This window comes from Lactuca saligna, chromosome 3 (assembly GCF_052625555.1).
Source record: "Lactuca saligna cultivar CGN05327 chromosome 3, ASM5262555v1, whole genome shotgun sequence".
NCBI classification, from domain to species: Eukaryota; Viridiplantae; Streptophyta; class Magnoliopsida; order Asterales; family Asteraceae; genus Lactuca; species Lactuca saligna.
Genome location: NC_136419.1, coordinates 72,174,109 through 72,318,287, shown reverse-complemented (window position 1 = coordinate 72,318,287; position 144,179 = coordinate 72,174,109). Strand labels below are relative to the sequence as shown.

Sequence of the window (144,179 nt, the reverse complement as noted above, 5' to 3'; positions counted from 1 at the left end):
CGACCATTATGATTGGTTTGGGGATTGCACATGGAATTAGAATGGTTGATTGATGGTTTGGTATGTCTCTATCAATAGCAACAATTTTTCCATTTCAGACTTTCGGGTTTGAAGGAGGAGCGATCAGGCTTGTGAATTTCAGCATTGGGATGTAAACCCAACATGGGGACTGTTGTTCGCAGTGTTTGGAGACAAATTGATTGTGCGGTAATGTGCATGTGGGTTTATTTGGTATGGATGTTGGGGATGCCACCAAGGGCCCATGTTATCTGGTGATAGGTGTTGGATTGGGTGTGTAAGCCCATAACTATTTTTGGTATGTACTTGATTTGATTATGAGCATGGTCCTTTTGGGTTGCCTTCACTTATGCAACTTGATAGGATGATAAGAGGAGAAAGAGTAGAATTTATCATAAGAATAATAAATTGGAAATCAAAATGGTTTTATTGATATATTAATAAATTAATATATAATTTGGAAATCATATTATTAATTAGTAATTGATTAAAAATTAATTTGATATTAATTATGGGATTAAAGGAACTAATTAATAATGGAGGGACTGATTATGTAAATTATTAATAGTTGTAGTTTGGGCTAAAGGACCTTATTCATAAGAGGTGGACAAAAATCTATGGAAGGCCCATAGAATTTTCGTCTAAGGGATTTTCATATGGGGTCCATGGATTGCTGAAGGCTTAAGCAAGGAAATTAGGGTTTCCACATTAAAACCCTAATAAGCCTCAACTATAAATATACCCTCTAAATAGGATTTTCGGCCCCATGAGTTTTTTTTTTGAGAAATCCTAACCGAAATCATTCCGTCTCCAAGTCTTCCTTTGCATTGAGTGTTTGTGATTCCATTAGAGGTGCAACACTTTGGGCATTAGGCTTTCAGAAGTCAAGATCAAGAAGGATTAAACTTGTTATTGCTCCATAACAAAAGAGGTAAAGTTTCTAACCCTAATCATATGTCAATTTTTTAATATATATGCGAGTCATAGGGTTATTGCTTTGGTACTCATATTGTATGTTCAAATTAGAAAAACCTAGATCCAAAGTAATTAGGGTGCATGCCATCATAGGAATGATGTTACGCTAAAATGTTAGAATCTAACACGTTTCAATAGTGGCAAGAATTTAGTATTCTTACACTTGTGATAAGGATTGGGAATTATGAAATGAGTATCATTGGAAATATGTACAATTCATCTATTTCACAATGTAAGGACCATAGGTAAATGTAGTGTGCATGCTTGAAGCATGGGTTAACTATTGTTTCGATTCAAGTATTAAGTTGATTATCCTAAACATTATACAATGAATAATCTGTGGTCGATATGGTGATTAAATAGAAGGTGTTTTGTTTATACTCAAACTGTTGAGCCCATATTTGATTCGATTATTCTTGAGTTTCACTTCACATGTTTTGACTTCCTGAATAACTATGTTATTTAAACATCCATAGTCAATCATACTATGGAAGTAGGTAATGAGGTAATACTATTATGAATCTGACTATAGATTGTCTAAAGTGTTTAGACATAGCAAAAGTCTGTTGAAGTGTTCATGAGTGCTCCTGAACTAAGATTTGAGAATTGGATTAAACCCACGCTCACATGAATCACTTCATGGATTTTATTACAGGTGATTGTGAGACGATAATATTTTATATTCTTAAAACGGAGAGATATGAGTTGTTGTTTACAAGCCAGTTGCACATTGATAATATGTAAATGCATCAGTAACTTGATGTTATAAAACATATTGTTGTGTGTGATTTGATGAGTAAATAGTGCAATCATATGAGTCGATGTTTATCCATTCCTTTTACCCAAAGTGGCATAAAAGCGATATCTGCGGGCCCCTTGATGATTTATGGATGACATCCTTAAGCGCTTGGCCAAGCTTAGATTAAGTTGATGTGTTCAATTGAAGTCTGTTGTCAGTCGTCATAAATCACAAATTGGGAAACAACACATAGATAGAGAGAATGCTTATAATCCATGTCTCATGTCTATACGATATCTTGAGAATGGAAAAGTATATGATCCCATATCTAAAGGACGTGTTGCTAATAAGATCTGAGTTTGATAGCGACTTTTGAAGGCCACAATTACTAATCAAATTCTGAATTCGTACGCAATAATAGTTATTAGACTTATCCAAGTGGAAGACTGTTGGATTAGGTGTCTAAGCCCATAACTATTTTTATTATATACCTGATTTGAATATGAGAATGGTCCTTTTGGGTTGCATTCACTCATGCAAGTTGATAGGATGACAAGAGGAGAGAGAGTAGAATTTATTATATGAATAACAAATTGGTACTCAAAATGGTTTTATTAATATATTAATAGATTACTATATTATCTGGAAATCATATTACTTATTATTAAGTGATCAAAAATTAATTTGATATTAATTTTAGCATTAAAGGAACTGATTAATAATGGAGCGACTGATTATGCAAGTCAATAATAGTTGTAGTTTAGGATAATGGACCTTATTCATAAGAGGTGGACGAAAATCTAAGGAAAGCCCATAGAATTTTCGTCCAAGGGATTTTCATATTGGGGTCCATTGATTGCTTAAGGCTTAAGCAAGGAAATTAGGGTTTCCACCTTAAAACCCTAATAAGCCCCAATTATAAATATACACTCTACATAGGATTTTTGGCATCATGATTTTTTGTGAGAAACCCTAGCTGAAATCCTTCCGTCTCCAAGTCTTCCTTTGCATTGAGTGTTTGTGACTCCATCAGAGGTGCAACACTTGAGGCAATAGGCTTCAAGAAGTCAATATCAAGAAGGATTAAACTTTTTATTGCTACATAACAAGAGAGGTAAAGTTTCTAACCCTAATCATATGTCAATTTTAAAATATGTCTGCTAGTCATAGGGTTATTGCTTTGGTATTCATACTTGTATGTTCAAATTAGAAAAACATAGAACCAAAACAATTAGGGTGCATGTACACCATAGGAATGATGTTATGTTGAAAACCCAACAATAGGTAGGTTAGGTACCGGATTGGCGGTTGGAATTATAGGCAAGGAGTGTATGTTTTGGATCATAAGTACGTATTGGTTTATGCTCCTGTACGGTATCCTTAATGTTAAGTGGTCATGATTGGGAATTTTAGAGATCTTCAGCTGAAATTATGGATTCTATTTGGATCTGTTTAATCCTTCTCTGGAAGATAATCATGTGTGTATTATTCATTTCCGGGGTTAGGGATGGTTGTACTTGGCTATGCCGATTTGAGTTATTGTTGGTTTTAACACCAATAGGTGGTAATTTGAACCCTATGTTGACGATAAATCAGTATTCTTCTTGTAGGATCATCGATCTATCTTGGTTCATGGTACTAAGGGATTGTTTTTAGGGATCTGCGATACGAGTATGTGGGATCTCGGTTTAGGGTTTGGTCAAGGAAGGGGTATATAGTAGGTGGTGATCGTATGCATGTGTGTAGGAGACACTTGGGTTGTAGCTCATCAGGAAGAGGGTGATCAAGGAGCTTGTTGCATATGTTAATTCCTTTTGGGGATGCCAATGAATAGATAAGGAACCGTTAGGATTACTCAGCTCGAGTATCGGTGGCGGATGGAAATATCAAATGAGTGTAATAATCTCTAGTTATAGTCTAGCTTAGGCAGAGATCGATCAAGAACTTAGTTTAAAAATTTTCGTTAGTTCATTCCCGCAAGGATTTTAGTTTATTCAATTAAGTTTCATGTGTTCACAATTATTGGTCGCATAGTTTGTCATTCAGCGAAGGTCCTCTGAAGGTTTTTGAGTGTGGCAATTAAAGTTCTATGGATGTGTAAACTTATCATCAATTTAGGATGTTTTATGTTCCTTTGGTCTCTGGATATGCTTACCCTCAATGGTAGTGTGGAATTTTGGTTCATAGCAGGCTTGGGTTGGGTGGCATTTCGGATCACTTCAGAAGTCTTCTCGAGTTTTTTGCGTATTTGACCCTATAAGCGGGACCACCACCCAATAGCATGTTGCCACCTAGAGAATCTCCTAATTGTTTCAGAGCAACTAGAAAGAGATTCTTTAACCAGAAAGAATTCGGTTCAGATGTAGGATACCTATCCAGAAGTTTTCGCAACTCTTATTGGTGGAACCTGTTCAGTCTCAATCAAGTATGGAATCTTGTTTTGATTGATCATAAGGATGTCTTTTTTTAATGATTTAGGTTCGTTGTTTGATAGAACGTTGGTATTTCTAACCTTTTGGATGTAGGTTCCCTAAGGATGTGCATTATGGTAATTCATTGTGGGTGTGTAGGTTGGACAAGATAGTATTGGGGATTAGATCAAATTATTCGCATGGTTCTTTTAGGTGATAGTCATCGAATTGGATAAGGGTACAACCGTTTATCCTATTCTCGGGTTGTGTGTCACCATGATTTCGTATGGTTTTGCATTGGTAGTAGGTTGCTCCGTGAATGGAATTGTGTATGGTAAGATTTCAGCATTGCTGTGCTAAGTTGGAATTGAGAGAGACATTGTTTAGGTCCCTACAAGGCGATGGAATGAAGTGTGTATCTTTAGGCCCGGGGCGCTGAGTGAATAATTTCATGTCGATTGGATCAGTGTAATATGGGGAGCATTCCAGACACAGGCTGAGGTTCGGCTAGGGCATTCCAAACTCATGTTGTGGGCTCGGAGGCAATCTATACATATGCTAAGGACCTTGTAGGAGTATTCCAGACATAGGATGTGGGCCCAGTGATCATGATTGTTGATTTCATCTAAGTAGGGTAGTTTCGGTATTTGTGCATTAATGGAAGTCAGGAGACACAATCAGCTAGTTTGGATAAACAAAATAATTAAAGGTTGTTGGGAGTATCGGTCGTATATCAGAAAATCTCTCAGAATGTTTGCATTATAACCCCGTTTGCTCACAATCTGTATGAGGGGTTGATTATCAAGGTTGGGAATTGGTCATGAAGTCTGAAATTAAAAGTTCTCCATTAATGTATCGGTTGTTTTTCTTGATGGGGGTACACCTGAATTTTTAAGGACTTGACGTAAATGTGGAATTCTGGGAATTCTCATATTCTCACATAGGTGCAGTGGTTGGAATGGCGTGTCAGGGAGTCACGGGTTAATTAAAGGCTTTTGGTGCATCTTATGGAATTGGAATTAAAGAGAAATTTGTAATTGATGTATTTGTGTTCTTTTCAGATAAGGTATTGGATTCATCATTTTGGAGTTGAGTAGCGATGGTTGTCCTTCATCAGTTAATGTCAGCAAGAGCACGGATTCGTATGGCGTCAATATGAGAAGTCTACTTAGAATGGATTTGATTAATAGAATTCCATTGTATGTTAGGGTCAACTTTTAGAAATAATATGGTAGGTGGTTGGGGGTATATGTTTTCGAGTATCTGTAAATTCGTTTAGTCCGGATAGGTTGTTGACTTCGGTTTGTTTATTTGAGTCGTTGCGGGGGGGGGGGGGGGGGGGAGGGAGTTTTGATTGGTTCTGTCTGTCTTGGAGTCCGACATTGTTTAGGGTTTTCAATTTCAAGTATAGCAGTTGGATACTCATTGGCTTAGGGAAAATTTGAGATTCATTATTCGTTAGGGCTCGTGATATCTTCTATTTTGTATTCGACATCAATAAGTGTAGGAGGTCATTAGAGCAGGGTGACTTCCCCGGTTATTTTTGGATTCAGGGAGTCCATTCATGATCATTTAGTTTGGTAAAGGAGATCACAAGTAATGATTTCAAGGACAAAATCTAATTTAAGTGGGAGAGTGTTATAACACCTGGAAATATGAGGAGCAACATTGGGTATAAATCACCATTTGAGGATTGAACACGAGTGTTGGAGGTACCAACATTCCATTTCTTGATAAGAACAATCGTGGGTTTCATTTTGGGCAATATGGCATGTTACCTCTTGGAACACGGCGTGTTGATGGTTAGAATGAAACACTAATCCTCCGGGTTTTGCTGCATACTTAAAGGAATGTGGAGGCTAGGGTTTGTTCACCATCAGCCCCTCAAGCCCTGAAAGAAACCCTAATCATCTTTCCTTACCATTTTTTAAGATATTTTCGTGTTTTTGAAGCTAAAGAAGGTAGAAGGTGGAAGAAGGAAGCAAAGAACCAACACCCATTCTTTAATTTAACACTCTTTTAGACCTTTGTAAGTGTCCAAGACCTTATTTTTTATCATCCAAAGTTGTTAGATCTTGAGTTTTGTCCCTTTTTCATTCTTGTTCTTGAATGTTGAAATGGTTAGATCACATAAAGTTTGCAACTTTATGAATCTCCAGGTCAAGGTGACCTAGTAGTGTCTTGGATCTGGTCTATAATCAAGTTGTGATGCCATGCATAGAAATTAGTTCATAAATCCTTATTTTTAACCTAATATAGGTTCAATACATGCATTGGACATGTATGTGTAAAAAGCACCAACCTTTAGGATGGTTTAGGTGTTAGAATCACTTGTGGAAAGGATAGACTTTAGGCCTTACGAATTATGTGTGTATGGGTTAGGCAAATGCATTATCAGGCTTCATAATTTGGGTTTTGGACCTTTTTGGTAGTCCCAATGGATAAAGTTGAAAACTTTATCCTTCTTAATCACCTTTTGGTCTAGATCTAAGCTTTGAAGCTCTTGGAGTCAAAGAGGCTGTTGAATGTATTAATTTGGTTGAACTCAGGTCAATACGGCATGTTTTCAAGTCAACATAGCATGTTGGTCAAGGATTTCTGGCTGTTTGGATGTTGGTGGATCACTAAGTGGCCAAGGGGAACAGGTCATGTTGGGTCAACATGGACTGTTGACCTTGATGATGACTTTGACCAAGTTGGACCTTGAAGGTATTTTGGGTATTTTTGGATTTTGATGGAATTGGTCACTTGGTGGAAACAGGTATTAATTAGAGAGCTGAGATTTGGAGTCAGACCTTATTAGTTCTGTTCATTCTGCGAGGTGAGTTCTCCTCACTACAGTTGTGGGTCGAAGTCACCAAGGTCGTCCCATTGGTTTCATAACCTGATATTTGTTGATATGATGAGTATGGAATAGATATGCATGCTAGTTTTGATATGTTAGTTGAGTAGATCAGTAGGACTACATGTGATACTATATGTATGATTATTTGTATATGTTAGTATTTGCTATATATCGACATATTGTGTTGGGTTGAGGTTGTACTACTTCGTGTTGTAGCCAACAAACCCTGGAGCCTTCCACTTAATAGCTAAGGGCAGGGTGGGGTAAGCTATAATAATACTGAGGGCTCAAACGCATTGTAGATACGAGGTGAGAATCGGGTAGTATGCCAGATTCATATTGAGGGCTTGAGGGTATTTCAGTCTGATGACTGATTGGGACAGAGAGCAAGTTAGACATAAGTTGTAGGCCCTAAGGGCAAGCCAAACTTATGATGTGGGCTTAGGGGGCAAGCCAAACATAAGTTGTGGGTCCTAGGGGCAAACCATACTTATGATTTGGGCTCAGGAACAAGCCGGATATGAGTTGTGGGCCCGATAGGCAAGCTGGAATCATACACTAGGCTCCAGGGTAATCCAGTCTTTTAGTTATGGACTCACTAAGCTCTGTGGTTACCGTTTCAGTTTATTGTTTCAGGTGCTTCAGATGATCGTGACGAGGTGAAGGCGTGACGGTACATATTCTTAGTTTTACAACTTATTGGATCTTGGAAGACTCATTTTCAATCATGTTTTGGAAATGATGGTTTTGTAAAGACTTTTATTAGTAAATGATTGTTTTGAAAAGTTTTAAATTTTTTTAAATTTTGGGATGTTACATGGATGATGTGTGTGAACCCTATCTATAAAATCATACCATTGTTCATCATAAGTACATGGTCGTCCTTTACATGAACCATGTATTAGACCAGTTGTGGCTTTGGAAGTAGGAGTTACAATTCCAGCTTCCGATAGCTTAGAATTCAAGGCAGGGCCCCAAGATTGTGCATGTGTACAAGAAAGTGGAATACTTAAAGATACTTGTGTTTGTGTTCTAGGGGCCTTCAAGGAACTATGCTCAACACCTGCCCCATATTTTTGGGACGATAGGGGTGGATTATATGCAAAATCCCCATCAGAAGAATGGATAGGTGGGGTTAATTGTGGTCCAGATTCAGACTGAATGTCAACATGTGATTCCTTTTTAGAGGAACCATTCACTTTGGTTCTCTTTTTGGAATAGCTTTTGAGGGTGATCCTTTTCATTAGGCTATTTTATTTATTCGACCAACAGTAGACACTGGTTTGTTTGTATATGAGGGTTGCTCATTCGAAACTTGGGCAGATTGTGTGGGGTCATACACAATTGAAGTCTCTAGATGGTTTTTGAGAAAAATGGAGTCGGATGGAAGGGTTGCCAGCATGTGTTGTGGCAGGTGACGTATAGATCCGAAAGCAGATTGAGTCAGAAGCACATAAGTTCTAATGGCCTTAAATGAAAGATATACCTCACTGAGATCTAAATTGAGAGGAATCGCTTCTCATCTTTCTCCATACAGTTTTTGAAGTGTCAGAGCCTCGAATCTTTGTCTCGATATCTATTTTGGCTTTCTTTTGATGGAAAACTTCCAAAAGTATTGCCATAACACTTTAGTCAAATCAACAACATGGCTTCATTCGGAGTAGATGTTGTACACCACTTACAACCACTCCTTGCTCTTGGTGTTAGTACCACCATGTTTCCCTAATAGTCATCGAATGATTATATGCATCAACACAGTCCATAGACTAGGAACCACTGATTTCATGAACTTATTAGCTTTAAATTCACTGATATACCCAATTTCATTCACAAAGTACTGAAACTCTACAGATGTAGGTTCTTTAACTTGAAAACCCTTGTGATTTTCTAGGATACCAATGGCCTTGAGAAAAGTTTTCTTGTGCACATGGACGATCCTGTCATTGGTGGTTTTGGTTTAAAGAGCGCAACCCTCGATCTTGATTCTCTCACATGTTGTGTGAAGAATATGTAATGGAAGTTTGGGGTTTGGTATTTTTGTGAGTGGAACCGAAATGGGGTGATGGGAGATGAAATTGATCATCACTCGAATGAATTCATCGTAATCCATAGGGTCGAGTGAGAAACGTTGGGTTGTGTCTCTGATAATCGTTTTAGTTGATGATGAAGAAGCGGAACCCTTGGATGATTTCTTCTTAGTTGCATGTTTGGGGATTTCAGGAATATATTGTGAGGATGCCATTTTTGATTGCTTCAAAGTTTCGATGAATATTGTTAAATGTGACTCGAGCATTTGGATCATGTTTATGAGATATTTGGAGCACCTGGACCTTAATGGAGCACTTGGGGTTCATGGATCATGTGAAAAAGGACCGAATCTTCTGAGAGAGGAATGGATCATCAGACAAAGGAATTGCTCAAGTGAAAAAGGAACAAACTATATACAAGGGGATTTGGAGCACCTAAAAGGAGGTTTGAGCACTTGGAAGATCTTTGGAGTAGATGGAAGGGATATGGATCAACAAGGGGTGCTCTTGAGCTATCTTGTTTTCTTGTTGGGCTATGCATGGCCTTCTTGATCCATGCATGTGCCTATTGCTCATGGTGATGTTGTTGCTCCTAGATTGATGTTGTGCACCATACTTGACGTTGTTGTACTATTTAGATCCCTGTTGTACCAACTAGGGTTGTTGTTGAGCCATGAAGAAGCTATTGTGCCATCATGGACCATTTTGGTACATGATGCGCCATATTGATTCCTTTGTTGTGCCATGTTGATCTAAGTATGCCTAGAAGATGATAATGGTCAAGAATGTTCAAGAAGACGATGCATGGCGGATTGTGATTGGTTGACACCCTTCATGGGCCTATGGACCAATGGACTTGGCCTATAAGGGTTTTAGGTCTGATCCCTCAAGTATAAATATAGATGCATGCTAGGTTATTTTGTATCTTGAATTATAGAGTTATAGGTGAATCTATGTGTAATTGTACATGTAACCTATGTGTTTAGAGCTGTGAAATAAATAATACTCCCCTCTTTCCCATGGACATAGGTCACCTTGACTGAACCACGTAACTATTGTGTCTTGTGTACTTTTGGTTTTTCTAGTTATCCACTTTACTTCCTAACAAATATAATACAGAGAAAGCTCTAAAGAGGAAGATAGATAAACTGAAAGGTAGGAACAATTCGGATTCAAAATCCTTTTATAGGTTAGATATTCTGGGTCGGGTCGAATGGAAAGCAATGATAACACCCGAATGCGGAATGGGTCTCATTTAATGCGTTTCTGAAAATGGCATCTTTAAAAACTGTAAATACGAAAAATGGGATGTCGATTCGTGCCAAAGAAGAATAACGGCGTTTTAGTTTTAAGTTGACGTGCACTTTATAGGAACGTGTGCCAAAGTACGTTTATTGATAATTAAAGGACAATCATCATGCAATATGACCATTAATTTAAACGAGAAAAAAAATCGGATTAAAAACATTAATCAATACCATTGAAATTTTTTTCACAGCTAAGGATCTCGAAACAATTAGATTTCGAGATGAGACGTTATAAGATACTTCGCGAAGAATGTGAACAACTCATTAGTACATGGTATAGAGTTTAAGAAGGCAAAATCTTAGACTGAATATTAGAGGTAAAAATGCATGAAGATCTTAGAGGACCATTTTCAAAAGAAATAGATTCGGAGACATGAAGGATCAGAGATCGGACAAGTATAAGAGATGAATGTAAATTACCAACTCGGATTTGAGTTCTAAGGTGAACTTGATAACACTTGATTTGAAATAAATTTTGAGATGAGATTATTTATTGAAAAAATGCAGATCTAACTATATTGGTCAGGAGCTTCAAAAGATGATCAAAGTTGTACAACTTAAAAACTAGAAGAAGTTAGACAAAAAGACACGTAAATTGATCCTATATTTATTGAGAGGAAACAAATCCGTGATGAAATGATTTTTACTTTGGAATTATTTTACTTTCTGATGTTTGCATCAATGAGTACAAGTCTCTTGGAAAAATTGTGGATCAGGCATCATCATACCAATTTTGTTCAGAAACCCATTAAATTTGGTTTCGTCTAATACCTTAGTAAAGACATCAGCAATTTCATCGTCAGATGGAAAGAATATAAGTCTGATATCCCCTTTTAAAACATGATCTTTAATTAAATGGTATCGAATATTGATGTGGTTCATCATGGAGTGCTGAATTGGATTGTGAGAAATGATCATTTAACTTTGAGAGTCACAATACATTGGAATTTTTTGAAATCGATAACCATAGTCCAAAAGTTGAGATTTCATCCAAAGAACCTGTGAAGTGTAGCATGCAGCAACGTTATATTTTGCTTCGGCTGTTGAGAGAGAAATATAGTTATGTTTCTTAGATGACTAGCTAACCAATATTCCACCCAAAAATTGACAACCTTCTTAGGCGCTTTTTCTATCCAGTTGAAGACCTCCATAGTTTGAATCGGAGTATGCCTGAGGAAGGAAACATTCATTTGGTGGATAGAAAATTCCAAGGCTCTTTGCTCCTTAGAGATATCGGAATATTTCATTGACCGCCAGAAGATCGAACATCTTCGGATTAAGATGAAATCTAGCACATAGGCTTGTTGAGAACATGAAGTTTGGACGACATGCAGTAAGGTAGAGTAGCGATCTAATCATTCCACTGTATGTCTTTTAATTAACAGCAACACCTGATGGGTCCAAGAAGATCTTGTATCCGAAACCCATAGCAACCTTTGAAGAGACACAGGTTTCTATTGAATACTTTTTCAGAAGTTTGGAAATATATTTATCCTGGTGAATAAAGATTCCTCCGTTGGTTTGATTGACTTGGAGTCGGAGGAAGAAACTAAATTCACGCTTCAAGCTCATTTGGAATTGACTAACCATTAACTTGGCAAAATCAGCATCATCGTTGAATCTGTGGATCCAAAAATGATGCCGTCAACAAAAATTTGGACTAACATGAATCGGAAAAGGGAAGGATAAAAAATTCCTATTTGAAAATTGGAATGCTAGAGAGAATTAGTGAGATTCTTGTACCAGACGCGTGGAGCATTCTTGAGGCCATAAACAGCTTTTTGAAGTTTGTAACAATAGTTCAGATAAGAAGGATTAACATAACCATGGAGCTATTTGAGATACACTTTGGTATCTAGTTCACCATTAAGAAAGGCGCTTTTAACATCCACTTCAAGACGAGCAACAGTAGAAATAGAGAGAGAGAGAGAGAGTTTCGTTGTAATCAAGCCCTTCGATCTGAGTGAAACCTTTGGCCACCAATCTTTCTTTGTTTCTGATAATAATTTTGGTGTCATCTAGCCTGTTTCGGAAGACCCATCTTGTGCCAACAATAGGGTGTTCGTGAGGAGGAGGAACGACAGTCTACACTTCATTTATATCAAATTCAGTTAATTCTTCTTGAATGGTTGTAATCTAGTCAGCATGTAATAAAGCTTCCTTGATGGATTTTGGTTCAACCATTGTGATGAATGTCGGGAAGTGGCACACTTTTTGGTTGTTTATAGTAGAACAAGTTTGAATACCATCGTTGAAATTTTTGAGGACTTGATTTTGAGGATGATCCTTTGTCCATATATGTAATCTCAGAAGTTCTTGAGTAACGGAGGATCCGATATCAACAATGGGGTTGTGTTGCTACCCTTGAACAATTTGAATTTGAGGATGATGCTCCCCCTGAACTTCTTAACTGGATATGTCGATGCCGTCTTCATTCGGAAAGTCAAAGAAGTTAGCATCTTCTTTGTTGTTGTTCGGAATAGGATCAAATTTAGTGAATTGATCTCCTGCATCTTGAAATCCATCCACATATTATTCGAGGGAAAGATGACCATTCTCCACCTCAACCTAAGAAGGTTGAAACGGTTCAAAATCAAATGGAGGAAAGGTTGGCGTCGGTCAAGAAACGTTTTGAGAAATTGGAGCTGCAGTTGATGAGGACGGTCTTGATTGATATTTCGAGTCAAGACCAGTTTCGAAAGGTCTGAACATGCTTTCAAAGTCGACCTCATAGATGATTTGGGAGTTCGGAGAACCTGGTGATGGATCAATAAACTCCATCGTGTGAGCTGTAACATGATTTGGGCCTGAATTCTGAACAAAGTTGTCGTCAAAAGTGACATCAAAGCGCTCTTCAAGTTCATGAGTCTGACAATTCAGAACTCTATAGGTTTTGGATTTGGCTGAGTATCCTCAAAGGATTTCTTCATTGGCTTTTCGTTGAAACTTGGTGAGTTGATCATGGTTGTTTTTAATAAAGCATATGCAGCCAAAAACATGTAATAACAAGATACTCGGCTTACGACCATCCATGGCTTCATACAGTGTCATATTGAGACAACGATTAATGATGCCTTGGTTTTGAGTGAAGCAGGCAATGGACATAGCTTCAACATAGAGATAAAGACGTATTTTATCAAAGTTCATCATTAATCGAGAGGCTTCAACAACAATTCGGTTTCTTCTTTCAACCACACTGTTTTGTTGAGGAGTGTAGGGGGTAGAGAAATTGTGGTCGATGCCTTTGTTAAAAATTAAGGAAATTTTCAACGGTGACATTAGTGAATTCCGAGCCATTGTCACTTTTGATTCTTCTAACGGGAATTTTGAAAAGAACTTCAATTCCTTTGATGAAATTAATAAGGAAGAAAACCCAGGTGAGCCTTGTGTAGTCATCAACAATCACAAAAATGTACTTTTTATGATGCAGAATTTCTACAGAGGAGGGCCCACAAAGATCAAATGAAGAAGTTCTAATGGTTCTGAAATTGAAATTTCAATGTTTATAGGATGACCTTTCTTGGATTGCTTTCCACATTTACATGCACCACAGAGATGATTGTTTTTGAATTTGAGATATGGAAGACCTCAGACCATTTCACCGAAAACAAGATCATTCATATATCTAAAGTTTACATGAGCGAGTCTCTGATCCCACAACCAACTAACGTTAGGAATGACCTTTAAGAAAAGATAGAGTTGAGGCTTTTCGATGATTATATCGATGTCTAGTGAATACATTTTGTGTTTCAATTGTATTTGATTATACAATCTTTCTAGTGTTCTGTCATGACATAGCTATGCTATTTGCATAATTCACTTCTCCGGTTTGTATTAGTGAGTTGAACCACACTGATCAGATTATGTTTAAAGTCAGCTACATATGCCAAATTAGAGATAAAGAAATTGCCATTGGTGAGGATGCCATAACCCTGGATTTGTGAATTTGAGTTGTTGCCATACATCATGTAACCAATCAGGAGAGAGTTTGAGATCACACATAATTTATTTATGCCCCATCATGTGCATGGAATAAGCACTATCAATATACCATATTGTATCTTGTTTCGAAGCACAAAGTGCCTGCAAAATCAGTGAGTTTTGTAGTTTTTAGGCTCCGATTTATGTCTAGGGACTTTGGCATGGGCTTTGGATTTGGATTATGACTTTTGAGCAACTGCTATTTCGGAGGGTTTGTTCCGAGAAACTTTGGGAAAGGAGAAGAATGCCATGGTCTTTTCATTAATCTAGAAATCGTATTCAACCAAAGGTTTTTTGGACACTACTTTTCTCAGACCAATAATTTTATAAGATGTAGGAATCACTGTGTTGACAGAAGTTATAGATGCGTTTTCAACCTTTTTTACTTTCCACTCAAATTTTTATTTTGAATCTTTTGACTGTGTTCTTTCCAACCCATTCTTTGCTTGTTACTTTTGATGGCACATTTGGTTTTGGAAATTGTTGTGGTTTGAAAATCGTACCATCAAATTTAGCAATAAATATAGAAGAGACTATCTGAGTAGACTCATTTTTCATAGAATGAGTCTCAACAGTAACCTTTATCGGATTAGAACTGAAAAACTTGTTTTAAACAACCGGACTACATAGATTGGATGACCTTTTAAGAATCTTAACAGGCACAAAAGTATTATGCTTCCTAGTGATTGGATTAATCTCATACTGAATATGGAATTTTTCCTTAACCAAATTTCTTTCTTAAGGGCATTTTTTCCTTATATCTTCGGGTTGAAATCATCTTTATTATTTAACCAAGGTTTCTTCCAATAGTCAGTTGATGACTTTGAAGTTTTTCTAGATGATGGATTTTGAAACTTAGGCTTAATTGACACTAGAGTTGTTTTTTCAAATTACTTTAGAATTAGAGATACATGTTCAGTTAAATCATTAGATACAATTTATTTATCAATGTCGCTATCTAATGATGCCCAAACGAAGTCTAATTTGTCAGAGTCATGCCTAGTTGTCTCAGGAATTATTTCCTCAACAATACAATTGTTCGGAGGATCGAAGTTTGAAATTTTAGCTACAATGCAGATGATGTCAGGGAATGAATCCGAAGACTGATTCAGGTTAAGGACCATAGGTCGCATAAGTATTGCCAACTCAACTTGGAAGGTACATACAAACAAGATACATCAATTTAACATAACAGGTTATCAACCTCAGTTCGTGTGCTAGTGATAACTAAAAGGTTTATTCTCTATTGACTCATGAAACTCTCAAAATCAATAAGACTCCCACTGACTTCTTGACATATAAGTTTTTCTCTCAAGGAACATTTCTCGATAAGCTAAAACAAATATTCAAATGTTTGTGTGGATTCTCGACAAGAAACACTTCATAGAATTCGTCTTAGTTGATCATTTGTTTTAACCAAAACATCACAACTTCTAATTCCAAATGTTCTAGAGTAAGAAAAAAATTATTACTCCACATTTCATGATGTGTTATAAACCTACTTAGTATAAAATATGTTTCAAGATACGATGTGTAGTAACTAGAGTATGTCTCTAAAACTTGATTGGAAACGAAGTATAACTCGTCTCTTGATTGAAGCATTTCAAAAATATTCGATTCCTCTTCTTAATCAAACAATTGCACTAAGATGTTCTTCAAGGATCAATTGTGATATAGTTCCAGAAATACTAAGAGGATCATAAAACATGATACTAAAGTACTCTCCTTTCCTTTTTAGATTGGAGAAACTTTTATCTTTCTGCCTAATAGATTCTTCTTATTCGTTCTACAACTCTTCAAAGCTTTTAAAAGCATCAGAATTATGCTTAATCTAATAAACACAACGACACTTACAAAACATCAATAAATTATGATGAATAGACTTATTATCCTTTGTGGTGGATCTAAGTAGTCCATATCAACATGAACTAGATGCATTTGTCCTTCACTTTGACTCACATAAACATGTGATCAATGAATTAGTCATAATCTTCCAACAAACAAGATTCTCGTACATCATGCAATTCAAATTGTGTGACTCTAAGTTTCTATTCAATTGAAACTTCGGTGATGAGATTTATTTATCATTTAGTAAATTATGACATTTCCACAAGCAATATAACAAGAATCAAATCCACAATTAATATTGCTAATAATATAAATGTGACCAACATTTTCATAAGTGTCACTATAAGGAAATATAAAGTGAACCAACTAGATAAACCGAAATTTCACTTTTATTGATAATAAACGAAAATTTTGGAACTAGTCCTTATAATGCATAAAATGAAAACTATGTTTCTAAACATTTCATAAGGAATCTGCTAAATTAGCATAACTCATAAGTAATAGCTCCGATTTTGATCATCAGACCATGTGAGTGAAATTCTTCTCTCACAATAAGAATTAGCTCACTCTTCCTAAGCTTCCTTCTTTCTCTTAGATCATGCAATACCATCAAAATGTGATCATCACATCATGTATTAAGAGTCTATTAATAGGAACTAGTTAAGATAATGGAGTTAGATAACGGATGTGCCTAAAGTAGAGTCACACAACTTGACTTTACCATCTCTCAGATCTTTCAGGTATCTGGGCAGCTTCGTAACCAATGTCTCTTCAATTAGCAATAGAAACATATGGACTCCTTAGGGTTAGCACATGGAACTATTTAAAAGCTAGCCTTTCTCTTTACCACATGATCAAACAGTTTGATCTTGGATAACCCCTTTCCTTTTGGAAGAGAAAATTGTTTTGGACCACCATTATTAAGGTCCATGGAAACTTTGTAATTATACCATTTAATCACTTCCACTTCAGATGTGCTCTTAAGCATTTATGCTTTAGCAACAATCAACATTTGGGTCAGATCAATAAGGGTCAAATCGATGTTCCTCATATGAATTTTCTCAATGAACATACCATATGACTTAAGAAGTCACAATAGAACCAAATCAAAGGCTTTCTCCATTAGAAAAACGAAACCCATTCTTTCCAATTTGTGAATGTACGATTCCATTTTTAGAACATCCGTACACACAAAATTTTCATCTCGATGCTTACATGCCAATAGAGCTTGAGTAGTCTTGTATCTTTCAATTCAAGGAAAACATGATGTGGGAAGAGTCACGGGAGGGGAAGGAAGAAGAGTTGGAGAAGTATGATGTCTAATTCCACCATTTCCCGAAGAAGAGAAAACATTTCACCTTGATCTGAACGTAGAAGATCATCTCTAGAAGGAAGAGGAAAACCATTTCCAAAAGAATCAAGAAGACCATTGTTGTCTTGACTCGACATATATAAATGAAGAAAAGAGAATTCAAGTTAGTAGATTTTAATCTTTAATTATTAACCCATAAATTTAAATTTAGGCTAGGATCCATATTTTTTATTCGAACTTTGAAGAGGGATGTTGTAATAAAATTCAAATCTATTTTAGGTATGTAAGGCTTTTACCAATTTCAATCTTATTAAATTCTTAGATCTTTTCAGATTAATTGAATCTTATCAATGGCATGTTTAATTTCGGATTATGCTTACACTTTTGTTACTAGAATGTTGAGGATCATAAACGAGATGTGAATAATCATGCAAATTAGCTTAGCACACTCGATGTTGTTTATCATCTCGTTTTAAAATGTTGGTTAGCCACACGCGCACCATTAATCAATGATAATTTTTAAGACACCTATTACTACTCTTTATTAGTCCCCCATTAGGTTATCGATTAACCATACACGCTCCACAAACAACGTATAAAGTGAGATGTGTGCAGAAGTGATTTAATCGGGTATAAATGAAATAAGAGTAATCAAAGTGTATGAACACTATGAGTAAATACGATATCCTTTATATCTCAACTATACTTTTGAATACACAGAGAATGTCTTAGATAGAAAGCCTTGAAAAGTTCTATCTATCCCTGAGTACAACTCCTATTTATAGGAGAATCTGAAAGTATACAAAAAATACTAAAGACTAAACATCAAACTTCGAAACACAAAATGCCTTAGAAAATAGATAAAAGACTTTCAAAACTGATAATAAAAACTTTGACAGATTACAACATATTCGACACTAACATTCTCCCCCTTTGTAATAATTTTCAAAGTCAATTGAGCACCTGTATGTAACGTTTTTCGAACCTCAGCATACCAATTCATAATCTTTCTCATCTCAACTTTATCTCCTTTTGAATTCTACTTACAGTTATTCATACGCACAATTAAGTTTTTATATTGGGTCATTGTGTATCTTTCTACATCATTACCTTGGGAAAAAAAAATTATTTTTTCCCTTCTTATTCTTCCCAACAAAAACTATTCCATAAGGTTTCAAGCAGATCTCACTATCATCATATACTATCAGATCAGCTTTGTTTTCATCATTGACTGAAGAACATAAATTTCTTTACCTAATGACATTGCTAATTCAATATCAGTCAATGCTAGACAATCATAGTAATTGTCTATGAAAAGCTTGAGATGTCCTAACCCCAACCGCAACACGTCTTTGCTGGTTTCCTGAAGTTTCAATGCATCTAAGTCCTAGATAATATATGCAACTTGAATAAGATCATTCAAGTTCATTAATGGAAAATCAGCAATGGAGAAATTACATGCACCCTTGTTAGCCCTCACGACATGATATCTGAAATTTTGTAGCATATTTTAAAAAAGTTCATCCTTCATCACACTTATCACTTAGACGATCTTCACAAGCGACCAAACTTCCTCCTGATCTTTCCCCAAAAATGCATGAAATCTCAGCTTCATATGTATAAAATCATCTGGATTCTTGAATTTATCAACAATTTTGTACTGAGCAGTAATGAACATCATCTCTTTCATTGGGAAATCCAGTTGATTCATTTCAGAATTTTCAATAAAATAACTCTTTCGGGACTTCTTCTCCAAATCATGCATTTCATTATATGCCACCCTTGCTACGATGTTTTCATAACTATGCAGCTTCCTTGGATCTCCTTTGTTGAGATTTGGAGGATCATTCTGAAGAAGTCTCAAAATACTTTGAATTTGTCATCGCTTCTCCATCTCAGCCTCAACCTTTGCCTTCTTTTTTTCCTTCGATTTTTCAGTTAAAAATTTTTTCCCCATGTCTTGATTTGTTTGTATTTCTTTTGGTTTCGATGCACTCCCTTCACCACTTGTTCCAATCAAAATGCCTTTGGAATATTGGCCTTGTAGTAGTAACTGTTGAAACCATAGGGTCATCCTACAACAGTATTGGCTTTGTTGAAGGAATTTTTGTTGCAAACACTTTACCCACAATCTTAGCTTCGTCTTCAGTTTTCCCAGAAGCTCCTTCCCCAACATACTTTTTCTCTCCCCCTTGCACCCCTATGATAACAGGCACGACATTTGTTGGTATAAAACTAATAAACTTAGACAACGAGGCCAATTGTTTTTGAAGAACATTTTGAAACTTTTGAGATAAAAACTTAGGAGTTATCAATGCATAAGATCCTGACTTCGCAACTAGTTCTTTTAACTCAGTCAACAACTTGTTAATTTCCTAAAAGCTCTGAACTTCATCCTCAGACCTTTGCTCCACCCTTGGACCAAGAACTGATGGGTTTTAGCAATATGAACAATCCTATGTGCACATACAAACCCTAATGGTTGGATCTAGGTTTCTCTAATTGAACACGCATGAATCCAAGACTTATAATGGTTATTCTAGCATAATAACAAGGATAAATCAGAGTTATAAGTTTACCTTGAATCACTTGTTTGATCTTCTTGTTCTTGGAGCTTTAGAGTCACAATTGTCACTCCTCTAATGGCTTACAAACACCAACTAGCAAGAGGATGATTTGAGAGAGTGGGGAGGAACATAGAAATCGGCCAGGGTTTCCTTACAGACAAGGGTGCCGATTTCCATGACCCCAAGGGTCTATTTATACTTGTAAGGCTCCTAGTGTTTTACCTTTAAACCCTAATTGGATAACTTAAGCCCTAAGCAATCCTAATCCTTTCATGATAACCCTTTGGACAGATTTTAGGTCTATCCTAAGCCATAAAATCATCCACCATATTATCCATAAGGAATTGTAGCCTAAAGTATAACTATCACACATTTGATAGTTTAGGCCCTTCTATTTGATTAATCTCTTTAAGTCACCAAATTAGTTCATAATTAATTTATGACTTATACTAATCAAATAATATTATTATACCATATAATATTTCAACTCTCATTGTAAATCATCCTATCAAGTTGCTATGGTGAAGGCCACCCAAAAGGACCATGCTCAATCGGGTCAAGTACTTACTTAATATAGTTGCAGCCTTAGACACTATTCCAACAGTCTCCCACTTGGATAAGTCTAGTAACTATATACAACGATTTGCAATCGTAGCTCTCAAAGACGCTTTCAAACTCTGATCTAATCAATCTTGTCCTTTAGATAACGGATCGTACAGTCCTCTGTATAGATATCTTGCAGACATTCAAATGGAACCAATTGTCTAGCATTTGGTTTCTTGAGTTCAGATTTATTTGACATAGAACTTAATCGAACACATCAATTCAGTTTTTACTAGGCCCGGCACATAAGTCAAATCAAATCATCGAGCAGCCAAGATATCGCTTTTACCTTTTTAGGATAAAAGTAACAGATAAACTTCGACTTATATGCCTTTACTTATTCATTAATCAACTATACACAACAATGTGTTTTATAACATCAAGTTACTGATGCGGTTTCACACCATCAATGTACATCCAATTAACAAATAACAAACCATATATCTAGGTTTTAAGACCATATGATATTATCGTCTTGCGATCACCCTTTTATCATATTCCATAAGGTGATTCCAGCAAGCGTGGGTTTTTTCCAATGCTCAAAACCAGTTCATAAGCTCTCATGAACATTGTAGCAACCTTTTACTATGTTTAATACCATTTAGACAATCTACACACCAATTCATGACAATCTTCATTCATACCTACTTCCAACATATGAACGATCGTGGACAATTCGAATAATTTGATTATTCTTAATAAACTCAATTATTCTGGAAGTCAAAACATGCAAAGTGAAGCAATAGTTAAACAATTAACATAAGACAGTACCATTACTCATAAATAATACTCCTTTATTTAATCATCAAATGTTAATTACATTTATCTATTATACGTTTCTAATACTATCTAATCTATACTAATATCATCCTTCAGCCCAATGCTCCTAGCATTCTGCAAGTTCTTAACCCTGCTCAGTCCCTTCGTAACTGGATCTGCTGGGTTATCTTCTAATGATATCCTCTTCACCATGAGTTGTCCTTCTTCTACACGATGTCTTATAAAATGATATTTTCTGTCGATATGTCGAGATCTACCATGATCCCTTGGTTCCTTGGTCAAGGCAACGCTCCTTCATTATCATAGAAAATCTCCATGGGCTCCTTTATGGTAGGTACAACTCCAAGATCACCAATGAAGTTCTTTAACCATATTGCCTCTTTCAACGCTTCGCTCGCTGCGATGTACTCTGATTCGCATGTTGAATCAGCTACAATCTCTTGTTTGGAACTTTTACAAGTTACTGCTCCTCCATTCAAGGTAAAGACCCAGCCCGACTGCGAACGGTAGTTGTCCCTGTTGGTCTGAAAGCTGGCGTCACTATACCCTCTCACCTTCAAGTCATCACTCCCTCCGAGGACTAATAACAATTCCTTGGTCCTTCGAAGGTACTTAAGGATATTCTTCACGGCAATCCAATGGACTCTGCCAGGGTTCCCTTGATATCTACTAACCATGCTCAAAGCAAAGGCTACATCAGGGCGAGTACAAGTCATAGCATACATGATTGAGCCAACTGCGGAAGCGTATGGTACTCGGCTCATTTCTGCTATTTCGGCTTCGGTACTCGAACTTTGAGTCTTACTCAACTTGGCATTATATTGTATCGGTAATTCTCCCTTCTTCGAGTTTTCCATACTAAAACGTTTTAGTACCTTATCTAAGTAAGTGTTCTAACTAAGTCATATTAGTCTCTTACTTCGTTCTCTCACTATCCTTATTCCCAGAATATAGGAAGCCTCTCCGAGGTCCTTCATAGCGAAGCACTTCCCGAGCCACGACTTAATCTCCTGCAGCGTCGGGATGTCGTTTCCTATGAGCAGTATGTCATCCACATACAAAACGAGAAATCTAACTATACTCCCACTGGCTTTGACATATACACATGATTCATCTTCACTTTGTACAAATCCAAACTCTTTGACTTTCTCATCGAAGCAAAGATTCCATCTGCGAGATGCTTGCTTGAGTCCATAAATGGACTTCTCAAGCTTACACACTCTATTTGGATGCTTCAGATCAACAAAAACCTCTGACTGAGCCATGTAAACATCCTCAGCCAACTTCCCATTAAGGAAAGCGGTTTTGACATCCATTTGCAAAATCTCATAATCATGAAATGCAGCAATCGCTAGCATCACTCTAATAGATTTTATCTTTGCAACTGGTGAGAAGGTCTCATTATAGTTAACTCGAGGAGTTTTAGTAAAACCCTTCGCAACCAATCGCGCCTTATATGTGTGTACATTTCCATCCATGTAGGTCTTCTTCTTGAAGATCCATTTGCACCCAACGGTCTTACGTCCGGGCACATAATCAACCAAATTCCAAACTTGGTTGTCATACATGGATTGGATCTCGCTGTCCATTGCCTCTTTCCATTTTGCAGAATCTGGGCCTGCCATGGCTTCCTTATAGCTATTAGGTTCATCTAGATTTATTAGTGTACTATCACTAATATACGTGTCCCCTTTGATAGTAATATGAAAACCATATAACTGTTGGAATAGTGTCTAAGGCTATAACTATATCCGGTTGTGCATGGTCCTTTTGGGTTGCCTTCACCATAGCAACTTGAAGGATGATTTGTTAAGAGAGAGTAAATATTATAAGGAATAATATATGGCTATTTGATTAATATAAGTCATAAATTAATTGGTATTAATTTGGTGACTTAAAGAGATTAATTAAATAAGAGGGTATAAACTGTCAATTGTTTGATAGTTACACTTTAGACTATAAATCCTTATCCTAGATAGGATGGACGATTTCTAGGGCTTGGATAAGCCAAAATCGTCCATAGGGTTATCTATGGAATGGATTTGGATAGCCTTAAGAGAAGATTATCCAATTAGGGTTTAGGTTGTAACCCTTAAGGAGTCTACAAGTATAAATAGACCCTAGGGGTGAGGAAATTCGACACACAACCTAAAGCAAGGAACCTCTGGCCGAATTCCTCCCCTCTACTCTCTCCTAAATCATCTTGCTTGCTATTGGTGTTTGTAAGCCATTAGAGGAGTGACATTTGTGACTCTAGAAGCTCCAAGACAACAAGATCAACAAGGAACTCAAAGGTATGATTCTAGATCTGTTTCAATGTTGTTATTTATCCTAATTAGCTATTAGAAGTCTTGGATTCAAAGCATGTTTAATTAGAAAGCCTAGATCCGAGCAATAGGGTTTTGCATGCGCACATAGGAAAGTTCTTATGGCTAAAACCCATCAGTGGTATCAGAGCCTAGCTTGGTTTTCTTTAAATTGTTGCTTGATTAACTGAAACAAACCTGCAAAATTCGATTTTTGGGTTTTTGAGTCACTGACTCGGCGAGTTCCAAGGTGGACTCGGCGAGTAGGCCTGACTCGGCGAGTCCCCTTGTGACTCGGCGAGTCCAAGCGTCAGGAATGGCCAGATTCGGGATTTTTTCAAAATTATCTTATGGAAACTTACCTTAATCATATTAGATCAATCTAAATCCGATTTTTTGATAAATATGACTATTATCTTGATCTAATTAAAGATATTTATCATCTAATAAAATATTTAATTTCCTTATATGATAATTGATGAGATTAAACAAACCTTTAATCTATAAAGATCGATTAGATCTTGAACAAGTAGGTAAACAATGACGATATGAACACAATAAAAGAACAAGACAAGATTGAATCAAACGTGTCGAATGATTAAACAAAATCCTCAGAAGAGCTCGATTAAGAACATCAACTGTAGAGGATTGGAAGGTTACAAGAACGATCAAAGAAACCTTTTGTCGTCTAGATGAATTGTTATTTTTAGATCTCTAAAAACCTTAACCTAATATGCATGCAAGTATAAACTTATATACAAAACATAAAAGGCTCACGGTTGGACAGGCCCAAACCGGAATACAAAATAGCATAATCAGTTGAGCCCAAAAGACGCAATCTTCAAAGCCCAACAATCTCCCCCTTTGCGTCAATTTGGGGCGAGACCTTCACTCTCTTTTTAAAGCAGATGGCTTCTTTACCGTTTCAAAAAATTTCGGTATCAAAGCCAGAATATGATGCCTGAAGGTAATATACCAACGAAGCATATCTGTAAAGTTCTTCTTATCTGCTGTTGAGTTCTGTTTGCATCGGTGAATGATATTGATGATGTGCTCCAGACACTCTGTAGAGAACAGATGTTTGTCTACCAAAGCAAACAGAAACTTATTCTTGTCGCCCCTGGTGAACATAATCGTCAGATTGGAAGAATCAATTTGCCCCAGCTTCATTTTATGAACATCTCCGGTCTTGGAAGTGGGCTTGACAGTTGGTTTCTTGTTCATCACTTTTGCTATTTCCTGATCCATAGTGGCGAGCTCATGGACATAGGAAGCCAACATTCTTTTAAGATGAGAAAGAATTGGTTCATATTCTCTCTGGTTGGAGAGAAGAATGTTGTATAGCAAGATCCAATCGTGCGGGTTCAGACTGGGAAGATCTGCCAGAGAAATAAGATGTTGGTCGTTCCTCTGTTGATTTTGAAATTGACGTTCACAAATTTCCCAGCCTGGGTTGGTTTCAGTACCTTGACTTTAACAATTTTCTGGGCACTCCATGTCAAGTACTGTGGTTGACCGGATTTCAGATAGAAATCGATGAGCTCCCTGTCAACCTTCGGGTTCGGATGAGGGACATTGGCAGTGACATCAAAGCAGTGAAATGTGAAGGCTTTGCGCGTAATGGGCATGTCGAACTGCGAGTCCCTTGAATTTTCACACTCAAAAGATGCAATCGGTTCCAACCAATAAATAGAAGGAATCTCAATCGCTTGAGTGATGAGTGTGTCTCTGTCCCAATCTGGGAACAGAGTCTTTTTAGCTTGAATAGCCTCCTCATCCTCCCTGATTTTCCTTTCTCTGGCCTCAGCCTCACGAGCTATCTTCAAAGTTTCATCAAGCTCTTTGTCCCTTTTCTTGCGTTGAAGAGCTTCAGTAATGGTTTCGTCTGATTCTGATTCGCTCTCAACTAGGACTTGTTTACCAGAACCCGAAGCTACATTACCCTTTGGTTCTGTTTTGGACACACCTTCCTCTCCCCCTTTTCTCGGAAGAACAAGCTTCTCCGAGACACCCTTCATTTCACTTAAGATTGTAATTGTAGGAAGGAGTTTTGCCTGGAGATGCTGACGAATAGTGAGGGTAAGGAAGGGATCATGGGAGTCAAGAACGCCTGTTAACATGTTTTTAACGTCACCAGCGCAACTTTGAAGTACTGCCCGCTGAGTTTGAAGCAAAGTTATTTCTTGTTGTGCCTGGGCCAGTTGGATCTTTTGTAAATCAATTGTCGCCTGGTGTTTTATAAGTTCTTCCTTCAGGGTGCTCTCGGCTGCCAGAGAGGCAAAACGTGAATCCAAAGATTTGAGGAATGAAGTGGATTCAGTTTTGAGGTCAGCATGCAGAGCCTCAAATTTGCTGGTTTCTCCCTGAAGGGTAGCTGAAAAAGAGTCTACTGACGCTTGAAATTTGGAAGTATTAGAGTCAGCATGAGCCTTGAGAGAATCAAGAAAGATCTGAGTTGTATGAACAACCTCAGAAACTTCCTTAGTGGCTTTGGAGCATGAGGCCGCTGAATTATCTACGGCGTCAGTAGAACGATCCAAGGCTTCGGTGTAAGTCTGGATCGCAGACTCTATAAAGGCTTTCAGCACAGCACCCCCATAGGCTTTACTGTCAGCCAGAAGACTGTCAAGTTTGGCGTGAATTTCTTGAAGCTGCTGACTTGACGCAGGGGTATTTGCATCGGTGTCGGTAGGTATCTGGTAGGGGCTATAATAGATGGAATCGAAGTCTTCATCATCACCCCCTAAGGTAGCACCGGAGTTGGAAGATGGAGAAGGGGAGGAGGGAAGGTTGATGACCGGGGTTTCAACCACAGAAGCAGCCCCCGTATCAAATACGTTGACCATTATTGGTGGTTGGGTAGTGGTGATGGTGACAGATTCAGTGATAATGGGCTTGGAGATAGAGGATGAAGGTTGAGAAACAGAGAAGGTAATATTAGGTTCTGTTGTGGTTTGGGGGATTGAAGTTGGAACAGAACTTGTGACGTTCTGTTTGGGTGATTGGGTTGGGGTTGGAAATTTTGGGGAAGTAGGAGGAGAAGGTAATTTGGTTATTTGGGGAGATTTAGGTGGGGAGGGTGAGTTGGGAATACGAGGAGAGACTGGTGGGGATGGTAGTTGTGGAGACGAAACGGGTGTAGTTTCGGGTTGAGGATCAGCAGCTTCAGTTTCGGATGGTGCATTCGGTTCTGATTCAAAAGAAGGAGATCCTTTGGCTCTTTTAGCCATCTTCTTGACCTTTTTCGATCTGGACTGAGAAGGTGCCTCTGCCTCGGATTTGCGTTTGGAGGACCTTCTCTTTTTCTCCTTTTGGGGTGCGGTTTCTTTCTTCTCCGCCTTCTCCTTTTTGCTCACTCTCTTGCCCCGGTTAGCAGGCTGATCCAGAGCCTCAAGAGCAGCACGTTGTTCATCAGAAAGAACCCTAGGAGGCAGGGGGTCCTTGAGCTGTAGTCCGCCATGATCTTGCTGTGGGGCGTGACGCATCTGTACATGGACTCAGGGATTAGTCCATAGTGAAGGAACTTACTTGGATCTGAGACTATGATTTTCTTGGTGTGGTAAGTGGCAATTGAAGCCGTAAGAACATCCTTCATTACTGGGATGTCAAGAGAATCAATAGCCCTTCCGGTGATAAGGGTCCAAAACCTGGCGCAAGAAATCTCGGAGTGCCTGGCTGTAGTGTTGAGACTCTGAACCACTTGAGCCAGATGATAGACCCATAGTCAAGATTAATGCCATTGTAAAGACCATACAGGATTGTTAGAAACCCTTTGCTTGTGGTGTCGGAACCACCACATCTCTCCGCTAAACCCTTAATCAAAAGGGTCAGCAATCCGTTCCACTGAGATGGAAGACAGGATTTCTTGACTTTGGCAATAGATGTTAGAACATCTGTATACCCCATCTCATACATCATCGTAAATATCTGGGCGGTGGTGATGAAGTCCGGTGAGATGACAGAGGAGTCGACGGCAAGCCCTAGAAGAGAGCAAAACCGTGTTTTGGATACTGAAGTCTTCTTGTCGTGAATAGAAAAGAAGATGCGGTCTTTGTGCCTGTCGTAGCTGGCCGTGGTGTAGACTTGGGAGAGCAGGGACATAGGAACGGCCTCCACTTGCGTAAGTGCTAACACCAGTGGGGAATATTTGAGGCATTCCACCACGTATAGCATATATGAGTCATAGAGGAATGGAGACATCTCTATGATCACGTTCTGATTTGGTTTGATTGTGAGTAAAGAAGAAGATGCAGATTGATCGTGAGCGGAAGAAGAAGTCGCCATTGTTGAGTTTTGGAAGAAGATGAACAGTGGTAACTTTTTCAGAGAGATAATGCTTGAGAGGTAACTGCCAAAGAACACGATCACGTCTTATTTATACCGTTCTCAGGAGAGAGAAAATTGTGATGATGAAGAAACCAAAACGTCGCCTGAAAAAGCACGATTAGAAGTTATGGTGTATCCCAGGAATACGTCAGCACACGTGGGTGTGAAATGAATCCTTTGCACGCGCCCAAATCTTTTTCGTACCGTTTGAAATTCCTTGTGCCCTTGTTTGGTTACAACTTAAACTTAGAACCATGTGCCAAACAGCAATTAGAATGTTGGAAAAAAATTCCGTGCATAAGAGTGTGAAAGACAAAGAAATAAATCAAATGTGTTTGGAAGTGGGTGTTGTCTAGAGAGAAGACAGAAAGCAGAAGATTCCGGGAAAGAATCGCTTCCTTCAAAGCCAAGAGAGACCTGAAGTGTTTGTGTGGTTTCCCGAGAAATACGATCAGTTGTCTTTAGAGAAACAATGAAAGGCATCATTTGTTGATGGCTAAAGGGTGGCTGAACTCAAACCAAACATTAAGTCTTGACATAAAACTGAGTGTTGGTAGAGTTACCTGTGAGACCGATGTGATCTGTTGAACAGGTAGGTGGGAAGTTTTTCGTGATAAGAATGATATAGACAGAAATCTCAAAAAAAATTAAACTGGACTTCTTTGGGAAGAAATGTCTGAGGACGAGACAATTTCATAAAAGATCATGCATAAAAAAATTTCCAAGTAAAAGCTTGAGTTAATTACTCACCGTCAATTCATTTTAGGTGTTGGATTTTGGGTTTCACTTAGAACGTGGTAAACGAATCTAAGATCATAAACAATGATGTTATGCAACCATAAGCCTCAGTGGTAAAGACCGAGAGCATCAAGGGTTACTTTGGGGAGCGAATGCAAATGAAGAAGTTGAAGAGATGGTTAAGAGACCGAACGTACCTTCTGCTACAGAAATGGGACAAAGCAGAGCAACTCATGTTTCAGATGAGTAAAAGAAGGTAGCTCTAGACCGAGTATGAGAGAATAGCCTGATTGGGAAGAAACGATAGGTGTTGATCGAATCATTAAGGCATGCTCGAGGTCATAGAGGCTTGAGACAACATACAGCAGCATGCTTCTAGGGACGTCTAACTAGTCTGATAAAAATAAAACATACCTGGATGAACATTACATAAGGAGATGCTTGTATTCACTCGTGCAAAAAGTACATATACTAGAAATATAAAATGTTTTTGTAATTTTGAAATGTACTAAGAGATAAATAAATACTGAAAGACAAAATATTTTTGTAATTTTGGAATTTTCTGAAAAAGAAATAAAAACAGAAAGATAAAATATTTTTGTTAATTTGGAATTTTCTGAAAAAGAAATAAAAACAAAAAGATAAAATTTGTACAAAAGAAAGAAGCAGAGATAGACCGAACGATCTGAGTATTTCGGTGAGGGTTTTAGAATCAGGAAGAACCGAGCGGTTTGTTTGAATGAGCGCCTTTATATTGCAGAGACAGAGAGGGACCGAGCAGTCTAGTTGTTTCGGTTCTGTTATTTTACCAGAGCAGAGAGTGACCGAGCGGTCTGGTTGGTTCGGTTTCTTTATTTTACCAGAGCAGAGAGTGACCGAGCGGTCTGGTTGGTTCGGTTCCTTTATTTTACCAGAGCAGAGAGTGACCGAGCGGTCTGGTTGGTTCGGTTCCTTTATTTTACCAGAGCAGAGAGTGACCGAGCGGTCTGGTTGCTTCGGTTCCTGATTCTTAAATAGAGACTTGAGGATTTGGGACCGATTCTGCAACCATCATACCTAAGCCTTGCAATATTTGATTGAATGATGCTTCAGGAAGAGCTTTTGTAAAGACGTCAGCCAGTTGATCAGTGGTTCTTACGAAGTGAATTTCGATGTTTCCATCTTCCACGTGATCTTTGATGAAGTGATACCTCAGTGCTATGTGTTTGGTTTTGGAGTGTTGCACTGGGTTATGACAGATCCTAATTGCACTTTCAGAGTCACAATATAGTGGGATCTTCTTCATATTGAGTCCGTAGTCTCGAAGTTGATTTTGGATCCAAATCACTTGTGACGTACATGATGCAGCTGCAATGTATTCCGCTTCGGCAGTAGATAGCGACACGCACGTTTGTTTCTTGGATTGCCAGCTGACTAACTTCCCGTCAAGAAATTGACAGCCACCAGTTGTGCTTTTACGGTCGAGTCCACATCCTCCAAGGTCAGCATCAGAATAGGCTTGAACAAAGAAGCCTGAGTTGGATGGATACCATAGACCTAAGGAGGTGGTTCGCTTGAGGTAGCGTAGGATGTTCTTCACTGCAAGCATGTGAGGTTCGCGTGGGTTTGCCTGAAATCGAGCACAGTAACAAACAGAAAACATGATATCAGGTCTGCTAGCGGTTAGATACATTAATGAGCCAATCATTTGACGATAGAGCGTGATATCAACAGCCGGTTTGTCTAGGGATGGGGTAAGCTTGGTGCCGAATGCCATTGGGACTTTGACTTTTGAGTCTCCTATCATACCAAACTTTGCTAGGAGAGTCTTCGTGTAAGCTTCCTGATTAATAAAGATACCTTCAGGTCCCTGTCTTATGTTTAAACCAAGGAAAAAGTTAATTGGACCCATTGAGCTCATTTCAAACTTAGTCTCCATCATCTTTCTGAATTCAGCCGTTAAGCTGGGATTCGTGGAGCCAAAGATGATGTCATCGACATAAATTTGAACTATCATAAGGTGGTTACCTTCCTTTTTGCGAAAGAAGGTTGGGTCAACCGAACCTTGTTTGAATTTAGACATCTTTAAAAATTTTGTAAGCGTTTCATACCAGGCTCTCGGAGCTTGTTTAAGGCCGTACACAGCTTTATCCAGAATATAGCAATGATTTGGATGCTTTTCGTTCACGAACCCAGGAGGTTGCTCCACGTACACCGTTTCTTCGAGTTCTCCATTGAGAAATGCACACTTGACGTCCATTTGGAAAACCTCAAAGTTCTTGTGAGCAGCATAAGCCAGAAATATTCTAACAGATTCTAGCCGAGCTACTGGAGCGAAAGTCTCTTCATAGTCTATCCCTTCCTCCTGACAATATCCCATTACCACCAGACGAGCCTTGTTCCGTATACCATTACCTTCCTTGTCCATTTTGTTCCTAAATACCCATTTGAGACCAACGACTGAAGCATCTGGAGGAGTTGGAATGAGGCGCCAGACTTTGTTCCTTTCAAATTCGTTCAGCTCGTCTTGCATTGCTTGAACCCAATCAGAGTGATCGAGGGCAGTATTAACTGTCTTTGGTTCAACTTTTGATACGAATGAGTTGAACATGCACAACTCAACCTTTGAAAATAAGGAAGTCTGTTTTGCTTTCAGTTGTGATCGGGTCAAGACCTTTTCAGAGACATCTCCAACTACTTGAGAGACAGGGTGATCTCTGGTCCATTTGATAAGAGGAGGGTAATTTGGATCAATGGCTGGGTCTAGTTCAGCATTAATTATTTCGTCTGGCTCAGATTGGCTATCGTAACCGAGCGTCATATCATTATGTTCCTTCTCAATTAATGAGCTTTGAAAAACATGAGGTTCAGGTGTTTCTTGTGGTACTGAGCTTCCTGGTGTTGAGGCCTCTTCGGTTGATGAAGGACCTTCGGTTGAAGATGTAGAATTTGGCTCCCCCTGGACTTGTGAGCTTGTCTCCCCCTCGACTTGTGAGCTTGGCTCCCCCTCGACTTGAGCGTTGTTGGATGGAGAGTCGTCAGAGGTTGATTCTCCTTCATGCATTCTTCTTGCAGCATTTATTGCTGCACATGCTTCAGAGAGTGAAGCTTTCTCTGGTTCGTCAAAGAGCTCCAGAAATTTCTCGTATATATTGGCTACCGAGACTGTGACTTGGCCAGTTAGAGGAAAGATTTCCCCTGCGGTGTCTTCTTTGGCCTGCAGCTTCTTGACATAGGTGTCGTCAAAGGTCACATAGTACGTTTCTTCAATTCTTCTCGATCGCTTGTTTAGGACCCTGTACGCCTTGGATGTGAGAGAATTACCTAGAAAAATTCCCTCATCGGCTTTGACGTCAAACTTGTTGCGTTGTTCTTTAGAATTAAAGATGAAACACCTTGAGCCGAACACATGGAAAAATTTCACATTTGGCTTTCTGTTGTTCAGTATCTCATATGGAGTGAGTGTGAACCTCTTGTTGAGATATGACCTGTTCTGTGTAAAACAAGCAGCTGAAATAGCGTCAGCCCAAAAATAAAGAGGTAAGGAAGCGAAACTTAGCATGGTTCGGGCAGCTTCACACAAAGATCGGTTTCGTCTTTCGACTATTCCGTTCTGTTGCGGTGTGTAGGGAGCTGAGAAATTGTGACTTATTCCCTTTTCTGCAAGAAACTCTTCAAACTCCGTATTCTTGAATTCGAGACCATTGTCGCTTCTGATGTTGCGAACAACCTTCTTAAGCTGTACTTCAATTTCCTTGATAAACACTTTCAGCTTTTGAGTCGCTTCAGATTTGAGCTTTAGAAAGAACACCCATGTAAATCGTGAAAAGTCATCAACAATAACAAGAATATACTTGCTACCACCGATGCTTTCGATAGATGAAGGACCACACAAATCGATATGAAGTAATTCGAGTGTGTTGATTATAGATGAATGTCTTTGACGACTCTGCTTCCCCATTTCGCATGCAGCGCACAGATGATCCCTGTCGAACTTGAGCAATGGAAGGCCCCTAACATGACCTCCAGTAACAAGACGGTTGATATCTTTACAATTAAGATGAGATAACCTTCGGTGCCACAACCAACTTTCGTCGGATTGAGCTTTTGACAACAAGCATATAGCTGGGTTTCCTTTGATGGGTTTAAGGTTTAAGGGAAACATTTCACCCTTTCGCTCTGACTTGAGAATCACTTTCTTTGACTTTTTCTCTATGATTTCAGAACCTTCATCATCGAATGAGACTTTGAGACCTATACCTCCAACAAGCTGAGATACACTAATGAGGTTGTGTTGGAGTCCTTCTACATAAGCCACCTTCCTTATAGTGAAGTCCCCATTGGTTATCATCCCGTATCCCTTTATGGTGCCGAATGAATTGTTTCCAAACTTGTCGTTGCCACCATTTGCAAGAGATCTGTATTCCCTAAGCTCCTCTTTCCTCCCTGTCATGTGACGTGAGCAGCCACTATCGATGTACCATTCTTCGTCGAACTGCTCGTCACTTATAACCTGCAAAAATTAGACAGATTTAGGAACCCAAAATTTCTTGGGTCCACGTGAGCTTTGCATGGGAACGGGAACAATAAGAGAGACATCAACAAGATAAGTTCGTTTTACAAGAGTTGTTTTATCTTTCCTTTTAATGGTGTAAACCTTTATTTTGTTAGGATTGGGTGAATTAGGTTTGGATTCTGGTTGGGATTCATTGACCTTCTGCTTCCACTTTTGCTCAGCTGATGAATGAGATTTTCGAGAACAAGAAGAATCAGATTTAGAACGAGATCGAGATAAAACAGTGGATGAGGAAGAATTAGAAGAATGAGAAGAGTTAGAGGGAGTGAAAGTCTTGGAAGGAGACTCTAGGTGACCCTTTTGTTTTTGATCATTGGAGGGAACGACCTTAGAGTATTGTTTTCTTTTGTCTTCAGAACCGAACCTTTGCATTCGGTTGGAGCTGCCTTTGGAACCGAACCTTTGGTTCTGGTTGAAATCCTTTTCAGAACCGAGCCTTTGGTTTCGGTTGATTTCTTCTTGTGAACCGAACCTTGGCTTTCGGTTTTTGTGACTTTCACTCTTTCCTCCTGGATTGTTTTCACACTTCAGATTCTTGTTTTGATGAGTGAAATATGCATTCTGAGAATGCCAGAATTGTTTCCGTTCCGAAAGGTTCTTCCGGTATCTGTTGTTTCTTTCTCTCTTCATGTTTCTCATCTGAGAAGGTTGATGATGAACATTTGCTTTCGTATTCGTTGTCTCCCTGGCTAGTTCCTTTTGAACTGTAGGAGTTTTACTTTGAGTTGAGGAAGCAGAGAGAACTTTTTCTTTTGCCGAGTGATCCTTCTTCTGAGGAATATCTTTTGTACCACTGGTGCTCGGCTCATCGAAGTTGTTCGGTTTATTCAAGGGCTCAGGTATGTATCTTCCTTTGCTCTTCCAGGAAGTTCTTTCAGATAAACCAATGGTTTCGTCTGCATTATCAATTGGAGCTTCCCAGAAGTACTCATCACAGCCATCAGCATTGTCTTCGTTTACAATGGCTACAAGTTCAGCTGTTTGATGTTCAGTTACTCCTGTCACCTTGTAAACTTGATTTGGAGTGGTCCTGACCTTTTGATACACAACAGCTTTCTCAACTAATTTTGGGGACTTTTGATGGGACAACCGATCGAAATCCACTGAGTTTTCAGAAATTAGATTCTTGTGATTTTCAGGTTCGGTTTTAACAAATTCTGAGCAGTCAACCGTGTCCTCTACAGAAATTTCGCTCATGTTATCGTCCTCGTTAAGCTCAGATGCATTTTCAACATCAATTTTGTTTTCTGAGCTTACGTTGGCGTTTAAAGAGTCAAATTTTTGCATGGTTTCGGTTCTCAGTTTAAGTTTGTCATTTTCATCCAAAAGATTTTTAAGCATGTCTTTGTGGTCTTTGGATTTAATGAAGGATTCAATTTTGTCCAGTCCATACATGTAGGTCGGATTGACATCATCAGACGATATCACACTCTCACAATTATAGGCTTCGGCATCGATTTCATCTTCCTTAAACTCTAGGAAGGGAAAAATCATGCGATGAATCCTTTGGCCTATTTCAAAATCCAAGTGAAGCTGAGTAATATTAGAATACAGACGTTTAGCAATTAAACAAAAAACATTTCGTTGTTTCAACAATTTCAAATTGTCTCTTTGCAAATAAATGTTTTCATCTTTAACTTTGACTAATTCCGACTCCTTTAACTCTATCCACATTCTCCGATCCTCACTCTTCTACGCCGCCCTGCTCAATTGATCAGTTAGGTTAGAATTTGTGACCCGAGTTTGAGTTAAGCTACTATCTAGATCAGATATTCTTGTATTGACGGTTTTTAGTTCTTTCTCATAAGAGGATGATGGTACTTTGCATGAAATAAAAACAGATTGTACCTTCTTTATCAGTTCATCGAGCTCATTGAACTGCTGGCTGAGCGGTTTGGCTGTAAAGCACATGTCCTCCTTTGCTTTCTGTCCATCACTGCCTCCATCGGTGTTGTATCCCCTCATTTGAGGTACGTCAGAAACCATGAGGCATTTTCCACCACTGCTTTCTTCCTTAGACAAGTATGCCTTTCCATGAGTAGGCTGCCTCACTTCCTCGTCTTCTGAGTCGGCAGACCAAACTTCCGTGCTACCGAACTCATCACCTTGAACAGAACCCTGCACAATAAGAGCATTAATAGGCGGGTTAGCAGCAAACTTCTTCTTTCTCAACTCGTCCAATCTTTTCTGTAACACGGCTTCCTCGTCGTTCCCATCATCTTTTTCAGCCAATTTCTTAAGGACACAGTCCTTAGCATAATGATTTTTCCCACCACAATAGAAACAGCTCACTCCAGAGTCGCCATCCACTTTCGGTTCCTTCTTGTGCTCCTCAGCTTTCGGTTCATTAATCACCTTTTCAGAGCTGTAACTCCCCTGCCAGTTTCGGTTTTTGTTGCTGGGGAATCTCTTCTTTATGAACCTTTTGGGATTAGACACCATCAAGGCATAATCCTCTGATGTGAGATCATATTCTTCCAGGTTGAGGTCTTCATCCTCCATAACAGCTTTACTTTTTGACAGGAGGGCCAACGAACCAAGACTGGAAACGACGTTCTTTTCTTGCACCACGATCTTCTCTTGAGACTTGAGAATTCCCACCAGTTTCGCCAAAGAGTATGATTTAAACTGCTCATGGGCTTTAACTGTGGAAACTACTGCTCTCCATTCAGACCTCAGACCATTCAGGAATGTAACCTTCTGTTCGATGAGCTTCCTTTCAATATCGTGTTTGATCATCTTGCTGAGAAGATGATTGAAGCGATCGAACGTCTGGGTCACAGATTCTTCAACCCCTTGCCTGAATTCTCCAAACTCAGATAGAAGCAAAGTTTGAATCGAATGTTCAAGATCTTCGTCTGTAGAATACAATTCGCGAAGTCTATCCCAAACATCCTTTGCCGTCGTGCATGAGCTAACCAATCTGAATGTATCAGACTGAAGGGCGAACCGGATCAATCTTAATGCCTTGATATTACATTGGAACTTATCCTTTTCATCTTGTGCAATATCTTTCACGTCCTTCAGCAGATCATTGTATTCTTTTTGAGTCTTGATGACTCTGGACGTTGTAGAATGAGAAAACGGTCCATTGGTAATGGCTTCCCAAATCAGATACCCATTCTCCTCCGATCCAATAACATAATCTTCGAAGTGATGTGCCCATACTTCATAGTCATGGGTGTATAAGATCGGAATCTTTGTCGTCGAACCAATGCTGTTGGAAATATTAATAAGGTTTGATTGTGTCGCGTCCATTATGATCGAAAAAACCTGTTCAAAGATCAGACTTGTAATAAAGCAGATTAGGGCAAAGTAATAAATATCAAGATACGTCAATAAAGAGATGACGGCTAAATAAATATTGATGATTGAGGAAAAACCCTAATGGAAATCTTTTTCACAGAAAAGATGTGTATCAATTACACAGCCTCCTGCTCTGATACTAATTGATGAGATTAAACAAACCTTTAATCTATAAAGATCGATTAGATCTTGAATAAGTAGGTAAACAATGACGATATGAACACAATAAAAGAACAAGACAAGATTGAATCAAACGTGTCGAATGATTAAACAAAATCCTCAGAAGAGCTCGATTAAGAACATCAACTGTAGAGGATTGGAAGGTTACAAGAACGATCAAAGAAACCTTTTGTCGTCTAGATGAATTGTTATTTTTAGATCTCTAAAAACCTTAACCTAATATGCATGCAAGTATAAACTTATATACAAAACATAAAAGGCTCACGGTTGGACAGGCCCAAACCAGAATACAAAATAGCATAATCAGGTGAGCCCAAAAGACGCAATCTTCAAAGCCCAACAATAATGATTAATTATTTTGATAATTATCTTGAAAGAAATCTTAGATAAATCAAATAAAGATAATTAGGATATTAATTGTTAATTGGAATTATTTGTTATTTGATCCTCCATGTTTTAAATGTTTAAAACCTACCCTAAAGTTTTGAAATTTATATTTGTGATTAAAAGTTTTAATTTAGACAACTTAAATTTCAAACCCTAGATTTTAAAAGGTTTTAAAATACAACCCTATACTTATATGATATTACTAGGATAATATATATATATATATATATATATATATATATATATATATATATATATATGTATAACTAAATGTTAGTCTTACCGCTAGTAGGCCTCATTCACGAAGCCGATCTATAAGGTGGGTATAAGGTTGCGGCCTATAAAATGGCGCTTAATGGGTGTACACTCACACCCACCGCTTGCTTGATTGGTGGAGGGTCGTTATCCGAACGGGTAGGATAGGGAAACCTCATCCTCTCATTAAAAGTATAATAAGAAACACAAAGTAACTACACGTTTTAAAATTTTCCCAATCTTAGTTACTTTAGGAAAAGTGAATTGATGCAATCCCATGAAATTACACTTTGCACCTTGCTAAGAAGTTAGTGGAGCGTGTGTGGTTTACCGGCACACTAATTGGTTCTAAGCAAAGGTGGCAAAGGGTGATTCATTGTTTATCATAGTTCGATGGAGCGTGTGTGGTTTACCGGCACATCGAATAGGTGATCGTTACAATGAAGGCACCATGTGAATTTGCATGGTAATTCACACCCGCTTTGTGATCCTCGGCATCCCAGTCACAAACAAGAGGGGCATATCGAGATTTAAACATGCCATTGAATAGTTCAATGAATCTCATCCGAACCTAGGAATTCTCAAAAACACTTAGGACTAATAGTTTAAGTTTTGTAATGGAGAATTAGTGAATCGTCATTCACTTACCTTCAATTTATTTGCATATTAGATTACGGCATCCCTTTTCTAGTATGTAAATGTTATTTTTGGATCCTAGCCCTAATTTTTCTTATTGGGTGATAATTAGGGATTCTTGTTCTAATCTATCTTTGTCCTTTCTATAGATGTCAAACGCAAACAACGCTGCTGCTAGTTCTTTCACGTTGATGAGCCTTTGCCAAAAGGTCACCTTCGATGGAACGAACTTTAGCGAATGGATAAGATACATTTGCACCATTGCTCGCTATGAGGATAAAGAGTATGTCCTCGATGAGAAACTCGAGAAAATCAACCCCGAAGTTGCTACTCCCGCCGAAATCACCGCCTTTGAAACTCATGAGCGAGATGCAACGAAAGTACATTGCATCATGATCGCCACCATGAACTCCGAATTCCAAAAGTCCTACGAGGACATGTATCCATACGAGATGCATCAAGACTTGTTGGAGAGGTATCACCAAAACGCGAGACAAGAGCGTTACGAGATTTTCACTAACATGATCTCCGCTAAGATGGGTCATGGAGAATTTCTTACCGTGCACCTGCAAAAAGATGCAAAGGTATGTCGACCGCCTTCGCAAGTTAAATGTTGACTTCGGCGAAGACTTGGCAATCGACATGGTGCTTCACACTTTGCCTCCGATGTACAACCAATTTAGGATGACCTACCACATGAACAAAGAGGAGGTCACCCTAAGAAAACTCCAAGGTCTCTTGAGGGTTGCTGAGAGAAATTTCAAGGACAAGTCTGTTGCACCAACTCCCAATCCATCCGCTGCTCCTGTCTTGGCTATTGGTCAAGGGAAGGGAAAAAAGAGGAAAGCTTCTTCTAGTGGGACCAAAGTTGATCCATCTAAGCCCTATTCCAACCCAAGGGAGGCAGAGTGCCACCACTGCCACAAGATAGGACATTGGAAGAGAAGCTGCCCAGATTACCTGCAAGCCATCAAGGAAGGAAAGATCAAGCCATCTTTCGCAGGTATATACACAATCAAATCTAACGATTCTAATCATGCTATTTCTTGGGTTCTTGATACCGGTTGCGGTTATCACATTTGTTCTAATGTGCAGGGACTAAAAAGAAGTAGGGATGTGGAGCAAGGAAGGATCAATCTAATCATGGGGAACAGACGATCGTCGCCTGTGACCAAGATTGGAGTGTATTCTTTAGTGCTTAGGAATAGTTTAGTTTTAGATTTGAACAATTGTTGCTATTCGCCAGAAATGGATAGAAACATCATTTCATTTCATGGTTAATATAGACAAGGATTTAGATTTTCTTTTAATAATGAGAATGGTTCTATTTTGGCTTATCTAAATGGTGTCTTTTACTTTGAAGCTATACCATGTAATGGAATATATGAAACTGTTATGATTGTTGATAAATTAGGAAATGATGTTTTGAATATTGATTCTTCCACTAGTATGGATAAAGCATCCTTGTGGCATTGTCGTCTTGGACATGTCAACAAGAAACGCATAGCCCAACTCCAAAAGGATGGAGTGTTGGAGTCATTCGACCTTAGGGAAGATTACACATGCGAGTCTTGTTTACTTGGAAAGATGACTAAGTCACCCTTCACGAGTACTTGTGAAAGGGGTGAGGGGCTATTGGACCTAATACATACCGATGTATGTGGACCCTTTAGATTAACCACGAAGGATGGGAACCGCTTCTATGTGACTTTTACCGATGACTATAGTAGATATGGGTATATCTACTTAATCAAGCAAAAGTCAGAAACGTTTGAAAAGTTCAAAGAGTTCAAAAATGAAGTGGAGAATCAATTGGGCAGGAAAATCAAGATGCTTCGATCCGATCGAGGAGGAGAGTACCTAAGTCTTGAATTCCACGATTATCTCAAGGAGTGTGGAATAGTTTCGCAATTGACGCCTCCTAGGACACCGCAGTTGAATGGTGTGGCAGAAAGGTGTAATCGAACCTTATTGGATATGGTTCGCTCTATGATGAGTCGTGCTTCACTACCTATCTTCTTTTGGGGGTATGCCTTAGAGACTGCCGCCCATATCCTTAACCGAGTCCCAACTAAGAAGGTTGCCAAAACACCTCATGAGATGTGGACAGGGAAAGCTCCCTCGTTGGCACATATCAAGGTTTGGGGTTGCGAGGCTTTCGTAAGACGAGATACTCACAACAAGCTTGAACCTCGAAGTGAGCGATGTATTTTCATCGGCTACCCGCAAACTTCCTTTGGATATCTCTTCTATAGACCGAAAGACAATGTTGTTTTTGTTGCGAGGAGAGGAGTTTTCCGAGAGCGAGAACTCATAAGCCAAGGAGACAGTGGGAGGCAAATCGAACTTGAAGAGATTCAAGAGTCGATAGATGAAGGAACCTCTACCGCTGGCATTCAACCCGAGGAGGAAACTCCGGTTGAACCGATTGACGAATCCTTACCTCTTAGACGTTCCGATAGAGTTAGAGTTCATCCCCAGTTTTATAATTTTCATATTACTACCGAAGGGGACACGTATATTAGTGATGGTACACTAGTAAATCTTGATGAACCTAATAGCTATAAGGAAGCCATGGCAGGCCCGGAGTCTGCGAAATGGAAAGAGGCGATGGATAGCGAGATCCAATCCATGTACGATAACCAAGTTTGGAATTTGGTTGATTATGTGCCCGAACGTAAGACCGTAGGGTGCAAGTGGATCTTCAAAAAGAAGACCGACATGGATGGGAACGTACACACATATAAAGCGCGATTGGTCGCGAAGGGCTTTACTCAAACTCCCGGAGTTGACTATGATGAGACCTTCTCACCAGTTGCGAAGATTAAATCTATTAGAGTGATGCTAGCAATTGCCGCATTTCATGATTATGAGATTTGGCAAATGGATGTCAAGACCGCTTTCCTTAACGGAAAGTTGGCTAAGGATGTTTACATGGCTCAGCCAGAGGGGTTTGTGGATCCGAAGCATCCGAATAGAGTGTGTAAGCTTGAGAAGTCCATTTATGGACTTAAGCAAGCATCTCGCAGATGGAATCTTTGCTTCGATGAGAAAGTCAAAGAGTTTGGATTTGTACGAAGCGAAGACGAATCTTGTGTATATGACAAAGCCAGTGGGAGTATAGTAAGCTTCCTCGTTCTATATGTCGATGACATATTACTCATAGGAAACGACATCTCGACTCTGTAGGAGGTTAAGTCCTGGCTCGGGAAGTGCTTCGCTATGAAGGACCTCGGAGAGGCTTCTTACATTTTGGGAATAAGGATAGTAAGAGAAAGAAGTAAGAGACTAATTGGACTTAGTAAGAATACTTACTTAGAGAAGGTACTAAAACGTTTTAGTATGGAAAACTCAAAGAAGGGAGAACTACCGATACAAGGAAATGCCAAGTTGAGTAAGACTCAAAGTCCGAGTACCGAAGCTGAGATAGCAGAAATGAGCCGAGTACCAAACGCTTCCGCAGTTGGCTCAATCATGTACACTATGACTTGTACTCGCCCTGATGTAGCCTACGCTTTGAGCATGGTTAGCAGATATCAAGGGAACCCTGGCAAAGCACATTGGATTGCGGTGAAGAACATCCTTAAGTACCTTCGGAGGACGAAAGAATGGTTCTTAGTCCTTGGAGGGAGTGATGACTTGAAGGTGCGAGGGTATAGTGACGCCAGCTTTCAGACCGACAGGGACAACTACCGTTCACAGTCGGGCTGGGTCTTTACCCTAAATGGAGGAGCAGTGACTTGGAAAAGTTCCAAGCAAGAAACCGTAGCTGATTCAACGTGCGAATCAGAGTACATCGCAGCGAGCGAAGCGTCGAAGGAGGCAATATGGCTAAAGAACTTCATTGGTGATCTTGGAGTTGTACCGGCCATAAAGGAGCCCATGGAGATTTTCTGTGATAACGAAGGTGCGGTTGCCTTGACCAAGGAACTGAGGGATCATGGTAGATCTCGACATATCGACAGAAAATATCACTTCATTAGACATCGTGTAAAAGAAGGACAACTCGTAGTGAAGAGGATATCATCAGAAGATAACCCAGCAGATCCGCTTACGAAGGGACTGAGTAGGGTTAAGCACTTGAAGCATGCTAGGAGTATTGGGCTGAATGATGATATTAGTATAGATTAGATAGTATTAGAAACGTATAATAGATAAATGTAATTAACATTTGATGATTAAATAAAGGAGTTTTATTTATGAGTAAAGTTACTGTCACATGTTAGTTGTTTAACTATTGTTTCACTTTGCATGTTTTGACTTCCAGAATAATTGAGTTTATTAGGAATAATTGAATTATTCAAATGATCCACAATCGTTCATATGTTGGGAGTAGATATGAATGAAGATTGTCATGAATTGGTGTGTAGAATTTCTAAATGATGTTAGACATAGCAAGGGTTGCTGCAACGTTCATGAGTGCTTATGAACTGGTTTTGAGCATTGGAATAAACCCGCGCTTGCTGGAATCACCTTATGGAATACGATATAAAAGGTGATCGCAAGACGATAATATCATATAGTCTTAAAACCTAGATATATGGTTTATTATTTGTTAATTGATTGTGCATTGATAATGCGAAAACGCATCAGTAACTTGATGTTATAAAACGCATTGTTGTGTATTGTTGGTTAATGAATAAGTAAATGCATATAAGTCGAAGTTTATCTGTAAATTTTATCCTAAGAGGGTAGAAGAGATATCTTGGCCACTCGATGATTTGATTTGACTTATGTGCCGGGCCCGGTCAGAACTGAATTGATGTGTTTGATTAAGTTCTATGTCGAATAAATCGGATATCGAGAAATTTAAATGCTTGACTAACCATTCCATAGGATTATCAGCATGATATCTAACAGAGGACTGTACGATCCCTTATCTAAAGGACAAGATTGATTAGATCAGAGTTGACAGCGTCTTTGAGAGATACGATTGCAAACCGAATTGTACTTGTATAGTTACTAGACTTATCCAAGTGGGAGACTGTTGGAATAGTGTCTAAGGCTATAACTATATCCGGTTGTGCATGGTCCTTTTGGGTTGCCTTCACCATAGCAACTTGAAGGATGATTTGTTAAGAGAGAGTAAATATTATAAGGAATAATATATGGCTATTTGATTAATATAAGTCATAAATTAATTGGTATTAATTTGGTGACTTAAAGAGATTAATTAAATAAGAGGGTATAAACTGTCAATTGTTTGATAGTTACACTTTAGACTATAAATCCTTATCCTAGATAGGATGGATGATTTCTAGGGCTTGGATAAGCCAAAATCGTCCATAGGGTTATCTATGGAATGGATTTGGATAGCCTAAAGAGAAGATTATCCAATTAGGGTTTAGGTTGTAACCCTTAAGGAGTCTACAAGTATAAATAGACCCTAGGGGTGAGGGAATTCGACACTCAACCTAAAGCAAGGAACCTCTGGACGAATTCCTCCCCTCTCCTCTCTCCTAAATCATCTTGCTTGTTATTGGTGTTTGTAAGCCATTAGAGGAGTGACATTTGTGACTCTAGAAGCTCCAAGACAACAAGATCAACAAGGAACTCAAAGGTATGATTCTAGATCTGTTTCAATGTTGTTATTTATCCTAATTAGCTATTAGAAGTCTTGGATTCAAAGCATGTTTAATTAGAAAGCCTAGATCCGAGCAATAGGGTTTTGCATGCGCACATAGGAAAGTTCTTATGGCTAAAACCCATCAATAACTGGGGTTGAACTCTAACTCTTTTGGAACGTCTAAGAGGTAAGGACTCATCAATCGGTTCAACCGGAGTTTCCTCCTCGGGTTGAGGGCCAGTGGTAGAGGTTCCTTCATCTATCGACTCTTGAATCTCTTCAAGCTCGATTTTCCTCACACTGTCTCCTTGGCATATGAGTTCTCGCTCTCGGAAAACTCCTCTCCTCTCAACAAAGACAACATTGTCCTTTGGTCTATAGAAGAGATATCCAAAGGATTTCTGCGAGTAACCGATGAAAATACATCGCTCACTACGGGGTTCGAGTTTGTCGTGAGTATCTCGTCTTACGAAAGCCTCGCAACCCTAAACCTTGATATGTGCTAACGAGGGAGCTTTCCCTGTCCACATCTCGTGAGGTGTTTTGGTAACCTTCTTAGTAGGGACTTGGTTAAGGATATGGGCGGTAGTCTCTAAGGCATACCCCCAGAATGAGATAGATAGCGAAGCACGACTCATCATAGAGCGAACCATGTCTAATAAGGTTCGATTACGCCTTTCTGCCACACCATTCAATTGCGGTGTCCTAGGTGGCGTCAATTGTGAAACTATTCCACACTCCTTGAGATAATCGTGGAATTCAAGACTTAGGTACTCTCCTCCTCGATCGGATCGAAGCATCTTGATTTTCCTGCCCAATTGATTCTCCACTTCATTCTTGAACTCTTTGAACTTTTCAAAGGTTTCTTACTTTTGCTTCATTAAATAGAAATACCCATATCTACTATAATCATCGATAAAAGTCACATAGAAGCGGTTCCCATCCTTTGTGGTTGATCTAAATGGTCCACATACATCGGTATGTATTAGGTCCAATAAACCCTTACCCCTTCCACATGTACTAGTGAAGGGTGACTTAGTTATCTTTCCAAGTAAACAAGATTCGCACGTGTCATGTTCCCTAAGGTCGAATGACTCCAACACACCATCCTTTTGGAGTAGGGCTATGCGCTTCTTGCTGACATGTCCTAGACGACAATGCCACAAGGATGCTCTATCCATACAATTGGAAGAATCCATGCGTAAAACATCATTTCCTAGGTTATCTACAATCATAACAGTTTCATAAATTCCATTACATGGTATTGCTTCAAAATATAAGACACCATTTAGATAAGCACAAATAGAACCATTATCATTATTAAAAGAAAATCTAAATCCTTGTCTAAACAAACCATGAAATGAAATGATGTTTCTTGCCGTTTCTGGCGAATAGCAACAATTGTTCAAATCTAAAGATAAACCATTCCTAAGCACTAGAGAATACACTCCAATCTTGGTCACAGGTGACGATTTTCTGTTCCCCATGATTAGATTTATTCTTCCATGCTCCACATCCCTATTTCTTCTTAGTCCCTGCAATTCAGAACAAATGTGGTAACCACACCCGGTATCGAGGACCGAAGAAATAGCATGATATGAATCATTAGATTTAATTGTGTATATACCTACGAAAGATGGCTTGATCTTTCCTTCCTTGATAGCTTGCAGGTACTCTGGGTAGCTTCTCTTCCAATGCCCTATTTTGTGGCAATGGTGGCACTTTGCCTCCTTTGGGTTAGAAGTAGGCTTAGCGGGATCAACTTTTGTCCCACTAGAGGAGGAACCATCTCGGGACTTTCCCTTACGGTCGCTCTTAGACGGAGCCTTCCTCTTCTTGCCTCTTCCTTGCCCAATGACCAAAACAGGAGCAGCGGGTGGATTGGGAGTAGGTGCAATGGACTTGTCCTTGAGATTGCTCTCAGCAACCCTAAGGAGACCTTGGAGCTTACTTAGGGTGACCTCTTCTTTGTTCATGTGGTAGGTCATCCTAAATTGGTTGTAACACGGAGGAAATGAGTGAAGCACCATGTTGATTGCCAAGTCTTCCCTAAAGTCAACATTTAACTTGCGAAGACGATCGACATACCTTTGCATCTTTTGCAGGTGCACGGTTAGAGATTCACCATGACCCATCTTAGCGGAGATCATGTTAGTGAAGATCCCGTAACGTTCTTGCCTAGTGTTTTGGTGGTATCTCTCCAACAAGTCTTGGTGCATTTCATAATGGCTATCATGATGCAATGAACCTTCGTTGCATCACGCTCATCAGTTTCAAAAGCGGTGATTTCAGCCGGAGTAGCGATTTCAGGATTGATTTTCTCGAGCTTTTCATCGAGGACATACTCCTTGTCCTTGTAGCGAGCAATGGTGCGAATGTATTTTATCCATTCGCTAAAGTTCGTTCCATCGAAAGTCACCTTTTGGCAAAGGCTCATCAATGTGAACGAGCTTGCAGCAGCGTTGTTCGCGTTCGACATCTACAAATAGAAAGGACAAAGATAGATTAGAATTCGGATCTCTAATTATCACCCAATAAGAAAATTAGGGCTAGGATCCAACAACAATATTTACATATTAGAAAAGGGATGCTGTAATCTAACATGCAAACAATTTGAAGGTAAGTGAATGACGATTCACTAATTCTCCACCATGAAAACATAACTTTAAGTTCTAAATGTATTGAGAATTCCTAGGTTTGGATGAGATTCATTGAAACTTTTCAATGGCATGTTTAAATCTCGATATGCCCCTCTCGTTTATGACTGGGATACCGAGGATCACAAAGTGGGTGTGAATTACCATGCAAATTCACATGGTGCCTTCATTGTAACAATCACCTATTCGACGTGCCGGTAAACCACACACGCTCCATCGAATTATGATAAACAATGAATCACCCTTTGCCACCTTTGCTTAGAACCAATTAGTATGTCGGTAAACCACACACGCTCCACTAATTTCATGGGATTGCATTAATTCACTTTTCCTAAAGTAACTAGGATTGGGAATTTTGAAAAACATGTAGTTACTTTGTATTTCATATTATACTTTTAATGAGGAGATGAGGTTGCCCTATCCTACCTGTTCGGCTAACGACCCTTCACCGATCAAGCAAGCAGTGGGTGTGAGTGTACACCCATTGAGCGTCATTTTATAGGCAGCAACCTTATACCCACCTTATAGACCGGCTTCGTGAATGAGGCCTACTAACGGTAAGACTAGCATTTTAGTTATATATATATATATATATATATATATATATATATATATATATATATATATATTAATTTTGTAATATTATATTAGTATAGGGTTGAATTTTAAACTTGTAAAATTCTAGGGTTTGAAATTTAAATTGTCCAAATTAAACTTTTAATCACAAAATATAAATTTCAAAACTTGAGGGTAGGTTTTAAACTTTTCATAAGGAATCCTAATCCCTTCATGATAACCCTTTGGACTTGTAAGCCTCCTAGGGTTTTACCTTTAAACCCTAATTGGATAACTTAAGCCCTAAGGAATCCTAATCCCTTCATGATAACCCTTTGGACGGATTTTAGGTCTATCCTAAGCCATAAAATCGTCCACCATATTATCCATAAGGAATTATAGCCTAAAGTATAACTATCACACATTTGACAGTTTAAGCCCTTCTATTTAATTAATCTCTTTAAGTCACCAAATTAATTCCTAATTAATTTATGACTTATATTAATCAAATAATATTATTGTACCATATAATATTTCAACTCTCATTGTAAATTATCCTATCATGTTGCTATGGTGAAGGCAACCCAAAAGGACCATGCTCAATCGGGTCAAGTACTTACTTAATATAGTTGCAACCTTAGACACTATTCCAACAAGAACTTCATATAGCTTTACAAATTTCGTAACAACATTGGCTATTATGTCAATTTTCTGATTAAGGGAAGAAAAGTCTTGTTGAACAACATCTATCTCCTTGCTCATATCATCTCGAAGTTCTTGAAGTTTGAAGTTCACATCCTCCCTAACCTTCTTGACATCTTGAATGAACAAGATGTGACGTTCGTTTGCAACATCCTTCAAATCCCTGAGATCTAAAGAGAACGTAGATAATTGATTCTTGACACGTTTTTCATTATTTCAATCCACATCATAAATGGCATCATGAAGACAGCCTTCTTGTCATTTGAGCATCATATCAACTTCCAGGCATGATACCAAATGTTTCAGTCCTCCATTGGCTTGAATTTGTAATAAAGAATTAAGCTTCCAATTCAAGATTTTGACTTGTTTTCCTATAAGAATCATAGTGTCTGGAATTTACTCTTCTTCTGTATCAAACTGAATGTCTCCAAAAGTAACAAAAAAAACATTCTCATCATCATCCGATGAAGTATGAGCTTCTTCAAGAGTAACCGGGGTTCAGTAGATTGTGAAGAAAATAAGGAAGTAATTGGTTGATCAAGAATGTTATCAAAAGTGGGTGAATGGGTATCAAGTTAAATGGTAACAAATGGAGGTAAAGTGGTTGAAGTGTCAATGGTTGAAGTTTCGAAGAGAGAAGAAACAATAATAGGTGTACCTGAGGCTGGGAAGTTTTGACATTGGACACCATAGGAAGAGAAACAATGATTGGTTCAGTCTGTGACAATTTCAAAGAGATAACTGTCATTTCGACATTTGAAGTATCTTGACATGTTGTCACCAGAGGATCCTGAATGAAGTCTTCTTTTGAAGATTCGTCAGTATTCACCAACTTTCAAAGACTCTATTTTTGGTTGTTGGAAATGTGTTTGGCCATGTCTTCAGCATTTCGTTTCTTTGATGATGGGGAAACAGGAAGTGGAACTTTGCAAAGAACAACACATTTTATTGTATTGCGAATCATGGATGGAGAAAAGGTAGGAGACCTGTCAGAAGAACTTTGTGACATATGTGCCATCTTCTTAATTTTCTTGAACTCACCAGTCTTCAAAGGAACCACTTCTTTTAAAGGTTTTACAATCTCTGGTTCAATATGTTTTTCCTCAACCTTTGAAACAGCAACTTCGTCATTTTTATTCTTCTATGGAGACTTAGAACTTTTCTTCTCCGGAATTGGTTTTGACGAACTGCCCTCTACCTTCTTTGATCGTTTAGACTTTTTAGAGGAACCCTCATCAGATCGAGGTAATAGAACACCAATCTCGATTTATGTTTTAATTGTCTTCAAGTAAGATTTTAAAACCAAATTCAAAGACCTTTTTTAGCATACCATCTGGAATTCTAGCAACATTTGGAAATACAGTAGCATTATCTTCAACTGTCTTTAGAAAATTATACTTCATAAACTCAGTTGTTTCCTCATCATTGGGTACCAAAATCCCTTTCTTCTCATACGCAAAACTTAAGATGAACTTCAGTATCTCGTATAGGAAATCCTATCAACCATATTTGTATTTTCCACACTTTTCAGAAACTCCTTCCACATCTATTTAGCATAATCCACAACAACATCATAATAAATCCCAACAACCATGGCATAAACGTCCAATCCCCCTTTATCTAAACCTACACTTCGCCCTATGAGACATCGAAGGTATATTCCAAAAAGAAAATTGCATATACAAGGGAGACATGACTTCTTGAAGCCACTGATCTTGGTGAGAGTAGGTTGATAACCCATCTCGTTGAACACTTGCAGAACTTGATTAGTTATAACTTTGTAGAAGGGAGGTGAAATGGGATTTTCCAGGATTTGACAAAAAAAGTTTCTTAGACAATCGAAACTTCTTCTCGGTGATTAGATTGAGGGTGATTACATCCAAAGTTATGTTGTATGTAGCCGTTGAACCTGCAAGTGATAGCCAAGACACTGGAACAGCAAAGAAACTTAACATAGTTGTCTTCAGAACAGAGTGTTGTAAAGCGACTATCAATATCTTTAACTCTTCCGGATAGACTGAGACATCACTGTCGACTTGATAATTTGTGTTTTGGATCTTCATGATGGTTTGTGAAGAAACATCTTCTATGGTTTGAGATGGAGCATCAATAGTAGCAGGATTAGCCATGATTAGGGTTTGAAGATGAATGATGAAGATAAAGAATTCTTTTTGCGATTTGGGAATTTTCAGAAAACATAAACGTATAATGAACCCGTAAAACCCTTTTTATAGGTGACCCTTGGATTTGAATTTCAAGCGGGATCACCATTAAATGAGATCTGATGTGGCACCTTGAAAATCGTGCCCACACGCTGATAAAATTGCCTGGAAACTTTCCCCAATGAAATGTTAACCGTCAAAAACCTTCTGGATGGAGGTTACGCTCTTTTACTTTTGGGTTGTATAGTGAAGTCATATGCCAGACTTGCGAAATCATCATCCTGAGTTGGTAATACTCAGAACTTCAAGGATTCGTGAGTACAGTGTGTCAAGAAAAAATATAAGAAGAAAATAAAGAAAATTTCAGATCTGTGATGTCCAACAATTAAGCTTTCGACATAAAAGCAAATAAATCCCGGGCAAAGATTGTTTCGTTATTCATCAAGAGAGATTACTAACAGTTGGTGTGGTTTCCTATGAATTACAATCAAATACTTGTAAAGAAGTATTGAAGGGCCTCTTTTTAAAATGGCTTTAAAGGTAGCTCAACAATTTGTTACAACGCACTACAAAACATAAGAGTGTCATTTTGTAAACAAAATTACCTGTTTGACTAGTGTAGTCAGTGACAAGTAGGCTTTGGAAAAAAATTAACTGACTCAAAGAAAAAATAATACTCATATGGAAATCATATTCAACAAAACAAAATATCATTTGGATCTTGTTGGGAAGCAAATGTCGTGGGTTTTGAACATTTGATCAAGACTACTTAAAACAATTGAATATGAATTGGAGTATCGAAGGTTGGTACAGAAACAAATGTTTTGTCAAATATGGAACAATGCTCCTCGTCAATTCCTTAAATGGTTCGATATTTAGGGTTTCTATTTCATCACATTCTGATGATGTTAGATCATTAACACAGAATGTTGATATATCTAAATCCTAATTGGTTTGACTAGAGATCTCTTGGACATATGTCATTGTGTGTGGAAATGTAAGAACTTTAGGATGAAAAAGATTGGTTAAAGAATTTTGAATGTACTACTGCTATTTGTTGGACCAAGCAGATTACTCTAAACTCATTTGAGTAGAGTATGATAGCTCATGGACTAATGTGAATATAGCATGGTTGGGTAGAAATTTCAATGATGAAAACTTCATTAAGGGTTCGAAATCACACATTGAGTCAAAGGAGGCTTGGGTTGACATGTTGCAGCATGCTTCTAGGGACACCCTAACTAGCACAAGGTTTTTCAAAAATGTACCTGACCCTAGAACTGCAAGCATAAATCTACAATGATCTTCACTTTAAGCTGTAAGAACAACTAGAAAAACAACCAACAAATAGACAAGAAAATCTTTTTGGAGTTAAAAATTTTTCTTTCCCAAAAATTAAAGACAAAACAAAAATAAAATCTTTTTGATATTTTTGATTTTTCGAAAATGAAAGATAAAACAAAAGTAAAATCTTTTTTGTATTTTTGATTTTTCGAAAACAAAAAAAGTTCGACAATAAGAAAAGTAAATATACCAAACTTGCGAAGATTTTTCATTTTGTCCATTTACCAAAATGTCAAAAGTGAAGCATATCGAAGCGTTCACTATGAACAGTAATCATTGACTATGACATTTGTCCTCCTTTTTCACCTTATCATTCTTTCGAATCATATCTTGGAACTGAACCTCCTTCAATCATTCCCAATCCTGCTAAAATTCAAACAAACGTTTTTCACTAAGTGGTTTTGTGAAAATATCAGCAAGTTGATCACTTGTTTTCACAAAATGAACTTTGATTTTGCCATCCTCAACATGATCTTTTATAAAATGATATCGAAGAGCAAAATGCTTAGTTTTAAAATGTTGCACAGGATCGTGACAAATGCGTATAGCACTTTGAAAATCACAATATAAAGGAATTTCCTTCATATTGATTGCATAATCTCGCAATTGGCTTTGAATCCAAATAATTTGAGAAAAACAAGCTGTAGCAGCTACATATTCTGCTTCTGTCGTTGAAATCGAAACGCATGTTTGCTTCTTTGATTGCCGGCGCACAAGTTTCCCATCAAGTAATTGACATCCACCACTTGTGCTTTTTCTATCAAGATTGCAACCCCCTAAATCCGCATCTGAAAATGTTTGAATAAAGAATTGTGATTTCGAAGAATACCACAATCCTAACGAAATAGAGCCTTTAAGATATCTAAAAATATTCTTCACAGTTGTTAAATAAGATTCTCTTGGATTTTATTGATATCTAGTACAATTACAAACAAAAGACATAATATCAGGTCGACTTGATGTAAGATAAAGTAATGAATCTATCATGCTTTTGTATAAAGTAAGATCAACAGCAGGTTTATCTAACGAAGGTGTGAGCCTTATTTCAAGCAGATTTTTTGTGTATTTTTCTTGATTTATAAAAATTCCTTCTCTGCTTTGACAAATATTTAATCCAAGAAAGTTGTTAATTTTTCCGTCAAGCTCATTTCGAATTTGCTCTTCATTAATTCTTCGAATTTACTAGACAAACCAGGGTCAGTAGAGCCAAAAATAATATCATCAACATAAATATGAACAAGCATTATATTATTTCCAACCTTCTTTCTAAAAAGAGTAGATCAACAAATCCTTGCTTAAATTTTGAAAGTTTCAAAAAGTTGGCTAAGGTTGCATACCATGCTCTTGGTTCATTTTTTAATACATAAATAGCTTTATCTATTATATAACAATGATCAGGAAATTCATCATTTATAAAACCTGGAGGTTGTTCCACATATATACAGTTTCTTAAAGTTCTCCGTTCAGAAATTCACATTGGACATCCATTTGATATACGTCCAAGTCTTTATGAGATGCATAGTCTAAAAATATTCGAACAGCTTCGAGTCTTGCGACATGGCATAGGTTTTTTCATAATTGATACCTTCTTATTGTGAATAGCCTTTTACAACAAGCCTAGCTTTATTTCAAACAATATTACCATCTTTGTTGGTTTTATTTTTGAAAATCCATTTTAACCCGATAATAGAAACATCTTTTGGTTTAGGAATTAATCTCCAAACCTTGTTTCTTTCAAATTCAGCCAATTCAGATTGAATTGCAACATCCCAATCTGAGTGTTTCATTGCAGCCTTAACTGACTTTGGTTCAATTTTAGAAATAAAAACATTAAACATGCAAAACTCTTTATGAGTATTGGGTACCTTATTCTTCGCACGTATTAGAGTTCTTGTCAACACTCCTTCATGTGGATTTCCTATCACTTGTTCTTTAGGATTATTTTTAACCGATTTATCCATTGGAGGATATGTTGGATCAAAATCTAATGGTCCATCCTCGAACATTTCTTCAGTTTTAGAACCTGCAACAAAAACATTATTATTTAGATCATGAAAAGTCTCATTTTGATTATTATTATTTAACATATGTTGCCCCCATCAACAAATTCAGTTGCAGTTTGCTCTCTCTCAACAAATTCATTTGCAGTTTGCTCCCCCTTAACACCATCATTCACTCTTCTATTCTCCCCCTCGAAAGAATGCTACCTTTCAACATGAAAATTCAAATGTAAGTGTTGCCCCTCCACTTCATCATTTAGCATGATTTTGCTATTTCGAGAAGAAGGTGATGTCAAGATATCAGCAACGGTATCTGAAGTAAATGTCGGACACTCAGAATGCTTTGATGATTCTGGAAGTTGATTATCTTGAGCATTGATTTCAGCATCCACAGCCCTATCTGGTTCACCAAAACTCAAATCATAATCAAAATCAGACGAACTAAGACTTTCAGATTCATCATTTGATTCAATAATGATTGATTGTTGTTCGAATCTCTTTTCAACTTGTTTGATATAATAATCATCAAATGTAATATTGAATGTTTCTTCAATTTTCCGTGTCCGCCTATTCAACACTCGATATGCAACCGAATTAAGGGAATTACCCAAGAAAATTCACTCGTCATCTTTGGGCTGAAATTTTGAAAGATTATCCTTGAGATTCATGATAAAACACCTGCAGCCAAAAACATGAAAGAATTTGACATTAGGTTTTCGATTATTGATAATTTCATAAGGAGTTATGTTGAAACATCTATGAGTAAAAGATTTGTACTGAGTAAAACATGTTGTAGAGACTGCTTCAGCTATAGATATTAAGGAAGGTTCGCATAAATGAGCATTGTTCGAGCGGCTTCGAAAAGTGAACGATTTTGCCTTTCAACAACACCATTTTGTTATGGTGTGTATGGTGAAGAAAATTTATGTGAAATCCCCTTGTCAACTAAAAACGAATCAAGAACCTTGTTCTTAAATTCTAAACCATTATCACTATTGAATTTTCGAACTTTCTTCTTCAAGCTTGTTTCCATCTTTTTGATAAAATCAATCATTATTTGAGCTACTTCTAATTTTATCCAGAGAAAATAAACTCATGTAAATCGAGAAAAATTATCAACAATGACTAAAATGTACCTCTTCTTGCTGACAGTTTCAACTATCGATGGTCCACATAAGTCAACATGTAGTAATTCCAATGGTTCAACAATCTTCGAATCCATGATACTTGAATGACCTTGCTTATGTCATATCCCTTGTTCACAAGCTACATACAAGGTATCATTATCAAACTTTAACACATGTAAAACTCTTACCAGATCTTGAACCACCAATTTGTTCAAATTTCGAAAGTCCAAATGTGAAAGCATTTGATGCCAAAGCCAGTTGATATCTGATGAAGCTTTCGAGAGTAAGCATACTAAGAGTTTCCAAACAATAGGATTGATGTCATAGTAAACATGTCGCCTTTTCTTTTGGATTTGAGCAAAACTTCTTTTGTATGGACATTTGAAATTTGTTTCCTTCTTCATTGAACACAACTTGATTACCCGTGCCCAAAACAAGTTGCGAAACACTAATCAAATTATGTTAAAGACCTTCGACACAAGCAACTCGATTCACAGTAAACTAACCTTTCATGACTTTACCATAACCCTTTACTTGACACAATTGATTGTTACCAAATTTCACAACACCAACATTTTTGCAAACTTCGATAATCACATAAGTTCTCTTTCCTTCCATTCATGTGACAAGAGCAACCACTATCGATATACCATTTTTCATCATATTGTTCATCACATAAAACCTGCAATCAGTGAAAAAGTTTAGGTACCCAATGTTGTTTGGGTCCTTTATGATTAGTTTGAAACACATTGTGAAATGAAGATCCTAAAATCCAATTACGAACTTTTGATTTAACACTTTCAATTAAGTCCACTTCATTTGGTAAAGGCTCGGAAATATAATTTTTTGAATGTTTAGGACTTTCACTAACTTTCTCCTTTGGCTTCTCAGATTGTAACTTTGTTTCTTTTTCTTTCGAAATAGGACACCATGCATTAACTAATGATATCAAATCTTTTGAAGATGAACTAACATTTGACATTTTGTTTAAATATTATTCATAAGCATTTTTCATTTGTTGTTGAGAGTAATGTCCTGTTTGATAGCACTTTCCTTTGGCTTCAAGCCACTGATCAATATTTTGTATACTTGACCTTCCCTTGGTATAAGAAAATTTAAAATCATGTTTTGCCGGGGATTGGAAAATTTTGGTTGTCATGTTGTAAACATGACATTTTGTTTTAATTGAACAATATCAACCTTTTGTGATTCAACTTTTGACTCAAAACTCTGTTGTAACTTTTTCAATGAAAATGAATTAGGTCTAGATGAAAATGATTCTGAAAAACTATTGTTGAAAGATGATGTTCGATTCTTAAACTGAGGTTTCCTCAAAAATGATGAATTTTTTGAGTGTGAAACTTTATTGTCATAAGATATGTGATTTCGACTTCATGACAAAAGCTTACTTTCTTGATTTTGTAATTTCAAAACATCAGGTGATGAAGTGGATTGAGACAAATTATTTTTAGAAAAAGTTGAATTTTTCATTATGACTGAACTTGATGAAGACTTCGTCTTAACAGGTTCATACATATTCTTTGCAGTGTTTTTCATTTGCAAATCATTTTGTTTCTTTCGACTCTCAATAACTTGCCAAAAAAATATCTTCCTTACCTGTCTCTTTAAAATTCCATTTTCCTTCGAAAATTGATCAATCTTTTGCTTAAATTCTTTTGAATTTAATTTCACATTTTGTGACTTAACTTCTAATGGATTTTCAACAGCTTTTGAAATTGTTGATTTTTCAACCCATTTTCTTTGAGGTTTTTGTCTTTGAAAAACATAGGAATTATGTGTTAGATTATTTTCAACAACACTTTGATTAGAGAAAAAAATCATCTTTTGAAGTTTGCTTATTATCTTCATATATTAATTTGTTAAATTCGGGTTTGATATTTTCAACATTTCTAGAAGTGGAAAATACTTGATTTGGAAATATTACATCATCTGTGCACTTGAAATTTGGATACACAACCGTATTCATTTCCAAATAATGTGCAACTTTTTCTTTCAAGACTTTGTCGAAATGTTCCATTTCAGCATACACATCATCAACAATAATTCTTGGCTAACGAATCATTACAGTTTTCTTTCCCTTTACTCAAACATGTGACATTAATGACATATATCTGAGAACAATCGGCATCTTAATTTCACTGATTTCGCTAAAATTGTCAGTATTATCTTCAATATCAGCAAAATTAGATTGATTGCCGGATTTTGAATTCTCAGTCCTTTTTAAAATTTGAATTTGTTCGTTTTTGGTTAAGGTATCATTCACATTGTTAACTATCCAGACATTGATCAATTTTGACAATTCCAAATGCATATCGATTATCAGGAACTTTATCAAAATCTGATATATTCTTTTCGCAGTCATAAGAAGTTTCGTCAACTTTTTCTCTTTCGAAAACTAAGAATGGTAGCAACTTCCTATGTTGTTCTTACAAATTTCACACGAATGATGTAATTCAGTTAATTTTCCATAAACTCTCTTAGTGGTATTACAATAGATGTTCCTCTGTTTCAAAAGAATCTCATTATCAGAGCTAATATTATCCCTATCTACCATAATATTAATTATCTGTAGCTCTAAACAATCTATCTTAGACTTCTTTGTTTCCAAGATTCTTTGAGTTTCTAGTAACTGAATACTTGCTTTTTTAGCTTCTTTGCTAGCAGAAATAACAAGATTATTCACATATGTAACAGAAGCATCAAACTCAGTTAATAAGAATCATATGCAGATGAAGGAATATTAAACAATTGAAGTAAAGAATGTACCTTGGCAATCATTGGTGCAGTATCTCCTAACTTCGAAATGAAACACCTGCCTTTCACATTCTCTTCTTCGACTTCTTCATACCTAGCATACATGGCCTCATGGGTTGGATTCCTCATCTCTTCATCATCAAACCCTAATGACCATATTTGATATGCCCCCTCATCTTCTTCTTCTCCTCTAGCTACAAGTGAAAGATTTTTTTGACTTTTTCCTAACTTCTTCCAGCTTCTCAGAGTAATAAGCCTCATCCTTCACTTTGTTCTTCTTTCTTTCTCAGCATACAGTCATGTGCCATGTGGTTTTCTCCATGACAATAATGACAATATATACCTGAGTCACCCTTCAACTTCTTCTCTTGTTTTGAATCCTCAACTTTTACCTCTTTCTTCTCAAACCTCTCATCCCCATTTCCTTTCCCATAATAGCTTTCTTTCATTTCTCCATACTTCGTCTTCGCATTAAAGGGCTTCTTGTAAAACTTCTTTACTTTGTTGTTGGAGTAGAATGCAACAACTTCATCGTCTAAATTGACAATAAGACCTTCATCTTCAAAACATTCATTCTCAACAACTTCCTTATTTTCTCTACCACTAACCTTCAAAACTAGAGCCAATGGACCACCCAAACTGATTTTTGACTCTTCTTCCATCTCGTTCACTTCAGTTTCATGAGTTTTTAGCTGATTTTAAACATCATTCAGAATAGGAAAATCGAAACCATGTTGTGTCTTAATCATCAAGCTTACATTCCTCCATTCTTTTCTAACCCCCATTACAAACATAATGTTGTATTCCATGTTGGTCATTTTGATTCCAGACCTTGTGTGCTGGTAGATCAACTCGTTCAGACGATCATAATACATTTCAATTGTTTCTCCATCTTTCTGCTTGAATTCTCCTAATTGAATTAGACATTGTTTTACAGAACTGATTTTGGTTTTCTCACTCCCCTGGTATTTCTCCTTCAAAGTATTCCAAATCTCTTTTGAAGTTGTGCAAGAACAAACATGATTGTACACTATTGGAGGAAGAGCACCACGAAGCTCTTTCATGCGTTTCTTCTCGTTTTTCTTTAACCTTTCACTTTGTTCAGTTACGCTTGGAGTTAATGATGATGTACCAATTCTTTCAACATATGACGGTTGAATTACATCATCAGTAATGCATTTACATAGTTCCTCATCTATGTCATTAAAGTAATCTTGCATCTATCAGCCCACTGATCGTAATATTCTGGAATTTGCATTGGAATCTTCATAGATGATCCAAGGATATGCGAATACAAATTTCATTGTGTTTATGTTAAAATTCGACATGGACATGCAGATGAATTCTTAGAAAAACTTTAGGAATTTCAGAATTAGCGGATGAATTGAACAAAAATAAAAAGAAGAACACTCGATTAAAAACTTAGTTGAAGAATCGAACAGTGATTGAAAATCCTGTTTTACACAAAATGAAAAGCAGATCGCACAAAGATGATTTCTACTCTGATACCAATTGTAGAAACGATTTAATCAAGTATAAAAGAAATCAGAGTAATCAAATTATATAAACATAAGGAGTAAATAAGATATGTTTTATAGCTCAACTATACTTTCGCATACACAGAGAATGTCATAGACAAAAAGCCTTGAAAAGTTCTATCTATCCTTGAGTACAACTCCTATCTATATAAGAATCTGAAAGTATACAAAAAGTACTGAGGACTAAACATCAAACTTCAAAACACAAACTGCCTTAGTAAATAGATAAAAGACTTTCGAAACTGCTAATATAAACTTCGACACATTACAACATATTCGACACTAACAATGTGTAATTTCATGGGTTAGCATAGAAATTCACATTTTTCCTAAGGTAACTAAGAATGGATTTTAGAAAAATTTTAATTACTTTATGTCATTATATTTATTAATGATATTATGTTCTATCAAATACGTACGACTAACAACCCTCCACCACACAGGAGAGCGGTGGGTAAGAGCGGATACTCATTCATGATTCAAGCGTACTAGTGATTTGACTGACTATTCTTATACGTAATATATATATATATATATATATATATATATATATATATATATATATATATATAACTTTTAATTATAAATACATAGTATAAGGTGTATTACAAAGCATTTTAAAATACTAGGTTTAAATCTCTATATATATATATATATATATATATATATATATATATATATATATATATATATATATATATATATATATATATAACTTTTTTTATATATATATACATGGTATTAGGTGTAATACAAAGCTTTTTAAAATAATAGGTTTAAATCTTAAATTTCAAAAAGTAAACTACTTTTAAAATTAAAATTAAACAAATTGATTTAATAATTATCTATTAATTAAACATATAATTAATTATATTAAACCATATAAGGATTATCTAATTAAATAAATCAAATAAATTAATCCTAATCCATACCCCAAATTTTTGAAAATATGGGTAGTGATTTATCCAATTTTATAATTATCCTATGTAAACAGATAAACTGATAATTACCAAAAATAAGAAAACCCTAGCAACACATACTAATTTTCGAAAATTGCATGCTTGGGAAGGAAGGTAATAATTTCAATTCTTACCTTAAATTTCAAAATATTGACGGGCAAGAAATCCTAGCTAAAATCGAAAATTTGAGAGGCAAGGTAAGGGTTTCATCCCTTACCAAATTTTCGAAACTTAGGGTCCAAGAAACCCTAATTTCGAAATCCTTAGCTTAAAGTGTTTAATTGCCATAAGCCTTAATTTGATCAATTCAAGAATTATAACCATTCAATAGAAAACAATCCTAATGCTCTGAAACCACTAATGGGTTTTATGCAAAACAAACAAAACTTAAACTCTTAAGTCTGCATGCAACCTTAATAAGGATCTCTGTTATCTCTATTGAACCTATAACTGTGAGCATCAAAATAAGAACCCTAGGAACCCTAGTGTATATTAAAAAAATCAAATATAAGTTAGTTTTTACATATTTTTTAGTTATTGTAGTAAATAACTAATCAAAAACCTTCTTGAAAAACTCATGGAAGCAAGCACCACAAATGTCGTGCCTCTAATGGTTCACATCCCAACTAGCAAGAGGAAAACTATAGAGAGATGAGAAGAGGGAGAAGATTTTGTCCAAGACTATTATAGGGAAGATATCGAGAAAATATGGGGCTAGGGAGACCTGTATATAGTTGAGTTAGCTTGGTGCCAAAGCAAGGGTTTAAGGAGGAAACCCTAATCCATTTGCTTAGTGACCAATCAGCCCATTCCCTTCTTTATGAAAGGGCTTGGACGAAATTCCTTGGGCTTTCCCAAATGATTTTCATCCATCTCATCAAATGAGGTCCATGGGCTCATTCCTTAACTTTTAACAAATAACCAAAGAAACCTTGCACCTTTAATTAATCTAATTAACCCCAAAATTAATTCCATCTGATTTCTGATTAATTATTAATTAAATAATATTATTTCCAATTAATATATTATTCTCATAATATATCAACAATCTATTTATTTTGATTTCAAACTAATTTATTAACCATATATTAAGTTAATAAATCATTCTCTCTTTCTATGAGTTATCCTATTCAATTGTCAGGTTTGATGACAACCCAAAAGGATTGTGCTACTCTCAATTCAAGTTTATACCAATTATAGTTATGAGCTGCTACACCCAATCCAACTTGTGGAATCAGTACATTTGACAACTATAGGTAGGAACTCAGGAATCATGGATTGGAACTAGTACGAAGTCTCAGGAAGGAGCGACAGTGGTGAGAAAGGGGTATCTGAATATTTGCGGTTCAGAATGTCTCCCATAAAAGTTAGATTTTGCAACTCCTTCAAGCGACGAACAACAGGTTTCGGAAACATGCTTCTGAGGCCTGGTGCTTTGGACCATGATGACAAAAATTATGAGCCATCCGTTCATTTCCTTCAAGAATATCAATTAAATGATGTAAAGCATCAATTTTTTCATTAAGACGTTTGTTATCAGAAACTAATACATTGCTTTAACAAAAATTGATTTCACATTTGTCTTTTAAAATGATACATTCATCTTAAGACATTACAAGCTCTCTTTCTAGTGATTATATCTTAAGCTTTTGATCTTCAAATCATAATCTAAGGCAAGTAAGTTCACTCACCATCTTCCTACTTACTTCTATGGCTGACTCATAGGCTTTATCGATGTTGGTCATATCCGATCACATATGGGTTAGATATGGTTAACAAAGAGATAAATCAAAATTGTTTTTAGTGATTATATATTTTACCTATTGAACGGTGCTCCTACCTAGTGGATCATTGGTTACCATGTAGCAAAACTTTGGCTCAGCATCTTCATCGTCTCCTTCTGAACCTAATGACTAGTAGCCTTCATCACATTCGATCGACTATCTTGCCATAAGACATATATTCCTTCCAGTTCTCACTTCATCCTCATCTTAAGAAGACTAGTAGCCTTCAATATCTTTTAACACAGTAGTAACAAAATCTTTCTCGCTTGTTGCCAGCTCTTGAGCTCTATGAGCATAGTATGCATAATCTTTAAGCTTCGGTTTCTGAGAAGTTTCAGCCAAACAGTCTTTAGAAAAATGCTTAGCATGTCCACACTTATGACAAACTATTTTGGGTTTGTCTAACTTTGGAATTTCATGGGATTCTAAGGGGTGACTTGATGAGGAGATGTTGGGTTTGTAAGCAGGTGGGCTCTTTGAAGGTTTAGGGAATGGTTGATGATTATTTTATTGAGGGGCTTAGAATATGTTTTCATAAGGTTTATGATTGGGATTCCATGGACGCTTGTATTTCATAAACAATAGTGAAAACTCATATTGGAAGAAAATTTCAAACTCGACTAGATCGAGATCAAGATTTTTTGAATGGTTCGGAACAAGTGGAGTAGATGGAGTAGGAAATGTTGGTTGAACAGACGAAACGTGTGGGATAGTTCTAAAGGGATCTGACATGGATAGGTTTGGAATGAATGTATTAACACAACTAACCAAAGAAATAGGACCTCCTGACTTTTCTCTTAACGTTTGTGAAACATTAGATTTATGGCCTTGTAGTTCTTCAAATAGTTGATAAACTTTCAGCTTCTTCAGAGATCCATTATGCTGAAGACACGACTTGAAATTTCCCCAACCTTTTCCGAGGCTACTAATAAACATCAGATTGTACTCAAGAGGAGTTCTGTTTATTCCATGTGCTTTCATGTTGTTCACAACAATTTGGTATCTATTTGAAGCCGAGACTACGATTTTACCTAGAGTAATGGTGAAGGTATCAAAATCATTTACCATAGAAGATAGGCGTTTATCTTTCATATTCTCGAAACCTTCGAACAGGTTTGAAGAGTGTCTCAAATATTTTTTCTATATTTTCACAACTTAATGTGCTCAAAGAGAGACAGAGGAACACCAAACACCATTTTGTAAAATGCAATTTGGTCAGCATGCAACTTTTCGATGTCTGCAACAGTAAGAGGTGTCGGATGTTGTTCTTTTTAGCCCATTAGAGATACAGGAGCATCTCTCACCATTTGTCTAACCGAAACATGAGGACCTTCTTTCAAAGACCTCCATATTTCTTGACCTTTCTCCTTTCCAAGTAAAAAAATTTCCATCCTAACTTTCCAGTGATCATACTCTTCAACAACTAACAATGGGGCACAAGAAGGGCAACCCACGCTATTTGCTATTTGCATAGAATAAATTTTTGAGTTCGATTAGGAGCAGTCATTGAAGTTAAAGTATTAGAGCAAAAGTGGTATGTATAAGAACGTTTAACCTTAACATAGAAACGATTGGGATACCAAGGTAATCTCAGCTCAACTATAATATGTTCTATCAAGTTCCAATGGGCCAACTTCTTTGACCTCAGAGAGAGATTTAATAATGAATTCAAGTTTGGAGTCAAGGCTGGTGACCTTCTGATCGATCTTGGAGTCAATATGATCTACAGTCTTCTCAAGAGACTCGACTTTCGAGAGAGAACTAGCCACATTGTCTCCGAATTCTAACAGGGAAAACGGATATGTGATGTTTTCGTCCAAAGAGCCGGTGTCCTAGGTAGAGCTCTCAGACTTGTTATCATTATCATTCTCATCATTGTCTCGGAGTTGTAACTGGGAAAATGGATATGTGATGTTTTTGTCCAAAGATCAGGTGTCCGAGGTAGAACTCTCAGAATTGTTATCATTATAATCACAATCATTGACATCAAGTGATTTAGAAGGAGAGGTATTTGTCTTGGTTTTGCTGCCTTGATTTCTTGGATTGGTTTCAGCTTCATTCCCTTGAATGCCTTGATCATTAGCATCAACTTGTGTTACTTCTTCTTGTTTAGAGGAGGATGAGAAAATAGCGAAATCATATACCGGTTTGGAAGAGGAGGGTTTTTGTACTGACTTGAATGATGTCAGAATTGGAAGAGCACCAACAGATGTGTTATCTTCATCGAACATTACATTAGTAGAATGTTCTTCATTTCAGAGAGGCTGTGAAGTTTTTTCACTTGTAAACTTTAGAGGAGGATCATCTGAAACAATTTGTAGATCGGGAAATCTCTTGTAGCTGCAGTCTAGGCTGGTTCAGAAGAGATAAACTCTTTAACTATTTATTCATCAGTAGGAGTGGAGAATGGCAGATTGCTTTGAATGGTCCTTTGACACATGGAGATAAGTGTGTACTCCAGTTGAGCTCTTGTTAGTTGCAGGTTGTAACACCCAAAAACTTGAGGAACAACTTTGGGTATAAATCACCTTTTGAGGATTGAACACAGCGTGTTGGAGGCACCAACATGGCGTGTCTAGATAAGAAGAGGTGCGGGTTTCATTTTCAGCAACACAGCGTGTTAGCTCTTAGAACACGGCGTGTTGATGGCTGGAATGAAACCCTAATATTTTGGCTTTTGCTCCCTATTTAAAGGAATGTGGAGGCTAAGGTTTGTTCACCCTCAAACCCCATCATCCCCTCAAGCCCTAAAAGAAACCATAATTATCTTTCCCTCCCATTTTAGAAGCTAGTTTGGTGTTTTTGAACTTAAAGAAGGAAAAAGGTGTAAGAAGGAAGCAAATATCCAGCAACCAAGCAACATTCCTCAGTTTGGCACTCTTCTGCACCCTTGTAAGTGTCCACGACCCGAATTTTTATCATTCAAAGTTGTTAGATCTTGAGTTTTATCCATTTAGCTTCTTATTCTTGAATGTTAAAATGGTTATATATCATAAAGTTTGCAACTTTATGAATCTCCAGGTCAAGGTGACCTAGTAGTGTCTTGGATCTGCTCTATAATCAAGTTTTGATGCAATGCATAGAGATTAGGTAATAGATCCTCATTTTAACCTAATATGGATTCAAGACATGCATTGGATATGAATGTCTAAAAGTCATCAGACATGTATCGGGTAAGATCAAAGTAAATATGGTTTTTGAACAAGTAGAATGTAAGTGAAAGAAATTTGACTTTCAAGAGACTTTAAATTGAGTTGAAAATAATATATTGATTACTTGCTTTTCTTGGTACATAAGACATGAAACATCGACTCCTTATTTAGTTAAGGATATACATAGTACAAACTGAGAGAACATTTTAAGGACTAGTTAATACTAAGTGTTTGACAATTATGACACTTAAAATTTATACTGGATTTGGTCGTAAGATGTTCCATCAACATAATACAAAAAGCATTAAATGCTTGCACAGACTCAAACTTCGAAAACACCTTCATCTCGAATTTAGAAAGACTTTATAACTCTTCACATCTCGGACTAGGGAATTGACTTCGAATCTACTTTACTTCGGATTGCTATAGGTTCACTTCTTATGCATTAACAATAATACACTTCTTGCACCAAAATTCATGCAAGACTAGACATACCAAACTCTAAAGATGATTTACAGATCAACACTGCCCACTCTAGAACAGGGATAAAAATCTATACAACAAGTTGAGGAATACCCTTAGCACTCGATGCTCAACCTGAGCGTACCAACTCCTCTTTATCTATTCAACGACATTCTAAAGGAAACACTGGCAACAAAAAGCTTCATCCAACATCTTCTTGCGAGAAGATGAATCTTGCATTCCTGAACACATACATCTGATGATAATGTTCTCTGCACCTCCATCCTGACCAAATCCTAAAACAAAGTTCTGCTTACCTGAACCACAAATCCCTAAAACCTATTCTTCCAATGTCATAAAATCAGACAAAGCAATGATCCTTCAACCATAATAGCCAGTTGTCCCCTACCTAGGGTTCGAACTACCATTAAATGACATTGTGAACTTACTACATCTCAGATGGAAACCTAATTAACTTCCCAATCACAATGTAACGACTCAAACATCACAAAAATTGTAAACTTTTCAAAACTGCCCAAAATTCATAAAACGTTTATAAATCATTGTTCCCAAAGTGTTTATCAATATTAGAATATCCCAAAATTATAAAGCCATGAAATTGGAGGATGTGTACGGACATGCATTTGCCTTTTCGCGGTCACCATAAATACCTGAAACAATAAACTAAAACCATAAGCAAAAGTTTAGTGAGTTCCCCCAAAGTAACACCACATAAACATAACAAAAAAAAACAACATGCATAAATGAGCCTTTGGCCAGACTGGACTACCTCTTACGGACATACAGGTAGTGACGCCAGATCTTGAGAGCGAACACCACTGCCCCCAGTACCAAAACATAAGTGTGATACCTTGCCTCATGAGGCTTCAACTGCCTCGATGCATATGCTATCACATGCCCCATCTGCATAACCATCATGTCCAACCCTGATATCGATGCATCACAGTATACCACAAAATCCTCCACTCCCTCTGGAAGAGATAATACCGGGACTTCGCACAATCTCTAGAGAAGAATCTCAAATGAGGTCTACTGCTCGGGACCCCATGAGAAAAAAACTCCCTTCTAGGTCAACCGTGTAAGTGGCACTGCAATCTTGGAGAAATCCTTGATGAATCTCGAATAATAACCAGCCATTCCCAGAAAACTTTTGATCTCGGTAGCAGATTTTGGCACCTTCCAACTCATTACCGCCTCAATCTTGGTAGGGTCGACCAGTATAGCATTCTGATTAACAAGAAGCCCCAAGAACTAGACCTCTAGTAACCAGAAATCGCACTTGGAGAATTTGGCATAAAGCCTCTCCGATCTCAAAACCCCGGGGACCTCCCTCAAATGCTCCTCATGCTGCTCTCGGGATCTAGAATACACTAGAATATCATCAATAAACACAATCACCGACCGATCCAGCATCAACCTGCATACCCTGTTCATGAGATCCATGAACGTTGTTGGTGCATTGGTGAGCCCGAAGGGCATCACCTCGAACTCATAATGCCCATAACGCGTCCTGAATGCCATCTTCTAGATATCATCATCACGTACTCTCATCTAGTGATATCCAGACCTCTAGTCTATCTTGAAAAACCAAGACGCCCCCTACAACTGATCAAACAGATCATCGATCCTCAGCAACGAATAACGGTTATTAACCGTCAGTTTGTTCAGCTCCTGGTAATCAATGCACATTCAGTGCGAACCATCCTTTTTCCTGATAAAAAGGATCGGAGCTCCCCAAGGCGAGCTAATCAGCCGAATAAACCCTTTTCCCAACAGCTCATGAAGCTGCGAGGATAGCTCCTACATCTCTGGAGGCACAAGACGATAAGGCTCCTTGGTGATAAGCGCTGCTCCCGGAACCAAATCAATGCGAAACTCCACCTACCTTTCGGGAGGCACACCCGACAATTCCTATGGAAAAACATCCGGAAACTCGCGCACTACTGGAACATCATTAACCGAACTCGGCCTACTCGCAGCTGCCCGGGTATCCAACACATAGGATACAAACCCCTTGCAACCCTGCAGGAGACTCTGCCTGGCTCTGGCGGCCGAACAAAACGTTGACTCACTTCGGGTACCCTTGCCATATACCATCAACTCTCCCCCACTAGGGTCTCGTAGCGTCACCAACTATCGCTCGCAGTCAACAACAGCCCCGAAGCGGCTCAACTAATCCATGCCCACTATAACGCACACGTCCCCCATCGCTATCAGAATTAGATCTATCGGAAACTCAACACCAAAGATTTTAGGCACACATCCCTGAATTACATCTCTGGTATACACCGCTCTCTCGTAGGCTATAGAAACCCGCAAAGGTCGACTCATCACCTCCTGTTGAATACTGATGTGCTGATTGAACGCTAAAGACACAAATGACCGACTCGCACCCAAGTCGAACAACACGAAAGAAGGTACAGAATTCACAATAAAAGTACCTACACATGTCATAATATAAAAATAATATCTCAATATAGCATCAATAAATTGAAGGATACATACCAGCCACAACATCAGGCGCTACGCAGACCTCCTCCGCTGTCAACTGAAAGGCTCTCCCGCGAGCCTTGGGCGCCTCAGCCTTCACTGGCCATCTCTCTGTAGCTCACACGGTAGAAGGGGCAAATCCCTGTGTCGAACCCCGCAATTGTGGGCACTTTTCCTTCCGATGGCCAGTCTGGTTGCAGTGGAAACACACTACAAATTCCTCAAGGCAGTCCTTCGCCATATGCCCTTACTTGCCACACTTATAGCCAGATCCAGATCTACATACCCCCTCATGACCCTTTTCGCACGTACCACAAGTGCGACCCTTCTAGTTCCCTGACCTCGTATCGGCGGGCTTTGCCTGCTTGACTGTCGGCTAAGACTGAGTCGGTCACATCTCCATCCTCTGAGAGTCGGCCTCCTCTCTGGCCTATGTCTTGAGCTCGATCTCCCTCTTCTAAGCAATTGCTTGAAGATAGACAAATGTCCGGTAAGTTGAGATTTCCATGAACTCGCGAATGTCCCTCCTCAGAATACTCAGATATCGACTCATGCGTGCCTGCTCTGTCGACACCTGCTCAGGGCAAAACATTGCTCTCTCGTGAAAGATCCTAGTAATCATGGTAACATACTCAGTACTCTGCTTCAGGGTTAAGAACTCCTGGGCCAGCCGTTCCCTTTCCACCGGGGGAACATACTCATCTCGAAACATAGAGGTAAACCTCTCCCAGGTCACCGCAACAAGCTCTGCAGAAATGAAGTGTGTTGTCGTGAACTTCCACCAATCCTTCGCTCCCAAGCAAAGTTGGTTCAAAGCGAACCGTACCCTCAGATGCTCCGGACATGAACATGTGTAAAAGAACCCCTCAATGTCAGATATCCACCTCATCGCGGCTATAGGATCCTGAGTCCCATCGAACTCTGGTGGCTTCGTGTTGCTGAACTCCCGGTACAGCAACTCGTCACCTCCTTAAGGCCTGGCAGCAGCAACGGTTGTAGTGGCTGCAGCAACAGCAGCATCAGTAAGAGCAGCGTACCGTTCATCAAAAGTGTCAATCAGAGTCGTCTTGATAGACCTGAACGTCTTTGGAATCTCAGCTCGGATGGCAGCAGCCACCTCATCATGAATCATCTGGCGGAGCTCCTCATCGCTCGCAACCCCCTCGCTAGTCCCTGGCCTGTGGCGTGTCCCAACCATGACATCTCTGAAATACAACATAAAAATTATCAGAGACTCGCTCGAGCATACTTGCACTCGATAACTCAGCCCTACTTGCTCCCTAGTATCCTAAGGATTCCTACTTGGACTGTTCATTGATCCGGTTTTTCCAGTAGTACGGTCCCTAAACTACCTTCCACACTACATCAATATTCATTCCAAGTCCACCTCCACGGATCCCATATCACAAGTACTCTATCTCTTACTGTACACACAAGCTACCCTTCGGTAGGCACTCATAAGCTCCTCACTGCTAACTACTTGCTCTCAAGCATCTCATAGCAGTACTCTCCCTAGGCTAAGGCATCACAAATCAGGCAACTCTAGTCCTAATAAGAATACTTAGCCTACCCTAGCATGCATATCATATCATAACATATCTCATAACTCATAATGTAAGGGTATTTTCGGGAAATCACCGTTCGGGCGCTGGCTGATCGTACACACTACTTTCCTCTCTTTCGTTCGCAATCCTTTTACTCTTGGGAAAATCATTCATTTTATGAAAACTTCCTCAATTCCTCAGTTTGAGTTCAAATACTCCCGAAGGTGAATCTGAATCCATCAAACCAAGGCTCTGATACCGATTTGTAACACCGAATTTTTTTCAAAACAAAGTTTTCATTTCGAAAACATACTTTCATTCATAAAATAATATTAAACATAATGTATCCACTGTCATCATAGTAAAAACATATCCCAAAATCACATAAACAAAAACTCCACGAGTGTGTACAGGTCATGCAGGCGCCTTCCCACGATCATCACTAGTACTTGAAACACATACACAAAACACCGTAACCATAAATGCTTACTGATTTTCCCAAAATACCACATAGACACATATCAGCCACTCAAGGATGTAACTCTGATGACCCGTTAGTCGAATATCTCTGTAGGACCCTTTTGGTCCTATAACTTTATGGACCCACTAGTCCTAACTTAGTAAACTCTGAATCATGCATATCACATATCACATAGAAATCACAACACATAAATAGCATACAAGATACACTGTCACATAACTCTGATTAACACTCTAGGTAACGTATAGTGAGAAGACTTACCTCGGGAATCTCGGTAAAATCTCGAACATAGAAATACTATCCTAGCCTCCGCCTAGTGAAAATAATAAATTACACTAAATAAATGTCTCTCCACCAACTTGGATATTCTCTCATAAAAATCCCTAGAAGGGTAAAAGACCATTCTACCCCTCTACAGGCCAAAAGGCCCACTTGTTGACAAACCCTAAAAGTCAACTATTTATTTTGACTTAACTCGCCGAGTGCTTACGATGACTTGGTGAGTACCATCATCCCCGTATACTCTTCCCTTTCTAAGCCTCACTCGACTCACTGAGTCACCCCTCAACTCACCAGGTCACCACTGGAGTCAGAACCCGGGGCAAGCCGGTCCGACTCGTCGAGTCTACATCTGGACTAGGCGAGTTTCCTCCATTGACTCGCTCAAACAACCTCCTGAGATCAGATCTGCTTAACCAAATCATAGATCCAACTCGTAAACACTCGAAAGTCACGTATAGGTGCAACCTTTATGTGCATGCAATCCATATCAAGCCTCAAATGGATAAATAACACTAGAAATGGCAACCTAGTCTCCAATTGCTTATTTGCTTGCAAAAAAGCTGTGAAATAATGACTCTAGGGACCTCTCATGGTCCAGATCTGATGTCATAATTCTAAAGAGGACCTCATACTTACTAGACTCATAAAATTGTGAAGGAAAAACCCTAAAACTATGAAATCCACCATATGAATGTGAAATGGAAATAATTTTACCTCTAAAGACAATATCTCAAGATGATTAGCTCCAATCAAAGCTCCCTTCACGTTCTAGATGGATCTTCTCTTCTTCCTCTAGCAAAATCACACAAAAGATGAAGAAATAGCCTCCTCTTGCCCTCAAACTCACTATCTCTACTCTCTAGGGTTTCTCTAGAACAAGGTGGCTGCAAATGAAGGCTACTAAGGTCTTTAAATAGGCTCCAAAACCTGGGGATTAGGGTTTTCCAAATCAGCACCGACTCGGCGAGTCAGATACCTGATTCGTCGAGTCCGATCGAAAAACCACATCCACAGTTAAGACTCTACTCGACGATTTGAGGCACAAACTCGTCGAGTTCCCTCAGCAAAATTATAATTCAAGGTAGTAAAATTACATTCCCAAACTCCGGCTATTACAATTCTCCCCCACTAGAATAAGACTTCGCCCTCGAAGCCTCGCTATGCAAATAACTCTAGGTATTGCTCACGCATCTCGATCTCCAGTTCCCATGTCAGCTCGGATCCTTTTCGATGTTGCCACTGAACCTGCACCAATGACACCTCCTTCTTTCTCAAAACCGTGATCCAACGAACCGGTATCGCAATTGGCCTTTCAACATAATTTAGGCTCGCATCCACCTGAATATCCTCCAATGGTACTACTACTGATTCGTCGGCAATACACTTCCTCAACTGAGACACGTGGAAGGTATCATGAATCTGACCCAACTCAGCAGGTAACTCGAAACAACACGCTACCCTACCTACCCTTGAGATCACTCTGAATGGACCAATATACCAAGGCCCCAACTTGCTTCTCTTCTTGAACTGAATCACACCTTTCCAAGGTGATCCCTTCAGAAGAACGAAATCACCAACTTGGAACTCAAGCACTGAGCAACGCTTATCTGCGTAGCTCTTCTGACGACTCTGAGCCGTCAGCAACCTTTATCTGACCTATTGAATCTGCTCAGTAGTCTGGAGCACTATCTCCGTACTACCCATCACCCGCTCCCCTACCTCTCCCCAACAAATGGGAGTCCGACACCTTTTTCCATACAACAGCTCGAAGGGAGGCATACCAATACTCGAATGATGGCTGTTGTTATAGGAAAATTCTGCCAAAGGCAGATACGCGTCCCAACTCCCTCCAAAGTCCAGTACATATGCACGAAGCATGTCCTTGAGCGTCTGAATAGTCCGCTCACTCTGACCGTCGGTCTGAGGGTGGTAAGTTCTGCTGAAATGCAATCTTGTACCTAGCTCCACGTGAAACTTCTTCCAAAACCTAGAAGTGAAACTCACATCTCTATTGGACACAATCGAGATCGGCATTCCATGCCGTAACACCACCTCTCTCACGTATACCTCTGCCAACTTCTCTGCAGAAGAAGTCTCACTGATAGCAAGGAAATGGGTGGTCTTCGTCAACCGATCTATAATCACCCAGATTGCGTCGACACCTCTTGAGGTTCTTGGCAATTTGGTGATGAAATCCATATTAATTTGCTCCCAATTCCACTAGGGAACCTCATGTGGCTGCAACTTGCCATGCGGCCGCTGGTGCTCGGCCTTCACCCAGCGACAGATCAAGCACCTCTCTACAACCCACGCAACATCCTTCTTCATGCAAGGCCACCAATAATCTCTCTTTAGATCCAAATACATCTTAGTGGCCCCAGGATGGATCGAAAATCTCAATATATGCGCCTCCTCCATCAAAACGCCACGTGCTCCGCCCATAAAAGGCACCCATATTCGACCATGAGAAGTCACAAGCCCACGGTTATCAGTCACAAACTCTGATATCTACCCAATCACATGCTCCTTCTTGCGGTTCTCTGGCGTCACGGCCTCTTCCTGGGCCTCTCGGATGGTATCTAACACTGGGGTGATCACTGTCATCCTCATACACATATATCACATCGAGGAACTTTCTGCCCTACGACTCAAAGCATCGGCTACCACATTTTCCATGCCTGGGTGGTACAGGATCTCACAATCATAATCCTTCACCTCATCTAACCATCCCTTCTAGCGCATATTTAAGTTCGGCTGATCCATTATCGATGCATCACAGTATACCACAAAATCCTCCACTCCCTCTGGAAGAGATAACACCGGGGCTTCGCATAATCTCTGGTGAAGAATCTCAAACGAGGTCTGCTACTCGGGACCCCATGAGAAACAACTCCCTTCTGGGTCAACCGCGTAAGTGGCACTGCAATCTAGGAGAAATCTTTGATGAATCTCCGATAATAACCAGCCAATCCCAAAAAACTTCTAATCTCGACAGTAGATTTTGGCACCTTCCAACTCATCACCACCTCAATCTTGGCCAGGTCGACCAATACACCATTCTGATTAACAAGATGCCCTAAGAACTGGACCTCTCGTAACTAGAAATCACACTTGGAGAATTTGGCATAAAGTCTCTTCGATCTCAACACCCCGAGGACCTCCCTCAAATGCTCCTCATTCTGCTCTCGAGATCTAGAATACACTAGAATACAATCAATAAACACAATCACCAACCAATCCAGCATCAGAGTGCATACCCTAATTATGAGATCCATGAACGCTGCTGGTGCATTGGTGAGCCCGAAGGGCATCAACACGAACTCATATTGCCCATAACGCATCCTGAACGTCGTCTTCTGGATATCCTCATCACGTACTCTCATCTGGTGATATCCAGACCTCAAGTCTATCTTGGAAAACCAAGATGCCCCCTGCAACTGATCAAACAGATCAATGATCCTCAGCAACGGATAACGGTTCTTGACCATCAGTTTGTTCAGCTCCCGGTAATCAATGTACATCCGGTGCGCACCATCCTTTTTCATGACAAAAAGGATCAGAGCTTCCCAAGGCGATAGTCGGCCGAATAAACCCATTTCCAAACAACTACTGAAGCTATGAGGATAGCTCTTGCATCTCTAGCGGTGCAAGACGATAAGGCGCCTTGGCGATAGGCGTTGCTCCCAGATGCAAATCAATGCGAAACTCTGCTTGCCTTTCGGGAGGCATACCCAGCAATTCCTCAGGAAAAACATACGGAAACTCGCGCACTACTGGAACATCATTAACCGAACTCGGCCTACTCGCGGCTGCCCGGGTATACAACACATAGGCTACAAACCCCTTGCAACCATGCTCAAGACTCTGCCTGGCTCTGGCGGCTGAACAAAACGCTGACTCACTTCGGGTACCCTCGCCTTATACTGTCAACTCTCCCCCACAAGAGTCTCGTATCATCACCAACTGTCGCTCGCAGTCAATAACATCCCCAAAGCGGCTCAACCAACCCATACCCAATATAACGCACACATCCCCCATCGTTATCGGAACTAGATCTATCGGACACTCAACACCGAAGATTTCAAGGACACATCCCCGTATTACATCCCAGGCATACACCGCTCACTCGTCGGCTATAGAAACCCACAGAGGTTGACTCATCGGCTCCCCCTAAATACTGATGTGCTGAGTGAACGCTAAAGACACAAATGACCGACTCGCACCCGAGTCGAACAACACTAAAGTAGGTACAGAATTCACAAGAAAAGTACTTACACATATCATAATATAAATACAGTATCTCAACATAGCATAAATAAATGGAAGGATACATACCATCCACAATATCAGGCGCTGCGCGGACCTCCACTGCTGTCAACTGAAAGGCTCTCCCGCGACCCTTGGGTTCCTCAGCCTTCACTAGCTGACTCTCTGTAGCTCGGACCACAGCAGGGGCAGATCCTTATGGTGCTTCCTCCACCGACCCCCACAGCTATGGGTACTCGGCCATCCAATGGCTAGTCTGGTTGCAGTGGAAACACACTGCAAATCCCTTGGGGCAGTCCTTCTCCATATACCCCTCCTTGCCACACTTGCAGCAAGATCTAGATCTACATACCCCCCTCATGACCCTTTCCGCACTTACCACAAGAGCAACCCTTCTGGTTTCCTGGCCTTGCATCGGCGGGCTTTGCCCGCTTGGCTGTCGGTTGGGACTGAGCCGATCGCCTCTCCATCCTTTGAGACTCAGCCTCCTCTCTGGCATGTGTCTCGAGCTTGATCTCCATCTTCCGATCATTTTCCTGAAGCTCAGCAAATGTCCGGTATGTCGAGTTTTACACGAACGCGCGAATTTCCCTCCTCAGAAAACTCATATATCGACTCATGCGTGCCTGCTCTGTGGACACTTGCTCAGGGCAAAACATCACCCTCTCGTGAAACATCCTGGTAATCGTGGTAACAGACTCAGTACCCTGCTGGAGTGTCAAAATCTCCTGGGCTAGCGATTCCCTTTCCACTGGGGGAACATACTCATCTCGAAACATAGCGGTAAACCTCTCCCAGGTCATCACAACAAGATCTATAGAAGTGAAGTGTGTTGTCGCGAATTTCCACCAATCCTTCGCTCCCAAGCAAAGTTGGTTCAAAGCAAACAATACCCTCAGATGCTCCAGACATGAACATGTGTAAAAGCACCCCTCAATGTCAGATATCCACCTCATCGCAGCTATCGGATCCTGAGTCCCATCGAACTCTGGTGGCTTCGTGTTGCTGAACTCTCGGTACAGCAATGCATCACCTCCCTGAGGCCTACCAGCAGCAACACATGCAGTGGCTGCAGCAACAACAGCATCAGTAAGAGCAGCATACCGGTCATCAAAAGTCTCAATCAGAGTGGTCTAGATATACCTGAACATCTCTGGAATCTCAGCTTGGATGGCAGCAACCACCTCATCATGAATCATCTGGCGGAGCTCCTCATCGCTCGCATCCCCCTCGCTAGTCCCTGGCCTATGGCATGTCCCAACCATGATATCTCTGAAATAGAGCATAAAATTTATCAGAGACTCGCTCAGGAATACTTGCACTCGATAACTCAACCCAACTTGCTCCCTAGTATCCTAAGGATTCCTACTTGGACTGTTCACTGATCCGGTTAATTTAGTAGTACGGGCCCTATACTACCTTCCACAATGCATCAGTATTCATTCCAGGTCACTCTCCACGGATCACATATCACAAGTACTCTATCTCTTGCTGCACACACAAGCTACCCTTCGGTAGGCTATCATAAGCTCCTCACTGTAAACTACTCACTCTCAAGCATCTCATAGCAGTACTCTCCCTAGGCTAAGGCGTCACAAATCAGGTAACTCTAGTCCTAATAAGAATACTTTGCCTACTCTAGCATTCATATCATATTATAACATATCTCATAACACAAAATGTAAGGGTATTTTCGGGAAATCATCGTTCGAGCGTTGGCTGATCATACACACTGCTTTCCTCTTTTTCATTCTCAATCCTTTTACTCTTGGGAAAATCATTTATTTTATGAAAACTTTCTCAAATCCTTAGTTTGAGTTCAAATACACCCGAAGGCGAATCTGAGTCCCTCAAACCAAGGCTCTGATACCAATTTGTAACATCGAATTTTTTTCAAAACAAATTTTTCATTTCGAAAACATACTTTCATTCATAAAATAATATTAAACATAATGTATCCACTGTTATCATAATAAAAACATGTCCCAAAATCACATAAACAAAAACTTCGTGAGTGCGTACAGGTCATGTCGACGCCTTCCCAGGATCATCACTGGTACCTGAAACACATACACAAAACACTGTAAGCATAAATGCTTACTAAGTTCCCCAAAATACCACATAGACACGTATCAGCCACACAAGGTTGTAACTCTGATGACCCTCTAGTCGAATATCTATGTGGGACCCTCTTGGTCCCATAACTTTATGGACCCACTAGTCCTAACTTTGTAAACTCTGAATCATGCATATCACATATCACATAGAAATCAAAACACATAAATACCATACAAGATATACTGTCACATAACTCTGATTACCACTCTATGTAACGTATAGTGAGAAGACTCACCTCGGGAATCTCGGTAAAATCTCGAACTCGGAAATACTGGCCTAGCCTTGGCCTAGTCAAAATAATAAATTACACTAAATAAATGTCTCTCCACCGACTTGGATATTCTCTCATAAAAATCCCTAGAAGGGTACATGATCATTCTACCCCTATAAAGGCCCAAACGCCCACTTGTTAACAAACCCTAAAAGTCAACTATCTATTTTGACCAGACTCGCCGAGTGCATACGATGACTCGGCGAGTCCTATCGTCCCCACAGACTCTTCCCTTTCTAAGCCTCATTCGACTCACTGAGTCACTCCTACTCACCGGGTCACCACTGGAGTCGGACCCCGGGGCAACCCGGTCCAACTCGTCAAGTCTATATATGGACTCAGCGAGTTTCCTCCATCGACTCTCTCAAACAACCTCTTGGGATCAGATCTGCTTAACCAAATCATAGATCCAACCCTTAAACACTCGAAAGTCACGTAAAGGTGCAACCTTTACGTGCACGCAATCCATATCAAGCCTCAAATGGAGAAATAACACTATAAATGGCAACCTAGTCTCTAATTGCTTATTTGCTTGAAAAAAGCTAGAAAATAATGACTCTATGGACCTCTCATGGTCCAGATCTTATGTCATAATTCTAAAGAGGACCTTATACTCACTAGATCTCATAAAATTATGAGGGAAAAACCCTAAACCCTCAAACTCACTATCTCTGATCTCTAGGGTTTCTCTAGAACAAGGTGGCCGCAAATGAAGGCTACTAAGGTCTTTAAATAGGCTCCCAAACCTGGGTATTAGGGTTTTCCTAATCAGCACCGACTCGGTGAGTCAGATACTCAACTCGTCGAGTCTGGTCAAAAACCCGCATCAACGGTTAAGACTCTACTCGACGAGTTGAGGCACCAACTCATTGAGTTCCCTCAACAAAATTATAATTCAAGGTAGTAAATTTACATACCCAAACTCCAGTTGTTACAATTCTCCCCCACTAGAATCAGACTTTGCCCTCAAAGTCTCGCTCTACAAATAACTCTGGGTACTGCTCACGCATCTCGATCTCCGGTTCCCACGTCAGCTCGAACCCTTTTCGATGTTGCCACTGAACCTACACCAAGGACACCTCCTTGTTTCTCAAAACCTTGATCCTTCGATCCCGTATCGCAATTGGCCTTTCAACATAATGTAGGCTCGCATCCACCTGAATATCCTCCAATGGTACTACCGCCGATTCGTCAGCAATACACTTCCTCAATTGAGACACGTGTAAGGTATCATGAATCTGACCCAACTCCGCAGGTAACTCCAAACGATACACTACCCTGTCTGCCCTTGTGATCACTCCGAATAGACCAATATAACGAGGCCCCAATTTGCCTCTCTTCTTGAACCTAATCACACCTTTCCAAGGTGATACCTTCAGAAGAACGAAATCACCAACTTGGAACTCAAGCTCTGGGCGACACTTATTCGCGTAGATCTTCTGATGACTCTGAGCCGTCAGCAACCTCTATCTGACCTGCTGAATCTGCTCAGTAGTCTGGAGCACTATCTCCATACTACCTATCACCCGATGCCCTACCTCTCCCCAACAAATGGGAGTCTGACACTTTCTTCCATACAACAGCTCGAAGGGAGGCATACGAATACTCGAATGATGGCTGTTGTTATAGGAAAATTATGCCAAAGGCATATACGTGTCCCAAATCCCTCCAAAGTCCAATACACATGCACGAAGCACATCCTCGAGCGTCTAAATAGTCTGCTCACTCTAACCGTCAGTCTGAGGGTGGTAAGCTGTGTTGAAATGCAATCTTGTACCCAGCTCCTCGTGAAACTTCTTCCAAAACCTATAATTGAAATGCACATCTCTATCGGACACAATCGAGATCGACACTCCATGCCGTGACACCACCTCTCTCACGTATACCTCTGCCAACTTCTCTGCAGAAGAACTCTCACTGATAGCAAGGAAATGGGTGGTCTTCGTCAACCGATCTACAATCACCCAGATTGCATCGACACCTCTTGAGGTTCTTGGCAATTTGGTGATGAAATCCATAGTAATTTGCTCCCAATTCCACTGGGGAACCTCAAGTGGCTGCAACTTGCCATGCGGCCGCTGGTGCTCGGCCTTCACCCGGTGACAGGTCAAGCACCTCTCTACAACCCACGCAACATCCTTCTTCATTCAAGGCCACCAATAATCTCTCTTTAGATCCAAATACATCTTAGTGGCCCCAGGATGGATCGAAAATCTCAATCTATGCGCCTCCTCCATCAAAACGCCACGTGCTCCGCCTATAAAAGGCACCCATATTCGACCATGAGAAGTCATAAGCCCACGGTTATCAGTCACAAACTCTGATATCTGCCCAATCACATGCTCCTTCTTGCAGTTCTCTGGCGTCACGGCCTTTTCCTGGGCCTCTCGGATGGTATCTCACACTGGGGTGATCATTGTCATCCTCATACACATATATCACATTGAGGCACTTTCTGCCCTACGACTCAAAGCATCGGCTACCACATTTTCCATGACCGGGTGGTACAGGATCTCACAATCATTATCCTTTACCACATCTAACCATCTCCTCTGGCGCATATTTAAGTTGGGCTGATCCATTAAGTACTTCAAACTCTTGTGGTCTGTGTATATAGTACACCGAACCCCATACAGGTAGTGATGGCAGATCTTGACAGCGAAACACCACTGCCCCCAGTTCCAGATTATGAGTGGGATACCTTGCCTCATGAGGCTTCAACTGCCTCGATGCATATGCTATCACATGACCCCACTGCATAAGCACCACGTCCAACCCTCATATCGATTCATCACAGTATACCACAAAATCCTCCACTCCCTCTGGAAGAGATAACACCGAGGCTTCGCATAATCTTTGGCGAAGAATCTCAAACGAGGTCTGCTGCTCGGGACCCCATGAGAAAACAACTCCCTTCTAGGTCAACCGTGTAAGTGGCACTGCAATCTTGGAGCAATCCTTAATGAAACTCCGAGAATAACCAGCCAATCCCAGAAAACTTGTGATCTCGGTAGCAAATTTTGACACCTTCCAACTCATCACCGCCTCAATCTTGGTCGGGTCGACCAGTATAGCATTCTGATTAACAAGATGCCCCAAGAACTGGAGCTCTCGTAACCAGAAATTACACTTGGAGTATTTGGCATAAAGCCTCTCCGATCTCAACACCCCAAGGACCTACCTCAAATGCTCCTCATGCTGCTCTCGGGATCTAGAATACACTAGAATATCATCAATAAACACAATCACCGACCGATCTAACATCGGCCTGCATACCCTGTTCATGAGATCCATTAACACTGCTGGTGCATTGGTGAGCCCCAAGGGCATCACCACGAACTCATACTGCCCATAACGCGTCCTGAACGTCGTCTTCTGGATATCCTCATCACGTACTCTCATCTGGTGATATCAAGACCTCAAGTCTATTTTGGAAACCAAAGACGCCCCCTGCAACTGATCAAACAGATCATCGATCATTGGCAACAGATAATGGTTCTTAACCGTCAGTTTGTTCAGCTCCAGGTAATCAATACACATCCGGTGCAAACCATCTTTTTTCCTGACAAAAAGGATCGGAGCTCCCCAAGGCAAGCTACTCGGCCGAATAAACCCTTTTCCCAACAGCTCCTGAAGCTGCGAGGATAGATCCTGCATCTCTGGTGGTGCAAGACGATAAGGCGCCTTAGTGATAGTTGTTGCTCCCAGAACCAAATCAATACGAAACTCCACCTGCTATTCGGGAGGCACACCCGACAATTCCTCAGGAAAAACATCTGGAAACTCGCGCACTACTAGAACATCATTAACCGAACTCAGCCTACTCGCGGCTGCCCGGGTATCCAACACATAGGGTACAAACCCCTTGCAACCCTTTTGAAGACTCTGTCTGGCTCTGGCGGCCGATCAAAATGCTGACTCTCTATGGGTACCCTCTCCATATACCGTCAACTCTCCCCCACTAGGGTCTCGTATCATCACCAACTGTCACTCGCAGTCAATAACAGCCCCGAAGCGGCTCAACCAATCCATGCCCACTATAACGCACACGTCCCCCATTGCTATCGGAACTAGATCTATTGGAAAATCATCAACAAAGATTTCAAACACACATCCCCAAATTACATCCCTGGCATACACCGCTCGCTCGTCGGCTATAGAAACCCGCAAAGGTTGACTCATCGGCTCCCGTTGGATACTGATGTGTTGAGTGAACGCTAAAGACACAAATGACCGACTCGCACCCGAGTCGAACAACACCAAAGCAGGTACAAAATTCACAATAAAAGTACCTACACATATCATAATATAAATACAGTATCTCAACATAGCATAAATAAAATGGAAGGATACATACCAGCCACAATATCAGGCGTTGCGCGGACCTCCTGCACTGTCAACTGAAAGGCTCTCCTGCAACCCTTGGGCGCCTCAGCCTTCACTGGCTGACTCTCTATAGCTCGCATCGCAGCAGGGGTAGATCCCTATGGTGCTCCCTGCGCTGACCCCTGCAGCTGTGGGCACTCGGCCTTCCGTTGGCCAGTCTGGTTGAAGCGGAAACACACTGCAAATCCCATAGGGCAGTCCTTCGCCATAAGCCCCTCCTTGCCACACTTACCACAAGTGCGGCCCTTCTAGTTCCCTGACCTAGCATCGGCGGGATTTGCCCGCTTGGCTGCCAGCTGAGACTGAGTCGGTCGCCTCTCCATCCTCTGAGACTCAGCCTCCTCTCTGTCCTGTGTCTCGAGCTCGATCTCCCTTTTCCGAGCATTTGCCTGAAGCTCGGCAAATGTCCGGTATGTCGAGTTTGCCACAAACTCGCGAATGCCCCTCCTCAGAATACTCAGATACTGACTCATGTGTGCCTGCTCTGTAGACACATAATCGTGATAACAGACTCAGTACCCTGCTTGAGGATAAAAAAAACTCCTGGGCCAGCCGTTCCCTTTCCACCGAGGGAACATACTCATCTCGAAACATAGCGGTAAACCTCTCCTAGGTCACCGCAACAAGCTCTACAGAAGTGAAGTGTGCTGTCGCGAACTTCAACCAATCCTTCACTCACAAGCAAAGCTGGTTCAAAGCGAACAATACCCTCAGATGCTCCGGACATGAACATGTGTAAAAGCACCCATCAATGTCAGATATCCACCTCATCACGGCTATAGGATCCTGAGTCCCATCGAACTCTGGTGGCTTCGTGTTGCTAAACTCTCGGTACAGCAACTCGTCACCTCCCTGAGGCCTGGTAGCAGCAACGACTGTAGTGGCTACAGCAACAACAGCATCAGTAAGAGCAGCGTACTGCTCTTCAAAAGTGTCAATCAAAGAGGTCTTGATAGACCCGAACATCTCTGGAATCTCAGCTCGGATGACAGCAGCCACCTCATCATGAATCATCTGGCAGAGCTCCTCATCGCTCGCACCCCCTCGCTAATCCCTGGCCTATGGCGTGTCCCAACCATAATGTCTCTGAAATACAACATAAAAATTATCAGAGACTAGCTCAAGCATACTTGGCAGTCGATAACTCAAACCTACTTGCTCCCTAGTATCCTAAGGATTCCTACTTGGATTGTTCACTGATCCGGTGTTTCCAGTAGTACATGCCCTATACTACCTTCCACACTGCATTAGTATTCATTCCAAGTCCCCCTCCATGGATCCCATATCATAAGTACTCTATCTCTTGCTGCACACACAAGCTACCCTTCGGTAGGCTCTCATAAGCTCCTCACTATTAACTACTCACTCTCAAGCATCTCATGGCAGTACTCTCCCAAGGCTAAGGCATCACAAATCAGGCAACTCTAGTCCTAATAAGAATACTTAGCCTACTCTAGCATGCATATCATATCATAATATATCTCATAACACATAATGTAATGGTATTTTCGAGAAATCACCGTTCGGGCGCTGGCTGATCGTACACACTGCTTTCCTCTTTTTCATTCTCAATCCTTTTACTCTTGGGGGAATCATTTATTTTATGAATACTTTCTCAAATCCTTAGTTTGAGTTCAAATACACCCGAAGGCGACTCTGAATCCCTCAAACCAAGGCTCTGATAGCAATTTGTAACACTGGATTTTTTTCAAAACAAATTTTTCATTTCGAAAACATACTTTGATTCAAAAAATAATATTAAACATAATGTATCCAGTTTCGTCATAGTAAAAACATGTCCCAAAATCACATAAACAAAAACTCCACGAGTGTGTACAGGTCTTGTCGGCGCCTTCCCGTGCCACGATCATCACTGGTACCTGAAACACATACACCAAACACCGTAGCATAAATGCTTAGTGCGTTCCCCAAAATACCACATAGACACATATCAGCCACACAAGGCTGTAACTCTGATGACCCTCTGGTCAAATATCTCTGTGGGACCTTCATGGTCCCATAACTCTGTGGACCCACTAGTCCTAACTCTGTAAACTCTAAATCATGCATATCACATATCACATAGAAATCACAACACATAAATAGCATAAAAGATACACTGTCACATAACTCTGATTACCACTCTAAGTAACGTATAGTGAGAAGACTCACCTCGTGAATCTCGGTAAAATCTCAAACTCAGAAATATTGGCCTAGCCTCCGCCTAGTCAAAATAATAAATTACACTAAATAAATGTCTCTCCACCAACTTGGATATTCTCTCATAAAAATCCGTAGAAGGGTAAAAGACCATTCTACCCCTCTACAGGCCCAAAGGCCCACTTGTTGACAAACCCTAAAAGTCAAATGTCTATTTTGACCAGACTCGCCGAGTGCATACAATGACTTGGAGAGTCTCATCGTCCCCACAGACTCTTCCCTTTCTAAGCCTCACTCGACTCACTAAGTCACCCCTCAACTCACCGGGTCACCACTGGAGTCGGACCCTAAGGTAAACCGGTCTGACTTGGCAAGTTTCCTCCATGGACTCGCTCAAACAACCTCCTGAGATCAGATCTGCTTAACCAAATCATAGATCCAACCCTTAAACACTTGAAAGTCACATAAAGGTGCAACCTTTACGTGCATGCAATCCATATCAAGCCTCAAATGGAGAAATAACACTAGAAATGGCAACCTAGTCTGCAATTGCTTATTTGCTTGAAAAAGGCTGGGTAATTATGACTCTAGGGACCTCTCATGGTCCAGATCTGATGTCATAATTCTAAAGAGGACCTCATACTCACTAGATCTCATAAAATTATGAGGGAAAACCCCTAAAACTATAAAATCCACCATATGAACATGAAATGGAATGAATTTTACCTCCAAAGACAATATCTCAAGATGATTAGCTCCAGTACAAGCTCCCTTCACGTTCTAGATGGATCCTCTCTTCTTCGTCTAGCAAAATCACACAAAAGATGAAGAAATAGCCTCCTTTTGCCCTCAAACTCACTATCTCTGTTCTCTAGGGTTTCTCTGGAACAAGGTGGCCGCAATGAAGGCTATTAAGGTCTTTAAATAGTCTCCTAAACCCGGGGATTAGGGTTTTCCTAATCAGCACCAACTCAGCGAGTGAGATACCCGACTCGTCGAGTCCAGTCGAAAAAACGCATCAACAGTTAAGACTCTACTCGACGAGTTGAGGCACCAACTCGTGGGGTTCCCTCAACAAAATTATAATTCAAGGTAGTAAAATTACATACCCAAACTCCAGTTGTTACAATAAAGTTTCCATATTTATGATTTTTCATGGCTATTAAGAGCTTAAAACATATACCCTTAACATATTAATACATCAATACCTTCTATAGCTTGCATAGAGTTGAACAAACCCTCAAGACTACATTTTTATGACTCAATACCCCTCAAAAGGTCTAAAAGGAAAACTTATTAGGTTAAGAACATACCATGCTCAAGAATCACCATTTTGGGACCAAAAAGTTTCTTAAGGAAAGAAATGCCTAGATCTACAAAATGGAGTAATCAAGATGCAAACTTTTGACCTTCTGAAGATTGCTATCAAGATGCAAACTCCAAGCTCTTCTCACCACTCTCTTCCTCTTCAATAACACTTATAAACACTCCCAAAGGATCCAAAATGCACTCTTTCACTTTGTGTTTGCTTGGGGTCAATTCTTAGAGAAGGAGGCTGAAGAAGAAATGAGATATGAGGCAATAATGAGGTTTAAATATGGAACAAAGCCTAAAAATTAGGGTTTGCCATTACTTCAAGTATGCCCCGCATACGAGGTGTACGCCCAACATACTAAGTCGTGCCCTAGTACTCCTAGCATGCACAACGTACGCTCAGCATACAATACTTTGGGCACAATTACTGTATTGTCACTATAGGCCATTTGCAATCCTTTCCAATCCCAAGGGCTAAAATACAACATTATTCAAATATAGGGTTGAAATTGAAATTACCTTGACATCGGAATGTTACACATAACCACTTCTAATATCAGAATCCCATGCAAATGCAAAACAATAATTATGTCCACTTATGACACCAATTCTCCATCTAGAAGCACATGAACTACCACACACCTCGCCTAATTCCTAGCACACAATTCGTCGCGAGCATTACCCATAATTATAAGAAGCATCATTCTCATATTCAGGATACATTAGAGACAATATAAGTTTCTCTTACTGATTTACTTCCCTTGGTTCCTAAAACAATCAACTAGAACCTAACCCAACTAATTTCAAGAAAGCATACCCCTGATCTCATCTCAAAGCAACTGCATCACAAAACCCTTTTGTGCATTCCTACACTGCTATACCCATCGGCAAAGAAAATCACAATCTCCTAGACTCGTGTTGGGACTACATCCCAATCCATCTTCACATCACTTAGTCTCTGGATGCAATCCTCGAGCCATTCCTAACAATTTGTTCCTTCTTGAGTCCCGTGGCCCAACTGTCGCTACTTTGAGTAAGGCCCTCCAGACCTTGGAATCAACTACCTTCCACGTTTCTTCACCACTGAATCCCAACAGACATGGCCACTGAGGCTCGAATAATCATCTAACCCATCCTCAACCTGGACGATCATACCCAATAAACTAATAAAGGCGGAAATACACCACAATGAATCATGGTGCCAAACCATGTCACCTTCCTTAACCAGCACCTTAGAATCCACCAAATTTTCCTCGAGTCGAGTATGGATTATGTGCTATTCGTAGTACGTGCCCAATACTATCTTCCACACTTATCCATAATTTCCTCAAGAATTGTCTCTGGTCTTCTAAATAACCACTCATGTCCACATCCATCCTATCCATTCTTATACACCCGATCTCAAATGAATACCTATCGCTAAACAGCACAGGCCAACCCACTACAGTACATCCTAGGATACCGTAGGTTCTCGAACTTACCTTGCCATCAGCTACTGAAAAACTCCTAATAATTTTAGTTAACTACTTCATGAATACAATCACATGCATCAAAGCTTAGATAATCCATCAAGTGAAAGACTCATCCCTACAACGATTAGACTCAAACGACAGTTGCACAATAGGGTCAAATCCATCACTCTGAGATTACTTAACCTATGTCACATGTGACTTAACATATTCACTTAATAGTTAACTCACATCATCATGAGTCCCACAAATCAAAAAGCAAGCAGCATTCGTGCAGTAACACTCCAAGCCACAGCCAAACAGATGACATCTCAGTCTAGATTCCAGCTAAAAAGATTTCAAATCTAGCAGAACATCCAATGCCTCTTAAGCCACAAGGCCTTACATATTAAGCCAATCCATCCACTAAAAATTTCCGCAAATGAGTGACAGGAAACACGCTATGGATTTAACTAAACAACTCGGTAAGATCAAATTGATAAGAAACTCAGCCCACCCAGGCCAAAACCCTGAAAATGACCTATGTACCTAGGGTAACCACCATACTACTCCTCGCCATCAGTTGCATAAGGGGCTCACCTAACATCCTCTAACTAGCTTACAAATACAATTACATATCGCTAACACCAGTTAATTCTATGAATGAAAGGTCTCACACTACAACGATTGGACTCAAACAAGAGTTATGCAATAGAGTTAAAACCTAAGCTCCTAAAATTATCTAGTCTCAACAATATGTAACTTAATATACCCGTTTACTAGTTATTTGAGGTTAATGGAAACTCCTAAACGCATAAAGCAAGAAACATTCGAGCATTGAGTAATTAGAATCAAGCATAAACTAACCAGGCCATCCCATCACTAACTGATCACTACCAGCATGGAAGTATATGAGCTCATACATTAGGCATACAAAGGCATCTCTCCTAGCATTCTATCATGCAAATCTTGAGCAGATTCTTAGCCCTAACTAGCATGCGATTCACAGATTCATAAATCAAAGCACGTCATAAAACATGTACAAGTATTTTGGGAAACTTACTTAATCTCAGTCGATTGCATGCACCACACCCTTTTCTTTTATTATAAAACCCTCTTTATAAAACAGTTATTTTTGAAAATTTCTACCAATCCCTCATTTTGAGTTCAGATGCACCCGAGAGTATGCCCGAATCCCTTAAACTAATGCTCTAATACATTTAACTTTTATATTAATAAAACCATTACCCAAAACAATATCATAAAACCATAGTGAAATCAGAGTATGTCAACAAAAATCCAAATACAACAGAGTTATATAAGATACAAAACAATGTGGTGTATGCAATGCAGTCATCCCGAGCTCTTCCCATTTAAAGTCGAGGTACCTGAAACATTAACTAAAAACCATAAGAACAAAGATTAGTGACTTCCCAAAGATGTCACATACTAATAAACATACAACCAAGCATATATGGGTGCATGCCTACCCCTTCAGTTTATGTCAACCAGATACCATCAAGCATATATGGGTGCTTCCAATCCCCTTTGGTCTATTTTAATCGGATATTGTCAAGCATATGTGGGTGCTTGCAATCTCCCTCTATCTATTTCAACCGGATATTATCAAGCATATGTGTGTGCTTGTAAGCCCCTTCGGTCTATTTCACCCCTCACTACGACCACATAATATCATAACAGGAATGACAGAGTCATCAAGAAAACACAGGCATAACTGATAATTGTCACAAAGACAATCATCACACTACATCATCAACTAGTGGGCCAGCATTGGTGTCTTCGACCCATGAAAACAGTGAAGGAAAACTCACCTATAGCTGTTGAAACACTCAAATTAATATCGGTGTGCTGGTGCGGAAAAATTCCAACACTATCATCATCAAAATAATATCCAATTAATAGTTGGATCTTGACCCATAAATAGAATCTAAGCAACTTAACCCATAACCAGGATAAAAGACCATTTTACCATTCTTCTTATTTGTCCGAACACCAAGGCCCAACCCAAATACTCAAAAGGCCTAAATTCCTAAATGGCAACCAGAAGCCCAATATGGCCTAATCTTCCAAATTGGGCCCAAAACCCATCATGGGCCTAAATTGTAGCACCTGATTCTTGGAAGTTTGGAGCTTAGAATAAGAAGGAGGAGGTTGAAGGGTGCAAGGAGGGGAAGTAGATCTGAAGTCTACATTATGAGAAACTTCCATTCAGGTAGAAAAGTTCCTACCTTGATCACTAGTTCATTAGATCCCGTTTTTGTCCCTAATTGATGGTTTTCAAGCCCTATAACCTTCAAATCCATGTGGTCATGCTCTATGTTCTGAAAGGACTTCAGATCTGGACCCTATGGACACCTTAGAAGTGTAAAGTCTTTGTGGTTGAAGTGATTGAGGTCCCTATTGAGTGTATGACCTCATAGAGAGCTTGGAATTGCCTTTTGGAGCTCATAGGGCCATGCATGCATGTAAAGTTTGCAACTTTATGTGATCAGCATACCTTAGGAGCTTAGATCTATGGTTTGGAACCATTGCATGTCTCAGATTTGTTCTGTATGGGAGGAGGGTTGAAAGGACTCGGTGAGTTCTATGAAGATGGTATTAGACTCGATGAGTTGGATGAACAACTCGGTGAGTCCTTTGAACATTCACTGGAACTCGACGAGTTATTCTTCAAAGTCGGCAAGTCATATGAACTGTTACTAAGTTAAGAGGGGTTTAAGTATAGAAGGTCCAACCCTTCGTAGCTTCATGAGGGATTAGCAATTTAACATGTAGCAATAGTCCCGGAAACCCAAATCCTCAAGATGGATACTTTGGTGAGGAATTGGAAGCGAGTAGGAGATCTGCTTGGGGGACTCGGCGAGTTGTTCTAGGACTTGGCGAGTCGGATCACGAGTGAGTCTAATCGTCCCAAGTAGTAAGTTAAACGTGACTCAGTGAGTGGGAAGAGGAACTTGATGAGTTAGTGTTGGGATAGTAGCAGAGGGACTCGGTGAGTCTGTGTCGTTACTCGGCGAGGCCAGTCAACTGGAAGTTGACTTTGACCAAGGAGTTGACCTTGGACCATGGGTAGGTCAGTCATTTGACCTAAGAGTATTTAGGAGTGACTAATCTATGTTTATGGATTTATAGCCGGAGGCTTGCCGGTGCAGCATTCAGTTGTCTAGCAAGCAGACTTTCAGCAGCTACTTTTCGAGGTGAGTTACCTTCCAGTAGCGGTGGGTCTACGGCCACAATGTCGGCCCACCAGTAGGAGTTGTATGTTAGATGATTATCTTTGTGATGTTCATCTAGGTTTGCTACTACTTGATATGTTTATGTGCTAGTATGTTATGATGATATGTGATAGTGGTATCCCCGGGTACCAATCGAAAGGACTAAAGGGGAGGCCAGCACCCAGATATGCTAGGCAGTATCTAGTCGAAAGGTCTGAAGGGGAGGCCAGCACCCAGATATGCTAGGCAGTATCCGATCAAAAGGACCGAAGGGGAGGTCAGCACCCAAATATGCTAGGTAGTATCCGGTCGAAAGGACCAAAAGGGTAGGTCGGGCACCCAGATATGCCTGACAGTAGTTGTATGTTATGTGATTGTATGGTATGTGGTACGATGGGGGAACTCACTAAGCTTCGTGCTTACAGTTTACAGTTTTGTTTTCAGGTACCTCTTCTTCGAAGGGGATGGAGCTGGCGCGGTAGCGGCACATCATACACGCACATTGTTTTCTGCACCATGAGTTATTCTGGGATTTTGTACTCTGACATTATGGTTGTTTTTATGTTTTGGTTTTTGTAACAGCCCGAAATTTCAGGTATTGTTATAATATTGTTTTTGGGGTGTTTTAGGAGGGGACTCGACGAGTTGGAGCCAGACTCGCCGAGTAGGACCACAGACTGGGTCGCGGGTTCGCGACTGGACTCGACGAGTCCATTATGGACTCGGCGAGTCTGCGCTGTTCAGCGGAAACCCTAGCCATTCGGTTTTGGAACGTATATAACGGACTTATAGGCCGTCATTGTCCGTCTTTAGCGACTGAGAAGAACCCTAAATCGGTTGTGGGCATCTAGAGCAAGGATTGAAGGCCATTGGTGATCTTGAAGAAGTTATTGTGCAAGGAAGAGAAGGGTTTGGCTAAAGGAACAACAAGGGAATCAAGTTCTGAGGATTGGGGACACAGAGAGTGCATTATTCAGGTAATATTTCGGATCATATTCTGCTATGTTGATGTGTGCATGGATTTAGGGTTTATGGAACCCTTTTGTGACTAGATTGATTATTACCCTTGTTCCCCAAACGATTATAACCCTGTATTAGGACCTTTAGAGGTCCAGAATGTCCCATGCCTGTGTATTTCGAGAATTAAGAGAGGTTTTGGATTGGAATCCTTATGCCTTAAGTCAAAAGGTAAATTACAAGTCTTGGGGTGTAGCATGAGCACCTAAATGAAGGTCTTACGTGTTGTACCAGCTTAGGAGGACCAGACCTATGAATGGTCGGGACAATACTGATCTCAGGAAGCAGTTTGATCGACTGCATGGCTTGGACTCGCCGAGTCCGATGAACAGACTCGGCGAGTAGCTTGGAGACTAACTGGGACTCGTCGAGTTGTTCTTCAGACTCGGCGAGTGGAGTCGGGGTGGCCCCGCGATTCTTCCACGAGGAACTCGTCGAGTCAAGAGGGATACTCGACGAGTAGAAAGGGAACATCAGGATTTGGTGAAGACGTCTAGACTCGCCGAGTCGCCTTAGCACTCGCCGAGTCTGGTCAAGTTGACCGTTGACCGTTGACCGTTGACCAGAGTTGACCTACATGTGTTTTCTTAGGGTCAGTGTCTTGAAAGATAAAAGTATTAATAAGGGATATATGATATTATAGGGAGTCTGTAGCTCGGCGGATCGAGTGCGAGTGATTTCAGGAGTCGCTAGCTTTCATTACCCACGAGGTGAGTCTTCTCACTATACTGTACCCGGAAGGGTTTGACTGTGTGACCGTAAGGTCGGATATGATATGTGTTATAAGTGCTATAAATGGAAAGGTAATTGCTATGCGTGCTATGTATGTTTATATGGGCCGGAAGGAAATATGTTATGTGACTGAAAGGTCGGATATGATATATGATATATGTGCTATATGTGTTAGGATAAATGTATTATTTGTTGTGTATGTTTATGGGCCGGAAGGCAATATGTTATGGGCCAGAAGGCAATATGTTATGGGCCGGAAGGCGATTATCTCAAGGGTCGGAAGGCGATTGTGTTGTGGACCGGAAGGTCAGAGCCTGGAAAGGCGTATATGAGTAAGTAGTATACTGGGGAACTCACTAAGCATTTATGCTTACAGTTGTTATGTATGTGTTTCAGGTACTAGCGAGGACCGTGGGAAGGCGCCGGCATGACGCGTACACACTGTTGATGTTTTGAGATCTTGGGGATTTTATGATTGTATTTTGATATGAAATTTGGAATAATTATATTTGGTTGAAATAAATCACTTATTTTAAATGGAAAATTTGTTTGAAAATTTGCGTTGTTACAATTGGTATCAGAGCCTTGGTTTGAGGGATTCGGGTGTACCTTCGGGTGTAACTGAACTCAAACCGAGGATTTGAGGAAAATCTTTTAAAAATAATAAAGGCATAAACTGTTATAAATGGTAAAGTGGTAAATAAGAAAGAAGCAGTGTGTACGATCAGCCAGCGCCCGAACGGTAAAGATCCCCAGAATACCTTACAATGTTATGTTATGCAATGAATTATGAATTGTTATGCATGCTAGAAGACTAGGTATTCATGATAGGACTAGAGTGGCCTGATTTGTGATGCCTTAGTCTAGGGAGTTTGCCGATATGAGATATTTGGTAGCGTGCAGGTAGATAGTGCATATCAAAGTAGAGTACTCACTATTCGGGGTTTGGGGAGGAAGATTTGGGATGAATACTGATACGGTGTGGTCGGTAGTATTGGGACCGTACTACCGAAGACACCGGGTCGGTGGAAGACCCAAGTAAGATTCCCTGGATATCGGAGACTGAGTAGGGTTGCGTTATCGAGTACAATTGTACTTGATGGAGTCTCTGATAATTTTATGTTGTATTTCAGAGACATCATGGTTACCACATGCCACGGGGCGAGTTCAAGTGGTGTGAGTGATGAGGATATTCGTCAGATGATTCAGGAGGAGGTAGCTGCAGCAATCCGGGCTGAGATCCCGGAGATGTTTGGGTCTATTAAGACCACTCTGATGGAGACGTTCGAAGAGCGGTACGCCGCACTGACTGAGACTGCAGCCGCTGCCGCTACCGCAGCCGTGGCCGCTGCTAGGCCGCAAGGGGGCGATTCGTTGCTATTCCGGGAATTCAGCAACACGAAACCCCCTGAGTTCGATGGGACGCAGGATCCGATTGCTGCAATGCGGTGGATCGCCGACATTGAAGGGTGCTTCTACACTTGCTCATGCCCGGAGCACCTGAGGGTGCGGTTCGCTTTGAATCAGCTCCGTCTGAGAGCGAAGGATTGGTGGAAGTTCGTGACAGTGAACTTCACTCTGGCGGAGATTACAGCAGTGACATGGGAGAGGTTTACTGACATGTTCTGGGACGAGTACGTTCCCCCAGTGGAGAGGGAACGATTGATTCAGGAGTTCTTGACCCTTAAGCAGGGTACTGATTCGGTTGCGGTGGTTACGCGGAAGTTTCATGAGAGGGCGATGTTCTGCCCTGAGCTGGTGTCTACAGAGCAGTCGCGGATGAGCTGGTACTTAGGCGTTTTGAGGAGGGATATCCGGGATTTTGTGTCAAACTCAACCTATCGTACTTTTACTGAGCTTCAGGCGAATGCCAGGAAGCGCGATATCGAGTTGGAGACCCAGGCCAGGGAGGAGGCCGAGTCTCGGCAGGTGGACCGGCGGCCGGCTCAGTCTCAGCCGGCAGCCAAGCGGATCAAGTCCGCTGATTTGAGGACGGGAGGTCAGAAGGGCCGCACTTGCGGGAAGTGCGGCAAGGGTCATGAGGGGGCGTGCCGAGCTGGTGGTTGCTACAAGTGTGGCAAGGAAGGACACATTGCCAGGGATTGTCCTAAGGGGTTTATGGTTTGTTTTCATTGCAACCAGACAGGCCATCGGAAGGCCGAGTGCCCGCAGCTTCGTCAGGGACCTACACCTACTACCAGGACTACTGAGACTCGACCGGCGAAGGTCGAGGCCCTGAGGGCTCGTGGGAGAGCCTTTCAGCTGACTGCGGAGGAGGTCCGCGCTGCGCCCGATGTTGTGGCAGGTATGCTATAATTCACGTATTATTTAAAGTCGAGATGTTATGCTTATGTTAATATATGTGTAGGTACTTTTCTTGTGAACTCTATGCCTGCTCTAGTGTTATTTGATTCGGGTGCGAGTAGGTCCTTTGTATCTGTAGCTTTTAGTCAGCATATCAGCATTAGTCGTGAGCCGTTAAGTCGGCCCCTGAGCGTTTCTATAGCGGCCGAGAGGGTGGTTTGTGCCACGGAGGTTCTTCGGGGATGCGTACTAGAGATTTTCGGGGTTGAATTTCCGATTGACCTAATTCCTATTGCGATGGGTGATGTCTGTGTCATCGTGGGCATGGACTGGCTGAGTCGATTCAGCGCTGTCATCGACTGCGAGCGCCAGCTGGTGACTATACGAGACCCTAGTGGAGGAGTTCTTACGGTGTACGGCGAGGGTACCCGTTCGGGATCAGCTTTTTGTTCGGCCGCTAGGGCGAGGCAATGTCTACAACAGGGATGTAAGGGTTTTATGGCGTATGTGATGGATACGCGGGAGGCTTCCGAGAGACCAAGGTCAGTGGAGGAGGTCCCAGTGGTGCGTGAGTTTCCAGATGTTTTTCCCGAGGAACTGCCGGGAGTACCTCCTGCGAGGCAAGTAGAGTTTGGTATCGATCTGATTCCGGGGGCTGCGCCTATTGCGAAGGTGCCTTATCGTCTCGCACCTCCAGAGATGCAAGAGTTGTCCTCGCAACTCCAGGAGTTGCTGGGGAAGGGATTTATTCGGCCGAGCAGCTCGCCGTGGGGAGCACCGATCCTATTCGTCAAGAAGAAGGATGGTTCACACCGGATGTGCATTGATTACCGGTAGTTGAACAAAGTGACGGTCAAGAACCGCTATCCGTTACCGAGGATCGATGATTTATTCGATCAGTTGCAAGGGGCATCTTGGTTTTCCAAGATCGATCTGAGATCAGGGTACCATCAAGTAAGAGTGCGGGATGAGGACGTCCAGAAGACAGCATTTAGGACGCGATATGGGCATTATGAGTTCGTGGTGATGCCTTTCGGGCTCACCAATGCCCCGTCAGTGTTCATGGACCTCATGAACAGGGTATGCAGGCCGATGCTAGATCGGTCTGTGATTGTATTTATCGACGACATCCTGGTGTATTCGCGATCTAGAGAGCAGCATGAGGGACATTTGAGGGAGGTCCTTGGGGTACTAAGGTCGGAGAAGCTATATGCAAAATTCTCCAAATGTGACTTCTGGTTGTGGGAGGTCCAATTTCTTGGACATGTTGTTAATCAGGTAGGGATATTGGTCGATCCGGCCAAGGTTGAGGCAGTGATGAGTTGGGAGGTACCGAAGTCACCTTCCGAGATCAGGAGTTTCCTTGGGTTGGCGGGGTACTATCGGAGGTTTATTAGAGACTTCTCCAAGATCGCAGTACCGCTCACCAGACTGACCCGGAAGGGTGTTGCCTTCTCATGGGGACCCGAGCAACAGATTTCTTTCGAGACACTTCGCCAGAGACTGTGCGAAGCCCCGGTATTAGCTCTCCCGGAAGGGATGGAAGATTTTGTCGTATATTGCGACGCATCGATTTCGGGACTGGGTGCAGTGTTGATGCAGAGAGGTCATGTGATAGCTTATGCATCGAGGCAGCTAAAGCCTCACGAGGCGAGATATCCCACGCATGACTTAGAGTTGGGGGCAGTAGTGTTCACTCTCAAGATTTGGCGTCACTACCTGTATGGGGTTCGATGTACGATATATACGGACCATAAGAGTTTGAAGTATTTGATGGATCAACCCAACCTAAATATGCGTCAGAGGAGATGGTTGGATGTGGTCAAGGATTATGACTGTGAAATCCTATACCACCCGGGCAAGGCTAATGTGGTAGCTGATGCATTGAGCCGCAGGGCGGAGAGCACTCCATTGCGAGATGTATGTCTGAGACTGACGATGATGACTCCGGTATTGGATGCTATTCGTGGGGCACAGGCCGAGGCTGTGAGATCCGAGATGCAGAAGAAAGAACGGGTCGTTGGGTTAATTTCAGAGTTCGTTAAGGATGGACGAGGACTTCTGACGTTTCAGGGTCGGATTTGGGTACCGTTCGTGGGCGGTACGCGTGCTACTTTGATGGAGGAGGCTCATAGATCGAAATTCTCGATCCATCCCGGTGCTACGAAGATGTATTTGGACTTGAGGAAGGAATACTGGTGGCCCTGTATGAAGAGAGACGTCGCCTGGTTCGTTGAGAGGTGCTTGACCTGCCGTAGAGTTAAGGCCGAGCACCAGAGACCGCATGGCAAGTTGCAGCCTTTGGAGATTCCCGAGTGGAAGTGGGAACAGATTACCATGGACTTCATCACTAAATTGCCGAAAACTGCCAGAGGAGTCGATGCAATTTGGGTGATTGTGGATAGATTGACGAAGAGTGCACACTTCCTTGCCATCAGCGAGAGTTCATCAGCGGAGAAGTTGGCGGAGTTATATGTGAGAGAGGTGGTATCTCGGCATGGAGTGCCGATCTCGATTGTTTCGGACCATGATGTACGCTTCACTTCCAGGTTCTGGAAGAAATTCCACGAGGAGCTGGGTACTAAACTGCATTTTAGTACCACATACCATCCCCAGACAGACGGCCAGAGCGAGCGGACGATTCAGACATTGGAGGACGTGCTTCGAGCATGTGTGTTAGACTTTGGGGGTAGCTGGGATGCGCATTTACCCTTGGCAGAGTTTTCCTACAACAACAGCCATCATTCGAGCATTGGTATGCCACCTTTTGAGTTGTTGTATGGTAGGAGATGTCGGACCCCCATTTGCTGGGGAGAGGTGGGACAGAGAGTGATGGGCAGTACAGAGATCGTACTTCAGACGACAGAGTAGATTCAGCAGGTTAGACAGAGGTTATTGACCGCCCAGAGCCGACAGAAGAGTTATGCGGACAGACGCCGGTCCGAGCTTGAATTTCAGGTTGGCGACTTCGTTCTCCTGAAGGTTTCTCCTTGGAAGGGAGTGATCCGGTTCAGGAAGAGGGGCAAGTTGGGGCCCCGGTTCATAGGTCCATTTCGTGTGATTGCAAGGGTAGGCCGGGTAGCTTATCGGTTGGAGTTGCCAGCAGAGTTGGGACAGATCCACAATACCTTTCACGTATCGCAGTTGAGGAAGTGTATAGCCGATGAATCGGCAGTGGTTCCATTAGAGGATATTCAGGTGGATACGAGCCTGAATTACGCCGAGAGACCAGTAGCCATCAGGGATCGGAAGATCAAGGTTCTGAGGAACAGGGAAGTACCTCTGGTGTTGGTTCAGTGGCAACACCGGAAAGGATCGGAGATGACTTTGGAGCCGGAGCGTGAGATGCAGGAGCAACATCCGGAGTTATTTGTAGAATGAGACTTCGAGGGCGAAGTCTAGTCCTAGTGGGGGAGAGTTGTAACAGCCCGGAATTTCAGGTATTGTTATAATATTGTTTTTGGGGTGTTTTAGGAGGGGACTCAGCGAGTTGGAGCCAGACTCGACGAGTAGGACCACAGACTGGGTCGCGGGTTCGCGACTGGACTCGACGAGTCCATTATGGACTCGGCGAGTCTGCGCTGTTCAGCGGAAACCCTATCCGTTCGGTTTTGGAACGTATATAACGTACTTATAGGCCGTCATTATCCGTCTTTAGCGACTGAGAAGAACCCTAAATCGGTTGTGGGCATCTAGAGCAAGGATTGAAGGCCATTGGTGATCTTGAAGAAGTTATTGTGCAAGGAAGAGAAGGGTTTGGCTAAAGGAACAGCAAGGGAATCAAGTTCTGAGGATTGGGGACACAGAGAGTGCATTATTCAAGTAATATTTCGGATCATATTCTGCTATGTTGATGTGTGCATGGATTTAGGGTTTATGGAACCCTTTTGTGACTAGATTGATTATTACCCTTGTTCCCCAAACGATTATAACCCTGTATTAGGACCTTTAGAGGTCCAGAATGTCCCATGCCTGTGTATTTCGGGAATTAAGAGAGGTTTTGGATTGGAATCCTTATGCCTTAAGTCAAAAGGTAAATTACAAGTCTTGGGGTGTAGCATGAGCACCTAAATGAAGGTCTTACGTGTTGTACCAGCTTAGGAGGACCAGACCTATGAATGGTCGGGACAATACTGATCTCAGGAAGCAGTTTGATCGACTGCATGGCATGGACTCGCCGAGTCTGATGAACAGACTCGGCGAGTAGCTTGGAGATTAACTGGGACACGTCGAGCTGTTCTTCAGACTCGGCGAGTGGAGTCGGGGTGGCCCCGCGATTCTTCCACGAGGAACTCGTCGAGTCAAGAGGGATACTCGACGAGTAGAAAGGGAACATCAGGATTTGGTGAGGACGTCTAGACTCGCCGAGTCGCCTTAGCACTCGCCGAGTCTGGTCAAGTTAACCGTTGACCGTTGACCGTTGACCAGAGTTGACCTACATGTGTTTTCTTAGGGTCAGTGTCTTGAAAGATAAAAGTATTAATAAGGGATATATGATATTATAGGGAGTCTGTAGCTCGGCGGATCGAGTGCGAGTGATTTCAGGAGTCGCTAGCTTTCATTACCCACGAGGTGAGTCTTCTCACTATACTGTACCCGGAAGGGTTTGACTGTGTGACCGTAAGGTCGGATATGATATGTGTTATAAGTGCTATAAATGGAAAGGTAATTGCTATGCGTGCTATGTATGTTTATATGGGCCGGAAGGCAATATGTTATGTGACTGAAAGGTCGGATATGATATATGATATATGTGCTATATGTGTTAGGATAAATGTATTATTTGCTGTGTATGTTTATGGGCCGGAAGGCAATATGTTATGGGCCGGAAGGCGATTATCTCAAGGGCCGGAAGGCGATTGTGTTGTGGACCGGAAGGTCAGGGCCTGGAAAGGCGTATATGAGTAAGTAGTATATTGGGGAACTCAGTAAGCATTTATGCTTACAGTTGTTATGTATGTGTTTCAGGTACTAGCGAGGACCGTGGGAAGGCGTCGGCATGACGCGTACACACTGTTGATGTTTTGAGATCTTGGGGATTTTATGATTGTATTTTGATATGAAATTTGGAATAATTATATTTGGTTGAAATAAATCACTTATTTTAAATGGAAAATTTGTTTGAAAATTTGCGTTGTTACAGTTTTCAGACACGAAATATGTTTATGAAATGATAGGATCAAACGATGTTACTTCACAAACGTTTTCCAAAGTATTGATTAAAAATGAAATTTTTGGACGTGAAATGTTGATGCAGAGAGAGCACGTTATTGCGATGCATCCATCTTGGGTTTGGGCGCAATGTTGATGCAGAGAGGGCACGTTATTTCTTACGCTTCAAGGCAGCTGAAACCTCACGAGGCGAATTACCCGACCCATGATTTGGAGCTGGGGGCTGTGGTGTTCACCCTCAAGATTTGGCGTCATTTTCTCTATGGGGTTCGCTATACGATTTACACTTACCACAAGAGTTTGAGGTACCTTATGGACCAGCCGAATCTGAACATGAGACAGCGTCGGTGGCTTGATGTGGTGAAGGATTATGATTGTGAGATCCTTTACCATCCGAGGAAATTCAGTGTGGTGGCTGATGCACTTAGCCGTAAGGCGGTGCCGATACAAGATATCTGCATGAGGATGACAATGGTGACTCCGCTGTTGGAGCGGATTCGGGAGGCTCACCATGAGGCTATGAAGGAGGAACATCGGAAGAGTGAGTGGATAGTGGGGTAGGTTTCCTCCTTCGAATATGATAACCGAGGGTTATTGACTCTTCACCGTAGGGTGCGGGTCCCTTATCATGGAGGCGTGCGTCAGGTTCTGATGGAGGAGGCGCACAAATCCCGATTCTCCATTCATCCTGGGGCGACAAAGATGTATAGGGATCTTCGTCTGGACTATTGGTGGCCCTGCATGAAGCAGGATGTGGCATGGTACGTGCAGCGGTGCTTGACCTGCAGGAAGGTCAAGGTCGAGCATCAGAGATCACACGGCAAGATGCAGTCGTTAGATATTCCGATGTGGAAATGGGAAGACATCACGATGGACTTTATCACCAAGCTTCCTAGGACCGAGCGAGGGGGTGGATTCGATCTGGGTCATCATCGATCGATTGACCAAGAGCGCCCACTTTATCCCGATTCGGGAAAGCATCTCGGCCGAGAAATTAGCCGATATCTATATCAGGGAGGTGGTGGCGCGGCACGGAGTGCCAGTTTCGGTGATTTCGGATAGGGATGTGCGGTTCACATCCAGGTTTTGGAAGAAATTCCACGACGAGTTAGGTACTCATCTGCATTTAAGCATCGCCTTTCACCCGCAGACGGATGGCCAGAGCGAGCGGACCATCCAGACTCTGGAGGACATGTTGCGGGCATGTGTTTTAGACTTCGGAGGTAGCTGGGATACCTACCTTCCGTTGGCGTAGTTCTCGTATAATAATAGCTATCATGCGAGTATCGACCGTCCTCCCTTCGAGATGTTGTATGGGAGGAGGTGCAGGACCCCGATATTTTGGGGCGAGGTTGGCCAGAGGGTCATGGGGAGCACTGAAGTAGTGCTCAAGACGACAGAGAAGATTCAGCAGGCCCGGAGCAGGCTTCAGACTGCTCAGAGTCGGTAGAAAAGTTATGTCGATAAGTTCTGATTAGACCTGGAGTTCCAGGTTGGGAATATGGTTCTCCTGAAAGTGTCGCCTTAGAAGGGCATCATCCGATTCAGGAAGCGGGGCAAGTTGGGTCCCAGGTTTATTGGACCGTTTAGGGTTGTATCCCGGGTGGGCAAGGTGGCGTACCAGCTGGATCTTCCAACCGAACTCAGTCAGATCTACAGCACTTTCCATGTCTCCCAGGTGCGGAAGTGCCTGGTGGACGACTCAGTGGTGATACCCTTGGAGGACATTCAGGTTGATGACAGCCTGAATTACATCGAGCGGCCTGTAGCGATCATTGACCGGAAGTCAAAGGATCTGAGTAACAAAAGAGTGGAACTCGTGAAGGTGCAATGGCAGCACCGGAAGGGGTCGGAGTGGACATGGGAACCAGTGGACGAGATGATGGAGCATTACCCCGAGCTGTTTCAGGAGCGAGCAACAGACTTCGAGGACGAAGTCTAAAATAAGTGGGGGAGATTTGTAGCACCTGATTCTTGGAAGTTTGGAGCTTAGAAGAAGAAGGAGGAGGTTGAAGGGTGCAAGGAGGGGAAGTAGATCCGAAATCTACACTGTGAGAAGCTTCAATTCAGGTAGAAAAGTTCCTACCTTGATTACTAGTTCATGAGATCCCCTTTTTTTCCCTAATTGATGGTTTTCAAGCCCTAAAACCTCAAACTCCATGAGGTTATGCTCTATGTTCTGAAAGGACTTCAGATCTGGACCCTATGGACACCTTAGAAGTGTAAAGTCTTTGTGGTTAAATTGATTGAGGTCCCTATTGAGTGTATGACCTCATAAAGATCTTGGAATTGCCTTTTGGAGCTCATAGGGCCATGCATGCACATAAAGTTTGCAACTTTATGTGATAAGCATACCCTAGGAGCTTAGATCTATGGTTTGGAAATGTTGCATGTCTCATATTTGGTCTGTATGGGAGGAGGGTTGAAGGGACTCGGCGAGTTCCAAAGTGGACTCGGCGAGTTCTATGAAGATGGTCTTAGACTCGACAAGTTGGATGAACAACTCGGCGATTCCTTCGACGATTGCCTGGAACTCGACAAGTTGTTCTTCAGACTCAGCGAGTCATATGAACTGCTACTAAGTTAAGAGGGGTTTAAGTGTAGAAGGTCCAACCCTTCGTAGCTGCACGCAGGATTAGCAATTAATGTGTAGCAATATTCCCAGAAATCCAAATCCCCAAGATGGATGCTCTGGTGAGGATTTAGAAGCGAATAGGAGATATGCTCGGGGGACTCGGCGAGTTGTTCTCGGACTCGGCGAGTCGGATCGCGAGTCAGTCTAATCATCCCAAGTAGTGAGTTAAGGGTGACTCACTGAGTGGGAAGAGGGACTTGATGAGTTAGTGTTGGGATAGTAAGAGAGGGACTCGGCGAGTATGTGCCGTTACTCGACGAGTCCAGTCAACTGGAAGTTGAATTTAACCAAGGAGTTGACCTTGGACCAGGGGTAGGTCAGTCATTTGACCTAAGGGTATTTAGGAGTGACTCATCTATGTTTATGGATTTATAGCTGGAGGATTGTCGGTGCAGCAGTCAGTCGTCTAGCAAGCAGACTTTCAGCAGCTACTTTTCGAGGTGAGTTACCTTCCAGTAGCGGTGGGTCTACGGCCACAATGCCGGCCCACCAGTAGGAGTTGTATGTTAGATGATTGTCTTTGTGATATTCATCTAGGTTTGCTACTACTTGATATGTTTATGTGCTAGTATGTTATGATGATATGTGATAGTGGTAGTAGAGGTGAAATAGTCCCCGGTTACCGGTCGAAAGGACTGAAGGGGAGGCCAGCACCCAGATATGCTAGGCAGTATCCGGTCGAAAGGACCGAAGGGGAGGCCAGCACCCAGATATGCTAGGCGGTATCCGATCAAAAGGACCGAAGGGGAGGTCAGCACCCAGATATGCTAGGTAGTATCTGGTCGAAAGAACCGAAGGGGTAGGTCGGACACCCAGATGTGCCTGACAATATTTGTATGTTATGTGATTATGTGGTACGATGGGGGAACTCACTAAGCTTCGTGCTTACAATTTACAGTTTTGTTTTCAGGTACCTCTTCTTCGAAGGGGGAGGAGCTGGCGCGGTAGTGGCACATCATACACGCACATTGTTTTCCGCACCATGAGTTATTCTGGGATTTTGTACTCTGACATTATGGTTGTTTTTATGTTTTGGTTTTCAGACACGAAATATGTTCATGAAATGATAGGATCAAACGATGTTATTTCACAAACGTTTTCCAAATATTGATTAAAAAAATGAAATTTTTGGACGTGAAAATTGGGTCGTTACATAAACCCATGAGAGCCCAATATTCTAGCAAAAGCCCAACATTAAAAGTATAATGGCCCAACAAGGTCCAATCTTAAAATTCCAAAACATGGCCCAATACCGAGAATTGTCAAGCCCAAGAGTCCATCTGTTGATTACGTGGGGCGTACACAACTTGTACGCCCAGTGTACGCCTCAAACTCCCAATCTACTCCATTAAGCACTTAATCAGTTATGCTTCTTGCCAAACTCTCAGATCTGATCCTAAAGGGTGACTTAATACGTAAACTTGGCAACTTTAAACCCATGCATGGCTTAATAGGACTTAAAGCTGAAAAATAAGCTTAATAAAGTTCTTAACACTTGCATGGGCCAATATCTTTCACAAAGTTTGCATTTTTATGAACAATAGACCTCCATGGAGCTAAGATCTAACACCCATGGATTCTGGAGTAGATCAAAAGCTGAACTTTATCTCAAAAGACCCAAAAATGCATAAACAAAGTCCCAAAACTAGATCTAGCATAATGAAACATCAAGTAGAGAACTTTATACCTCAAATGGCTTGTAATAACGATGATGAATCTGGATCTACAAGCCCAACCTACTTCCAAGCAACCACCAAAAGTTCTTTTTCTTCTATATGCACCAAAATGCCCAAAATCACACTAAGAACTCAAATACCACTCAATGGGGGCTAGGGTTTCGAGATTATAGGTTGAGATGGATGGGTTTGCAAATGGGGAGAGTTCTAAGAGTTAATGAGGCTTAAATAGGGTCCAAACTCTAAAATTTAGGGTTTGCATTTGACCCACGTACGCCCAACATACACATGGTGCGCCCAGCCTACAAGGGTGATGCTCCACGATCATTTGAGCCTTGTATGCTTAGCTTACTCCGTGTACGCCGAGCGTACTCGGCATTGCCCCAATTCCTTACTAACTTCAAATGGCTATAACTTCTTCGTTTTAATTCTGACTCCAACGATCCTTATATTCACAGAAAGGTAATGAGAAGCTATACACTTCTATTAACTCCCCTTTTCCTTAAACTTTCCAAACTAAAATTCAAAATTCATAAAAGGCCCAAACTGGAATTTTACTGATATACCCTTAGACTCCAAAACACAAACCGAACTCCCGATCATCTAATCTATATTATCTACACTCAGAGGGGACTAAGTCTCTTTCCTAAAGGCCCTAACCCTTATCATCTCACTTGTTGTACGATAATAATTAAATTTATAAATAAGGATGGTTACTGAAAAAAATAAAAAAAAGTAAAATAAAATTAGAAACATGGTGTTACATAAAGTTTCATCGGTTTCTTAAAAAAGGATTTGTTAAAGCTCTAGGTTATTAAAACAGCTAACTACAATGAGCTAACTACTCGAAAGAAGTGTATATGCTCCTAAGTCATTGGTTATCACCTCCAAGTCTTTAGGTTAAGTGGTGTCCTGATAATGTATTCACGGATGAAAACGATTCAACATCATCATCGTGTCTTTTCACAACACATCTACTATACTTTGGGGGTGGTGTGTGTGTGTGTGTGTGTGTGAGAGAGAGAGAGAGAGAGAGAGAGAGAGAGAGTCTTTGGGGTGATGTTCACATAGGATTTCTACGTGTAAAAAGACATCGTGGCGGATAGCCCATCGTGGCGGATAGGTGGTAAAACTGTTAGAGGTGAAACATTCCCTCGCACCTATCATACTAGCTAATTAATTAAATCTTTAAACTTTTGACTCAAGTTAATTGTCAATGGCTGGTGACATATAGACTTGTTATGTACGTTGAGTCTTTCCCAACACCACCACACTGTTAACATTATGCTGACTCTACTCATTTGTCTTTCTAGAGAAGAATAAGCACTGTTTGGGTTATGAGTGTAGCTCACCACCAAATGAGTTGATGATTGTCACTGATAACACTTGTCACTTTTTAATTTGTATGGTTCATAATTCTCTTTTTTATCTTTCTTTTCCTTTATAGCTAGCCTTTTTTTCCATCTTCTCTTTTCTGCTCGTGCTTGCATATCAACTCATATCAATATTCAATTGCTCTCTATGCTTATGATTATCCAAGGATCATAATCATCTAGCACTAAAGAAAAGTTGGTGGTGAATTTGATGCAGAATTGAAGCTGTACGATACCTGTAATATTAGTTAAATTTTATCATGGACACCATGGATCAATCATCATCCGTCCCTCCTGGATTTCGATTTCATCCTACTGATGAAGAACTTGTCGGTTACTACCTAAGGAAGAAGGTTGCATCTCAGAAGATCGATCTTGATGTAATTAGAGACATCGATCTATACAGGATCGAACCATGGGATCTGATAGGTATTCCTTCGCTTCCTTGGTTTCTTATTACGTATTGCTACAAGATCCAAAGATCGTAGAAGAAAATCTTTGCTTATGTTTTGCATAGTGCTAATAATTAGGTTTTAGGTTTTTTCTTTTCATTTATAAAGAAAACCATTTTGTCAAAATCTCAGCCAGCCTATGATCAATATCAAGCTATGATCATGACGACAAATATTTTCGAATATACTTTTTGATACGACATTGACTGATCAGTAACGTACGTTTGATCTGTTTTTTTCTTTTCTTTTTTATAGAAAGATGTAGGATTGGATACGAAGAGCAAACTGAATGGTACTTCTTTAGTCACAAGGATAAAAAGTATCCAACGGGAACAAGGACGAATAGGGCAACAATGGCGGGTTTTTGGAAGGCTACTGGAAGAGACAAAGCAGTTTACGAAAAACTAAGGCTCATAGGAATGAGGAAAACGCTTGTGTTCTATAAAGGAAGAGCACCAAATGGACAGAAAACCGATTGGATCATGCATGAATACAGGCTTGAATCCGAAGAAAATGGTCCTCCTCAGGCAAGTAATTATTCCAAATGTAGATCTATTCACTCTTCAAAAAATTCTTCTTGCTTACGATATATATCATCTTTTTTCCAGTTATCATGGGTTATTTTTTCTCTTTTGATAAATCTTTAAAAATATGGTGTTGATTTTATGTTATTTTTACTATCTTCATCTATTTTCCATATTAATTTTAACCATGGTGTCTTCTTAGTTCTTTGTTGAGTCGTACATTTCATATTTAAAGAAAACGTAGTTATCTTCATCTTTTTCCAATGTTGCCGGTTTTAATTTTTTTTTTCTCTTCTTGCCTCTCTTCAATCTTTCATATTTGTTCTCTGGATCAAATCATCAAAACGTTTATAAGCTCAATATTGTACCATATATATTTTATGTTTTGATAAAAAATTATTCCTGGTTAATTTCTTATAAAAAACGCAAGTGCGAAGAAGATCTAAACAAGGAACAAAAACACCTTCAGTGCGTAAATTCATGAACAAATTTATATTTCGACAAATCACCATCAAATAATTTGTTTCGGTTAATGTTTTTCACCTCGTTTACTACCTACAACATAATATATATTAGACAGATTAGAGCTCCCATGTTGAAATTCCGATCCCACGTTTCGTTTTTAATCAATCAATTTCCACAATTTTATAAAGTTTAATGGATATATATTTCATACAATTTTATTATTTTTTTCTCTGGATTAAATTTTACAAATTTCAATAGAATATGTTCAAAAAAATCATTTATGCTCTTGTTTTAACCTACAAGATATCATGTGTGTGTCGTATAAAAATATCTTTTTTCATGCATGCTCTCCGCCACTGTCTTGTATTCTTTAGTTTGTGTTCGGATGTCCCTTTCACTTAATTTCCTTTTTGGTGTAAAATCTTTGAGAGTATGTGTGTGTATGTGAGGCAAAAAAACTTTTACTTTCACCGTTTCACGACCATTACTAATAAAAAAACGTTCATCACAAAGATAATTTCAATTCAAATTAAAGAAAGTGCAAGTACTTGGCTTTTCGCCGTGAGTTTTTTAACTTCTTAAAGTAGTCTTCCACCATGTACACATAATCCATCCCAGTTTGACTTCCGTATCATGTTTTCTTTGGTTTCATAACACTTCTTACATCTAGTCACTAAGTCAAAGAGGATCTATCATAAAGGAATGGTTTAAAATGTTTCGTACAAAAGTATAAATATAATAATTTTGGACTCGGCTACCTTAGAAAATTGTAATTAATCAATTAAAAGAAGTTTTGTGAAATTATTTAGTTGACTATGTATGCATGGTGATCAATCTTTTGCAGGAAGAAGGATGGGTGGTGTGTCGTGCATTCAAGAAACGATCAACAGGACAAACTAAAACCACCGAAGGATGGGAATCAAACTTCTTCTATGATGATTCAAGCCGAATGGATCCGATTGATTACATTACAAGTCAACCCTCGAGTTCCATATTTTCACAAAGCTTCATGTGCAAGCAAGAGTTGGAAGCAGTAGAGAATTTGAACTTCGTCCACTGTGATCAATATGTACAACTTCCACAACTCGAAAGCCCATCACTCCCATTAATAGAGAAGCCTAGCTCTATATCATTGGTGTCATCATCTGAAAATAATGATCTAGAAGACGATCTACAAGGAGGGAGAAACATACACAACAACAAACGTAGTATGAATAATATAGATAACGTCGATAAAGTGACTGACTGGAGAGCTCTTGATAAGTTTGTAGCTTCTCAGTTGAGCCAAGAGGATCGATATGGGCTTGGTGAAGGTTTGTCTTCCAGCTTTCAAGGGAAAGAAAATTCGAATTTCTCTTATATGTTTATGGAACGTGGTAGGGAAGAAGAAGATGGTGGAGGAGGAGGAGGGAAGCTGAATGTTTTGTTGAGTTCGAGCCACCAAGATCATTCTGATATTGGAATATGCATATTTGATAAGTGATGAATACGAAGTACTACATTGATGCTTTGAGGAGATGATAATACTGGGAGTCTCATAAGTATAAGAGTTCAGTGATGAATACGAAGGACTACATTGATGCAATGACGAAATGATAAATTGATAATACTAGTAATCTCATAAGTATAAGAATTCGCTAATCTTGAGACATATATAACGCGTACATGTATCTTTGTCTTTCTCTTTATATATTGTTGTGAAGGAGTCGTAAGAGTACAAAATAAGAACCACTCTTCCCTTATATTACCAACGAGTCATATACAATGTATACACAAAAACTATTTCCTATTTTATAAATTTAAGATTCGTTATTAAACAAAATCTTTGTTTAAGTTTCCGTTCTTTGAAACAATATTGTATAAAAGAACTTTGGGGCAAAGAGGGAAAAATACATATGAAAAAATCAATTTTATTCGTTATACCAAAACTGATTCCAATAAACCCCCTTAAATCTCTGATCGATTAAGGTAAGTTATGTATTTTTAGTTGATTCTTCATATTTTCCACAAATGTAATGATTAATAACACAATTGATGTATTTTAGTAGGACGTATTTACCATGGATGGTTGTATCATACTTGATTTCATCGTTTATACTGTGAAGTATCATGATCCTACTCTCATAATGATAATTAATTTGATTTTGGAGGATTGGAATACAATGTGTTCTAAAAATTTGTTGCAAAATCTAATTAAGGAATTGCCGTTGGCATGTTTATTTAAGATTGTGTTCAAAAAGCCATTAACTATTTTGCAAAAACATTAAGATTTAAGATGTACTGGAACATTCTTAAACATGGATAACATTATGGTAGAACTAGGTGATTTCCGGCTTTGCGCTAGAATAGAATTATATAGTTAAAATAATAACTTTTACCAAATTATTATTTAATATTTCTACTTTGAAATAAAATGTTAGTAGTAAAGCAAACATATAGTTAACATATCAGTTTTATTAAACATTATAGTTTAATTTTTAAGTCATTGTGATATATATATAATTATTTGATAATTTTATAAACCATTTAAAATTATGTACATTATATATCAAATGAATAATAATATAACAGGTAAGAAAACATATGAAAAAAAATATAAACTGCAACTTTTAATAACATAAAAATAGAAAAACATTTATTATAACAATTGTATTAATATATATATATATATATATATATATATATATATATATATATATATATATATATATATATATATATATATATATATATATATATACAACGAGTAATAAAAAATATAAAAAATAAACACTATAATTTTTAATAACATAAAAATACTAAAACATATATTATAACATTGTATTAACTCTTCATATTTAAATCATAAATCTCTTCAAATACATTAATGTTTTTAATGAACAAAACTTTACAACCTTATAAAAGAAAATAAAATAAAAAGTTATTAGTGATTACTAATTAATAATCATAAGTTAAAAAACTTTTGAGTTTTAACTAATAAATATACATAAATTAAAAAACTCTTGAGTTGTAGTATGGGGTTCAAATGAATACGGTACTTGGAAATGTATTATTATTATTATTATTATTATTATTATTATTATTATTATTATTATTATATTCTTTTAAATAATTGGTTTTGATGCATCATTTGAATCCCTTCAATTATTAAACATAAAGATATTTAATTAATAATATACATAGGTGCATATACATGTTAAACAAATCACATATATATATATATATATATATATATATATATATATATATATATATATTCGTAAATATCATATGTAATTCTTATGGTAATAATATGTATAAATTACTTTCATATGAAGAACATATCATGATAAGTCTATCATAATTACATATTAAATATTCAAAATTATGTTATCTTTTAAATATGATGTGTAGGATAACCAACAAAAAATTAATATAAAATAAACATAATCAAAATAGAAAAACTACAATCAAATAAATAAGAGCAATTGGTGGTTAAATATATAAATAAAGATGTTACATAAACATACATTTGAATCAAAAGAAAAAACTAACATTCGTCAACTTTGCTCAAACAAAAAAACCTATATCCATTTTATAAATATTCTTTTTTCATTTAACACCATTCAACCATAGAAACTTGATGACAATAGTTCACTAACCTGCATTCAAAATATTTTTCTTGAAAAAGAAGAATCATAAAGATATTCCAAGCAAAACATCGATCTTTGGAGAGTCACATTCAAGATTGAGTAATACACACAAATCACATATAAAGATTAAATGGGAAAATGAATATAAAGAAAGAATAGAGATGCTTCATTTGTTTTGGTTGAAAGAAAAAAACATATTACAATTACCATCGATGCGACATAACCCATTTCTTCAAATCATCATATTTGGATCGTGAATGCTTCAACTATATGAAAACTTTTGAATCACAATATCTTCAAATCCTTCTTACATGTAAGATTTTATATAACACAAAAGACACAAAAGATTGGCCTTTAAAAAGTAAAGTTTTCACTAAATGCTAATTAAACATAATATAAATTATAAAACTTTTGAGTGTTAAATCATAATTAAGAAAAATTTTGAGTTGCACTAGTTAAAAAAAGGGGTTTCAGATGAATGTGGTTTGAGAAAGTGAAAAAATGGGGTTTCAAATGCATGAGATACAAGAAAAAAATACTAGCTTTATAAGTATGTATGATTATCCTTTATCTCTCTCTCTCTCTCTCTCTCTCTCTCTCTATATATATATATATATATATATATATATATATATATATATATATATATATATATATATATATATATATATATATATATATATATATATATAAGGCGTAAGAACCATGGTTACAAAATTAATTAAACTTTTATAATAAAACTCAAAGTTATGGATCAATTAATTTAAATAAATTATTAATTAATAGATATTTTTAGTTGTATAAAATTATAATTGTTTATTTAAATTAATACATAACCTCATAATCTGTATTAATTTTATTTTAATTTTTATTCTAATGTTATTAATTTAATGTAATTACAGTAAGAAATTTAAATTTTGAAATTTGAAATGAAGAATCAATAGGTTGACAAGTGTCATGACATTAATCAGGATGCCTAATAGGGTGACATATAGCCAAATAAAGATTAAATATATTTATTTATTAGAATAGAGAGATCATAGGGAATATTTAACAAAGTACTTAGAAGAGATAGAGTAGACCTACTTAGGAGAGATGGAGTAGACAAGGTAGACAATGATGCATTATCTAAAGATGTTTCTAAATCACATGAATAATAAGACGATGTAGCAAGCTTGAATAAAATACAAGATCACCTTTTTTTGTTAGAACTTTATGTTGATCATCATATTCTAAAATGAAGCCACAGCAACCGATGATCATCATAATTGTGCAGAAGAAGTTCTCTACTCTATACACGATCCTTCCATTCCTTATTTGTCAATCATCCCTATTTTAGGGATGAAATCAAAAACAACTAAAAGAATGCATATCCAGTTATGATGTTGCGGATAACCATACCAATCTATATGAAATATGATAACTTGTGGTTATCCGTTAGTCATGGTAAACGAAATAGTGACATTTATTTTCCTTCAGATTGTACGTGTCTTAGAGGGGCAAGAACACTTATCCAAATTAAGTTTTTAATTTGTAACCACCATCTTGAATGAAATTTGATAGGAACTTGTTATATATTCTTATATTTCTATGTAATAAGTGTTATGGATAAAAAAATTTACTTACCGCTAACATCTTGAAATTGAACTAACATCACATGCAAGCCAAAGATCTTGGATTTATTCAGTATGTTGGACTTTCATCGTTTTTCTTATAAAATCTTGTGCGTGGACTCAGTGCTTAAAGAAAAATACATATACCAAGTCAACTACACGTCGTCAATGCCTCATTAACTTTGAAGACCCTCTAAAAAATCGGGCCAAGCAAAGATCGAGGAGAATTCCAAAGAATATTGAAGTTCTAGTTATTCTTGTTATGTATAAAATACTAGTTGATCAATGCACACAGACACGCCCACTTCTTTTTTTCTGATTCTTTCAACACTTTAGCACAAACATATTCTTTCTAAGATCATGTAGCACTTGTAACATTTATTTACGATTTAATATATGTTCTAGGGCAGGTGAGTTTATCACCTCCTGAGGTTTTATGTCGGAAATCCAAAAGGATTAAGGTATTTCTTCGTACATCTATGTGTTCTTACTTTTGTTTTACTTATTAATAATTGTTTAAATGATTACAACATTGTTTGTATAGTTATTTGATTGTTTAACTATTTTCGTATCAGCTTATCAAGATATTTTGTGGAATCGTGATACCTTCTCGAGTATCTTAGAATTTTCTTATATAAAATTATCTATTAACCATTTTAACACTATTTTTTCTTAGAATATTCCAAATACACTTGCTTATAATTTAAAATGAATCGACTATATTAAATAGTTTTCTGAATATCAGTATCTTCTTCTTAGGATCTTGGGTACTCTCATGATCTTCAACATATCTCAAGATCTTCAACGCTCTAATTTTCAACATCTTTTCTTAAACATCACACCACACTTACTAATTTGGTTACAAAATTAATTTGTTAATTTGTAACCAAAAAATTGGCATCATCCGTGGGACATGTGTTGTTATTTTATTTTTCTATTTAAAGTTACTCGAAAAGCCTTTTTCAGATTTTCAATCACTTACACATTTTTGCACAAAAAATGTCTTCTTTACCAAAATCCACTTCTAGCATTATTTCATTTCTCAAGTGGTCAGAGCCTTCCCTCGCTTCCTGCAGCCACCTCACAAAAAAGGAATCTTGAGATCCCTATAAGTGGAATCCCAACATCCTCGTCACTCCAATACTCAGGAAATGCAACTCGGGAAATATCAATTATGGTCTCGAACAATGAGATCATAGTTATGATGACCAGAATGAATCGACATGTCACTAAGCAAATTGAAACCAACAAGATCATATTCGATCAGATGGAAGTACTAAGCTCCCAGTACGGGTGTTCTTGTATCCCAAGTTAGAGACTTAATATACAAGAAAGCTTCCATCTTCATAGATGTGGCAACTCCTAGTGCTGGAGATCTTGTATCCCAAGATCTTGAAGGGATATTTAATATTCCACTTAGGTGCTAATATCATGGAATAAGTCCAATCATGGAAAAGGAACTCAAACAACTAAGAGATATGATCTCAAGTGTACCAAGTGTCATTCAACCCATACCATAGTATTCAGTTGTCATGTAACATCCATTCCTGAGAAGTTTCTTATTTCAGGATTACGGGCAATATATGGATCAAGTAAAGGCATTTGGATTCAAGGGAATAGGGTTTAGACCCTTTTGGATGTTGATAATATTGGTTAGGTGATCTAATCCATTGTTGTAACATCCATAAAATTTCAGTAAAATTTAAACTTTCCAAAACAATCCTTTTTCTATAGAAGTGTTTACAAAACCGTTGTTTCCAAAACATTTAGTTAAAACCGGAATCATTTACACATAGTTTTCAAAATATTCACATTATCATAAGAAACCATAAGCCCAAAATGCAAGGATGTGTACGGTCACGCCTCAGCCTTGCCAAAACATCTGAAGCACCTGAAACAATAAACTGAAACCAAAAGCACAAAGCTTAGTGAGTTCCCCCAAAGTACCAACACGCAAACAACGGCATATATACAAATAAACAGCATGCATGTAGTGCCTTCAACATGTCTAGCCCGCATCACCAAGCCTTCAGCCTGTCTTGATCGCTCCTGATCCTTCAGCATGACTGGATCGCCTCGCAGGGCCTTCGGCATAACTAGACTACCTCGCAGGGCCTACAGCCTATTTAGACCACTCCCTAGCCTTCGGCATGACTGGACTTCCTCGTAGGGCCTTTAGTCTATCTGGATCGTTCATCGGGCCTTCAGCCTGACTGGTCCACCTTCAGTCGATCCTGGCCGCCCTGGATCTGTTGGCCTATAGCACAAAGCAGGACCGCCTCAACCCGACCACACACACATGTCGACATATACATAACTCATAACCACATAATCAATCAACCGGAAAGCACAGATCATACATACCAATAAGCATAGCATTATCCTATCTATCAGGATACTGATCTAACATACCATAACAACATAGCAACATCCTATCTACCAGGATACCGATCTAACAGATCATAAAAACAAAGCAACATCCTATCTACCAAGATACCGATATAACATATCATAACAGCATACAAGCATATAATAACCAGGATAACAATCCATTGGGCCGAAATTGGTTCCTTTGACCCATAAGTACAGTGAGGAAAACTCACCTCACAAGTAGCACTAATTGACAAGATCCAACTCTCGAATCACAGCTCCGAGCTCAACCGCCTACAACCATGACTAACTCCATCAAAATCCAAAATTCCCAAAAATACCCTTAAATTCAAACTTGGTCAACCATGGTTAAAGTCAATAGTCAACAGTCAAGGTCAATAGTCCATGTTGACCCGGCTCACCGAGTGTATCTAGCAACTCGTTGAGTTCCTTTAATATTCAGAAAAATCCGGAGAAACCCCCGAGTTATCTTATCAACTCGACGAGTTTGCTCGGTATCCAGAAGATGGGGAAACTCGGTTCAACTTGTCGAGTTGGCAGAGCAACTAGTCGAGTTTTCCTATCCTTAATGCATTCAAACACTTCCAAGCGAAACCAAAGTCCCAAACTATAGATCTGGTCCTTTATGACTGAAATACCATGTAAAGTTGCTATCTTTACGTCCATTCATGGTATCAAGTGGGCTAAAATACTCAAATAAGGATTATTAAGGGACCTAGGGCATGAAGGAGGGACAATATTTGATAAAGTTAGCAACTTTAAGTCCACGGAGGCTGTGAGATGTCTAGATTTGAAACCATGGCTCCATGACATGCTCAAATCCAAGAATGCTCCCAAAACAAGCTAATAATGGCCATAACTTCCAAAAGAAGAGATATAGAAAATAGATGATCAAGATAACGACTTTATACCTCCAAGTGGCTGCAACAACACTGAAAACCGCAGATCTAAAGCTTCTCCCTTCAACTTTGCACCACTAACTTCAAGCTCCTTCAAGAAAAGCACCAAAGAATACTCTTTAATCTCACACACACTCGAAATGGAGAAAGATACACGATTAGGATTTTCTCTGGACTGAGGGTATGATGAGGGAGGCCAGCAATAGGTCATAAGTTCTTTAAATAGGGTGCAAAACCCTAAAAGTTAGTGTTTCATCTTCAGCCTTCAACTCATCGAGTTGGAACCTTCCAACTCGTCGAGTAGGTCTTATAATCAGGCAGCCTTCTTAGTTTCTACACAACGAGTTGGGGCCTCCCAACTCATCGAGTTGGCTTTCTAAACTATATAAAATTCCTAGATTTTCATTCCTGGAAATTAGGATGTTACAATTTTTTTGTGTTTTGGAGCTAAGGGGTAAAATGGGAAAAGTTATATATTAGGCTTCTTTCATGGATTATGGTTTTTAGTTCAAAAAATTGTTAAGCCAAAATTAACTAGATAGAAGTTTATGGCTCGTCAATACCTTTCCATGGATATAAACATCACTAAAAAAGGAGTTCAAATGAAAAGGTTATGGTTGTTTGAAGTTGAGGTGGTTTTGGGTGAAAGTCATGGCCACGGACTGGGATTAGTAAGGCCCAAGCCCATTATTTTTTTTTAGGTTTTTTAATGTATTTAAGCTTAATGTTCCGCATTTTTGATCATTTTATCAGCCTCCATCATCTCTACAACCACTTAGGGGAAACCTTAGCCTCCGCCTTCAAGATTTGAGCTTTGCATCTCTCTTATCTCCTCTTTTGGATGCTTTTTATGTTATTTTGATGAAATAAGAAGATCAAGAAGGTTATTTTAGTTGCAAGGATTGATGCTTCAAGTTTGGATCCATCAAAGGCACTACATTTCTAGACCATTGTAAGTTTAAAGTTCCAATCTTGCTAACTAGTTCATTAGATCTTGTCATTTGGGGTTTTTGGCACCTTTAGTCCATTTTATGAGTGATATTGGAGTTGAGTGGACTCCAACATCTTCTAATCACTTTGGAATGTTTGTTAGACCTCATGGACTAGATAAGTAATGATCGTTTGCCTTCCCTTTTAGCATGCAAGTTATCTTGGTCCTTTAGGCCATTTTCGTGTATTAAAGTTTAAATATTGAATGACTGGGGCATTATTATAGATAAAGTTGGAAACTTTACCCCTCTATACATCTTGTTGATTTAGATCTGGAAGTGGGGGACTTGGACTTAATGGATAAAGTTGAGAAACATGCATTTTTGGTCCATTTGAGACTTAAAGTCTAGATTTTGATATTTTGGACATTCCTAGTGGATACAATTGGAAACTTTAACCATTAAGACCTTGGAAAGAATCAAATATAAGCTTTTGGGCTCTTGAAATTGGAAGAAAATGGATTAAGCTCATTTGAGCTGTTCAGACCAATCCCCACGACGTGGCGATTGTGGAATCAATGATTGTTTTGGCACTTAGTGCCCACGACGAGGCAAAGGAAGGCCACGATGTAGAGGGCTATTGTTGGAAATTTTGACCTTAGCTTTGACCGTTGACTTTTTGACTGGTTGGACTTTTGGTTAAACTTAGGTAGAATTAAGTATTTGACTAATGGTTGATTTCAATTTGTCTTTAGGAAGCTTAAGTTGGTTTTTCTCATGTTGAAGTAGATGTTGGGCTTCTATTGAGTAGTTTGGGTGCTTCTTCTCATTGTTTTTGTTGGTCGAAGGCACCAATGTCAGCCCAATGGATTGTGTTATGTACGATTTTAGATGTCATTGTGACTCTTGCATGTATGATTGGATTGAAATATACCCCAGGGATGGAGTCTAAAGTTGGGCTCATAGTTGTATTTTTGGGTTGAAAGAAACCCCAGGGCTAGGTTAATGATTGTATGTTTAGGTACAAAGAAACCTTAGGGTTGGGCTCATTATTGTATGTTCGAGTTGAAAGAAACCCCAAGGTTGGTCCCATGATTGTATGTTGGACTGGAATATACCATTGGGCTGGGCCCACTGATATATATCGTATATGGTATTTTGGGTAACTCGGTAGGCTTTGTGTTTATGGTTTTGTGGTTTAAACGCTTTCAGGTACTTCCGGTTTCAAAAGGAAGAGCTCGACTTGATCGCAGTGTATCCCTTGGGGATTTATTCTGCAATGATTTTTTATGATTTTACTCTAATGTTTTTAGAATAATTTTACTCTGATTGTCTTTTGGGATAATGAATGAATGATTTTGACTTATTTGAAATTGAAAATTTTACTCGGTATTTTTTGGACATTACATGTCAGCCATAGGATTTCAAGATTCGCTCCCCCCATATGCGACATTGAAGTTACAAATAGGTTTAAAGCGCCAAAAATGAAGATGTATGATGGGACCATGGATCCTGAGGAGTATATTTCCTAATACAGAGAAAGCATGGAGATAGTCCCAACTCCACAACATTTCAAGGAAGCTTCTTTATCCAAGGGTTTTGGTTCAACCTATTGGATTAGGTGTCTAAGCTCGTAACTATAATTGGTATATACTTGAATTGATAGTAGGACAGTCCTTTTGGGTTCCCCCCATACTAGCAACTGAACATGATGACTTTTGGATAAAGATGTTGAATTTATTATTTGATTAATAAGTTGAAATAACTGATTTATTAATTTACTATGAAAATAATATATTAATTATAAATCATATTATTTAATTAATATAAAAAGTGAAGGAGTTGTTTCGAAATTTATTGATAGCTGAGGAATTGGGCTCTTGGACCTCCCTAGAAAGTTTTGACAAAAACTTCTAGGAAGGCCCTAGAATTTCCGTCCAATGGCCTTGGATGGGAAGTCTATGGGTTGCTTAGGCCTTAAGCTAAGGAATTAGGATTTCCTCCTAAAAACCCTAGCTTTGGCTCTAAGTTACCTCAGCTATATAAAGGGCTATACCCCTTCATAATTTCGGCCACTCTTAACCCTAGAAGAATAGCCGAATTTCTCTAGCCTTCTCCTCCTCTCTCTCCTCTCTCATCCTCTTGCTTAGTTTGGGTGTGAACCATTAGAGGTATTACACTTGTGACACTTGCTCTGAAGCTTCAAGAAGTCTTAAATTCAAATTGTTATTACTACATAAGAACCAAATGTATGTTTACTATCTTTTGTTATAGATTTCGAAAATAGTATATGCCTCCTAGGGTTTTCCTTTTGATGTTCAATACTTGTATGTTCAATTAGAGAAAACATAGATCCAAGATAATTAGGGTTGCATGCATACATAGTTATTGTTTGTTATGCTCAAAACCCATCACAACCCTTACATATATCTTTAGCAAAACTAACAAGTTATTACAGAGTAACTCAAGGCATTGATGAACCTTTTAGAGATTATGTTAACAAGTTTGGCAAAGAAGTCCTAAATAGCCTACATCTAGATATAGAAACATCTTTGGAAGCTTTCAAGATAGGACTAAAGAAAGATTCCCCATTTTACGAGGATCTTATCATGACCCCATGTAAGAAATTGGATGAATTCATAAATAGAGCCTTAAGATTCATTAGGCTAGAAGGAGACATGAAGATCCAAAAGAGTACAAACACTTCCTATAATTATCCTAACGGGAAGAATGAATCTTCCTCCCAAAAAACCCCATCGTGCTAAACCTTACTCAAGATCCGAGAACCATAGGATCAATGCTCTAGAGGATGAAGAGGAAAATGAAGTTTATCATGAGATATATGATTACTGCATTTCCGTTAATGTTTTAGGTCTACTCTATGCAATGTTGAATCTTGGGGAAAAGGCAAGTTAGCCTAAGAAAAATGATAAAGCCTCAAAGATGAAAGGACATATCCAAATGGTGCTCTTACCACGAAGATTCCAGATATCTTACCAAAGACTGCTTTGATCTCAAGAAAGATATTAGTTATCTATTAAGAAAGGGTCATTTGAAAGAACTCTTGAAAAGTATAAAAAAAGACAATACTAACCAAGGATCTCAAAGTACTAATATTCTACCAAAAAAATAGTGTCCACTCCTTCGGACGCCAATGTAATTTGTTTTATCTCTGATGGATCTGACATTTGTGGAACCTCTTACTCTACAACCAAGAGACATGCAAGAAGTTCCAAGATGGAAAAACATAACAGAACAAGAAAGAATATGTTCTTGACCAACAAGAAGGAGTTCTCTTTAAACAAAGATGAATGGGAGAATATCATTAACCCACATCATGATGGTCTGGTCATTACACTATATGTATCTAATCACTTTGTTCAAATGATCTTGATAAATTATGGCAGTTCAGTCAACATTGTCCTATTAGAAACTCTTAATAAGATGAACATCCCAGAATCGGAGATATTCCGAAGATCCTTAGTCCTAGTAGGATTCAATGGTGAAACAAAGAACACCATTGGAGAGATCAAGTTACTATTATAAATAGGGAGGTAACTTTATCCAACTTTTTGTGTTGTTGATTCTTTGTCTTGCTATAATAATTATCTTAAGCAGGCCCTGGATCCACAACATGAAATCTATCATGTCAACTTACCATCAATTTGTAAATATTCCTACACCACAGGGGTAATCAAGATCAACAACGACCAACAAGAAGCCAAAGATTACTATACCACTTCAATGAAAAACTCAACTATTCCTAGGCAAGCATGGAAACTAAAGAAAAATACATGAGATGTTTTGGAAGATAAGGAAAGTGAAGTCAAAGAAGTCTTGCTAGATCCCCAAGATCCTAAATCTAGGTGCTACTAGGTCTGGCTCTTGACCACAATCTTGAGTAGGATCTTACAAAGTTCCTCAAAAACAAAAAATCAACCTTCGCCTGGAAACATGAAAATATGGCAGATATATCTAAGGATTTGATAACCTATAAACTTAACATTGATCTAAGTTTCTGGCCAATTCATCAACAAAGAAGAAAATTTGCACCTAAGAGGAACTCAATCATCCAAGAAGAGGTTGAAAGATTGCTCAAGGACAAGATGATCAAAGAAGTAAAATTCCCAAGATGGTTGGCCAATGTAGTAGGAATTGAAAAGAAGAATAGAAAGTGGAGATTGTGTTTCGACTTTACGGATATTAATAAAGAATCTCTAAAGATGCAAATCCTCTCTTATACATACTTTATTTGGTAGATGCAACTTCATGTCACGAGATCTTTACATTCATGGATGATTTGGCCGGATTTCAATAAATCCAAGTGGAGCCTTCAGACCAAGAAGATACATGCTTTATAACTGTAAGAGGTATATATTGTTATACAACGATGCATTTTGGTTTAAAATGCATGTGCAACATACCAAAGGCTAGTGAAAAAGATGTTTAAGCATCAACTAGGAAAAACCAAGTATATATATATATATATATATATATATATATATATATATATATATATATATGTGTGTGTGTGTGTGTGTATATACATATACATATATATATACATATACATATATATATATATATATATGTGTGTGTGTGTGTGTGTATATATATATATATGTATATGTATATATATATATATATATGTATATATATATATATGTATATATATACATATATATATATATATGTATTAAAATGTCACACAAACATTACTTCTTATTCATTAAATAATAAATATTACACAGGTGTTCCAGGTACAAATACATTTCAAAGGAAAAATAAAGCAACATAACACATACGCTTCCAAAGTCGTGCTTCATCATCTTCCATACTCATTCTTCTGAGTATACATGTGGTTTTAAAATATCAACATAATGTTGGTGAGTTCCCAGATTTATATTTTTAACTTTGTTCCAAATTTGCTAAAGTACATTTATAAAGCTTATCAGGTACATCAAATTTTTAGGAAAAGAAAATGATAAATTGGTAATTTAACTTCAGTGTGAAAGGGGCTGAAGATATATTGTATGGCACAAAAGGACTCTTGTATTAGAATAGAAGATATTATATATATATATATATATATATATATATATATATATATATATATATGTGTGTGTGTGTGTGTGTGTGTGTGTGTGTTTGTTTGTATAAGTGTACATGTTTGTATGTATAAGTTCCTTAGATATTTTTTAAAAATTGAGATCTTGAGATTTTTAATTATTTATATATGATTGCTCGATAATAATATATGATTGATCAAAATGGAATAAACATATTTGAATATTAATATATGATTTATTCATATATATATATATATATATATATATATATATATATATATATATATATATATGTGTGTGTGTGTGTGTGTATAAGTTTCATTAAAAATATATAAATTCAACTAAAAATAAATCATATATGATTATTTATTATTTATATATGATTATCATGTAGAATGAAAATCTATATGTGAGAAAAGGTAAAAAGGATATATCCATATATCATCCGAGTTTGATTTTATTCTCGTTTTTGTCTCTTTATCTTTTTCTATACATAGTTTGTAAATGATATTTTGATGCACAATTGATCATTCTTAACCATTGTTGTAAACTTCACCGAGTTGGCCGAGTACTCGCTACCCCCCCCCCCCCCCAACCGCCCTTGCCGAGGCGAGTTACATAATCCCGAGTACTCCCCGATTGGCCCCTTACGAACTAAGTAGTGTTGTGAAATTCGGTCAACTCGGTGATTAATATGTATAATATACTTAATGATTTATTATTTAACACACACATGTGATTATTACTATATATATATATATATATATATATATATATATATATATATATATATATCTTAAATTGTTAGTAATTATTCACGAAGTGAGACCATTATGTGTTTTTGATTTTTTTTGTATTCACATGTATCCGATTTTGTTATATATTTCAATCAATTTATGATTTTATCTTATGATTTTGGACATATATAATTTCCCAAAAAATATTTCTACACAAATTTCCAAATCTGAGTACTCCCCGATTACTCGCTACTCGGTAGTCGGCCGAACGGGTACCGAGTAACGAGTTCTACAACCGTGTTCTTAATCCATCTCCAATAGGTTTAAATTGTGAGTTTAATGGAGGGAAAGTTGATGAAGTATATAAAAGGTAATGATATGGTTAAGTATTTAATGGGGTGTGGGGATGATGATGTTGTTTAGAGTCTAATAAACATTAGATAGATAAGCAGATTAACAAATGATAAAATAAATGTATATAAAAGAAATCAATCTATATTCTTGTTTTTGTTTATTTGTTTTATTAATGACAAACACCACACTTTTTATTTATTTCTAAAATACTCATTTCGTCTCAACTGATACTCGAACCCTCAACTTTTGGCTAAATGTCACATTTCCACAAATATATGATATCGTTGGGTTACAAACTATTTTGTATTTATTTGTTAAATTAGGTAAATAAAGATTGTATTATAGTTTATTTTTTAATTATCTTAAATAATAATAAAACAAAAACTATTTAATTTATAATTGCTTTAAAGTGATAACATTTTAGTTATTCATCTTGTTATCTTTATTCTGTAATTTGTAATTTGTAACTTTTAATTTCTAATTTCTAATTGACATTATATTTTTATGTATTTTTGTTAGTTAAGAGTTATATATATATATATATATATATATATATATATATATATATATATATATATATATATATATATATATATATATATATATATATATTAAAGTTAAAATGGTGATTTTGAAATCCATAAGAGTTTAACAAGAATATAAAGTCTATCAGGATAAAATAGTATGATAATTAAAATATTGTTGTGACAACCAATTAAAATATTTTAAAATCCAAAAATATTAAATACATTGTGGATGTTCTTCCCCACCATCGCCCTTTTTCCCTTTGCAAGATGACATCGGCAATTATTTCCAACGTGGCATTACATATAGGTGACTATGTGGCTAATAGCATTTTTATCAAAAGGTCATAGACTTATAGTGTTATGAAAATCATAAGAATTTCTAAACAAAGGGAACATTTTTTATTTTTTTATATTAAACCATGTTGTGGGATGAGCAGCACAAAGAGATATCAATGAGTACGAGGCACCCATTAAGAAGCCGAGAAACCATTTGTCAAAGTGAATGGAGTGGGGACAATGTTTGTCCAGCATGCCGTAAGCAAAATGTGGCTCCTATTTAGCATGCCTTGTCTCTTATCAACCCCTCTCAATTTTATTTTTCCTAAATATTTTGCTAATATTTCATTTATCTATCGATTATCATCAAATATTTGTTTATAATCCTCATATTGATTATTAACTTTCCTTTCTTTTGGCATATTTGTAGAATATATTTTGAAGAATTTACTTGATCATATGCCTTTGAAAACGAAGTGGGTCTCATTTTCAAATATCCCATGTTTTAACTAAGGGTGCTTCACTGCTCTGTTATTAAAAAAAATCGATAACAAAATATATTAATTATATTATATGTTAAAATAAGATGCTTTCTATTTTCTTTTATTAAATAAATTAATATTTCATGAAAAAAGTTTCATATTTCTTGCTAAACCTATTAAACATTGTTAAGTTTGTATCATAATTCATATGTGTAGAGTTAAATTAGCTAAATGTTGATAATGGCTTCGAAAAGCTTACAAAAAGAGTGCTTTGAGGCGACATGAAAATTCGTCATTGTAGGCCTATGGGGCTCAATTTTTATGATGCTTTATTAAAAGAATCAAAACAGGCAAGACTTTTACCTTAAAATTTAGTGTTAGAAGTTAGGCTTCGAATTGTATGGCAATCTTAATGGGTTTATGGCCCACCCCAGGAATTGTATGGCAATCTTAATGGGTTTTTGGCCTGAGCCAAGTTTATTACATGTTTATGTATTTTCGGTTCATCTCGGTTCATCCTAGAGGTGTACAACCCGTTCTTTTTTTTCGAACCGGTTCGGTTCTAGTCAACATCAGTTCTCCACCAAATTAATTTGATCCTATATAAACCAGTTCGGCTTAGTGCACACCAATTCATCATTAACCGGTTGCCGGTCCAAAACAAGTTCCTTGAACCTGTTCAAAAAACCCAGCATAAATTGCATATTTTTTTAATGTTTGTTTTGTTTTTTAGGATATGGTTACATAAGAAATATAATCTAAACTCTAAAGAGTTTGGGTCTAAACCTTAATCACTAACAATTATAGGTTATATATGCATTGTTAATTAGTTAGAATGGTTAGTATTTTAAAAGTTGACATAGTAAAATAATAATAATAATAATAATAATAATAATAATAATAATAATGCACATTAGGTATGTATGTGTGTGTATCAAATGTGGTATGTGCATATCTATTGAATTTAGACATATTTTTTAGCATGTATCAGCCATAAACAACTATATAGCCATTAGAATAAGACAAAAAAGGGGCAGATCTTATTCCTCAAAAAACCAGTTCAAACTGGTCCAAAAACGGTTCGGTAGACCGGTTCAGCGTAAATCGGTTCGAAACGGTCCCAACGTTCAAAATTTCGAATTGGTATAAACCAGCTTTTCGACTCTAAATCAGTTCGGTTTGTTAAATAATCGATTGATTGATTCTCAAACGACAATTACATAAGAATATATAGGGAATACCTAAAGCCTAATGGCTAAACCGTAAAGGGTTTAGGCCTAACACCTAATCACTAACATCCCCCTGCGGTTTGATCAGGTGGAGATAATTAAACTAGAAAATGAACAGAAGAGAAAACGTAAAAACTAGATGAAGATAGCGGCATCGGTGATGGTAGAGCTCTAATAATGTTGGCTAACATTGACTGCTCGTCGGAGAAGAAGAGAGAAGAAGCGAAAGCCATAGGTGCTTCCGTTGTATGAAAAGAGAAGACTGGCAGCAACGACAATGATCATGCAACCAGCAGCAGAGGAGTCCGGAGAATGGCAGCAAAAAAGAAAGAGGGCTCAAGCTGCGGCGGACGTAGTCAATTCCGGCGAGATTAGCAACTGTAATGTTGACTTAGAAATAAACGACTATAGATAGGAGGTTGCCCGACAGAGAAGGTGTTATTGTAGGGAGGCAATAGCAACATCAAAAATGGTTGAATCAGAAAAGCGATCTGAAGAAGTGGTCAGTCAACGAAGAGGTACAAGGCTCAGAGGCAGGGGTTATCTGAGGAGAATGTAGAAGTAGGCGAGGCAGTGGAAGAAATCGATGATGTTGGTGGTTGTTTTAATATTTAGGAGGAAAAGAGAAGAAAATGAAAAATATGGAACATTTTGAAGGAACCTTCGAAGACTATTAGAGAAGGTCGTCGGAGGTGGAAGGCGGTGGCTGTGGGTTGTGGTCAGTAGCATATTTTTAACCTAGAGCTCTGATAACATGTTAGACAATCGATTGATTAATTCTCAAAAGACAATTACATAAAAATATATAAAGAATACCTAAAGCCTAATGGCTAAACCCTAATCACTAACACGGTTCACGCTTGGACCATTTTAAGGGTGAACTAGTTTTTGGTTCTGACGCTGGTTCGGATCGTGAACTGGTTTTTTGTGCACCTCTAGTTCATCTTGTGTATATGATACTGCGAACTTGTATATGTGATATGGCCTAATAAGTACTAGGATTTACGAGTATAAATATTTGTATTACTAAATATTATGTAATTTGTGGAAAACAATTTTGCATGATGAATAAGATATCTCCTGTTAATGTCTAAGGATGTAACTCATATTAACTTAATATCTTTAATTTTTTATGTCATATTTCTTTTCTTCATTCCTTATTCTAACGCCAAGCATAACGAGTGGTATCAGTTATTCAAAGTGATTTTTTTTGTTGATTGAAGAGATGTTGTCTTACAAGTTTGATTTGGAAAAGTTAAATGGATCAAATGACTTCACATTATGAAAGATAAGATGAAGGCTCTTTTGGTTCAATAAGGATGTGTGGTATCGTTAAAAAGATGTGGTGGTAGATGTAAACGGGGACAATATGGAAAAAGCACATAGCAACAGGACTGTAAACGAACTGAACGTTCGACGAACTGTTTGTGAACCGTTCGACAGGAAGTTTGCATATGTTCATTTATTTAATAAATGAACAAACATGAACACAATTTCTTGTTCGTTTAGTTAAACGAACGAACATGAATAGTGGTCTCGTTCGTTCGATTATGTTCATCAACGTTCTTTTATGTTCATTTATTTAAGTTCGTTTTATATTCATATATGTGCAATTGTGTTTGATTGCATTATTATATGATATGTTTGTTTATATTAACGTAACATCCCAAAAATACTAAGTAAAATTTTTTGTGTTAAATCAACCAAAACCATCAACTATTCATTTCAAAACCATCAAAGTATGTCAATGTAGAAAATAGGTATCAGAGTATAACCCAAAATCATAAAATGTAAAACATTGGTGGATGATGTGTCATCATGTCGGGCACTTCCCCTAAGACCATGATGAAAATGAATAGTGTACATACATTTGCATATATAGTTTCATTTCTTTTAATAAAACTAACGAAGTAAAGCTTCCCGTAAACCAAAATAGTGCTTTTAATCCCTATGTGAGTCGCTATAACCATACTAATGTGATGGAGTGCCTGTCTTGATGCTCTTCAGGCATCGGTTTCTGAGAAGATATTTGTCACCATAGACTGGCCTAGTCTAGCTGTAGTGAGCAGCTCAGGTGTGGGATGTGACAACCCGAAAATTTCTACCTTGTAAAGTCAAGCCAATCAACCAAAAGTCATACTTAATTTCATTGCATTCTAGCCTTGTTAAGGGTCATTCTAATGAGTTCTAAGCCTAGTACACTTAAGGATTGGATTTAGGGATGAGCTAAATTAAGATTCTTCAAGTTGCATTCGATCTAGAAAACCCAACTCATGGGGTTTACGTCCGTAAACTCTATGTACGGCTGTAAATAGCCTCTTGGCCGTAAACTACTCCCTATATATAATAGTTTGCTTCATTTTTCTCTCATTTCTCAAAGTCTTGGCTGCAAACTCCATTCTCTCTCAACTATCATTGGGCTTTTGCATCTTGATCTTCATTTAAGTAAGTATTCCTTCCATTTGTAGTTGATACATTAGCATATCTATCAAGGATCCATGATTTCATCCATGAAACATCTTCAAAACTCAAGAACATCAACAGTACACGGTCGTACACTCTATATACGGTCGTACACCCTTGTTAAGGCCATAACCATGAGCCTTAAACACACATAAGTACTGGATATCCATTAGAACACTTGAACCTTAGAACTCCTTTGATTTAAGACCCAAAATGACACCATTTGGACTGTTTACGGCCCTACACACTTGGTGTGGCTATAAACACCTCCAAAACCTTCCAAAGTGTTAGTTTTTCACATCCTCTTGTTGAGTAATGGTCACATTAGCTTCCCCCATGGATCAAACACTCCACTTTGCATGTTTTACCATGAGTTTACGGTCGTACACTCCATGGCCATAAACCCATAGTCGTAAACATCAAGTTGTGGTCGTACACTCCCCTTTGATGAATCACATGCGATTCTAACAATTAGTCCTTGTCCCTAAGGGTGTTTCCTAGCATTATTAGTTGTTAAAACATTACATTCATGCCTATATATACCAATATATCTCATTTAGGACTCGTTTGTGTCTCGGGATTTCATTCGTGGAACTTTTCATCCTTACACGCATCTACAATTGAATCACCCACATAAGATGAGTTAATACCCCTATAATCAATCTTTAAACTATTTTTAATGCTTTTAAGTGGGGGAATACAAGATGGACACAATGATGATTGTGTAAATGTTTTGTTAGAAACGTCTTTTAAAGGATTGGTTATTTATTTTTAAGTGATCAAAACATTTCAAAAACTATTTTAAAGTTATGTTGCTTTATAGTTTACAAAACTCTGTTTTTTAAAGTACAATCATAACTCAGTAAATAAATGAGTCTTTTATTCAATGTCAGTATCAGTTCAAGCAAACATACTAGTAAACTATAATAGGTATAGTTTAGGGGTTCAAAACATACTATAATGAGAAACAGGGAGGAACATACTACCTACTAGAACAGAAGGAACATACTAAAACAAGAACAATATAACATTTATGTGAGACTACTTCACGACTTAGAAATTTACTTGCTAGGTTGCGTTATGTAACCAGAGTCTCCTGGAGGGAGAGCATGAGTTTGTGTATAGATCTATACGGGATTGATACCCCGCACCTTGTTGCTAGCTACAGTAGGACTTCACGTCCAAGGGTGACAAATATCACATTTCATGTTGACGCCTTTAGGTCGCCAGGTTTATCACATGTCGTATCAGTATGGTTACAACCACATCACATTTTAACCTTAAATAACACACTGTTTTAAGGTAGTTAGTGCTTAGTAGTCACTTTTTACAAACATTACTGAATACTCTCATTTTTACAACAAACAAATAGTTCAGTCAAGTCTTAATACATTCATTTAGAAAGGGGTTTATAATGCTAACCTTATGATTCCTCAATAGTACATCATGGATATATATTAATCGGATCCGACAGACAGTAGAATGTGTGCTTTCCGCTTCATTTATTGTTCCTTGTTTGGTTGTGGGCTTAGAGTAGATGCACCCAGTCTACTATCTATCCGACTTTAGTAATATATATTTTGTATACACTAAGTAATCATGAGGATTACCAAGTATGGGTCATGTCATAGTATACAAATTTAATACATCATTTTCTAGTACAAAAACATACTTTTCAGATAGATCATGCAGTAGATTAAACTATAAACTTTTCAGAAAAAGGGTTTAATCCATTTTATTGAGCCAGTATAACTTAAATGATTTTTAATGGTTAACTCTATAATATCTTATTTTATACATCAGGGTTATCAATGATTAATATCTGATAGGTAGTTGGATGTGTGACTTCTGCCTTACTTCCTGTTACTTGTTTTGTTGTAAGCTTAGGGCAAATTCACATAATTAACTATTTGTTCGATATTAGATTATATATAGCTAGTATAATCTAAGTGATTATAAAAGGAACCATTATGGTTACCATTTTTACTAAAAGAAATAAGGGTTTTCTTAAATAACGTTTTCATCAAATGTAAAGGAACTATTACAATTAACTCCGTGAGTACTAGATGAATACGCCAAGGTTATATACATTGAAAATCTAATAAACAATGAGATGTCTGACTTCTGCCTCTTTTCCTATTCCTTGTTTGGTTGTGGTCTTAGGGCAGATTTACACAACCGACTGCTTGTTTACTCTGGGATTTATATAACTTGTATCCATTAGTACTCATAGAAAGGATTGTAGAGTCGTTTTTACTTAACTTTCATCATATCAGAAAATATAGGATCTTCTAGAGGATTAGGCAAACTTTTCTAAAAGAACTTAACTTACTTCATATCACTAAAATCTTATGAACTCACCAGCTTAAATGCTGATCTACTCTTTCAAAATAACTTGTATTCTCAGGAAACTAGTAGACAGGTATGCTCGTCGGGATTCAGAAGATGAAGTATAGTAGGTTCATATCTTATTTTATTGTTTACTTTTGGATTCAATCTTTTGTGAATCACTACTTGTAAACACTTTAATATTAATACAATGGTTGTTTGTTACTATGATTGCTATGATACATGTGTTGTGATACTAAACGTGACGTCATCTGCCCATGAACATTTCCACCGTTCCAGTTTGGGGGTGTGACAAGGGATGAAAACCCCGTATAAATCTATACACAAACTTCCTCTCTCTCTCCAGGAGACTCAGATTATAACTAACGGGACTTACCGTGTACGCTAAGTAGGTACGACTAAAGGTGAGTCTCACAAGAGCCTTAAAATATTTACGTAAACTATGACTTCTATTTCTTGTAAAACGACTTGAGTATATCTAATGTAATTGAAAATATTTATATAATCAAGTATATAAGCATATGCAAGTTATCACGTGTGGGTGTTTTCAAAAGGTTATAGCCTTTAAACTTACATCTAAACTCAAATATAAGCACTTTTAGTATGTTAAAACAATTTTTTGGTTTTTGGATTTTTTGTCCCTGTTTGGAAATTGAGTTTACTTTGTTCATAAGTTTTCTCATAATTTTTAATGGCCTCAAACCAGTATGAAAGTGTTCATCTTCATAGGCTGGTCCGAAATTTTTCCAGAAATGACAGACAGTTTTGTAAAAATCATCAAAAATTGTAGAAAAATATTATGAATGCGTGACAGTAATCATTTGAAAGGTATAAACCTGAAATATTTTCATGAAAAATAGTTTTGAAAAATATTATATTCAAGGTGGTCAAAACAGTATGTAAGTGGACTATAACTTTTCTGTGGAAGGCTGGAAATTAAGTTTATGGTATACATGTTTGCACGCAAGACTTATTTATGCTTTTTTTGGAGTGTATAGCCTCATATCTACATTTTTCAAGCAATATATATTTTAACAAAACTTATCTCATGGTTTTTATGAACATCTATATGATAAACTTCATGTTCAAGTAAAAACCCAAAAGTTAAACATACAGCACATGGGTCCATGCAATTATCAAATGGTTAACCAAAACTTTGACTTGTATCCCCCCTCCCCCAAAGAGTATCAAAACATGAAAATTAGTGGGGTATGAAGGTCACCTTGAGGGTTTTTTAGAGGTAGATGAAGAATATGAAGAATTTTCGAATCCTAGCTTGAGCTTGGAAGGGATCTCGAAATCATGGGATTTCTAGGAGTTAAGCGCACAACAAAAGTGTTTAAATGAAACATTCTTAGCATAAACATGAAACTAAACACTTGAGTATAACATGGAACTTACCAAGAAGCTTAAAGCTCCGTTTTAAAGATGATGAACTTGGGATTTTTGGAGAGAAAATGGAAGGATGTTCTTTAAGTGTTGAGTGAGGAGTTTGAAGTTGAAAATGTGAATTGTTTGTGTGTATGTGTATGGCCGAGAGGTAGAAAGGAGAGAGGATTGAGTTGGAGTTGACTTTATAAAGATGATGTGAATTGTATAGAGGTATGGGGTTAATTCTTGAGTAAATGGTGTGTAATTGTGAGGTGTCACATGCATAAAACACCATTTTCTTTCTCCTTTTTTTGTTTTATATATATATATATATATATATATATATATATATATATATGGGCTAACAAACCCAATAGGGTTCCTCGGCCTATGAGGTGTCCCAAAAACTTTCGTGAGCTTTGGTTTGGCTTGCCCCAAAGAAGATTTTCGGCCTAATAATGCTTAATAGGGGTTTTCGGTTTAAAGAGCCCAAAAAATTTAATTCTCGGAACAACTAAGGCCCAAGTATGGGTTTTCGGCCCATATATAGGCTAACTAAAAGTTTTCGGCTCAAAAAGGCCCATTAGAGGAGTTTTCGGCCCAACAAAACCAAGAGAAGAAGTTATCGACCCAATAGGACCTAATAAGGAAGTCTTGGTCCAATAAGGGATTTGGACTAACAATTCTTGGGCTAAGGCCCAAAAATGATTGGATTTGGCTTATTTGATCGAATTTTGGGCTTATACATGGTTTTTTCGAGTTGAATGCCAATGTGTGAATGTATGAACTTAAATGGCGTCTTAGATTGAATTTCACTAAGTGGAATGTTGCAAGTTTACATAGGGGAAAGTGTCTGGCACAAGGACCAAAATCTTAATCCTAATTTACTAGTTGTGACATTATCCCCTCGTTAGAGGGAATTTCTTCCCGAAATTCATTCTAAAGTAGCTTCTCAAGTAAAAGAGGTAGATGTGGGTATCCCAATTTTTTCTGGTCTCTTTGTTCCTAGGAGATTTTTGGTCCTTAGTGTTCCTGCGATCCTTTGCTACTGACACTTTCCCTTGCTCCTTTGGTTAACTGAGCATTCGTCATCTCAGTCCAACACAGAGGTATTCCGCCTCGGCGTCCTATATGGCGAAGCGAATGGATTGTCATGGTTATTAAGGATTGTGTACTTGGCGTCCCAACAGTAGTGTCTCTAAACCTTAAGGCGAACATTGTTGACACTAAAATTAAGGTCGTGTGATGTAGTTGGTCATGTAGTTCTTTATTTATCATGGGAGTTTCTTACTATGGGACTCTGAACTAATGGGAGGTCGATCTTTGCTTGTTTCTGAGGGTGGGTCGAGTAATCCTTCGATTCAGGATATGAGAAATAGATCCTTGAGGATGGGTTCGTTCGATTTTTAGTATTCAGTGGTCCTATGGAAACTTAGCCTTTCCTCTTTATGAGTCGGATGGGTGCTCTTGGATGTACTAATCTTGGTCTGCTAATTCACATATTGTGACAATCCGCAAATTTTTCCGTCACGGTAACCTGTTTCCGTCAGTAAAACCGTTTGTGTTCCAATTTTTCCGTTAACAAATTTGAATGAGGATAATTGAATTTAGACCTTTATTATGACTTCATTAGTGTCCAAACACATTAGAAACACGAGAAAATACCCTCAATGTTCAATTTGAAAACTTTTAGTTTCAACTACGACGGGTTACGACAACTTAATTGGGTACGACCATAAGCCTCGTTTAACGTCAGTATCGGGTAGATTTCCACCGAGCCTCAAACTCAAACCCTATATAAGGGTGAGTGGACTTCATTTGAAGCTTTTTCACTCTCTCTCTTTCTCTCTCTACTCTCTCTCTCTACTCTCTCTCTCTACAATCCAAACTTTGATCCAAAATCACCAATTTGGTAAGTAATCTATCCTAGCTTATAGTTTAGCATGTTTAGCTTTCAAATTCGTGTTTAAATCATCCAAAAGGACCAAGGATATGTGTTTACGGCCCATGAACAATCCCAAACCATAAACACCCTTAAATGGGGTTTTGGAGCCCCAAATCACTTCTAATGCTTAGCAATGACTTAGGGGCTCACATGAATGGACTTAGAACACCAAAAACTTAACATATGGGGAGTAAACATGAGTTTATGGCCCAAGAGCATGCTTGGACCGTAAACACCCCTTCAAGGGCTGTAAACACCATTTAAGGTGTTAAAATTCCCTATAAACACCTCATATGCCTTGGAATAATGTCTAGAACCAACCAGTATTGTGTTAGGGACCTTAAACATGAAAGAAACCACCTCCTTAGGAGATTACGGCCGTAAACCCCCTAAGGAATGCTTCATGGGCCATAAACTCCTATAAAGTGGTCAAATGGTGCCCTAACTTCCTTCCATGGCTTGTACATTGGATTAGAATCACTTATGCTTAACCTAGGACCATCAAAACACACAAGGACAGTGCATGTGTGAGTTTACGGTCGTAACTCCTAGTTTACATTCGTAAACTCCTTAAAATGGTCCCTTTGGTAGTTTAATCCCTTCCAATGCCTTAGAACTGAACCTAGCCTAACTCCACAAGTGTTATAAGACCATTAAGCATCCAAGAACACCCCACCCATGAGTATACAGCCGTAAACTCATGGGGATATAGTCTATGGGCTTTAATCTCCTTTAGGAGTTTACTCTAGAAGAGCAAACTCCATATCTAGGCCTTACACCTCCTTAGATGCGACCCGGATCACTCCTAACACTTAAAATGAAGTGTTTTCGCGCCTCGGAGTGTATATTCTTATCTAATTATTAGTTCAAAGTCTAGTTAGATACAATTATGTATCTCTTCATATTACATTGGAACCTCGCGTATATTCAAGCCCCGAACTAACACTTAGCATCCTAACCGGCACATTTCTCGTCTGGTAAGTTCATACCCCTACACCTTTTTCCATGTTTTTCAATGTTTTTAGGGGGGAATACAAGCAAAAGTACAAGGAAATCTTGTACTAAAACTTATTATTTCATTTGAAATGTTTCATATTCTGTATGCTTTTAACATTGGAAACTGTATTAACCAACCGTTTAACTTGCAGAGTTAGTTTTCAAACTGTTTGTGAAACTCGTTATAAAATGTTATATTTTATATTTCACAAATGATTTTCCACATCATTACTGTTAAAAGCATTAACTTAGAACTTTAGATACGTCCTCGGTAACACTCCACAGAGATACGCGAGTGGAGGACCGCCTTTGTAACCAGAATCTAAAACAGGAATTTCCGCATTATTACTTATAAATTTGTTAATCTTAAAAATTGGAAACACGTCCTCTGAAACACTCCACAGAGATACACGAGTGGAGGACCGCCCCTGTAACCAAAATCTCCTAGACGGAGAGCGTGACTTGAGTGTATAGATCTATACGGGGCTGACTACCCCGCACCTTGCTGCTAGCTATAGTGGGACCGGTAGGTCTACGGGTGACAAAAGTCATAAAATGATATTGGACTTCTTATTGCCATATCTAGTCTATCGTATGGTTATGGAACTCGCAATTTACATAACCGAGATTTACATTTTGGTTATAATGAACCTAGTAAACTAATAACCTTAAGAATTAGTTTATTTCCCACTTAATAGTTTTATATACGTGTTAAAACTAACATACTTTTCAAGGATAACCAGGCTTTCAGGAAACTTCACACAAACGCTACAAGTATGGTAGATACGTGTACACTGCATTTGAATCGATAACCAACCACCAACTTTTAAGGAAAATAAGGGTTTTTCCTAGGATAACATAACTATTCTTAACCAAACTATGTAACAAATGGATAAATAAACTTTTCTTATAATAAAATATGGGATTTTCTTGGATAAAAACTTTTTCAGAAAACCAAAGAAAACTTGTTCTTATATAGAAGCAAACCGCTTATGAACTCACCAGCTTTATGCTGATATTTTTAAAACTACTTGTATTCTCAGGTCCTCGTTAGACAGGTATCCCGCAATCTTTTGGAGAAGACGGAGCATATTAGTAGTCTCGTCTTTGCTTTTGTTCATTTTGGATATATATATATATATATATATATATATATATATATATATATATATATAATCATGTATAACTTTGTTTTCAAACAAATGTAAATACTTCTATGTAATGTAATGGTTGTGTTTACTGTGCTTACTATGTACATTGGTTTTGATACATTACATGACGTCCTCCGCCCCGGAACGTTTCCGCTATCGGTTTCGGGGTGTGACAGATTGGTATCAGAGCCCTTGTTTATAGTGAATTAAGTATACCGAACCTTACATGGTATAAGACTATAAACACTAAGGGGACGAAGTGCTCTGGACAAAAAGTATAATTTAACATATAAGTATTTTTCAAAAGTATACAAGAATACCTAACCACCAAAAACCGTAACTATGAGTAGAACAAAACGTAAATAATTGGGTTTTGTGCGCTGCGGTTAAACCTGGGCAGTTATGTAGTCGTGTCTAGGGTCAATATAGTCTGATCAACTATATTCATTCGAGACACAACCGACATGTGCTTGGGAGTGACTGTGGTGTGCAGCATGCCTAAAACTTACCAAATACCCAAACAATGAGTCATCATCATAGCAAGTCATAAAATACTATAGGAGTATTTTAGCCAAAGCCGAATACGTTGTAGAAATTCATTCCAAGTGTTGCTACTCATTATTTCCTTAGCGATAAATTCCCTTGTTTTGGTAGTTTTCCTATATAGTATCACTTAGTAGAACACTTTGTCTGTCATCATGAAATATCTCTCGTTTCATATCTCATTATTCAATTTAGAGGACTTACCATCCTCTTTTTCCTAATCATTTTAGATCAATATGCCTCCAAAGAAAGGACCCAGCTCTAGGAACAAAAACCCTCCGCCACCGCATCCTTCTCAATTCGACCCTGTCATATTTCAGGCAGTTGTTACTGCCGCAGTGACGGCTGCAATGGCACATTTGAACCCCGGCGGATCTGACGGACCAGGAAGTAACACCTATCCCCAAAATCATGAAGATGATCAAGGGCACCGGAATGAGTGTAGTGAGAGTAAGAAGATTTTCTGGAAAAAGCAAAAGGGTTAGAATTCACAAGGACCCTCCAAGAAGCACAAAACTGTGTCAGTCCACGCTGCTACTACTCATGTCGTTGCGTCTACAGCTTAAGCACCTACCAATAGGTATGTTGGTAACCTCCCATGGTGCAACAGGTGCAGTTACCACCATCGTCTCCCTGGCCCGTGTCGTGAAATGTTTTGCAAAAATTGTGGCAAGAAGGGTCACCTTGCTCAAAACTGCAGAGCACCAGCTCAACCAACCAATCAAGCTTCCGGAGCGATTGCCGATCAGGCCTGCTATGAGTGCGGTGAAATCGTGCATTTCAAGCGAAACTACCCTAGAGCAACAACCATCAACAACACCGGGATAGTTCTGACTATAAAGCAGGAGGAGGCAGTCATCGATCCCACCTTCGTCACAGGTACGTTCCTTCTCGACAACTCTTATGATCACATCCTTTTCGATTCTAGTGCTAAAGAATTGTTATTAGCCATTCATTCAAACATCTTCTTAAGCATAATCCCCAACCATTAACTAAAACATTTACCGTCGAGATGGCTAACGGTGAGGAAGAAAGCGCTAACGATATATTTATAGGATGTACCCTTACCCTGAACGATCATTCTTTTCCCATTTGATCTAATGCCATTTTCCATAAAGAGATTTGATGAGTATCATGGGCATGGATTGGTTGAGTCCCAAACATGATGATATCCTTCGTTATGAAAAATCCATCCGTCTCAATCTCCCCTTTGGCCAAAATTTTATGATCTACGGTGATAAACTTAGTTCCAATCTTCGCATCATATCTTGCATCAAAGCTCAAAAGCTTCTGCAAAAGGAGTGTTACACATTCCTAGCTCATGTAATCAACGAGAAACAGGAAGTTAAAGACCTCGACAGCATCCCGAAGTCTGCAACTTTCCTGATGTCTTTCCCGAAGAGCTCCCGGGAATTCCTCCCGAACGTCAAGTTGAGTTCTGTATCGACCTAATTCCTGGAGCTAATCATGTAGCCAAGTCTCCGTATCGCTTAGCTCCAGCAGAAATGTAGGAGTTATCCAGTCAGCTCAATGAGCTACTCATCAAAGGGTTCATTAGACCGAGTTCCTCACCCTGGGGAGCCCCGATATTATTTGTGCAGAAGAAAGATGGATCCTTTTGGATGTTTATAGACTACCACGAGTTGAACAAATTGACCGTCAAAAACCGATATCCTCTTCCTCGAATAGACGACCTTTTCGATCAACTTCAGGGAGCCAGTTACTTCTCGAAGATAGACCTCAGATCAGGGTACCATCAGCTTCGATTCCACGAAAATGATGTTTCCAAGACAGCATTCAGGACTCGATAAGGTCACTATGAGTTGTAGTGATGCCCTTCGGTGTAACCAACGCACCGGCAGTGTTCATGGACCTGATGAACCGGGTGTGTCGTCCTTTTCTAGACAAGTTCGTCAACGTGTTCATTGACAACATACTTGTCTATTCCCGAAGCGAAGAAGATCACAAACAACACTTGACGTTAGTGTTATAAACTCTTGGAATGGAGAAGCTGTACGTGAAATTTTCAAAGTGCGAATTATGGATTCGGAAGGTAGCTTTCCTTGGTCACGTGGTAAGCAGGGAGGGTATACACATGGACCCGTCCAAAATCAAGGCAATAGAGAATTGGTCGGCACCGAAGGCACCCACAGAAATCCGTCAATTCTTGGGTCTCGTCGGCTACTATCATAGATTCATTCAAAAATTTTCTAGAATCATCAAACCCCTAACCACTCTGACACAGAAAGGTGTACCCTTTTGTTGGAGTGAAAAGTAAGACACTGCATTTCAAACATCGAAGCGAGCCTTATGCAGCGCACCTATCCTGTCCCTGCCCGAAGGGATAGAGGATTTCGTTGTCTACTGCGATGCATCTAATCAGGGTTTAGGTTGTGTGCTTATGCAGAGAGGAAAAGTTATTGCTTATGCCTCGAGACAGTTAAAGGCACACGAAGTTAACTATACGACTCACAACCTGGAGCTAGGAGCAGTGGTCTTCGCACTGAAGATTTGGAGACATTACCTCTACGAAACTAAGTACACGATCTTCACTAACCATAAAAGCCTGCAACACATATTTGATAAGAAGGACTAAAACATGAGGCAGCGGCGATGGGTAGAACTGCTCAGTGACTATGAGTGCGAAATCCGCTACCATCCCGATAAGGCCAATGTGGTAACAGATGCCCTTAGCTGAAAGGAAAGCTCAAGCAACAAGGCGAAGACATTGATGATGACCATCCATTCCCATTTGTCCGCACAGATCCGAGAAACCCAGTTGGAAGCCTTAAAACCAGAAAACGTGTCGAGCAAAGCATTGAGAGGAATCGAGAAGAAACTTGAGATACAGAGGTGACGGAGTCTACTGTTTCATGGATCGAACCTGGACCCCAAAGTTCGGAGGGTTCAGGGAGGTTGTTATGATCGTAGCTCACAAGACCAGATACTCTGTGCACCCCGGGTTTGGACAAGATGTACCTGGATCTCGAGAAGATATACTGGTGGCCGAACATGAAAGTCGAAATCACTAACTTCGTGGGCAAGTGTTTGACTTGGGCCATGATAAAAGTTGAGTATCATAAGCCCTTGGGTCTGCTCCAGAGCCCGAGATACCTGAGTGGAAATGGGAGATGATTACCATGGATTTCATCACTAAGCTACCCAAATCTCCGAGTGAGTACGATACCATTTGGGTAATTGTCGATCGTTTGACAAAATCCACTCACTTCCTTCCGATTAAAGAATCATTCAAGATGGAAAGACTTACGCGAATCTACATCCAAGAGATAGTCCGACTGCACGGTGTACCTGTATCCATTATCTCCGATCGAGATAGCAGGTTTACCTCAAGGTTTTGGCAGTCCCTTCAAAAAGCTCTTGGAACTAAGCTGGACATGAGTACAGCTTATCATCCTCAGGCATACGGACAGAGTGAGAGAACTATCGAGACCCTGGAAGACATGCTGAGAGCATGTGTCATCGATTTCGGAAAGTTGTGGGACACCCATTTACCTTTGATCGAGTTCTCGTATAACAACAACTACCACACCAGCAGCAAGGCTGCCCCGTTCGAAGCCCTCTACGGTCGCAAGTGCAGATCCTCTCTGTGTTGGATCGAGGTAGGAGACACGCAGCTAGCCAAGAGTCAAGTCCCCGATAGTACTCTCACTGGTCCTGAAATCCTCCGCCGCCGAGAAGATCATCCAGATCCGAGAATGACTGAAAGCTTCACGAGACAGACAGAAGAACTACGCCGATAAATGACAGAAACCCTTCGAATTCCAAGTTGGAGATCGTGTCCTGTTGAAGGTCTCAACCTGGAAAGGCATGGTACACTTTGGAAAGTGCGAGAAACTTAACCCTATTTAAACACCTTATGTCCCAAGCCTCTATCCTTATCAGCCTCTATTGCCTTGTTTGAGCACTATCTAGAAACCCTAACCAATTCCTCAAGATATTTGAACCTTGATGTGTGTTTAGTGTATCTGTGATGTGCATATTGAAGAAGAAGAAGAAGAAGCATTGTATAGGAGCATTAAACAAGTTGGAGCTTTTAGATCCAAGATTTATTCACTCTTTCCAGCTTATTGGAGGTATAAAGGCTTGATCTTGCTTATCCTATGTCTAGATCTACAATTGGTTGAGATTTTAGCATACTTTGGTCCCATGAATGAATCCTTTTGAGTAAATGTTACTCCATAAGTTATGAGATGTTTCTTGTGGTGATTTTGAGGTCCTTAGTCCATAAATTTTGCATCTTGATGGTTGTAGATCAACCATGCATAAGTTAGTGATCATTTGATGGAAGTAAAATGCTAAATCTTGGGTTTGAGTCTCCTTGAGCCATGCAAAGGTATCCAGATGGTAACTTTATTTTTTAATACGTCCCCCCAATAACTAGATCTTAAAGTTGAATGTTGGACTTGAAGCATTAAGTTTTTAATGTAGTTCTTGCTAGATTGAGCATACGTCGAGTGTACATAAGTGTATGACGAGCATAAGAAGCTAAAGTCCTTATCCTCCTCACTATGAAGTAGTACATCGAGCATATGTAGATGATATGCTGAGCATACTAAACAGGGGTCATTTTTGAGGTTTTCAGCCATTGTTGGTCCCTAGGCTTTGGGTCATTATTGGGACTTAAGCTTTGGGCCATTGTTGGGGCTTAGGAACTTTGGACTTGAGTCATGGATTGAGGGGACCATTAAGGGAAGGGGTAAATTGGTCTTTTACCACTTGGTATGTAAGTGAGTAATCAGGAAGATTCAGAGATTATTACCCTGAATATTTATTAAGGTTAATTGGAATGTTCAGTGTAAGGAGCAATAGTAATAGCAGCCCAGGAGTGTGATAGTTGTCTTTGTGGGTCGAAGGCACCAACGTCGGTGGCGTGCACAAAAGTACCTACTAGTTTTAAATTTATAACCTAACGAACTTAACTAGCTAGAATGCACCTAGGCAGTGTACCTGGTCGAATTATAGGATAGTTTAGGTAAGTCCGGTGTTGATCACAAGGAACAGTATTTAATTAATAAAATAAGTACTAAAAGTTCAACTAAGAAAAACAACTAAGAGTGGGGGTTTTATCTACTTTTACAAGTTCAGATTAACTTAATTAAAATACTCAACTAATTACCAAAATAAACAACTAGAAAGCCAATTTAAAACCAAAAATAAATTATACTTTCGTTTAGCTTCGAATCCCTCCTTTTTCCTATGGTTGATTTCAAGATAAGGGATTAATTATGTTAGTTACCAAATAAAAGTTACTAGTCATCATGGTCAAACTAACTAGCATAAGTCAATTTAACAACTTTAACCCCAATAATCATGTAAGTTAAGGACACTAAATTGATTTTAAAGGTAATTTGGACTCTGAATGATAAAATCTGCAGACTACTATTCTTTGGTCAAGTCTAATAATCAGGCAAATATTATGATCAAATACTACTCTCTAACATAGTTAAGCAACTAACCTATCACCTTTACTAGCATATGGTCAATCTCTAGCTCTAGCAATTTAATGGTCATAAACAACCATGTAAATCAATTTTCATGCAATTAACTGCAGTTAGCTACATAAAACTTGGGACTAGGAAATAAAGATAGAAACTTTAGCAAGCTAGGTTTAGATTTATCAAACAATATATAAAGCAAAAATCAACTTCATCAATCCATCAAACAATAAATCAACACACAGTATTTAGGAATTCATCTAATCTAAACCAAAGCAAGGGTTTTTAGCCCATAATCACAACTGATGAACGCATAAGCGAAAGGTAAATTAAGTTAAACATCATTAAACTAAGCAAACTGAATGTGTATGTAACACTCATTTCAGGTATCAATTACTTTTCAAAATTTTAGGGCTTTAGACTGGAACTCAACGAGTTGGGGAGCTCCAACTCTTCGAGTAGAGATCTAATGAGACGTAGAATTTGGGACCTACTTGACGAGTTGGAAGGCCCAAATCGACGAGTAAGCGCTGTAAATGGAAACCCTAATAGTTAGGGTTTGCACCCTATATAATCTCTTTAAAACATTGAAGTTGACCTTCCATCAGCCTCTAAACCCTAAGAACATATGTGCTAAACCCTAATATCCATTTTCTTTCATATTGTGAGCTAGAGTGACTTTTGGAGCTGAAGAAGAAGTAGATGGTGAGAAGAAGGAGAAGATTCAACAAATAAAGTCCTCACTCTTGAGCTTGATCATCTTAGGGACTATTATAAGCATCCAATATTCGATTTTTATCTTTGAGTATGGCTAGATCTTGAGTTCACTCTTCGTTCCCAATCATTCTTGTTAATTGCAAGCATGGGAAAGTTTGCAACTTTATGAATCTCCAAGGCAGAATGGCCCCATAGTTGGCTAGATCTAGTTGTTGGTCAAGCATGTATGCCATGCTTGGGTTTTAGGGTATATTTTCCCTTTATGGCCACTTCGACTTCAAGACATGAATTGGACATTCATGTCCATAAAGTATTCATGTATGGAACATTTTGAAGATTAGAAACTCCTATATAAAGGAAGGATTCTAGATCCCTAGAGTCTTGAACCATATGGCTAAGATTTTGAGCTTTCCAACCTTTTTTAAGGGTTTTAGAGCATTCGGAGTACTTCTAGGGGATAAAGTTGGAAACTTTATCCTTCTAGACACCTTAAGATCTTAGATCTAAGCCCTAAATTCCCAGTAATCAACGTATCATCCGAATGTACAAACAGAGGGAAAACTTGATGAGTTGCTCTGTGTAACAACCCGAAGTTGTCCATCGCCGAAATCCGTTCCGCGCATAAAAATCCGCCTTTATCGATTCATCCCGTTTTCGTTTTTGAGCTAAGATATATAAACTATAAGTTTATTTTATTCTTGTAAGTGTTCAAATCCATTTAAAACTCATGAAAATGGCCCAAAATCATTAACTTGAAATTTCTAAATTCTATCCCGTCGAATTACGGAAACTTAATCGGGTGCGACCAAAAGCCCCGTTTAATGCCGGTATCGGGTAGAATTCCACCATATCCAAGTTTTGGGACCTATTTAAACGTGTTTAAAGATTGATTTGAATCTTTTGCTTCCTCTCTCTACTCTCTCTCTCTAACCTCTTTCCTAAATCCAAGTTTAAGGGTCCAAATCACAAGTTTAAGGCTTCTAATCACCAAGGTACCTTCCTTAACTCAATGTGTATCATATTTGACCTTCAAATTCGAGATTAAAGCATGAAATAGGACCTTGTATATGAGTTTACAGCCCTGGAAGGTGCCTAGGCCGTAAACACTAATTTAGAGGGTTTTTAATCCCTTAAACCCTTCCAAGACACAAACAAGACTTAGATATGACTTCTAGAATATTGGTATTGGTCTTAGAACATCATAAATATAAATTTTGAGGAGTAAATGGGAATTTACGGCCAAGGCATATGCTTGGGCCGTAAACCCCTCAAACATGGGGAGTAAACACCTTTTAACATGTTAGAATGCCTTGAAACTTAACCAATAGCCTTGTGGTAAATCCTAGAACCATCTAAAAATAGTTTGGGGGCATTAAACATAAAAAAATACATCATACAAGAGTTTACGGCCATAGCTCATACTCTTGGGCCGTAAACTCCTAAATATGTGTCAAATGATTCCCTAAAATCACCCCAAGGCTTGGAAAAATTACTAGAATCACATGTGATTTTTCCTTGTGCCTCAAAATAACTATTTTTGACCATAGGAGAGTTTACGGTCGTAAACTCCAAGTTTACAGCCATGAACTCCCTTTTAAATGGTATAAGTCCCATTAAATCATTCCAAGGCATTTTAGAAGTCCATTCCAACAATTCCCAAGTCCAATCAAGCCATTAGACACTCAAAATCACACCAACATGAGCTCACGGCCATGTACTCATGTATGTATGTTTTTTGTGGCTGTAAACTCCCTTAAATGTTTACTCTTGGGGAGTAAACTCAAATTCCAAGTCCCTAGTGCCATTACACGTCCGTAGACGTCACTCGGGTCACTCCAAACACTCGTTTTGAGGTGTTTTACCCCATTGGAGTGTAATGTTCCATCTAATTAGTGATTGTAAATCTAATTAGACATATTTGGACACTATTTCATTTTACATAGGGACATCGCGAGTAATCAGACCCCGAACCAACGTTTAGTGTCCGAAACCGTCGCATTTCCTAGTCCGGTGAGTTCATACCCCTACCATTTTCAAGTGTTTTCAAATGGTTTTCAAACGTTTTCAGGGGGCGAATACAAGCAAAAGTACAAGGAAAATCTTGTACTTAAACGTATTTCAGTTCAAATGTTTTATTTCATGTATGTTTCTAACTTTGAAAGTCATGATAGCTAATGGTTCGAATTACAGGTTAAACTGTTAGACTAAAACCAGATTTCATTGAAAAGTGTCTTGATCTATATTACTTTTATAAAGAAATCATACCAATCAGAACTAAGATTAATATGAGTATAACTTAGTACAAATACGAATATGAATACGAATACGAAAGTAACCAATAGTATAGTACGAATACGAATGCGAATACGAATACGAATGTAACCAATAGTATAGTATGAATACGAATACGAATACGAATGTAACCAATAGTATAGTACGAATAAGAATACGAATATGAAAGTAACCAATAGTATAGTACGAATACGAATACGAATGTAACCAATAGTATAGTACGAATACGAATGCGAATACGAATACAAATACGAATGCGAATACGAATATAACTAATTGGATAGAACGAATACGAATACGAATAGAAATAGGACTATGAATGGGGAATAACGCCTTTGGATGACACCAAGACTTCGAATATACAGTCAGTGTACGCCTTGAATGTCACCAGAGTTCCGAATATGAAAGTACGCCTCTGGACCTCTACTGAGTTTCGAATACATCCGCCTCAGAATGTCGACAGAGATACGAAAATACAACTAATGTACTCTTTTGTAATCCACCAGAATAATCGAAAATACTATAATGTACGTTTCTGGTGAATCCAAATATACGAAAATACAACTAAGTTTGTAGAATTTAGACATATGAATGTAGGATAACTAAGAGTTTAGAATACTTAACTTATACTGCAAATATGGTAATCATTAGCACTTCGAAATCAAACCTAAGAACCAACCTCAACACATAGGAAAATATGGGATTTTCTTAAGATAACAAAGAAACCAGTAACGAACTCAGAAACGAATAGACAACTCAACACATAGGAAAATATGGGATTTTCCTGAGATAACATAACAACCAGTAACGAACTTAGAAACGAATAGAAAACTCAATACATAGGAAAATATGGGATTTTCCTGGATAGCACATCAATACATAAACGAATAAAGTAACAAACGAGTAACTAAAACTATTAGGAAAATATGGGATTTTCCTGGAATGATATAACAAACCTTTTTCGAAATTGTAACAAAGGATAACTAAATCGTTTTCATAAGAAAATATGGGATTTTCTTGAACAACAACTTTTTCAGAAAGCAAAGGAAACTCGTTCTTTTCAAAACTAAACCGCTTATGAACTCACCAGCTTTATGCTTATTTTCAAACCGCTTGTATTCTCAGGTCAGCGATAAACAGGTACCCAACGATCCTTTTTGGAGTAGATGGAGCGTACTGAAGATCTCGTCTTTACTTTTGTTCATATCATATGTATAACACTTGTATAACTTTTCTTTCAAGCAGATGTAAACAATATTATGTAATGTAATGTTTTGTGATTACTGTTTTACTATATGCATTGGATTTGATACTCAACGTGGAGTCCGCCCCGGAAATGTTTCCGCCTTTGGTTTTCGGGGAGTGACACTCTGGCAACTCGACGAGTTGGATCGGGTTTTCCCATCAATTGGATACTAAGTGAGCTTGACAAGTTGATGAGACAACTCGACGAGCTGGCTAGGGTTTGTCACGGTTTTCTGGACTCTTAACGAACTCGACGAGTTG

The 144,179-nt window shown here is 38.8% G+C and overlaps 1 protein-coding gene across 1 annotated transcript; it reads left to right on the top strand.

Annotated features, from left to right (window-relative positions):
• The first annotated feature begins 103,728 nt into the window (after positions 1-103,728).
• Positions 103,729-107,050, top strand: LOC145036851 (NAC domain-containing protein 76-like). Its single transcript, XM_078985346.1, has 3 exons — positions 103,729-104,240; positions 104,519-104,790; positions 106,097-107,050. Exons 1-3 carry the CDS (start codon positions 104,072-104,074, stop codon positions 106,733-106,735), a joined length of 1,080 nt encoding a protein of 359 aa, XP_078841472.1. The 5' UTR covers positions 103,729-104,071; the 3' UTR covers positions 106,736-107,050.
• The last annotated feature ends 37,129 nt before the right edge of the window (positions 107,051-144,179 follow it).

Bases quoted from the DNA above. Each gene is read 5' to 3' on its own strand.
- LOC145036851 (XM_078985346.1), top strand. From the start codon at position 104,072: ATGGACACCATGGATCAATCATCATCCGTCCCTCCTGGATTTCGATTT. The intron at 104,241-104,518 runs GTATTCCTTCGC...TCTTTTTTATAG, and splicing joins CGAACCATGGGATCTGATAG to AAAGATGTAGGATTGGATAC. The intron at 104,791-106,096 runs GCAAGTAATTAT...AATCTTTTGCAG, and splicing joins AAGAAAATGGTCCTCCTCAG to GAAGAAGGATGGGTGGTGTG.